At 41.2% G+C, this 110,295-nt stretch overlaps 2 protein-coding genes across 3 annotated transcripts; one reads left to right on the top strand and one right to left on the bottom strand.

Annotated features, from left to right (window-relative positions):
* Window positions 1-8,320: 8,320 nt before the first annotated feature.
* NIM1K (NIM1 serine/threonine protein kinase) lies at window positions 8,321-70,257 on the top strand. The gene is made up of 5 exons (XM_074328960.1): window positions 8,321-8,513; window positions 48,148-49,125; window positions 62,032-62,300; window positions 64,386-65,246; window positions 70,128-70,257. The coding sequence occupies exons 2-4, from the start codon at window positions 48,834-48,836 to the stop codon at window positions 65,133-65,135; spliced, it is 1,311 nt and encodes a 436-aa protein (XP_074185061.1). The 5' UTR covers window positions 8,321-8,513; window positions 48,148-48,833; the 3' UTR covers window positions 65,136-65,246; window positions 70,128-70,257.
* A 1,274-nt stretch (window positions 70,258-71,531) lies between these two features.
* Window positions 71,532-91,161, bottom strand: HMGCS1 (3-hydroxy-3-methylglutaryl-CoA synthase 1). 2 transcript variants are annotated; one of them, XM_019736212.2, is made up of 11 exons: window positions 91,023-91,161; window positions 86,171-86,229; window positions 79,880-80,337; window positions 79,436-79,561; window positions 78,734-78,898; window positions 77,182-77,347; window positions 76,181-76,351; window positions 75,610-75,716; window positions 74,653-74,778; window positions 74,261-74,424; window positions 71,532-73,305 (listed from the first exon to the last, which is right to left on the bottom strand). In XM_019736212.2, exons 3-11 carry the CDS (start codon window positions 80,325-80,327, stop codon window positions 73,216-73,218), a joined length of 1,563 nt encoding a protein of 520 aa, XP_019591771.2. In that variant the 5' UTR covers window positions 80,328-80,337; window positions 86,171-86,229; window positions 91,023-91,161; the 3' UTR covers window positions 71,532-73,215. The 2 variants fall into 2 exon arrangements, with proteins under 2 accessions (XP_019591771.2, XP_019591772.2); XM_019736213.2 differs by lacking the exon at window positions 86,171-86,229 and having other exon boundaries at window positions 91,023-91,147.
* Between the last annotated feature and the right edge of the window lie 19,134 nt (window positions 91,162-110,295).

The raw sequence follows: 110,295 nt of genomic DNA, 5'->3' as shown, positions 1-110,295 counted from the left end.
TAAAAACCATGATGTAGGGTGACGGGTTAGCTCGGTTGGAACGTGGTGCTCTTAACAAGGTTGCTGGTTTGATCCCCACATGGGCCACTTTGAGCTGCACCCTCCACAACTAGATTGAAACAACTACTTGACCTTGGAGCTGATGGGTCCTGGAAACACACACTTTAAAAGAACAACAGGGGCAGGCCCGGTGGCTCAGGCGGTTAGAGCTCCATGCTCCTAACTCCGAAGGCTGCTGGTTCAATTCCCACATGGGCCAGTGGGCTCTCAACCACAAGGTTGCTGGTTCAACTCCGAGTCCCGCAAGGGATGCTAGGCTGTGCCCCCTGCAACTAGAAAAACGGCAACTAGACCTGGAGCTGCGCCGCGCCCTCCACAACTAAGACTGAAAGGACAACGACTTGGAAAAAAGGCCTGGAAGTACACACTGTTCCCCAATAAAGTCCTGTTCCCCTTCCCCAATAAAATCTTTAACAACAAAAAAACAACAACAACAAAAAACCATGATGTATCTTTTCTTCCAGTACTGAACTGGGTATTTTGTTCCACTTGACTCCTAAGGTTTTTAGCTAGGTCTATAGTGTGACAGCTGGGCAGTCAAATGCCAGACATCGATCATCACAGGAAGCTAAGTGCACCAGAGAATGATGGGAGAGCCTCTTCTATCTCCCCTACTTCACTGTTCCAACAGCAGTTCTTCAGTTCTCTGACTACTGAGTTAGCACAGACTCCACAAGTTGTGATCGGTACCACAAGACTGTCCCTACTTGAGACACCAGTCGAAAATGGGGCCCCCAGATACCTGCGTTTCTGCCTGGCCAATTGGAAATTAGGGGTTTTTCACCCCCCTCAAGTTCAATAATTCACTAGAAGGATTCAACCCAGGAAAACACTATGAATACAGTTTTATTATAAAGTAGACAACCCAGGAACAGCAAGTGGAAGAGATGCATAAGGCAAGGGGGTGTGGAAGGGGCAGGAGGTGGGCAGAGCCCCATGCCCTCTCCTGGCCCTTCACTCTCCCAGCACACGGATGTGTTCACCAATCTGGAAGCTCCCTTAACCTTGTTCACTGAAGTTTTATTACTTGGACATGACTGATAAATCCCTGGCCATTGATTTTTGAGCTCACTCTGTTGCCCCTCCCTCCCTGGCGATCGTGGGGTGGGGCTGATAGTTCTTACCCTCTAATGTAGTTGGCTCTTCTGGCAACCTAGGCCAAGTCACCTCTGAGCATAAACTCAGGTTTGGGCAAAAGGGACTTGTTATGAATAATAAAAGATATATCACTCAGGAAATCCCAAGGGTTTTAGGAGCTCAGTGGCAGGAACAAGGGACCAAGACCAAATATTTATTATATCACAATTACCATCTGAGATTCAAAGGAAAACTAAACTGAACCCTCATATCAATGTATTTAAAACCTAGAAACCTTTTGAATATGTACAAAAACAGAAGGCTCTTACAGTCTCACTAATAAAAAGGCTGCCATCCTCACACTACTGAAAGGAATATTTTCATGGTAATGGAAATACTTCTGCTCCTACCACATTCAATTTAGAAGTAAAGAGTTCAGGATTAGAAAGGCCATGAAGATCTAGACGAATTACCCACTTTATACTTCGAATAAGCCAACAGAAGTGACAGGTCTAAATGTAAAGTCACCACAAAACCACGTGGATTTCAATGCACATCTTCAGTTCAGCAGGGTTGATTGTCCTAAACACATGATCCGACGGTCATTTAGGTGCTCAGGTGGAAACTGCTGTATAACTGTGTCATGCAAAATTACAAGAAAATGCCAGCCCTTCAAAGTTGAGCATGATTCTGTTGGAGCAAAGCTAATCGCTTTGAGGTTAATACTGACTTCTATGTTAGTGGCATCAGGAGAGGGAACCTGGGCCAAATGTTTCTCGTGTGTAATGTGCTGAGCTGTGCTACAGCTCTTACAGAACTTGTCATAAAGGATTCAAGTAAGCAGTGAGAATTAAAACTCAAATCCTCACCACCACCATTTAATGGGGTCCTTTATAGCTCATGGCCTAGATGTATATTGCTTTAAAATGAAAAACACAGAGGCTGTCATTATTATAATTGTATTCTGAACTTACAGGGTATCTTAAAACTACTCCATGTTCTAGAAATGTTCCTTTATTAATTCTGTTGACATGGTAAGTAGGAAGGCAGCCTGTGAATTCAGTATTTTTCTCTCCTTGCCTTTCCTCCAACCTAATGTGACACATACTTAATCAAAGGAAGCGAAGCCCACCTTGATATTTGTACCAAAATGTAGCCTACGGAAGAAAACTGTCTTTGTAACATAATACCATCACTTATGAATCACTTATCATATGTCAAGCACTTAACATTTAGTCCTCTCAATGACCTCATGAGGTAAATATATTATTATAAGTGGAGGAAATGAAGAGGAGGAGATGAGAAACAGCTGGTAAAGAGTGGAGCCAGCAGTTGAAACCAGGTAGCTTGACTCTACAGACCATGCTATTGATCACAGACATACAGTCCTCTCTGTATGAGATCTCTGTGGTTGATTGACAGCATTGGATTGCACAGAATGTTAGCTAAAACACCAATTTTCTTTCTGGAATCCACATCAGCTGTTGATGGGACTGGGCATGAAGGGAACAGGAGATCAGAAAGGTTGGCAAGATACATAGAGCAAATTTTGGTACCTCCTGGCCATTTCCTTTCCCTGAGACTACACTGTCTAGTTAGTGCTTCTCTAACTTTCGTGTGCATCAGAATCTCGTTCAAAGACACATCGCTGGACCCCACACCGAGCTGCTGACTCAGTTTGGTCTGGGTTAGGTCCCGAGAAATTGCATTGCTAACAAGTTCCCAAGTAATACTGTTAGTCCTGAAACCACACTTGGATAAAAACTGACATAAGGCACGTCAGGGAAGCACAGATGACTAGCCAGTGACATGAAGCTTTCTGACAGTCTCTTTTTTGTTGAAATATCTTTTTTTGTGGGGGCCGGTTAGCTCAATTGGTTAGAGCGTGGTGCTGGTAGCACCAAGGTTGCCGGTTCAATCCCCGCATGGGCTAATGTAAGCTGTGCCCTCCTTAAAAACAAAAACAAAATAAAATTAAAATATCTTATTTGTTACCTATTGTTCGTGTTTACCATTCATATAATGCACTGGACTAAGGCAACTGTCTTGGGTTTTTTAAAGCAAGAACATTCTACCTATTCACAGTAACTAATTACTTTTATGTTTGTGAAATGAAAATGCCACAAAGACAAGAAATGTTAGAGAACAATAAGAAATTAAAATCCAGAAAATCAGCATCATTGACTAGGAATACTTTTACTTACTTAGTTATACTTGAGACACAAAATGTTAGTTAATATCTGCTGAAAGTAATTGTCAGTATATGTATGAATTCGCCTCAGAGAACAGCTGATCATTAAACTGTGGCTTTGGGGCCTGGTAGACTGCCTGGATTGGAGCAGTAAACATATGCTGTGAAATAACAATTATCTATTAGATAGCGTTAGGAAATACTGTGGAGGGAGTAATGCAGAACCCTAGTCCAATTGAAATGATGGTTATTAAAGACTAAAGAGTAAAATCAAGCAAAGCTAATGATTCAAATTTGATATTGATAACTTTTCATGAGATAATTTTGCTTCAAATGTATCAGTTTGCTCAGAGCCTCCAGCTGTTCTTCATTGTCCAATTGTAAATGGACAAGTGCCAATTATAAAAAAATATTACACTAGTTGCTATACATGGCTACATAGTCAAGAAAAGTTTGGAGTACAGATACTGCTATAGCGAGAATCTCAGGAATTCATTTTATAATAAAAATTACTTTTATAATAAAAATTTCTCAAGATCACAATTTGTATTTTTATTTTTCTCCCTCTATTGTATTTTACCTTTAGGAAGAAAGTTCAGTTTTGAACATTAATGACGAAATGATGAAGCAAGAAAATCTAAAGGGAATTAACTAAAGTACCCAGGTTATCAATAGAATTTAATCTGACTAGCAGAAGGAGAGGTAGCGGCCTCACTCAGCTACTGAAATTCACAACTTTCTTTATCATTTTGTTATTGTTAAATTACATCTACTCAAATAAAAGACTCACATATTTTAGAAAAATAAGAAAGTAAAAACCACTCCAAGGCTCACATAATGCAGGGTCTCAGCTCCTGTTCCCCGCACAAGAATGAAGGACATGGTGAGGCCATAAAGGAACAGCAACGGAGCCATGGATAGGGGAGTCATACCACTATAGTCTCACTGGCGGCTGGGCTGGAGACACAGGGAGCAGGCTCCACATGATGCGCAATCCGCCGTCCACTTTTCTGCCAAACCACCAACCACCCCACTTGCCAGCTGCAATGTGCGCATGCTAGGGTAGCCACACAGTTATATTAGTGGCTATTGGCTGACTGATTACAGCTAATGGCGATCTGATCACTGCTGATGGCCATCTACTCCTCGAGCCAGCACCTTTCCACATGAGGCCGAGAGCCTGGAAACTACTCTCTGGGACTCCGTCCCTACAACCCATTAATCATAAATACTATTGTTAACACGTTGCGGACAGCGGGGTTTAAATCCCTCGTGAAGATTCTCGTGATCCGTACACAATGTGTTAAGAGAGAGAGAAAAAACGTTTAAAAACAGGATTGCCATGCTAGTTTTAATTTCATTTAATTATGCTTGTATTTAATAGAAATGAGGGAAGTAGAATTGATAAACCTCAGATAATTGTCTCTCTACTACAAGGATTATTAGTTCTTTAAAGGTTCCTATAAAGTTAAGAAAAAAGTTTAATAAATGCGAGTTGTAAGTGACTCAATTTTAAACTATCAGTTGACCCCTGCTGTGAAAAAAAAACGAAATGGCATGCTCATACTTCCACCTCTTAATGTGTCGAGGTTTATGACGTCCGTGTGCAGGCGATTAATTATAGAACAAGAGAGAATTAGTGACATAGAAGACAGAGCTAAAGAAATTACCCATAATGTAAAAGAAGGTAAACAGAAGATAAAAATCTGGAAAACATAAGAAAAGACATGATATAGAAAGAGAAGGTATGACGTACATGATGTCCAATAGGAATTCCTGAAACAACGATAAGACATGCGATAGGGGTCATATTAAAAGAGATATTGTCTGAGAATTTTTCTGAATTGTTGAAAGACATGAATTCTCAGAGTAAGGTAGAACACAGATCCTAAACAGGATAAATAAAACAAATTTTCCTGGAACAGGATATGACTTTTCAAGTTGCAGTTCCAACTCTACAGCACTATGCAGTCTTAGAAAACGTTTGTTCTGCCTCCTCTCCCAAGATTTGTCAAATACCCCTACCAGAGGGAAGAAGGAAGGAGAGTGGGGCTAGGGCAACCCCATTAGTAACCAAGGCTCACATTCAGTAGGAAGTAGTGTACCAGGTAATTTAATGACCAGAAAATGTGAGCAGACTATGCCCCAGAACAGCAGCAAATGTTCAGGGATCCCTCAGAACAGGCAATAATAATAATAGCTCCCAATTATTAAGCACTTAACAGAGGAGGTTCTGGCCTTCTTTAGAGGTTGTGCTACTTAGAGGTTGTGATGAAAGGAGTATACTGTAACATGTTTTCAGTGGGGATCCTCCTGCCAACCATCCCAGTCCATGGACTCCAGATTAGGAAAACCTAGTTTTACAATTTGCCAGTAGCTTTATCTCATTCATTCTCATAACATAACAACACCTGGATTACAGAGGAAGACACTGAGGATAGAAGATGTTTGAAACCATAGTGTCACACAGCTAGTAAATAGGAGTCCAGGTGTAGCTTTATGACTCAAAAGTGTAAATTTCAGTCTTTGTCATGTTTCTCAAAGCATAGAACAAGTACCTCCTGCATTGGAAGTTGTTCCTAAAAATGTGTTTGACTTCTTTCCTGCCAACACAAGGGAGCAGGGTTTAGAAAACTAAATTTTAATGAGCTCCTCAATAACCATGAAACTATCTATACTGTCTTTATAGATTTGACAGTTTCATCAATTCTTTTGGAAAATAATCTTTTTCTGACATTAAGGTATTTTTCTCTGACACATCCACCCATTGTAGAAAATGCAAAAAATACTGGAAAGTATTAAGATTATTTAAATCACCTGTGATTCCACCAGGTAAGGAAAAACATTTCTAATGTCTGTTGTATTTCCTTTTAGATATACATATCACAAATATGTATTGTTTTGTTTGGTAACTTTTGCTTTCACTTAATATGTTGAAAACATTTCCCTATACTATTTAAAACAAAAATTTTTAACCTCTGTGTACTGTTATATGGTAATCTGTTGTTGAATGGCCCTTCCTAGGAGAAAAACAATTTTTCAAGTGAAGGGAATGGAATGTGAAGTTAGTTGGATATGGCTGGGGGTCCCAAGACTTTGAAAGGGAAGGGACAACATGAAGGAAAGTTTCTGACCTGACAAGTAACAGGCCCTAACAGAATGGCTGCAAGAGAGATGGGGGTACAGGGCGCTTGTGGAATGGAATCTGGCCAATGGACTTTAGAAATGGTTTCTGAGGCTGAGTTTTAAGTTTCCTTTTCCTGTGATAGTCTTCAGTAACCTTTTCCATCCCTAGAACCTAGCATCAGCTTTGCTCCATGGTGCTCTATGAGGGCCTATGAGAGAGTCTATGCCAGGTTGGGTGTTGGAGGCTCTTGGTTTCTAGGCAGTTTCCGTATGAAGTCCTATCCTGTTGTATTGCCATGTTATAGACTTCAAAGAGTATTTTATATTATATTTTTTAAGTATGCAATGTTTTATCCAGTATTTTATTGCTTTAGAGAGAAAACAGACTGATGGTATGCACGATTAAAGATTACCTTTTTTTGTATTTAAATCCTCTTGTCTTTTGAGGAGAGCGCCTCCCTTTAAAGACAAACCTTTCTCACAGAGAACCTTTATCTACAAAAGTAGACGACCACTCTCATAAACCAAGCAAGCAATCATTCCAGGTTCTCTTGGTTTCTTGCCACTTTCAATGGCCAATCCATGGAGCTGTCCAAGGTTTTATTTCTTGCCCTTCCTGTTCCTGGCCCCTTTAGTCATCATACAAAGAGGCAGCAGAGGGTGGTAAAGAGGAAAACTGATTCTGGAATCAGACTGATTGGGTTTGAATTCCAGCCCCAGCACTGGACTGTTGGGTGATCTTGAGCAAGTCAACTAACCTTTCTGGTCCTCAGTTTCCTCTTCTGTCAAAATGGGGATGGGAATAAGAGTACCTAATTTATAAGATTATTTTGAGTATTTAATCAGTTACTCTGTGTAAAAGTACTTACAACAGTGCCTGGAAAAGAGGAGGGAAAAGAATCTTTGGGTTCCCTAATTTCTACTATAAAAGGATATTAAATTTAGGTTATTTTTCTCCTCAGCACTTTTGCTTTTGTAAATATTGCCCTGGTGATCATGACTACAGGGTCCAGCAGCATGAGGAGGTGGAAAGAGTGCTCACTGAGCTGTGACTTAGGGCACCTAGTCTTGGCTTTGCCATTAATCATCTGTGTGACCCTTGCTAACTGACTTCTCTGACCTCAGTTTCCTCCGCTGTAAAATGAAGGACTTGAACTTCAATAAATAACCTCTATGCTTTATTTTAGTATTCTGTGAATTGCATTCCCGGCTCTACACTCAACCCAATGACTTGGCTTCCTTGTTTGTAAACTGGAAAAATATTTGGCACTTATAACTAACCGAGGGTCACAGCTGAGGAGTAAGCAGATTAGGGATCCACTCACTGCCTAAGTGGCACCAAATGAACCTGGCCTAATATATGTGAGGAACCGAGCAGGGGGTGGCATTAGCATCTTTCTCTGCAGAGCCTAGGAGTTGCTAGACTCACCCGAAGGAGCTGTCACAATGATTTGCTGGAAACCCCTGTCCTGCTGGGAGAATTACTGGATCGCGTAGTCTCCCAAAGACACGGAAATCTGATCAAGAGGCTGGAATGGCTCAGTTGGAAGCGTGAGTTGACGGGAGCTGTGTCAACCCTCTTTCTGCTGTGTCTCCGCTTCCAATTCATGCTCTAGGAAGGGTGCTGTCTGTGGCAGGGCCAAATCCCCCTCCTAGAGTATCTGCAAAGGGTGTCCCCGGGCCGCGCCTCCCCCTCCTTACTGCCCCTCTCTCCTGGCTGCCTATAAAACCGGCCTACTAGGTCTAGGCCCGCGTCTCGTTGCCCGACCGCCCCACCCCGTCACCCCTTCCCCGAGCCAACCCCCAGCTCCGGATTGGTCCTTCGGGAAACGCTGGGGGACGCCTCGGTCCCCGCTGTGGAGCCCCAGTCCGCCAGAGGGCGGGGTTTGCCGCCGCAGCTGTTAGTCAGGTCCGCCGCCCCTGACCGCTCCAGGAGCCTCCCGCGGTCGGACGGCCCGCGACACCCTCGCACCGTCTGCGCCCGCGGCCGCTCCAGCGCCAAACATCCGAGCGCCTGACGGGGCGCCACGCAGTGGCCCGAGCCGGGCTCGCCAGGAAGGTGAGTGAGGGCCGCGGGGCTGGCAGCCAGCACCCCTACCCCACCCGCGCTTCCCTCCACCAGGCTGCAGACCTGCGTGGCTGGGGAGGGGCGCCTTTCCTCCCTGCGACCCCAGGGGCAAAGGAGATACACTCCCGGCGGGCGGTTGGGTGAGTTGGGGTCAAGAAGAGGTTTGCTGCTCCTCGGGGGCGTCCCTGTCCCAGGCCCTTCGGCGCGTCGGACGAGAGGGCGTTAGAAGCGGTGTGTTCGCGAGTGTGGCCGGTTCCTGTGTAATGTGTGGCGCCCAGGGGTACGTGGTGTCTCCCCGCGTCTGGGTCTGTGCGGGCACCCGTGTCTGTGTGCGCGCCACCCGAGAGCCGAGGAGGGCAGCCTAGAGTCTCGCCCGGTGCTCACCTGGTGCGTGGGACCAAAGGCCCCGAGGCTCCAGTACAAATCCGCAGAGTATGTGAGAGGGCTGAGGACCTGCGGGACCCGGGCTGGCAGTGGAGGGAACTGACAGCGAAGGACTGTGGCCCAGGGGACGAAACCTTCTCCACGCCCCACACCACGACGCTCCCTAAAGAAAGGTGCTTTTTTGGAAAGACTGTACAAGTAAGGAAGAACCTCGTCTCCTCTTTCCGGATGTCCCTTCAGGAATATTAGGAGCTCCAGGACTTGGCGATAACAACCAGGAGAGGATCGCAATAGGGTCTTTAAAATGCCATTTCTGATCAGCTTTTGTGTGCCTGACACAACTCTGGGCAGATGAAGAGGTCAAGACAACAGATAAAGGTGCTCTTAGCACTAATAGGGGCTGCGAACATTCAGCTATCTGCACTTTTTTCTTCCTTTCCTCTTTCCCTTCCTTCTTCCCTACCTCGCCCCAGCCCCGCCACATCCCGCTCCACCCCCACCCCATTTTCGTCCTCCAGAGTTTAGTAGACAAGAGGGCTCTCTGTTAGACCCACCCTCCCCCAATCCTATTCCTCATCCTGGTTCAAAATGAGAGCGAAGGAACCACATTCTAAGCTCTTACCCCGTGCAATTCAGACAAGTTTGGAAATTAAATCGCGTTTGCATTCGAGGTTGCAGGAATCCAAAAGGGAAACAAACAAAACCAGACCGAAAAATCTATTCCAAGTTAAGTCAATATTTCAAAGGGGAATCTAAAACGAGTGTTTGTTTATGGCAATATGGTGTTTTGTTTTTTTTGTTTTTTTTTTAAAATATGTATCACTCAAGCTTGCATCATCAGTATTCAATGTGATTCACAGAAGTGCTTCAAAAGATGGGTTCTGTTAGTGTTGCAAAAGCACTGATTTTTGGTTGCCATGGTAACTGAAGAAGTCTCCCTGCACTGTTGAGAGGCAGCCTGGCTGGAACCAGGAGCTGTTCTTGAGATCTCCTCATGTCCCCTCATGTCACCATGGTAATAATAATTGAGCTTATAAAATACTGTTTCATTTCCTTAAAGTACTAAAAGTCCAAAGCATGTTGTGTTTTTTTTTTTTCTTTTTAATTTTATTTTTTCAGTTTGCAACTTGTAAAATAGATCTTCCCTCTCAGACAACTGAAAGTAAACACTGCGCTCCAGCCAACCAGTCCTGCTGGCCCAGCTCTCTTCCCACAGTTCACTGCACTAACAGGAGAGGAGGGAGGAGGGTGTTTGATGGGAAAGGGATTCTGGCCTGGCACCAGATCTCCCTCCCCATTTAGCATTTAAATTTGGAATCCTAATTAGCTCTCTAATTAGGAAATGGGGGAATGTGGGTGGGGGGTCCCAGAAAGAGGCTAATGGGGAAAAAGCTAAGTCCAGCTCTCCATGCACTACTGTTTTGTGTGCTGTTGAATTTGCCTAGTAAAGCCCTCATGGGTTTATTTTTGGCTTGACCACTGTTAAGTGGTAAGACTGGAAAAACCTTCAGAGAGGCCTCCTTCTGTGCTAGGAAAAATGTGGATTGGATTTTTAGTTTGAGGTATGTGCTTTTTTCTAATAACTAAGTGCATTTAAAATAAAGGCAGGCTTGTATGAAATCTAAATTTTCCAGTAATAACTACAGATAGGCCATAGAGCCCTCAATGCTCTTGGTTTAACCTGAGGTTTTCAGTTAAAATGGATACATTTGGGGGAAAGCAGTGGTACCATTCAGATACTTTAATTAGCAAATGTTGGTGCCTTTAAAGAATCATAATTATTTACACATCCACAATCTCTGAGCGATGAATCCTATGAATCAATTTTATACATTGATAACATATGATTGGAAACTTTGAAAGCCCTTAGACTTACAGTTTTAAAAGAAGAGATTTTGTCTTAGTAGGTTAAAATTTTCAATGAAATATATAGTTCCAGCTTGAGAAACTTAACAATTAAAATATTGTGAAATCCAACTTCATTCTTTGAATCTCATTACGGTATTTCTTTAGGGACTAAAGAGCCTTAATTTATTGGCTTATTTTCTTTCGGTTGTTGAAAGATGAACTATAAAAGTAGTTTCATTCTATTATTGTCATTTCCTATTGTCATTCTAGAAAAAAGTTCTCTAGAATTGCAGTTATGAATTTCAAGAGAAGAACAATCCAAATTACTTATGAACACAATAGTGTACAATTTGAATTAAGCAGATCATAGTTCTTAAATTATTTTCTCTCAAGAACTTTAAAGATAGCTCAGCCATTATTTTACAACATACCAGGGATTATTAGCCAGTTTTATAGATGGGCAAGCTGCGTTCAAAAGATTCCAGTCATTTCAGCTAACCACTTGGAAAATTAAGAGACAAAAATACAAATGTATCAGCCAAGACTTGGAGAGTATGGCGGTGAGAAGAGAGACAGGTTGGGGATGGCAAGAAGAATTTAAGATTAGAGAGAAAAATAAAGCTGTGGGGGGAAAAGAATCTTAAGTGAGAAGAAAACTCACAGATTAAGGGAAAGAGTAAAAGAAAAATAGGCCAGTATAAAGAGAGTTGCACAGGAAAAAAAAAAAGAAAAAGAAAAGAAAGAAACCCAAGTTGGAGAACAGGAAGCTAAAAACAACTCTTCTCTTCATCTTCCATGAAGAACAGTGAACTTGATGCTTTTCCAAAAAGCCCTGGTATCCCATTTAGCAAAATCCTCTGACTTGGGAGGCCTGAGTGGCAGACTGAAATGCACTCGGCCTCACTACCTCCCCTCGCAGTGGTGTGGGCTGTGGCAGCTTTCCATCTCAGGTCTGCCAAAGAGCTGCTCACTAGGCCTCCTGCTACCCAGTCCTCAAGCCGCCAACGCTTTCTACTTCTCTATTTATTGGGACCATTTAATTGGGATAATTTGTAGACACACTTGATTATGTAGTTGCTTTTTTTTTTCTTTAAATGGGAAGTTTTTACTTCTAAAAAGTTGCTTAAATTGTTATCAAAATAATGCATTCATCCAATTTTATGAATTAGAGCATATTAAAAGATTCTATCAAAAATGACAGTTCCTCTCCTTGGATCCAATCACTCTCTGCTCTTAGCTGTTGTATTACTTACTACCTTGTTTCCAAATAACTTGTTTATATGGCTGGTCCTTGATTTGTCAATTTTAGACAGAATCTATATACTTTCTCTTAATATTATAGGGGAGGATATAGCTCTCTTACTCCACGCCCTCCAATTTCCTCCCTTTATTTTATTCCCCCCTCACTTTATTTCTGCAACAATGCTGGTGGAAGAAAATCAGCCAGTGTACCATCAGTATAACCCTTTATTTGAACATGCCGGGCATAGGAAAGCTCCTAGGAGCATCTGATTTGGGGCTAAATGTTTCTTAGGACTTAGCCAGGGGAGCCAAAATTGAGCTAGTTCCAGAAACAGTTGGTCAAGGATGGCTCCTTGACCCACAGTTGGGAGAGGGAGGAATTGTTCTTGCAGATTAGTAGCTATTGTTTGGATTTTTATACAGGTGAATAAGGAAAAGGAATCAAGGGCTAAAGTGAGGGGGAAGAGTTGCAGGGGACAAGAGCTTGCACACGTCTCACTGGAAAATTCTGTCCTATAGCGCCTCTCACAAGTGATATCCTAAGTTTCATAAAATCAATACTGAGTTTGCATTATGACTGTGTAATTATTGTTCACTGCAGAGCCAGGTTGTGAACTATGATTGTATTTCTTTTTCTGTACAACATTTTTGGAAAAAATAATTATTTTTTAATTTGTTTAATTTCTAGGAACCTATTGCTATTTCTTCCCAAATATTCTAGCAGCTCTGTAAAACACCTCTCTACTTGGTATTTTCCCCACAATGAAATGCATGAGACAATCATTAGTTCCTTTCCCCACCCCACCCCAATGCTCCAAAATGGAGCCTTCAGTTCCCCCTTCTGAACCAGTTCTGTTCTAGCCCTGACACACACACACTGGTATTCTGAGAGTTCCCTTCACTTTCCTTCTGTGCTGATTCCCTGTTCTCCTTGTTCTCTTGTTTTCCTCTTTGTTGGTTTATGCCTTCATTTTATGGGGCATCCGCTTTGGTCGTTTCTTAAGATAAGGTTATGGGAAGTAGTTTTGGGACCTTGCATATCTGAAAATGTCTTTATTTTACTCTCACACTTAATTGGTGGTTTGGCTGGGTATAGGATTCTAGGCTGGAAATTAATCTCCGCAAATTTCTGATGTCACTGGTTCATTGTTTTTAGCTTCCAGTGTTGCTGAAATTTCAATGACCTCTGATTCTTGATTCTTGGCATGAAATCTATTTTTTTCTCTCTGGAACCTTGTAGGATTCTCTCATTGTTTGATGAAATTTCACCAGGTATGGATTAACTATGTAATCTATGGATTACATTCATCTGCCTAGTGGGCCCTAGAAACTTGTACCCTGCACCTCTGGAAAATTAATGCTGTAGACATACTTGGGAAATTATTCCATTTTATTGGTTACCTCTCCGTGTCACCTGTTGATTATTGTTGATTGCATCAACTCAGGACTTTTAGCTTTGAGTAATTTGGTGGCTGCCCTTTGTTGGCCTACTTTGATCTCTCCGATCTCCTTTTAGAGATCTGACCCAATTTGGCCCTTTCACAATACCTGACAAAACATGTGTGGTCAGAAACAGACACTTAGAAACGTTTTCAGGGTTTTCGTGCCTCTTGAGAGCACTGCATGTAACATTGAGACAAATTTGTGTTAGTGGGTTTATGTTCTATCATGTTGCATGTGCTAGAAAATTCACTACCTCCCTAAAAAGCAGAGATGTCATTGAGAGGAATGTGGGTGGGGTGGCTAGCTTTGGATGGAGAGATTCGGAAGGTGATTTAGGTGAAGAAGAGTGCTTCTGTCTTGCCTAAACAGGCTTCCTTAAGAGTCACTCTTTCTGTATAGCATATCACATCCAGCTGAGAAGCATTCTGTGGTTTGGTGACTACTGTCTATCAAGGAGAGTAAAAAAGATTTACCAGGGTGGCTGGATGGCTCAATTGGTTAGAGCGGGAGCTCTGAACAACAGGGTTGCTGGTTCGATTCCCACATGGGCCAGTGAGCTGTGCCTTCCACAACTAGATTGAAGGACAACGACTAGAGCTGATGGACCCTAGAGAAACACACTGTTCCCCAATAAAATTTTAAAAAACATTTTTTTTTAATTTACCAAAGCTCTAAAACAATTGAGTTTGGTTAATATCAACAGAACAGAGGATGCAACATTTTTAAAGGTAAGTAAGTGAACTCTAGGCTTAAACCTGTTTGTCTCATTGCTAGACAATTCAGTGAGAGTTGCAAATTGGTGACTTAAACCTTTTTGTTCAATGTTAGATTGCTGGGTGAATGTTGCCTGTCAGAACAGAGACAAAAATTCAAATATAGAATATCAGTTCCATTCTTGGCTAATAAAATACACTCTGATCATATTTAATCATGAAGATTATTTTTTAAGCCTTTTAAACTTTTCTGCACTTCAAATTTAGACAAATGCCCCTCGGACATAATAATCAGCACCAATTCTTGAGCTCCTGTAAACGGTACTGAGGTATGGATTTCCCCAATTTGAAATGCCTCAAATTCAATAGTACATTAAAAAAAACCCACATTTCACTTTCCATGACCTACATTTTCTTATCTCAGTACTTGTTTAATCACAGAGGCAAATTCCTTCAGGCCTCATCCCCTTCAGGAAGTCTGAACATTCACGATACCCCAGGTCTTCTCTCGGTCCACCCCCCCCCACCCCCGGCCCTCCTGTGCATATCTCTAGCCCTGTGCTTTGTTACATTTAAATAATCTGTTTATGTAGCTACTTTGCCCCACTAGTTGATGGTTTAGTCACATTTACAGAGCTTTTGGGAAGCACCTTGGACTAGGGTTTCCGGGCAGGAATTCCCGCCTGTTCTCAGGAATTTTCTTCACTTTCCCATTCCCAAATCCCGGGAAAAGTTGGTCAGGAAATTGGGGAAATTGGCCCCTCGAACCCAGTAATACCCACAATGGGAAATAAACGTACTACTCACAATGTATCTCTTAAGACATTTTTCCTATTTATCGCTAGGGTTTCCGGGTGGGAATTCCACTCATTCTCAGGAATTTTTTTCGCTTTTCTGTTTCCGAATCGCGAGAAAAGTTGGTTGGGAAATCCAGAAAATCGGCTCCTTGAACCCAGGTGGTTGGTAGTATCGGCCGTCACTTTGTGGAAACGATTCATCGTGGAGAACAGAAAACAGTTTATATCTTGGGATTCGGGAAAAGGGGAAAGCAAAAAAATTCCTGAGAATGGGCAGGAATTCCCACCTGGAAACCCTACCTCGGACCATTGACATAACATACAGACACTTAAAAATAATGCTTGCTGAACTGGACATTTCATCTTGACGTAGGAGGAGTGTTGTGTAGTGGAGTGAGAGGGCAGCAACCTCACACTGCTTAGAGGGGGAGTGAGGGCAAGAAAGTAGGGAAGAATGACCTCTCTTTCACCTTCTCCTTTCTAGCTACACCTGTTCAGTGGAGACTGCCTGTGACACACAGCTCTGCTCAAGCTGGGTGAAGCAGCAGCAGCTCTCGTGTGTGAAGCACAGGCTCTGAGGGCAGACAGGCCTGCACTGGTAATCAGACTGATGTTTACTGCCTGTTCAACTTTGGACAAGTTACCCAGTCCTTCTGAAGTTTAGTTTCTTCATCTGAAAAATGAGGGTAATTGCACACACTGTTTGGGGCTGTTGTAAGGATGGAAGAAAATATATATAAAGTTATTAGAACAAAATAATGATAGCTATTCTAAGTTAAGAATGCTTTTGGCTACAAGTAATAAAAGAACCTTTCTATTTAGCTAAAAGAAATTAGTTTTCTTGCAGAAGAAGAGGTCTAGATAGGTGTATTTGTCACTTCAGGATGCCAAAACAACATATCATAGACTGGGGTGCTTAAACAACAGAAATTCATTTTCTTATAGTTCTGGAAGCTGGAAGTCTGACATCTGGGTGCTAGCATGATTGCTTCTGATGAGAGCTCTCTTTCTGACTTGTAAATGGCCACCTTTTTGCTGTGTCCTCATGTAGGAGAGAGAGAGAGAGAGAGAGAGAGAGAGAGAGAGAGAGAGAGAGAAACGCTAGCTCTCTGTTCTCTTCTAAGAGCACTAATCCCATCCTGAGGGCCCCACTTTCGTGACCTAAGCTAACCTAAACACCATTACACCCCAAAGGCCCCATCTCCAAATACCATCACATTGAGGGGTAGGGCTTCAACATAGGAATTTCAGGGGGACACAATTCAAGCATAGTAATAGGCAATTGATAGCTTTGTTTTAGCTGCCATCAGAGACCTAGTTTATTCCAAGCTTTCTGCTCTGCCATCCTTCCTTTTGCTTTCATATTTGTCACTTCATGGTCTTTAGGTGGCTATTACTATGTTTCCCCGAAAATAAGACCAGGTCTTATATTAATTTTTGCTCCAAAAGATGCATTAGGGCTTATGTTCAGGGGATGTCATCCTGAAAGATCATGCTAGGGCTTATTTTCCGGTTAGGTCTTATTTTCGGGGAAACACAGTATACCTCCAGAAAAGTTCCATACAGGAAGAAAAGGGAAAGGAGCCATGCTTGTTACAACTATTCCATTTTATCAGGAAGCACGTTATTAGAAACCCCTTCTTAAGGTTTCATTGTCCAGAACCGTGTCTCCTGCCCAGCCCTAGCTGTGAGGGAGAAAGAGAAGTTGGAATTTCCAGCCTCTATAACAGAATATGGCAAGGAAGGGAGAAGAGAGTTAGTAAACATGTTGAGTGAGCCAGTCTACAATGTCTGCCACACTGTCACTTATTGATAGGGTGACCGTATGCCCCAGTGTGTCAGGGACAGCCCTCGTTTACCCCTGTTGTCCCAGTACCCACTTTGATTCTCAAAAGTAGAAATTTGAATGACAAATTCTGTATGTTCACCCTACTTATTGAGTACTTGCTACTTATTGTAGGCTCTTATTCAACAGTAGTTACTAGTAAGGAAGCTAGAATACAACTGCGAGATAAATAACAAGCCCAGATTACATGTGGTAAAAGCCTGTGTGGTACAGGCAGCTGTCATGCTGGGTTTACAGGAGAGAGAACTGAGGAGGATGAGCTGGTTTGGAGGGAGATGAAGTACAGGGGGGAGAGGTAACACCAAGCAGTGAAAAATAAATGGCTCGGGCACAGTCTGAAAGATGGAAAAGTACACAGTTTATGTGCCAGGGACTTTTCTTTGAAAGACTAACAGACAAGTTTTAATGCTGCCTTCGTTTGAGTGATGAACACTTCATAATATGGAGTACAATGTTCAGGGATGATTTGGCCTAAGAGCATTTTGAGTACTCTTGACACAAAATAAAAAGCCATTGATATTTATTAAGCCAAATGCACTTTTTTTTTTTTGCTATTACAAAACATACCACAAAAACTTTGCACGTGAGAAGAACAATGATTTCCTAAATTATTCTCTTGTGGAACATGTAGTAGAGGGTGACTTTGAGCTGTTCAGTAACAAAGTTCTCCTTGATCAAGAGAAAATATTTGCACATTCTGAATTTTCTTTTGAGTTGATATCAAATAGAAATATTCACCTAGCTGTGTATTTTTGTCCTTAGCTTGGTTTTTAAATCCCCAACAATTTGTTTTAGATATTTGTTCATTCTGTCGGGCTGCCTGGTGGGCTGACACAATGGAAAGAGACAAAGGACATATATTTGGTTCTGGTCTTGTCCCTGCCGCTAACTAGCAAGTGTCTTTACCTCTCTGGATCTGTTTCTCGAATACAAAATGAAAGATTAAATAATCCTGGGGGCCTTCGCCCTTCTAAAAGTCCATGAGTGTGCTTGGCTGATCAAGGGAAATCCTGAAATAGCCAGTCTGCTTGCAGCCTCTGGTTGGCTGTTCAGGGACGTGTTAAGAAGTAACGTTGCAGAGGAAAAGTGAGACGAGCCCATGAAGCCCCCGAATGCACAGCAAAATAACTTGTCATTCATTTCTGTCGGAGGGAAGGTGTTTCCTGAACAGTATGGAAGATCAGCCGGAGAAAACGGTGTGCGGGATGGGTGGGAGGGAAGAAAGACTGACGAGGAAGGAAAAGACTTGTTTCACTCCAAGTTCTGAGCTGTTTTACAGTGTTCAATGACCTCACGACATATCTAGCCCAAAGAGGAGCATGGCAACGAGGCTGAGCTCGCCTGTTCCTGGGTTTGTATCCTAAGATGTTCTAAAGGCTCTTCACAGGCCTAATAGGTTTGACACCACCTATTGTTGGTCGTTCTTCAATGCCACTCTTCCTACTCCCATTTTTGCTATTACCTCCCTTCTAAAGGATATCTTTGGTGTTTTGCAGCCTTATTTCCCTATCGCTTTTGTTTTTCAAAGAACTTAGAATCTACATAATTTGTCTGATATGTAGTAAGTGCTAAATTAAAGTAGCTTTTAGAACATTTTCATTGTTATATCCATACATAGTAATTGGGAACACGAGGGTGTGGATGATCTCAGCCCTGGTCTCTAATGACATATCTTTGCTCTTGGTGATCTTTCCTTATTCTTTTATTGCTGCCCTTTTGAGTCTCAGCCTTCTCTGAGTGAATAGAGAGAAGAAAACATCAAGAAGGTGATATTTCACGTGTCCCATGTGGGAGACCACCTCAGGGATGATGTAGATGCCTGATCACTGCACTGTACACCTGAAGCTGAACAATAATGGATGTCAACTATAATTTCATATATATATATATATATATATATATATATATATATATATATATATATGTATGTATGTATACATATGTATGTATATACTCACAAGAAGCAGAGTACAGCATTAGGAATAGAGACAGTGGAAATGTAATGGCTCTGTGCGATGTCAGAGGGATAGTGGATGGGGAGAGGGGCGTTCACACAGTGTGAGGGATATAAATGATAAACGTCTAAGTATTACTTTGTCTTGTGCACCTGAAACTAATAAAAAAAATTTTAAAAATTGAAGAAGGAAAAAAAAAAAAGAAGGTGATATTTCGGTAGAGTCTTGAAGGCTGAATAAGACAAGGAGCAAGTGTGTTCCAGGTGGGGCTAGCTGGGTATGTAAAGCTACCCAGGCATGAAAGAATATTTTATGATTGGGAAGGTAAACTTTAGGAATAAACTGCATAATTGATTCAGATCTTAGAACTTTCCTTCAGAGCTGAATATTTAACTGTGAGTCTTTGAGGGGAAAGGGACTAGGGACGCCTTGCAACCCTATGTAAACACTAGTGTCCTAGAGGTGGGATTTAATTCGCTGCTAATTAGTTTTGACTTTGGTTCCCTGGGGGACTTGTAAACATAAAGAAGGCAAGGAGAAGGGCACAGGCAAGTGCATGGGTGTGTATATTTGCAGAACTGTTTTGGAGGAATTGAAAGTTCAAAGAAGGTCTTGAAAATAGAGCAGATTATTTCTCATGCTTTAAAATAAAGCAAATTCTGCTGGAGGCTACTAACATATCACACCCTAAAAATAAAATCAGAGAGGAATAGAGTCTTTTTTACTCTTAAGAGTGATCATTTTAACTTTGGTAGCTTTCCAAAGGGAAGCCAAAATTGGATTGTTTGTATTGTCTGTGGGTTGGAGCAAATGCTGGTCTATAAACATTCTGATGCTTACAATTCAAGTAACCTTCTTAGGAATGTCTACCCACATTTGAGGTGTGTTTTACTGGAAACCTTAGAATGTTGTACAAAAGTAATGGTGCAACTCATCAAACCCACAACGTTTCAGAAATTTTCCAGCCAGAGGTGCCCTGGTTAGGGGCACTTGCAATAAGCCTGCCCTTGTTTCAAAATAGAACACCTTTTGTTGTTGTTGTATTGTTAAATTTTTGCTTTTTTCTTCTTCATCATCATAGAACAGATGTTTGCAGTGAGGTGGTGTTGTTTTTTTCAGCCAGAGATGCATGTTTATGACAGAAATATCTATTTCTGTGTCTTCTCAGACCCATACTACCTTAAAATAGCTGTACAATTCAATTTCTCTAGCATTTATGGACCCCTCCTGGGTACCGGGTGCTCAGAATCTTGAAATTAATAAAATCGTGGACCTGCCCCCATGAAAACCCACATTCCACTAGGGAGAACAAATGTGTACACAAGTAAACCAAACACCAGACAGGACTTGAAGATGTGAAGAGAAAACACGAAGTTCATGAGGGAAATACCAGAGCAAGAGCTGAACTCTGGTTGGAATATAAGAAAGAGAAGAGCAGCAGGGATGGGATGGGACGGCCAGGAAGGGAAAGGAAGGGAAGAGAAGGGAAGGGAAGGGAAGGGAATTTAAGTTAAATTTGAGTAATAAGTAGAATTTCAACCATTAAGTGATTGAAATAAGAAAAATGATGGAATTAACCTCTTGTAAAACAAAAAATTAAAATGATTTTTATGCTCACCAACAAAATATAATCATTCATTTAATCATTCATCTATTCCATAAGCACGATTGGGTACCCATGAGATGCTGCACTGCTTCGAGATAGAGGTGAGCAGAACGTCCTCCTTGCCCTCAGCATCCTCGTTGTCCGGACAGGTAGTCAGAGACGTGCACACCAACTCCGATACCACAGAGACACAGCAGCAGAGGGAGGCATCAAATATTCAGAGCACCACAGACTTAAGGGAGACAAGGAAGCCCTCGCAGAGGCATAGGGTGTTGAAGGTTCACTGGGCAATGGGTCAAGGGAAACAGTCCAGGGAGAGGGAATGTCATGCACAAAGACACAGAAGCACGAAGCAGCATGGGATGTTTATGGGACCTCAAGTATTTGTTTTGACATGTCTCAAATATAGGGTCGTAGGGGAGGAAAGGTTTTCCTTCACCTCTCAGAGTCCCTGGCTGGGTCTGAAGATTAAACTGACAAAGAAAGATTCATAGGAGAAAAGCATACAAATTTAGTTAGTATAAGTTTTATGTGATAGGGGAGAGCCTTCATAAGGAAATGAAGACCCAAATAAACAGAGTCTTTTATGGTAGGTTTGATGAAGAGTGGACAGCTGTGGAGGCATATGATAGGTCAGAGAGGATGAGATTAGTGTAATAAACTGGGGGAAACTTAGCAAGGGCTGTTTGTTAGGATTCTATTCTGTGTCTCTTTGTCTTTGGAGATAAGGATGCTTCTTTCCTCCAAATATAGGGAAGCACCTCTCACCCGAGGGTTTATAACATGATTCTGGGAAGAAGGGTGAGGGGAGAAGAAAGTCAGAGTTACCCTCCTGCTTAAAGTATTCAATATACCAATGTGCTATAGTTTGGGGTAGCAAGTCTTAAACCCCATCAGGGTATATGGAGGGGGGCCAGTGAGAGCAGGGGAGATGAGAAATGATGCTAGAAATAAAATCAAGACCCAGATCTTGAAAAACTTTCTAAACTATTCAATGGAGATTGAATTTTATCCTATAGCCATTTTAATGAAGAATTTTAAGCAGGGCAGTAATATCTACACTTTAGAAAGATCCTGCAGGTGGTTTTCTGGAGAATAAAGTTGAGCTGGGCAAAACAGGAAGTAGGAAACCCGTCAGAAGGCTGTTTCAGCCAAGTAGGTACAGGGTGAGATTAAGATCTTTAGAAGCCATTACTCCTCATCAGTCCCCACATGCAATTCATCATTTAGGCAAAGTTAACCATAAAATAAGTCCAGTCAAACCCAAGTTCTGCTTTTTGTTATAATGATTGTTTAAATGCATTTTAAGAAACCAAATACCAAAGTATTTAAGACTTTTATTGCCTCCTCTCTTTGATGCCCTTAGTCTGCTGGTGCCCTAAAGCATGTGCTTTCTGCCCATTGTAGGATCCACCCTGGTTGGGATGATGGGTAATAGGATTTGGGTGGTATTGAAGTGGGAGGACCAACAGGACTGGCTGAGGGGAAGACAGAAGCCTGGGATGGCACCTGGATTTGTGTCTTGGCTGACGGGGTGGTGGTCATGCACTGCCTTTGGGCATTACTGCTCATCATTGCTGACATGTGGTGAGAGGTCCCTTCCGGGCAGGCATGCCTCTAACGTCTATTCCTCCTGCCAAGTCCTGCATTCTTTGCACTTGGTCTGGGCTCCAACAGGTGTTTTAAGATGCCCTCAAGTGCGGGCCCCAAATAAATCCCTCACAGACCTTAAAATCCTCAGAACCAGATCTCAGCACAGTTCTGTCAGGAGGCTGCTGGCACAACCTTGGCTCAGGGTGAGAGGGCTCAGCAGGGGCCCCCATTGCTTTCCCCCACTCTTTTGTCCTCCCCTGGCAAAATGGCTCCTCTGTGCAAAGGTAACCGAGTCCCCTCACTCAGTCTGCGACTGGGACTCAGTGACAAAAGGAGAAGATGCAGCCTGATAGAAACAGGAATTTATCCCAAAGTCACGTGTAATTAACCCACTGCCAGCCCCCAAATCTGTCTGGGAACAAGGTTCCAGGCAGCAGCTAAATATATTTCTGGGATTGTTCCTGAATATTCGGAAGCATCAAGGACACAGTTGGGAAGAGGATTTTCCCAATGATCCTGGGCCTAGCATTCATTACAGTTTTCTGCAGGATTCCCAAAGCCCTGACTTCAAGAGAAACAAACAGAAACAAATTTGGGGTGCATACCAGAAATGTTGTCAAATAGAGCTTTAGTTCCCTCTTCATGTCCTTCCCTGTCCAGTGTAGGATACGGGTGCCCATAGTGCCATTTATTTTCATCAGCAATACTTGAGCATCCACTTCTGTTTGGGAGTGTATTCTATAGTCAGTGACTGTGTCACCATGTCAACCACTTGACTTACATGGTGCCAGATTTTATTTTTTTCTAAGTCACCGTCTCTCTGGATTCAAAGCTTTAGAAAATCTCAGCTTTGGAGAGTTGGACTAGACCATCTCAGGTGGGGGGGTCAGTTTATTGTATCAGGGATGAGTCACTTTTACATACGTGGTCATCAGAGATAGGCCACATGCCCCAGATATTGGTGGAGAAAAATGCCTATTTTTAGCTCTTAAGCCAAGAAAATCTCGGTTGTAATTACAAATAGTCAAAATAGGCATAACAACAAAAGCACACACAGAAGTATACCGGGTAATATGTTCTAGAGCTCCTTGAATTCTCCATCTCCACCCCAGTTTCATTTTCCTCCTCCCTGTTAATAGTTGGGTGCTCATGCATCCAGAACTTCCCTGTACTACTTTGCAGATATCTTTCCTTATATATGCATAGGTCTCCACTTAAATGAATAGTGATTACTAGTATAAAATGTGCCTATTTCATAGACCTCATGGTTGTTCCCCTACACACCCTTTGTCTTTATAATTATATTTATAAATTCAAACTAAAGTAGTATGGGGCGGGGGAAGAGGCTGTGGGCTGAGAATCACAGCAGAAACCTTCTTGATGCATACTTCGGAATCTTTGCGTGATCAGTCTGTGATCTTTTTGCAGTTTTATGTATTTAAATAATTTCTAGCCTCTAGAGCTCAAGCTTTGCTCGTCAACTGCCCTGTGAGATGAGAGATCCTCATTATCTACTTTCACTCGCTTCCTTGGGGAAATTTTTTCCAGCCAAAAGTATTGGGTCAATTAGTAAGCACCATGGAACAGCGCGTAATTCTCAGAACTGGCCCCGAAAGCCTCCAGGCTCCCTGGAGGGCAACACTTAAACTGCCTCTCCGACATTGTGTAATCACTTCTTCTTCAGTCAGCCCCAGATTGGTTCCGCTCTGGGGAAGAAAGCGACTCTAATTACATCTGCCTTTCTCTTGTCAGTCACAAAGGTCCGAATAGACGCCAGTGCCCAGCAGTTCTTGGAGCAGCAAAGGCATAGCCAAACACAGGAAGACCGTTCCTCTTATTTAGAGAGCAGTTTATTTTGTTTTTCCCAGCCAGGTAGATCTTTGACTTCATAACTCATGTTCTTGAATGGATTTACATCATTATTTACTAGGCTCCCTTCAGATGGAAGGCCCAGTTTGGTTTTGACGTATTTTCTCTTCATGTAAAGCCTAGAATGACTGCTCATATCTACATTTTTTATGAATTCCTATCACCCCAGAGGTTATTCATCAAGATAAATATTTATTTGATTAAAAAGCAACTTGCTCTTTGATCCTGGTACACCTATAAGTATAAACCTATATAAAGAAATGTCAATACCCTTTGTTACCATTTTCTTTTCTAAGAGCATTTAAAATTGTAGAAATGCTATTTCTCATATGAACTAAATTGCTCTTTTCTGAAAACCTTAGGAATGATTTCCTGTAAGATGAGTTGAGGGAATGCCCTTTATGGAAATCAGGGAGTTTGTCTTAGCTGGTGCTAAGCCAGGCTCGTATGAATTTTGAATTGTTCCTGACAACAGAAGAAGGAAAAGCTGCAGCAGCTGAGACATTGGATATGGAGCTGTGGAAACAAAAGGGCTGCTTTTTTTCCCTCTGGGATGTGAGATTTAAATGTAAATGTGAATGGTGTCTTGAGATCAATGCATTTGATACCTTTCAGTAGTGCAATAAAGATATCAGAGATTGGGTAGAAAGATAGGAAATGTTGGCATTTAATCAAAGAAGGCTTTTTGGAGGAGGTGAGCAAAGTAGTTTGAGAACCATGGACAAGTCATGCAATCTCTCTGGGCCTTTGTCTCCTAATCCACAAAACGAAGAGGTGGGAGGAGAGGAGAACTGAAGTATCTCCTATTTCTAACATTCCACAATTGTGTAATTCTTTGTTCTAGCCATTTTGGACAGTTTGGGCAAAGGCCAATAGGTGAGATATAAATAAAAGTCTGAAAGTGGAGATAGCTGTTAAGAATGTGAGCTGGATGGAGGATGTGGACCTCTAGAGATGTGAATGGCAGAAAGGGAACATAAATGGTCTGGAATTAGAAGGTAATATTTAATCCAAAATCATGGTCAAGGTAGTAGGAAAAAGATTTGGAGGCAGCTGGCTGGGTAGTTTGCATTAAGTGAATATTTTCTAGTGTAACATTTTAATTCCTTTAATTATTTTAAATGCATTTTAACAGCTTTATTGAGATATCATTCAAATACCATACAAGTCACTCATTTAAAGTATACAATTCAATGGTTTTTAGTATATTCAGAATTGTGCATACATCACAATCAATTTTAGAATATTTTCATTATCCTAAAAAGAAATGCTGCTCTGCTTAGCCAGCATTCCCAACTGTGCTCCCACCCCCCAAACCCTAGGCAACCACTAATCAATGGCCTTTTTAAACTAGTTTCATTCACTTAGCATATTTTCAAGGTTTGTCCACGTTGTAGCGTATATCAGCACTTCATTTACTTTCATTAATGAGTAATATTCTATTGTATGTATATACATTTTATTTATCCATTCATCAGTTGATGGATATTTGAGTTGTTTCTGCTTTTTAGCTATTATGAATTATGCTGCTATGAACATTTGTATATAAATTTTGTGTGGACATGTGTTTTCATTTCTCTTAGGTATATACCTGGGAGAGGAATCGCAGGGTTATGTGTTAACTATATTCAACTATTTTAAAAACTGACAGATTCTTTTTTCAAGTTGCCACACCATGTTACATTCCTACCAGCAGTGTATGAAGATTCCAGTTTCTCCACATCCTGGCTAACACTTATTATTATCTGTCTTTTTTATTCTAGCCAGTCTAGTGGGTATGAAGTGGTATTTCATTGTGGTTTTGCATTGCTGATGGCTAATGATGTTGAGCATCTTTGCACATGCTTATTGACCATTTGTATTTCTTCTTTGGAGAACTGTCTATTCAGATCCTTTGCCCATTTTTAAATTGAGTTCTTTATCTTTTTATTATGAGTTAAATATAGATTCTAGATAGAAGTCACTTATCAGATACATAATTTGCAAAAATGTTTTCCATTCTGTAGGTTGTCTTTTCACTTTCTTGAGGGTCTCTTTTGAAGCATAAACATTTTTAATTGGTGATGTCCAGTTTATTGTTTGTTGGTTGCTTGTACTTTGGGTGTCACATCTAAGAAATCATAGCCTAACCCAAAGTTGTGAAGATTTATGCCTATGTTTTCTTCTAAGAGCTTTATAGTTTTAGCTTTTACATTTGGGACTCTGATGCATTTTGAGTTAACTTTTGTTTATGGCGTGAGGTAGAGGTCTGACTTCATTCTTCTGCATGTGGATAGCCCTTTAAGTATTTTTTAACTATATATTTTTTTTACTTATTTTCTGAGTGATTCCTCTAGGACTTAAAATATACATTTTAACTTATCAGAACCTCGTTTAGAGCTATACTAACTTAATTCCAGTGAGATCTAGAAACTTTACTCTTTCACAGCTCCATTTGCTCCTCCCATTTGTTGTGCTATTAGTATTATAATGATTACATCTCTGTAAGTTAAAAATACACATTGTTATAATTATTACTTTATATAATTTTATGTCTTTTAAAGAAGCTGAGAGAAGAAAAGATAGCAAGTATAGATAGACTTCGGTTATTATAAGGCCTGTGAGTGCAAAATGCTCTCTGCTTTGTTCATCATCATATCCTCTGCACCTAGAACAGTGTGTGTCACATAGTAGGTGCTTACTTAATATGTAAATAAATGAATAATGATCTCAATACAGATAATAAGTGTACTCCCAGAGAGAGAATCCCAATAAGATATGGAGATGAATAATGAAAACATTAAAAGAATAAGGTTACGTGAGTTGTGGTGATGTTGGGGGAGAAGTAATAATCATAGTGAAAAGTAACAAGAGAGTGTCTTTCTCATAAATGTGTTATGTATGTGCCTAGCACAGTGATGTCATATAGTAGATGCTCAATAAATGTTGAATGAATGACTGAAGCATCCTATGGCCGGTGCAGACTTGGAGGATGAGGCAAGAGAGTTTCAGTCTTACAAGTCCCTGTGCTCCCCAAATGGATACAATCTCTGCCTCTTTTCAGTGTCTATGGCTCTACACTGATGCTTTTTCTAGGGTTCTTGCCTTATGTCCCACATTCTCAATGAACTATCAGCTCCCTTTGTGTGATCTGAGCAAGAATGGCCAATCACTGAGGGGTGAGAAGTACAAGCCTGTTGCTTAGGACTGAGCAGAGGGAAGACAGGATAAATGTATCATTAACTAAGTTGGTAGGGTAGAGGGTGGGCTGTGAGAAAAGGAAGGTAAAAACTATTGGTGACAGAGTGAGGCAACTGAGAGAAAACCTGTGGCAGTTGACATTTATGTATGCATCTATTCACCCACAACATTCACTGAAAGCCTGCTTTGAACTATGCTAAAGAGGCATATAACAAAGTGGTCAATTTTCCTTATGCCAAATAGTAAATCTTAGACATAAAAAATTACTTCATTGTTGTAAGAACATTCTGGAAATAACTATATAGCCCACTGTATTGGTTAATATACCTGAGACTGGAGCCTCTCTCCTTGGGGATGTTGCCTGACCTCCCTGTGCTCATTAAAGATCCCTTTTCTGTAAAATGGAGGTATTAGTACCTACCTCCCAGAATTCTTGTAAGGATTAAATGATTACTATACATAGAGCAACTAGAATAATACCTACGATGTAGTATGTACTATATAAGAGCTAGCTATTATTATTGATACAATAATTATTTACAAAGACTGGAATTGTTAGTTGAAATTATCCAGTACATTTCAATAAAATTTTACTTTCCATTTTCCATACTATCTAGCTACCTAGACATCTTCTCAGTAGCAGCCATTTATGTACACATGTATTTATTTTATAGATTGACCCATTAAGAAGCAACAACTCTCTTTTTATGTATGTTTCATTTTCTTAAATGATTACCATAGCAAAGTTTTCTACCTTTGAAAAACCAACTCCACTCCAGAGGTACTAGAACAGGAGTCCCCTGGATGGATAATTCTGAGGGCAGGAAAGCAGTTTCTTTTCTTTCAAATTAGGTTGATGTGTATGAATGAATTCTTGCCTGAGATTTCAAAGCTGCAGCAGATCAATGGCCCCAAAGGTGATGTTTCTAATGTAAATGCATGAACCATTCCAAACACAAATTAAAGACTGTTCATAGTTGGTTTTATTGTATAAAAAAGCAGCATCATGAAAGATTCTTTTTGAGGACTTAAAGAAAATACAGTTTAGAAAGATACAGTAGAAAGGCTGAATGTTTTTTTCCATCACTGAATGCAAGAACCTGCCCCCCAATCAGTGTTACATAACGAACTCGAATTGTTTGGGCCCTTGAAGTACAGTTCTCCTTTACAATTAAGATTTGTCTTACTGTAGAACTGCAAGTCCCTTCCAGTCAATTTTCTTAGTAAAAACATAGAACGTACTTCAAACACTGAACTTGGGTACCTGCTGTTCTTATTTCAGCAGCAGATCACCTGGTTTAAGTCATGCATGCAGAGTGAGCGTCCAGGACATTGGGTCCTCAATAAACTCATCATGTGGAGAAGGCATTGATGGCACATAACAGGTGTTGAATAAATGTTTGTTAAATGAATGATGGTGGTGATAGTGAAATAAAAATAAATTGATCATAAATAGGAGTCTCATCTAGAATTTTTATCCCGAATGATCCCAGACAAGTCGTTTAACTGGATCATCCCATGTCTAAGTTTGCATGTCTTTAAAAGAGAGTACATATCGATTGAAATATAACTGGTGGTTTTAGGAGTAAAATAGAACTATGTTAATTCAAAATAATTACACTGAAGACTCCCAATGCCCCATTCACCTGGTTACAGTAAGGAGCAGGGAAGCAATCTAAACACCAGGTTGTACAGTTGCTCAACCCAGTCTGACACTGGTCATCAGGAGAATGAGTACTCACTCTCACTTGGCCTGAGATTCTTTCCAGTGATTGATACTAACAGGTAAAACAAACATTAATAACACTATAGGTAGGCAGTTACACAATTATTTATCTTCACTGACTATCCAAAGTGAGAGGAATAAATAACACACATAAGTAGGATGATCACATTATATATCATCCAAATAAATATACTTTTGAGAGTAGAAAAGGAGCTAATAATATTAATTACATTGGGAAACACTTGGAGAGTCTCAGGCAAACTAGAATATACAGTCAACTTGGATCTATGCCATGCCCGGAAGTAGTCTCAAGTGTTCCAATTTAAGTTTAACCCTTTTTGCCCAACTAAATTTTTTCCTTTCCTGGCTTCATCCTTTTTAATAGAACTCCTTCCAACTCCTCTTATGATCTAGGTAAACCACTTGAAGCTTGACCTTCATTTTCTAGTTACAGCATCTACACGTATATTTTTCTCTTTATAAAATGATTAACATTACTGAGAAAATATAAATGAGGCATACCCCTTCTGCTCCATCTGGCAAAATTCTACCTGTGTTTTTAGCTAATTTACTTATATGAATGTTCTACAGTTACTCATTTCTTGCTCTCTCATTCTCTACAGGTCCTAGTGACCTGTACACAGTTTCCTGAATTTGCTGACATAATACACTTTATTTCTGCTAAGGAAACTTTATACTTTTCCTTCCTACAAAACAATAGATATTCCCTCTAGTACCACCCACTCAACAGTCACAGGGTGTTGATATCTCAGCTGGTGGTACCCATTAGAATAGCTGTGTGTTGTAGTGGAAAAGAGCCAGGTCTTTTATATATTTATTCCACAAATATTTAATTGAGCAGTTATTGTGTGCCAGAAACTGTTTAAAGATATGGGTATATAGTCTAGTCTCTAGTTTGTTTATTGGTTTTCTTAATGGTATCTTTTGATACTCAGAAATTTTTAAATTCTGATTAAATCAAATGTCAATTTCTTTCCCCCCTTTTATGGTTTGTGCTTTTGTATCCAATCTAAAAAAACTTGACCTACTACAAGGTCCTGGAGATAGTCTCCTACGTATACTTCTAGAAACATTTTGGTTCTAGGTTTTATGTTTAAATCAATGATCCATCTCAAATTAACTTTGTGTATGGTGTTAGATAAAGGCTGAAGTTCAGCTTTTATTCACATAGGTATCCACTTGATCTAGCACCATTTGTTAAAAAAAGACGTCCCTTAAGTTACCTCTAAGGAAGCTCTGCAGAGAATCAGTGAATCTTCTGAAGGCACAATTACAATCAGAGGAACATACTTCCCACCTGGCAAAGAACGCAAGGAAGGCAAGCAGAAAATTTACTTGGCAATTGAAAGTGCCGATGAACTGACTGTACAGGAAGCAAAGGCAGAAATCACCAGGCTCATAAAAGAAGAACTGATCTGGCTATAACATTCATACCAACCAACAAATAAAGGAAGCTACAAAGTCTTATAAAACATCTAGAAAAAAAACTTTTTACCTGTGCTCGTTGTGACACATGTAGCATTTGTTGTCTGCAGTTTACAATGTATTGTAAATTAAGATTTTTAAAATTCTGTCTTGCTGATTTTTAAAATACAAGATACCAGTATTTGCTGGAGAGTTTCTTTCAGTAAATACCCCCACAATTGTCAAACTATATTCAAAGCAGGCCTGTTTTCAGAGTATGATGTCCTTTAATGTGAAGCTTAAACATCAGCATTTAAAATATTTGGATAATATTCCAGAAGCTAAAAAATTTGAAATACTTGCACTTTCTATTAAAGGTAATAAAGTACACAAGTTGCTAAGAGGCTATCCACTTTATCTCATCCATTTGTATTGAAATTGTGATCATCTCTTCAGAAGGTAAAAATCTTTGTCTAATTTTGTGTCCCCCTTGAACTTAAATCTTACTTAATTCAGTGGAACAATGTGAACTGGATTTAAGAATGTTATAATAGAATTTCTACAAAATGGGGGGAAAAAAGAAAAGCCTTCCCTTTCCTAATTGAATTGGCGTGGTGCCTTGATGGAAAATCAATTGAGATTATGTCATAAAAATGGCCTCATTTTATGAGGCCAACATCACCCTGATACCGAAACCTGGTAAGGATAACACAAACAAGAAAATTACAGACCAATATCTTTGATAACTACAGATGCAAAAATCCTAAACAAAATTCTAGCAAATCAAATGCAACAATGCATCAAAAAGATGATACATCACGACCAAGTGGGGTTCATCCCAGGGGCACAAGGATGGTTCAACATATACAAATTGATCAACGTGATATACCACATAAACAAAAAAAAGGACAAAAATCATATGATTATATCAATAGATACAGAAAAAGCGTTTGACAAGATACAACATCCATTTATGATTAAAACACTTAATAAAATGGGTATAGAAGGAAAATAACTCAAATAATAAAGGCCATATATAACAAACCCTCAGCTATTATCATAATTAATGGTGAAAAACTGAAGCCCTTTGCTCTATGTTCAGGAACACGACAGGGCTATCACCTCCGCTTTTCAACATAGTATTGGAAGTCCTAGCCAGAGGAATCCAGCAAGAGAAATAAATACAAGGCATCCAAATTGGGAATGAAGAAGTTAAATTATCACTTTTTGCAGATGATATGATGCTATATTTAGAAAACTCTAAAGATTCCACCACAAAGCTATTAAAAACAATAAACAAATACAGTAAAGTTGCTGGCTACAAAATCAATGTACAAAAGTCCATTGCATTCCAATATACTAACAATGAAATCTCAGAAAAAGAAATTAAAAAAACAAACAAAACAATTTCTTTTGCAATTGTGGCAAAAAGAATAAAATACCTAGGAATAAACTTAACCAAGGATGTGAAAGACTTATATACTGAAAACTGTGAGACATTTCTAAAAGAAATTGAAGAAGACACAAAGAAATGGAGACATTCCATGTTCATGGATTGGAAGAATCAACATAGTTAAAATGGCTATATTACCCAAAGCAATATACAGATTTATTACAATCACCATCAAAATCCCAATGGCATTTTTTCAAGAACTAGAACAAAAAATCATCAGATTTCTAAGGAACCACAAAAGTCCCCGAACAGCCAAAGCAATCTAAGAAAAAAGAACAATGCTGGAGGTATCATACTCCCTGACTTCAGCTTGTACTACTGGGCAACAATAATCAAAACAGTATGGTATTGGCAGAAAAAGAGACACACAGACCAATGAAATAGAATTGACAACCCAGAAATAAATATGAACAGATAATTTTCAACAAAGAAGCTAAAAACATACAATGGAGAAAAGACAGCCTCTTCAATAAATGGTACTGGGAGAATTGGAAAGCCACGTGCAAAAGAATGAAACTAGACTGCTATCTGTCACCATGTACCCAAATTAACTCAAAATGAATCAAAGACCTAAACATAAGACCTGAAACAATAAACTGCAAAGCAGAAAACGTAGGTACTAAACTTATGGACCTTATGGGTTCAAAGAGCATTTTATGAATTTGACTCCAAAGGCAAGGGAAGTAAAAGCTAAAATAAATGAATGGGACTGCATCAAATTAAAAAGCTTCTGCATAGCAAAAGAAACCATTGACAAAATAAAGAGGCAACCAACTGAATGGGAGAAGATTTTTGCAAACAATGCTGCTGATAAGGGGCTAATATCTAAAATATATAAGGAACTCATACAACTCAACAACAAAAAAAACACACAATCCAATTAAAAAATGGGCAGAGGACCTGAAGAGACATTTCTCCAAGGAAGACATACAAATGGCCAATAGACATATGAGAAAATGTTCAACATCACTAATCATCAGAGAAATGTAAATAAAAACTACAATGAGATATCACCTCACACCAGTCAGAATGGCTATCATCAACGAGACAAATAATAAGTGTTGGAGAGGCTGTGGAGAAAAATGAACCCTCATACACTGTTGGCGTGAATGCAGACTGGTGCAGCCGTTATGGAAAGCAGTGCGGAGGTTCCTCAAAAAATTTGGAATTACCCTATGACCCAGCAATCCCTCTCCTGAGTATCTACCCCAAAAATCTGAAAACATTTTTCCGTAAAGATATATGTGCTCCAGTGTTCATTGCAGCTTTATTTACGGTGACCAAGACATGGAAACAACCAAAATGTCCTTCGATAGACGAATGGATAAAGAAGTTGTGGTATATATACACAATGGAATACTATTCAGCGGTAAGAAAATACAAAATAGTACCATTTGTGACAATGTGGATGGATCTTGAGATTATAATGCTAAGCGAAATAAGTCAGACAGAAAAAGTAGAGAACCATATGATTTCACTGATATGTGGTATATAAAACTGAAAACAACAAAATAATAAGACAAACAAATGAAGAAACAAAAACTCATAGACAAAGACAATAGTTTAGTGGTTACCAGAGGGTGAGGTGGTAGATGAGGGTAAAGGAGATCCAATATATGATGATGGAAAGAGAACTGCCTCTGGGTGGTGAACACAAAATGTGATATATAGATGATGTATTACAGAATTGTACACCTGAAATCTATGTAACTTTACTAACAATTGTCACTCCAATAAACTTTAATTTAAAAATAAATAAATAAATAAAATGGTAAAAGGTATCACTGGAAAAAAAAACCAAATCAATTGACCAGGAATGATCCAAGATGGCGGAGTAAACACTATGCCTGCATCCTTCCGTGAACAAATTAAAATTACAACTAAGTTATGGAACAATCAACCTGTAGAACCATCTGAAGTCTAGCTGAAGTCTAGTTTAGTTTTATAACTGAAAATATAAAGAAGAAGCCACATGAAGACGCAAAACGGGCTGGCCCCAAACCTCTGTAAGCTGGATGAAAATTAGGAGGGATATCTTGGCCACGGAGGTTCCCCTTGAGAGGCAAGGGACCCCAGCCTCACACCAGTCTCCCCAGCCAGGAGCACTAGTTCCAAGAAGAGGAGCTCCCAGAACATTTGGCTGTGAAAAACAGTGGGGATGCCAACCATCTGGGTGGGATGGAAGGCTGCAGGGAAACCCAGACATCCTCTTAAACAGCCTGTGCACAGATTCACTCTCTCGCAAGTACTCACCCTGGGCTCCGGTGAAGGGATGGTGACTTAGGCAGCATTGGAGACATATAGGGCAGGCTGAGGTGTGTGGCCTCAGGGAGTGGCCTGGAGGGCAGTCGGCACTTTCCCTGAGTGGGGTTGTTCTCTCAAGGAGACAGCAGGCAGGCGCCATCTTTTCTGTGTTGAGCCCGCCCCCTACGCTTACAGCCAGATCTGAATCTGATTGGCCTGGTGAGCTCCGAAGCTCCGCCCTGCTGACTCACTGAGACCCCGCCACACCCAACTCCCTACCACAGGGGGCTTTATTAGTGGATGAACCTTATTGGAGTCAGCAACCAGCAGCAGGCAGCAGTGGGCCTTGGTGTGTCCTGGCTTTTTGCAGAGCTACCCCAGGCCCGGTACAGGTGGCAGCTGTCCTCAGTTCACAGTGTAACCTCTTTCACATGCCTCCAGCTCCAACACAGGCAGCGACCAACTGAGGATCACTTTGTAGCTGCTACTAGGTTAGTCCCTAGCTGGTCACAGGCAGTGGGTGACCTGCACCAGAGCCCCTCCCAATCAGCTCCAAAACCAATATATTTGTAGGTTGGCTTCAGACCATTTCACTGCCCAATTAGTCCCACAAGTGGCACACCCAAAGGGCAGTATCAACAGGCACCAGACCCTGCTGGGGCGAATCCCATCTCATATGCTTCCCAGGAGAGCAGCCCGTAATCTGTGGACATGGCCAAATCCCACAGCCAATCAGCCTGAGGGGCAGTTTCACCCACTGATGTGCCAATAGCAATCCAGACTCAAATATAACAGGAGGGTACACACAACCCACACACTCCTGGAGCACCTGGAGCAGGTGACCAGAAAGACTGTGCCTGAACCCCACAGGGTACCTACTACATAAGGCCTCCTGCAAGAGACATAGCAGATCTACCTAAGACATAGAAAAAAAAAACCAGAGAGGAAGTCATAATTAGGAAACGAAGAAATACATCCCAAATGAAAGAATAGGAGGGCTGAATGGATAAGAAAATAAAACCCTTACATATGCTGCCTACAAGATTGAATCACTTCAGATTGAAAGACACATACAGACAGAAAGTAAAGGGATGGAAAGAGATATTTCATGAAAATGGAAATAAACAAACGAACAAACAAACAAAAACTGGGGTAGCAATGCTCATACCAGACAAAATGAACTTTAAAACAAAGACTATACCAAGAGACAAAGAAGGACTCAGTAATCTCACTTCTGGGTATTTATCTGAAGAAACCCAAAATGCTACTTAAAGGGGACATGTGCATCCATATGTTCATTGCAGCATTATTTACAATGGCCAAGGTGTGTAGGCAGCCTGGGTGTCTGTCAATGGAAGAATGGATAAAGAGGAGGTGGTACATAGTATATACAGTGAAATCTTGCTTGGCCAGGGATGGAATGGGTTCTTGCCATCTGCAGCAGCATGGATGGACCTGGAGGGTACTGTGCTGAATGGAGTATGTCAGACAGAGAAAGACAGATGCAATGTGATTTCACGTATATGTGGAATCTAAAGAACAAAATAAACAAACAAACAAAACAGAAACACACTCATAGATACAGAGAACATTTTGATGGCTGCGAGACGGGAAGGGGGTTCAGGGGGTAGGTGAAAAATGGGAAGGGATTAAGAAGTAGTACAAATTGGTTGTTACAAAGTAGTAATGGGGATGTAGGGTATAGCAATAATATTGTAATAACTATGTATGATGTCAGATAGGTACTAGATTTATCAGGGTGATAGATGGAAGGGTGAAGAAAGTGAAGGGATTAAGAAGTACAAATTGGTAGTTACAAAATAGTCAAGAGGATGTAAAGTAAAGCATAGAGAATATAGTCAACAATATTGTAAAAACTATGCATAGTGCCAGGTGGTTTCTAGACGAGTCAGGGGGATCACTTCTTAAATTATACAGTGCCTAACCACTATACTGTACATTGATATTAATACAAAATAATCGAATGTTAACTGTAATTGAAAAACTTAAAAAGGGGAGAAAAAGGTGAAGAGGAATAATAGGTTCAAATTCCAGGTATAAAACAAATAAGTCATGGGGATGTAATATATAGCATAGGGAATATTGTCAATAATACTGTGATAGCATAGCAAGGTGTCAGATGGCTGCTGGACTTATGGTGATAACTTCTTAAGGTATATAAATGTTAAACAACTATGGTGTACACCTGAAACTGATATAATATTCTATGTTAGCATATATATATATATATATTTTTTTTTTAATTTAATTTTTTAAGTGTGTTTTTCCAGGACCCATCAGCTCCAAGTCAAGTAGTTGTTTCAATCTAGTTGTGGAGGATGCAACTCACAGTGGCCCATGTGGGGATCGAACCGGCAACCTTGTTGTTAAGAACAGCATGTTCTAACCCACTGAGCTAACTGGCCGCACTGTTAGCTATACTTTATAATAAAAGTCTTTCAGGGCTGGCCAGGTGGCTCAGGCGGTTGGAGCTCCATGCTCCTAACGCCAAAGCCTGCTGGTTCGATTCCCACATGGGCCAGTGGGCTCTCAACCACGAGGTTGCTGGTTCGACTCCTGGACTCCCACAAGGGATGGTGAGCAGCACCCCCTTCAACTAACAATGGCAACGACCTGGAGCTGAACTGCGCCCTCCACAACGACGATTGAAAGAACAACAACTTGACTTGGAAAAAATCCTGGAAGTACACACTTTCCCCTAATAAAGTCCTGTTCCCCTTCCCCAATAAAATCTTTAAAAAAAAAAAAAAAAAATCTTTCAAAAAAACAATTGACCACATATGTGTGGGTCTATTTCTGGACTCTATTTTGATCTATTGATCGATTGGTCTATCCTTACCCACTGTCTTGATTACTGTAGCTTGTAGGAATATAGTCTAAATAAGTCAAACATGATCACTATCTTTAAGAAACTAACAATCTGATGAGAGAGACAGCCTGATCACAATGCTAGCCACAGAGGTTGGAAGTGCAAAAGAGAGCTTCCACCTGGTTTATGGTGGGTGGATGAGTACAGAAGATTCCTGAAAGAGGTAATACCTAAAGTGATTCTTAAGGGATGAGCAGGAGTTTGCAGAAGTTAGAAGCAGGCCTGGGCCCTCAAGTAAGAGTGAGGAACCAGTGTGCCTGCAGTAGAGTGAGTAGGGGGCAGATTTGGAGGAGATGACATCATAGAAGAATGGGACAACATTGGGAGGAAACTTGAAGGCCGTTTTAAGGGTCTTGGCTTTTACTCTGAGTAATATTGGAAGCCATCAAAGGGATTTGAGTAGAGAAGTGACATGATATGACATCTTTTAGAAGGATCTCCCTGTGTGCTCTGTTTGAAACAGACCATGTTGGGAGCTGCCAGAAGGCAGGTAAGGACAGAAGCTCTGAGACCAGCTGTAGAAACTGTAGCTCTAATCTAATCAAAACCTGAGGGTGGCTTGGATTCAATGGCAATAATGGGAAGATTGTGATTTGGGTAATAATGGGATGAAGTGATTGTGTTCTGGATCTATTTTGAAGGTAGAGCCAATAGGATTTGCTGACAGATTGAACATGAGATTTACCAAGAAGTGAGAGGAACAAGTCTGGAGAAGAAAATCAGAAGCTAGCTTTTCCTACTTCAGAGTAAATATGAGAGATGACTACCCAAGAGTACAAGTAATTTCTCCTACAGAGGAACTAGGTGAAGGATGCGGGTAAAGACAGGTATCTTGTGAGTTGTGAAGCCCAACGTGAGCAGCAGTGTTCTGGGTGAAAGGGGAATGTAGGAGAACAGAGTTGATGTCCTGTGCATAGTCGCATGTGCACAAGGAGAGCTCATGTGGAGGCTTGACTCACACAAATAGAACAGAAAGTATGTGAAGTCAACGACTAGATTGTGAGATACAGGCCTCAGGTGCCACAGGGTAGTAGCAGTGTGCTCAGGAGTAGGCAAAGAAAGCTTCTAAAAGGAAATGGGAAAGGAGCCACCTTCACAGAATGGGGAATACTTCGAGAGGGAAAAGGGAAAAATTATGGGAAAAAGCAGGAGCCAGTCAGGACGGAGACATTCTAGCCTGGCTGGAAGTTGTTGGAAGGATTTTTTTAGAAATTGGTTCCTGGTACATATAAAACACTTGATAAAGAATAGCTAATAATACTTATTATATTGGGGGAATTAAATGAAGATAAAACTGTGTAAAACTCAGGTCCTGAGTCCAGTGCCTCCCTTATGTCAACATCTACGATGCCCTTTGCCCTTTCCTGGGTTGTCTTCTAATACTTCTACTAGAAAACCTTAACATCTGGCTTTCTAAATTGTTTGTGAGGAGGAAAAGGAACTGGGTTATAATATTTCAGCATGTCCATTGTTCATAATCTCGTTCATGTGAACACTGCAAAGGTCCAGGAGGGGGCAATGTGACATTTGAACTTCAGGAGGGTTCCCCTCCCTCCCCACTATGAATGTTCTGGAATCTACCCTCTATTGTTAAAACAGAGAATCTCAGAAAGATCTTGAAACATCATGGGGTCCAACACTCTCACTTGCCCTTAAAAACACTGAAGCCCAGAGAGGGGAAGGGACTTGCTTAAGGCCACACAGGCATTTGGTGGAAAACACAAAACCCTAACCTCATTCTGACCCTGAATCAGTGCTTATTCCATGCCTCCATTGGGTTGTTTGATTTGGGACAATATCCCTCAGAAGCAGAGTTTCTCAGACTTGTGTCATGTACCTATAACTTCTAAAGGAATAAAATTGTCACAACTTTCTGGATGGATGGGACTTAAATTACTTTATTATAGACAAATAAAAATAAAAATTCTACATTAAAAGATACTGAAAAATGTTCAAATATAAAACTCCATTTAAATTCTTTTTCCTTATAGCTTGTATATAACTATAAAGCAAAACAAATTTTACCAAGTTAAATACACACAAAACTTCAAACCAATGAAATTTAGGTTAACAGTATTACTTGAAAACTGTGAGCTTCCATAGTTTTTAAAAGCTCCCTGATTTTGATGCAGGTCAAGGCTGAGAACCACTGTTATAGAGGAAAGAACAGATGCAGGGGTGGAATGGTGGGGTGGTAACTAATAGCCTCGACCCTACATACCCCTTTTCACTACTCCCAGCTGAACTACCCTTCTCTCCTCTCTGCCCCCACCAAGTTGTCATCCGTGAGTTCAGTCTGTGTTCTTCCAGAACTTTTTCTATGAATATACAAATAAACATATATATACATATGCATGTGTCCCAACACTCAATAGTAACTCCAGAATTTCTATATGGGTGGGTCTTGGAGTGGTACTATTACTGGAAATGCATGAGCTTCTATGTTTGCTTGCATGGCACTTTACATTATTTAAGAAAATGTGAATTACCTATATCAAAGAATGGGGAGATCTGAGGGAGAATTGAGGTTGGGGGAGAGTTAAAGCCTTCCTAAGCCACCTCTTGGTTCAGTCCTTACAAGCATCATGTATTAAATCATTTATCTTTTGCCGGTAGTTTGAAATCACATACCATGTTTTCCCAGAAATAGGACCTAGCCAGACCCTCAGCTCTAATACGTCTTTTGGAGCAAAAATTAATATAAGACCTGGTCTTATTTTACTATAACATAAGACCTGGTATAATATAATAATAATAATAATAATATAACATAATATAATATAATATATACTGGGTCATATATTAATTTTTGCTCCAAAAGATGCATTAGAGCTGAGGGTCCGACTAGGTCTTATGTTTTGGGAAACAGGGTATTAAATGTCTATGAAGATCTTTAAAAAAATAAATCTCTATTCTGTTAGTTTAGATTACTACTGCATACTGACACTAGTCACTTTTTTATATTTAATAACATCCCTCCTGTCCCCTGCCACCACTACCCCTCACCTCCATTGCTGGGTAAATATTGAAGAATTTTCAGATGTGTTGCTTATACTGTGTGAGAGGATGACTTATGAGGTATGGGAGGCTCTTATTAAAGGTTTCCAGTTCCACTTGAACTTCTTATGATAGTAGAAGTAAGAACTTTGGTTCTGCAGCACTTTTCCTCTCCACGACCATGGCCCTCCAGCCTCCTGCCATGACAGACTTTCTTTAGTTCTGCTCAAATAGAAAAGAATGTTTTTCTAACACTCCCTACAGCCATTACTTGAGTGTTCTCTGCTTCTTAGTGAACACACTACATTAAAGATGAAGAAAGTTATAAGGCAGCAGAAGAGCAGTTTCTGCTCTGACTTGCAAATATTTTTAATCTCCTAAAAATAAACCATGAACTGCAAATAAGCAGGAGTGTCCTGCACTGTTTCCTAAATTAGTTATTTCTGAGGAGATGAAGAATATATTTTGTTTTTCTGCTCAGGGCCATCTGCTTGTGATTCAATCCATGATTCCATCCTGTATCTTAGTGCCATTCCTTATTTGTCTGGAGGCTTGCATACTCCCTCAGAGAAACTGGGAACATTTGTTTTTGGAAGTGAGTTATAAATGAGATTAAAATCTTTGTGAGGAAGGGCCTGAGCTTCTAACATGTTTCAATTGGAACATGACTCCATTCTCATCCTCAGGTGTTTGAAATTCCTGGTTTCATGTGTTATAAAGTTGACTTAAACACACAGTTTCCATCCTCATGGAGCTAATAGTCAAGACATCAAGGGCAACTTTTTTTTTTTTAATAAATTTTATTTTTTAATTATAGCTGAGACACAAGGTCGTATTTGTTTCAGGTGTGTAACATAGTGATTAGACATTAAGTACCTTACAAAGTGATCACCATGATAAGTCTAGCGATCATCTGTCACCATATATAGTTATTCCAGTATTGTTGACTATATTCCCTATGCTGTACTACATTCCCTGTGACTTCTATGACTGGCAGTTTGTACCTCTTATTCCCCTTCACCTTTTTCACCCATTCTCCCACCCCCTCCCATCTGGCAAGCATCAGTTTGTTCTCTGTATCTATGAGTCTGTTTCTGTTTTGATTTCACTTATATCTCAAATCTAAAAAAACAAAACAAAAAAAATGAAACAAAACAAGGACAGCTTTCTTAACTTTAGTTGGCCTTAGTTTTGTTTTTGTTTTTTGTTTTAATCTGCAAAAAGGGAATGATAATACCCCACCTCACAGGCTGTCCATTCATTCATTCATCCATCCATCCATCCATCCATCCATCCGTCCATACATCTATCCATCAGGCACTGTTGCCTGTTGTAAAATATCTAAAATTTTAAAATAGCAAATATTATATTTTTGACCTAGTAAATTTTAATAATCATCTTTAATTCTATTATATAGCAGTTACTTCATTATGCCCAATTTTCTTCACATTATAAATACATAAAATACTAATTTCTACAGGCTCATTGAAACAAAAACATTAAACTATGGCAGTTGAGTCTCTTAAACATTTCTGCTTTTAATGCTAAATCTTCCTAAGGTTAAAAGATATTTAATCACTAAGAAATTACTGTGTCATACTAGACCTCACTGAGGTGGGCAGCTTCCACCCAGTTGTTTACATTTATGAATTAAACTCAACCAATCTGTTTTGTTTCATTCTATACTGAATTGTTTTCATACTCTTCCTCTTGGGACCCAAATTCTTACCGATATTTAATTGACAATTAATTGAATATTTTATAGCTTTTGTCTAACTTTGAGGTCAGAGTTGTAAGAAAAATGAGTTACAAAAAGGTATTCTTTGAGAATGAATTAGGTGTTTAAATATACTCACAGAACACTGAAACAAACAAACGAAAAAGAGGTCTTGTTTGTTTATTTGTGTATGTGTTTTAAATACCACAAGACTGTAAGGTACTAATGCAAATATCTAAGAGTGGTGTGCTACGCACCATTCCCGGATGTAGTTGACTATGGACCTATGGACTGCCCTTCTGTTTGTTTCTGATGATGTTCCTATAAAGCCTAGAGCAGAGTCTGCAATTTGACAACCAGAATGCCAAATCTGGCCTCATGCTTCAGTTTCACTTGGCCATACAATGCTTTAAAAACATTTAATCCACCGTTTAAAAATTGGGAGTGTTTATCAAAAATTTCTTGATTTCCTGTTGCTTTTAAAGAATTAAAAGGCCTGGCAAAAGTAAGCCTGCATTCCAGCATGGCCACCCTGGCTGAAGCTGGGCGTGAACTGCTTCAGCCGCTGTACTAAGCCCCAGAGAACACCTGCCTGGCCCTGGTAGGCATTTGAGTCTGTGACCTTGATGGTCCAGGATACCTCAAGATTGGTAGAACGCTGTGTGGGAAGAGCTGATGTCAGCCCAGCAGACTGGCTGGACTGGCTCTGGATGGCAAACAAAATGAGGGACATCTGGGCAGAGTGGCCAAGAGGTCAAGAGGGGTGTCAAGGAGCACTATTGTGTTCATCACCAGGGCACAACCTGTTCACACTGATTTTCCATTTGTTTCAAATTTCCTAGCTGCCCCGCCCCCACCCATGGGGATCTTGACGTGTGTTGAAAAACAAAGAGCTAAGGTGAAAAGCTAAGATGATGCAAATAAATTTTAAATGTTAAAATAGATTTTCAAATGAATTATGTTTGCTAATAATTCTCCTTGAGCGTGCACCATGCTTGAGAAGGATTACATGGGGTTTGGCTGGCATTGCATTCTCTTGCCACACATAGAGATAACCCAGGTTTTCCTCTAAGCAAACCAGTACCTGGCCTTGCCAACCAAGGAAGAAGTTGCCTGAGAGCATTGCCCAGAAGTTTTGTAATTTAAACTCAGACAAAGAGAACAAAGACAAGATGGTTTTCTTTGATGTTATTTTCACAGTGGGTTGTAAGTGAAGAAAATAAATCACCAAGTAAGCTCTGTTTTCTTTAATCTTATTTAATGCATTGCTATGCAGCAACAGTAAGCTAATAATTAAGGAACATTCTGGCTCCTCCAGAGGTTTTGATCTACAATGACGGGACTCCATAGTTTTGGCTGGTTGGGTTCCTAAGCTTTCATTAATGTCCATAAACGTTGGTCAAAGTCAAAAGGGCAAAAGGTAAAATAAAAACAAACCCCATTTGCATCTAAGGAAAGGGAATTTCATCAGCAATTAGGTATGTTCTAATTTCCATTACTTGCTTATTTTTCAACATGATATAGCTAGAAAGTAATCAAAATTTAAATTATTTATCTGTAATCAGAAATTCTATTTCCAGACATCTAAGAAAAGTCTTTAGGAAAAAAAATACATTCTGCAAAATAAAAATGAGTATTGATGCATCCAAACAGGATTTCTCTTTCCTGTTAAGATTTTTTTCATCTATTTTATTCTATTAGAATATGTGAGAACCCAGAGTTTTTCCTCATTCATTACTGTTCTTGAAATTTCTGAGATTTGTTGGCAATTCATGTACAATCAAAACTATGGCCACTGTGAGCAGCACCCTCCTTAAAACAAAACAAAACAAAGCAAAATATGCCTTACTTATTGAGAGTGCAATAGTATGCCTCTGGAAATTTCTGAATTGATTATCTGGTTTTCTTGTCTTTTTTCCTCTATCCTTTATGTCTTCTAGATTTTTAATTTTTTTTTTTTACAATTTTTAAATTGAATTGTTTAATTTCAATCTCTAGGAAAGCTCTTTCTGGTGTTTCTCTCTCTCTCTCTCTCTCTCTCTCTCTCTCTCTCTCTCTCTCTCAAATTTTGTTCTGATTTTATGGATGCCGTATCTTATCTTTGTCTTCTGCTTCCTGCATTTCTCCGTTTCCTTTGAATTCCTTTTGTTATTGTTTTCATTGGCTATGGTTTCTTTCTTGCATTTTGGAGCCTTTGCTCAGGTATCTAGTGTTTCTTGACTGGACATTCATTCTAAATGGAAGGCACTAAATTCTGATTGGAAACTCTTTGTATGTGAGTGAACCTGGCATCCAGAGGATTGTACAGTAAGTGCTCAGGTGGTTTTTGTGTTAGAGAACTTCCAAATATTGGTTTCTTGTCTTTTCTCTTTAGATATGTAGTTTATGCAAAAGAAGAATCCCCTGCCTGGAAGATTACATGCTTGTTTCTCTCCATTCTGGAAACTCAGAATGTTGGGGTGCAGGGAAATGAAGGGAAGGGGGACCCCATAATCCAGAGTCTGACCGAATCGCCCGTCCTGTGCCTTGTGTTCCTGAGTTGGACTGGGAGTGGGTAGAGCGAGGAACAACCTGGCTTTGAGGAGGGAAAGGTGTGGAGGTCTTTCTGCTCCACATCCATGTGTATGGTCTGCTTCATTCCTCCAAAGTTTGAGGTACTTGGCCTCTTATGGTTTGAAGTCTGTTGAGCATTCAGAAAGGTGAATCTCATTGGCAGACCCAAGAAGGAATTAGGTTGTAGCTTTCTTCACTGTTTTTGCCATGTCACTCACCACTCCTCAATCTGCTTTCCATCTTCCCCCAAATGTGTTGACGTCTTGCATCTGCTGCTGTCTCCTCTCTTACTCTCTTTGTCCTTGTGGATTTATACCTTCTTCCCTCCTATTCCTATGGTGGGTTTTGGGGAGGAAGTAGACATAAATTAAAGTACAAAATTCTCTGTATTTAACCAGAGTTCCTAATTATCATTTGATTTTAAAAGCAATCCATTAGATATTAGAGAATCGGGGGTGGTCATTTCCCTATATAACCCAAAGTAAAGCAAACTCTCTACACCAATTACATAAGATGCAACATATTATATGTGTTTGTTTTCTCTTTTAAGGTAAATATGAGCACGTGAGGAAAAATGTAAATCATGTAAAAGAGTAAATAGTGAAAAGTACACCTTTTACTCCAATTCCTCGTCCAACAATTCTCCCCTCTCTCCCCAGATGCAATAACTAGTGCCAGTTTCTGAGGTATATCCTCCTCTTTCTTAACACTTCTGATGTCACATTATATACATGTCTGGCCTCTTAACAGTATATCTTGGCTATTGTAACTCATTCTTTTTTCACAAGTGCATAGTAATCCATTATATACAGTACTTTAACTGGTTCCCTACTAATGGGTATTTAAACAATTTCTAGGTTTTTTACTACAAAACAATGCAGCAGTGAATACCTATCTATCCATATGTATATTAGAAATAGGTATATCTTTGTGCATGTGTGCATAAAATAAATTCTAGGAGTGAAATTGTTGAGGCAAAGGATATGTACATCTGTGCTTTAATAGCTGTTATAGCCAAATGGCCCTCCAAGGAGTTGTATCAATTTGTACTCTCAGTAACAATGAAGGAGAGTTCCTGTCCTTCCAAACACATTATGACCAATGTATTATCAATTTTTTGTATTAATTAATTTCCACATTTATTTGTAAAAAAAATCTAATTTCAGTGTAGTTTTTATGTATATATTTTTTGGTTGTAAGTGATATTAAGTATCTTTTTATAAATTTAGTATAGAGCCATTTGTATTTTCTGTAAAATGCCTGCTCATATATTTTTTAAATCACTTTTCTTTTGGGATATTGGTGCTTTTCTTATCAATTTGAGAAAATTCTTTATTTAGTAAATTATCCTTTTATCTATCATATATATTGGAAATCTTTCCCTACCAGTTTATCATTGAATTTATTTTATTTGTTTATGATACTTTTGGCAAACAGAAAATGATTATTTTACGTAGTCAAATTTAATGTTTTCTTTTATGGCCTTCTTTGAGATCATAAACATTTTCTGATTTTTTTCTAGTATTTTGTGGTTTCATTTATTTTGCATTTACTTAGGTGATCTATTTGGAATTTATTTTGGAATAGGTGTGAGGCAGGGGTTCAATTTTTCTTCCCAGCTGGCTTGCTAGCTGATCCAACAAGTTGCAATTCTTTCTCAATACAAACTCATAGCAACATTGTAAATTATAAATCAAAATTCTTTATGTGATCTAAACAAAAGATTTGTTTATCTTGGCCATTAAGGCAAGACAATTGGTTTCAAAACCATTGTGCAAGAAATTTAATTTGTGGGTGTCGGGTATACAATTCAAGATAGAGCCTGACCACACTTGGCCACTACATCGACTTCTCCCTGTAGGTTGACTTGGGAGGGGGAGACGAGGAATTCCTGGAGGCCCTAAAGTTAATCAGAATAGCAAGTGTGAAACCCAATTGTAAATCGCATGCCTGAATGGAATTCAAGATACAGGGCCCACGTCAGGAGAGTCCGGGAACCAAGAAAGCAGAGAAAAAGTCCTGGCCAAGCATTGAGCAGGGAGTCAGAGAGCAGGTTCCAGGAGATGTGAGACCTGGGACAGCTGATCTTTTGGAAAGGGCAAAGTTGGGGAAACTTTGCATTCCTGTCCTTTGCAAGCAGTGCTGTAGCAATTCTCAGTCTGATGGTAGAATTCTGGCTAAGCTTTTACCTGCACTGGAGGGTAGGGCCAGGAATCCGACAGCCACTAGAAGGTAGCCCAGGCCTTAGGGAAAGGTGAACTGAAATAAGCTTTCTGAAATCATTCAAGTAAATAGTAGGATAGTGTTATTAGTTTATAATATATTCACCTCTACTATATCATACCTAAATGTAACAATCAGTAACTTGGTAAGTTGATTCATTCCTTCTTTATTAAACGTTTATCAAATGAGTGCCAGGCACTGTGCTGAATTCTGGGAGATAGAAGAATAAGGTGCAGTTTCCTGCCCTCTAGGGGCTTATCTAGTTGGGGTGTAAGGAGGTCAGCGACACAGACAGCGTAGTGGTGAGATGCTCTGGGAGAAGCACGCCTGGGTCCTATGAAAGGCCAGGAAGGACCCAGAGCCAAGAAGTCCTTCACAGAGCTGCTAGAACATGAGGTGCCCAAGCACTGTGTCCTGTCCAGAGTCCTTACTCTCTTTGCATAGGTTAAGCTAAAGTTTCTTTCAGAATTACAATTCATGCAACCCCACTTCATATCTGTGTGTTCTGTTTCTGCCAGGGATCTGAGGATGTCTAGTGCCAGAGAGCTTCTTAATATGAGGTTCAGGGATGGGTTTCAGAGGGTCTGTGAACCCCTTAAAATTGGGCACGAATTGTGTGTGTGTGCTTTTTTTCCTGGGGATAGGGTCATAGATTTCCATAGAATCTCAAAGGAGCCCATGACCCCAGAAAGCTTAACAACCAGACTTAGATTTTCCTCAACCTAATTAAGGATCTTTCCTATTAAGAGCATCTTTTAAAACATCCTAATCAGACTCTAACTTAGAGATGTGTGTGGTTACTAATATCCAGCCCCTTTAAACCTCTATCCTTTATCCTTCTTCCAGCTTCCTCTTCCCCTCTGCAGAAACAGGAATGGTGCTGGGGAGCAGTCTCCTCTCTCCTGTCCTCACGTACCTTTATTAGGGAACCCCCTACTTAACCACAGTAACAATATAAGCAGCCCTATACTTAACTGCAATCATGTGATATCATCAAACAGAATTGGAAATTCACATCTCTCATGTTTTCACTCAGGTTTTTGGTTCAGAGTGCTGAAATCCAAAAATCAAGTTCAAAATACATTTAGTGAATGTTTTCTTTATGTAGGACACTGTGCACCATGACAGGACGGGGGAAGGGCATATAGATCAGTTAAACTCAGTTCCCACCTTCACGGAGATGAGACATTTTGGAAAATACATAAAGTGCTGTGGGGATGCAGAAAGGAAGTGATTATTTCTTACTAGAGGGTGCAGAAAAAAAGGTCGGGAAGACATTCTAGCTTGGCAGCATTTCTTATCACTGAGGATGCCATAGACTTTTACCCTTGGTAACATTACCCTCTGTTTCTGCACCTTCAAAATGAGCTGTTGGGCCCGGAGGCTGACACCTGATCAGAAATACCCAGAAAATAATCCTAGAAGAGAAATTAGCCTTTGTCATAGAATGACAGAAATAGCAGGAACAACCAGAAAGTATAGGAAAAGTTGTAGGAGAACATAGAGTACAAAGGAAATATAACACACTGTTATTTGACTCAACGTAAGATCTTTTGAAAACTGATATTAATAGAAGATCTTTATCATCATTACTATATTATAATTCTTAAAGTCTCGCTTTAAAGCCACCCAAAGCAATCCAATGCATATTTTCCTAAATGTCAGGAAATAGAAAAATTGTTTTGCTAGAAATATTTACAGGCTGTGAGGGCTTTTCCAACATGTAGCTCGAGGAGTGTGTGAACTATCACGTTTTCCTTACTAAGTCATATACATTCAAGCATTTACTACTGTATGAGTCATAACTGAAATTTAAATAGTACTTTTTAGATTAATGCTTACAATGCATTTCCACATCCATCATAAAACTTGGACAGCGCATTAGCATGGGCTAATACATTTTCTTACTCTCCGTTCTTAGGAGGAACCAGCACCTGCCAAATTTTTGAGACAGCTCACGGCTTAGAGGAAGGCTCATCTAAATAAAGGCCGGCTAAAGTGACACTGCAGGGGTTTAATCCTTCTCCGGCTGCCCGTGTGACTAGAAGGCTGATTTGCAGGTTTCTTCTTTCCCGAGGTCTAGATTATTAGGTCTCCAGAGCCCGGCGACTTGCCAGCAAGAGAAATGCAAAATGAAGATCAGAGATAAGCGCCAGCAGCAGGGCCCTGCGGGGCCCTGCAAGGCTTTTACACAGGAGAGTGAGAGATTCTCTGGCCTTCTAAGAAAATAGCAAACTGGAGCTTTTGTCCTGGGATACAGGTACCTACCACAGAACATCAGACTGCACTGCTGTCCAAAAACTTCCAGGGAAGTGACTATGGTAACTGGATAGGAGCCTGATTGCACAGTTAGAGCTGGGAAGTTCAACCTGAAAGAAGAAGGAATGAAATGTCACGCGTGAGGCAGGCAGCGTTGGGTTGGGCTGTGTAGGCTCTGCCGGCCCATTTGTCTCTGCTCTCCTCTGACGTGCGCAGGCCAGTCTCATGGACCCGGCTCCCTGGCAGTCCTGACCTCCATCTCCCAGCCACTGGGCTCTTGCATGCCTCACCAACCTGCCTTTGATCGGTGCCTCTTGACTGAGATGGAGACGTGAGCCTGCAGTGAGGATGACGGCGGTGTATGTGAATGGAGGTGGTCTGGTGCACCCCCACTATGCCAGGTGGGATCGCCGGGACAGCGTGGAAAGTGGCTGTCAGACGGAGTGCGACAAGGAGGAGGAGGAGGGACAGGCTCGCCAGCTGACACCCTTCGAGAAGCTGACACAGGACATGTCCCAAGATGAGAAGGTGGTGAGAGAGATCACGCTGGGAAAACGGATCGGCTTCTACCGAATCCGAGGGGAAATTGGAAGCGGAAACTTCTCCCAAGTCAAGCTTGGGATTCACTCCCTAACCAAAGGTAGGATATGACCTCTCAAGGATGATCCACTGTGGTATCGGGACCTAGTTTGGGGAAGGGTTAGGAGTCCAGAGCCCAGAAAGCAAGTGAAGCGATATCATTGAGCCCTGCTAGGCACAAGCCTGGTGCCATCCGCTTTCCTTTGTTATCTCAGTTAATTTGCACAGTACTGGTGTGAGGTCAGTGCTTTTCTTCCCATTGTACAGGTAGGGAAACTAAGATCCAAAGACATTAATTGTAGCTTGAGCAATTTAATCTGAGATGATTTTGACTTCCAAAACTCTCCCACTGTACCATGTGGTTAAACTCACTCAAACATTGAGGGGAATTTGTCCTGCTTCACTTGGAGAAACAAAGTGGAGTGTGTCTTGTTTCCAAGGCAACTCATATTCCAAGTACTTTGTATAACTTCTGTTTTTATTTGTGTGTCAATACCAGTGACACAGAATGGCCCAGGAGACCTCCTGAATCGCCACTGTCAGTGGACGTTAGGGTCTGGTCTCCCCCTCCTTACCCGAGCCTGCTACTTCTGTTACATTTGGGAGACAGGGATTTGATCTCCAGACCTTCTCTGCTTCAGTCTACTCTGTACCGGTTCTCATTGTTGCTGGGTTCCTTGCTCTCTACCAAAGACCGACGCTTGCTTGGCTCCCAGGCCCTCTGGATTCTAGACCCGCAGTGCCCACCACTCTGGCCTCAGGAAGGAACTGTGCAGAGCCCAGCAGCTTCTTGCTGCCCCAACCCAGTGTGGGCAGTTCCCCAAGTTACCTCTAACTGAGCTGACGCCTGGACATTATCGGAAGAGAGTTAGTTACAAGACAGAAAAGGAACGCTTGCAACTCGGTACAATTTACTGTCTCCCTAAGGCTCTACCCTCTCCCTCAGAGTCCCATATGGATATTTTCTCTCCTGGGACCCAGCCTGCCACCGTGCCTCCAAGGCCACTCTTTTCTTATAGGAGTTGTTTTTTGTTTTCGTTTCTTCTCCAACCCCCATCCCATGTCCCTCCCATCCTATGTTTGGTCCTTATAGAAAAAGCACCATAACCCCCACACACGTGCACGCACACCTACACTCCCCAGTCACTGGACCTCCACGTCCCCATAAATGTTGCTCTGAGCTGAGCGTCTGGGTTCACGTCTTCATGTTTCAGCTATTCACCTTACTTACCTGGGTACGTTCCAGCCCTGTGAGCCTCACATCTTCCCTTGTACATTCCCTTGTAGTCGGTAACAGTGCGTACTTGACTCAGAAAAGTGGATCTAGTGCTGTAACTCAAATCTGATTGGGACAGAGGTTATTTTTCAGTGGTCTCTAGAGCAAGAATGAAAGAGAAAAGATCAAACACATGGGGATGAGGGGCCAGAAATTGAGACGGACAACATGGTTACGAAGGAGAGGGGAGAAGTTGGATAAAGGCAACCCAGGACAGGAATTCAGAGCGGAGAGAGTGTCCAGTGCAGCAAAGAGGTCACAGAGGCAAAAGTCTGCTCCAAGCCTGCTGGATGGGGCCCATTCGGAGCGGTTTCCAGAGTGTGGGTTCAGATATTAGAATCCAGTGCCGAGGAAGCACAGTGAGTGGCACAGTAGGAAGAATGTGGGTTTCAGCATCAGATAAATTTGTTTCAAATCCTTGTTCAGTCACTTACTAGGCATCTGACTTCGTGCATACAACGAGGACTTTTTTGGTCCTCAGTCACCTCGGCTATAAACTAGAGATAACGATTCTTATCTTGGAGTTGTTGGGACCATTAGAAATAACATATATGAAGTACATGGCATGTAGTAGCCATTCAATAAATGGTAGCTATCATTGGTACAACTCTTTTTTTTAGTTGAAATAAACTTGTTTCAAAAGGAAATTCAATATTATTAAAATAATGAAAAACCAACATCACTTGAATAGAGGTAACAGTAAAAATAAATACAATGCAAACAAGTGAAATGTTTTGTTTGCTCATTTACTTATTTATTTTCCTAGCTTTACTGAGATATAATTTATATATAACATTATGTAAGTTTAAGGTATACGACAGTGATTTTACATAGGTATATATTGTTAAATAATTACAATAAGGTTATTTAACACTCCCATCACCTCACACAGTTACAGTTTTTTTGTGTGTGGTGAGAAATTTTTATATCTATGCACTTAACATCTTTTAAAAAGTTTTAAAGGAAAATTACCAAGTAATGGAAAGTAATTTAAAACATGCCAACAACCAATCTGAAGCTTTCTCTTTGCCTTAATTAGGAGAACTGAAAGAGAATTAACATGGGAATAACGTTTTTATGCTGTGATTCAGTGCTATTTAAGGCTGTTTCCATGCACTAAAATTATTTCATACCCCATGAGTGTTAAAGGTTTCACTTTGGGAAACACTAACCTCATCTAGTCCTCCTATGTTTTATAAATAAGGAAATGGAAGCCCAGAAGTGACTGTTCCGAGGTCACAGCAGAAACAGGTCTAGAAATCAATTTTCTTTTCACTCCACCTAGCTACCTCGGATTTTGGTGCAGTGTGGAGGCGGCAACTCTTTCACACTCTGCCCTGAATCAGCTACTGTGTTTCCCCGAAAAGAAGACCTAGCTGGACCATCAGCTCTAATGCGTCTTTTGGAGCAAAAAATTAATGTAAGGCCCAGTCTTATTTTAATAGAATATAAGACTGGGTCTTATATAATATATGAGATGAGATGAGATGAGATGAGATGAGATGATATAATATAATACTGGGTCTATAATATAATAATATAATATAATATAATATAATAGCGAGACCTATATAATTTTTTGCTCCAAAAGATGCATTAGAGCTGATGGTCCAGCTAGGTCTTATTTTTGGGAAACACGGTAGCCACATGGGGTCCCCTGCTTTCTCCAACACCAGACGCCAGCCAGATGCTGACCCCTCACAGACCATTCTTCTCTCCTGTGGCAATATTCCCAAGGAGTGGTCCTGCCCTTAAAATGCCTGCAGAAGGGCCGACGAAACAGGAAACAGTTAGGGAGCAAAAGTGTATACCCAAGACTCAGAGAAGGGCTCTTCTTGCAGCCTGCTTCCTTTTTGTCCTTCTCCCTGTTCAGTGTCTAAGATCTGCCATTTAAGTGGCAGAAGGTAGTGCAGTATTGTGGAAAGATGGCTTTGGAGTCAGCCAGACCTGGGTGGAATTCCAATTCTTTTTTTCTCTAGCTGTGTGACCTGAACAAGGTATTTTACCACTCTGTGTCTCAATTTCCTCATGTATAAATGAGGAAAATACATCAGCTACATAGGATTGCTGGGAGGAGCAAAATTTTTAAATGTAATATATTGACTACCACAGGCCTAGACAGAGCACCTAATATTCATTGCATGCTATTATTAGTCTGCTTTTAATGAAGTCTAGGTCCTATAGGCCTAAATTACATGCCATGCCATTCATGGAACAGAAGCCTACCCGAATTAGCTCGCTTTGAAAGGTGGTGTATTGTGTTCAGGGGAATTCTGTGGCCCCACAGCAGGGAAGTAGAGCCAGGGAAGATGTTACTGTCTTCATCCCCTTCTCTTTCTCTGTGGCCGTAAGCTTTCTTATTTCTACTTCCCTTGACGAATGTGTTCCATCTTCATACTTCTTTCTGCAGAGTGTCTTTCTCTGCTCAGAGGGTACATGGCCAAGAATGGTTGTTGCCAGTCCCATCTATATACTTGCTCAGCTTTCTTGCCTGTCTCCATCCCACTAGTTTCATTCTATTTCAGCTCAGATTTTCAAGAGAGAGAATATGATTGCTCATTGGCCTGTCAGTGATGGGCTACCTTTGAGTCAAGGGCCTGCCCCTGTCAAGTCAGCGGCAGTCCTTAGGGTCACATGACCATACTTTCTCAGCAGAGCCCAAGGTCCAAAGAAGTGTCTCTGAGAAGGGAGAGTAGGAAGCACGGCAAATCAACAGATGTAGCCACCATAGACACAATCACCAGCCGAATAGAGAAATTGCCCCAAGAAAGTATTTAATTCTGTAGACAGGGTATTATGTGGGGTGGACAGAAGAAAGAGGAAGAACAACAACGATTGGTATTTTCATAGTGACTTTCTTCTTGAATTCCACAGGTTTCTTGTCTGCTGTATTATGAAATTAAGTTAATTCTAGTCCCTTGAGTGTTGGAGAAACCAGCATTTTCCTGCTGTGCAGGAAAATTAATGAGTGGCCTCATTCACATGCTCTCCTCACTCCTAACCTGCCACAGAGTAGCTCTATTGCCAAAGGTACAAGATACCCCTCTGGTGAAGGGACAGTGTGTGCTAAAGGGGAAGAAGGCCAAGCACAGGCAGTGGGCAAATCAGTTCAACAAGCAAGTTTAAACAAGCCAGAAAACAGAATGGCAGGTAACTGAGCACATTAGACTGAGCAACAAATCGCGGACTTCACCTCCCGACTTGCAGGCCCACCCACAATGGCCTAGATCTAGTCCCAGGCTTCATCTCTTTTCTGGCGTCCTACCCCTCAGTGAGCCCCCTAATCCAGGAATGAGTAGGAAAATGAGGATGAAAGGAACTAAGAAGTGTGAAGGAGGGGGAAACCCAGGTGCAAATTGATGTGAGGGGATGAAGAAAGATATGACAGGTCACGTAATGGGAAACAGAACCTCCAGGGAGGATGACGAGTCAAGACGAAAAGACTGGCTTGTAAAAGGAGAGAGCATCTTTGGCCACCCTGAGCTAGCTGGAATAGAGAGAAAGGAGGGCTATTCCTTTAAAATCTTTACCTCTAAAAGAGGAAGGAGATTTATCAGTGAGTGGTTTAGAAAGCTTTGCTGGGAACTTCAAATACCCTGTCTCGTTGCCTGCCCATGTCAGATTATGTAATATGGACAGTGATTTGCATTAACACACAAAGCCAACTTGCCCAGAATTGTCATCAGGTTTTCTAGGAAATGTAGACAGTCTAGATAAGATAAGAAGATGATTCCCAGGAGAGCAGAGGGTTTCAGTGCCAGGGGCAGCTCCTAGGACAGTAGTTTTAAGAAAGGCGCCAGCTGCTCTGATCTCTAGAAAGAAGGCTCCAACACAGGTCCCTGCTGGTTAGAGTTTATTTTTATAGCTAACAGCTCAGATTCCCTTGGGCCTTGCAAGCTGATAGGGCAGGCTGAAGCCATCATGAGTCCTCTTTAAGGCTGATCAGAAATTTCTTGAAAGAGATGATGTACTCAGCTTCTGCATATTTTATGTCCCATCTGTTGTCATAAACAAAAGTAAAAGAAGCAGCGGTGCCTGGCCCTTTCTCTGTTGTTGCCTTTCCTGACCTGGTCTTCCTCTCTGTTACTCTAGTCTCATGTTTCCAGAACCCTTTCTTCTCCTCTCTCTATTTATTTATTCATCAGTTCATTTATTCCTCTTTTTAAAAATCAAATAAACTCTCCTGTAGCCATACTTTGCTCTGGGCCTTAAAGAGATGAAGAAAATACAGCTCTAGCCTGATAGGGACTTGCAATGTGTAATGGGGACAAATAAGGAACGATTGATAGGTGCTGTCACTGAGTAAGGAACAAAGGATGTGCTCAACTGCGCCCGAGGACTTCAGGAGAGGGTCAATTGACCAGGAAAGGCTTGTGTTGGGTCTTGAGGTCTGAGGCGAAATTACACAGGACACAGGGGAAAGGGAATTCCAGGCAGACAGAGGATGTAAAGTACATGGAGGTATGTACCAGTGTTGGGGTGTTTGGAGATTTAAAAGTAATTCAGTGAAGCTGGGGTAGCCATTGAGGAGTGGGAGATATGGTGGGTAATATAGGCAAGGGCTAGGTCATGGAGAATCTTCTTGCATATTTGAATATTGTCACTTTGGTATTGGGGAGCCATTGAAGAGCTTAAAGCAAGCAATTAATATGAGTGATTCATATCATTTGATTTCAGTGAGGAAGGTGAAGTTGAATTGAAATTGGATGTGAGAGGAGTCAGAGAAATCAGAATAAAATATTAGTCTAATGATCCAGCCGAATGATGATGTCCCTCTCCACTCTGGAAGTGACAGTGAGGATGGAGACAAAGGGATGCATTTGAGAAATATTTTAGAATATTGGAAAACCTTACGGTCCATTGCATGGGGGACAGCAGGGAAAGCCAAGGCAGAGGAGGAAATGAAGATGACGCCCAGGTCTCCAGCTTTAATGACTTAGCAGTCAATGGTGAATGGAGGAGAACAGATGGAGTTGAGAACAAAGACTTGGAAGCATTGGCTTGGAGGTACATGAAGGTCATGAAGTGAATGACAGCCATCTTGGAGACCAGAAAAGTATGAGTGAGAAATCAAGATTTGGAGCTTAATAAGTCTAGGATATGGCGAAAGTCTTGGGTGTCCTGGTCACAAGCTCCTTGGTGCTAGACATTGTGTTGTATTGATTCTTGGAGCTTCCCCACATGCATAAGTAATAAACATTCAACAAATACTTGGTGAATTAAGTGCATTTACTAACTTCTCATGAAAATCCAGTGTTGGTGGGGAAGAGATATTAGAGGGAGCAATGCAGGGCAGTGCTCTCTGGCAGGTTGTCTATGCTGCAATCTCTTAGGGGGACAGGACTGGGGAACTAACACAGTCTCTAGTAAAGCTTAATAGAGAAGGCCCACTGATTTTTAAAAAGTGGTCCCCTCCTCTCGAACACATTCATTAAACCAGCAAATTGTGTTTTCTTATTTTAAAAATAGTAAGTGGCTTTTGTGAATCCATCCTAAAAATAAGTCCAGTATTAGAAATATGATAACCAAAAAATGTTCATTGTGTCATTATGTGTAGTGCAAAGGACTCAAAATAATCTATATGATCCAACAATATAGGAATGGTCAAATAAATGAAAGCATACGCACTGGATGGAAGGTTACATAGCTGTTAAAAATCATGATTATGAAGAGTATATAACATGTAAGATGTGTAGGACATGATAATAAATGAAAAAGTAAAGCACAAATTTGAGGGTTTAGTGTGATGCTAATACTTGCCCTGGGTTCTTGTAAGGATTAAATGAGATCATTCATTCAACAAATATTTGTTGAGCACCCATTGTATAACAGGCTCTCTTTTCGGGACTGGAGATACAGTAGTGAATAAAACAGACAATAATCGCTGTCCTGTACAGTTTATATTCTAGTGGGGAGAGGCAAACAAAAGTCAGTAAAATATTCATTATATTATGTAGTGATAAGTGATGAGAGCAGGAAGGGAAACAGGGAGCATTGAGGGCTGCAGTTTTAGGTAAGTTGGCCAGAGACAGACTTACTAAGGATGTAATAATTCAACTGAAAAAAGTAAGGGAGCTGGCCATGGATGCACATGGGGGAAAGCAGTCAGGCAGAGGGAACAGCGAGTACAAGAGTGCCAAGGCCGTCATACTCTAGAAATGGCTGAGGGGGATGACAGCAGAGAGTTGCAAGGACCAGGTCATGTAGGATCAGACTGTCATAGTAAGGACTGGCTTTCCTATGACTGAAACCAGAGCCCTTGGAGGGAGCAGAGAAGTGACATGATCTGGCTTAGGCTTTAACAGGATCACCCTGGCTGCTTTGTTGAAAACAGACTGCAAGGGGTCAAAGGCAGAAAGAAGAGATCAATTAGGAACCTACTGCAATAATCAAGGCAAGAGACAATGGTGGCTTGGACCAGGAACGTAGCAGGGAAACGCTGAGAAATGGCTGGACTCTGGCTATATGTAGAAGGTTGAAAAATGGAATATAAAGGAAAAGAGTCAAATACTCAAGATTTTTGCCTGGACAATGGCAAGAATAGAGTTTGCATTTACTGAAGTTGGGAAGCCTGTAGGAGGAGCAGGTTTGGGGAGGAGGGAGATCGAGTGCTCAGTGTTGAACATGTTATGCTGGACTTGCCTATTACACATTTATTACAATACATGGCACATGCTGCTGGTGCTCTCCCAGTCTCCTTGGGCCTTACCATTTCAGTTGCCTGCAGGCCTGACCTTCAAAATGCCAGTCTCTCCATCTCTTTGCCTCTGGGCTTTCTCTTCCTGTATGCATGGGAGGCCAGAAATACAGGGGGGTTAACATCCCGCAGCCAGCAACTGGTTACTGGCAGTAGTTGATGTGTAAGTACCCCCAGCTCTCTCGCTCTTCCCACAATGAAACTTGGCCATGATAACTCTTAGTAGGACTAACTGGTAACCTACCCTTTATTGGCCGCCTTTCCTTTCCTATCTCTTCCTCATTCTTCCACTAGTGTTTCCTGGGGTCGCCTCCTTCATTATCTACTTGCAATTGAATCCCTGCCTTAGGACCTGTTTCTGGCAGAACCCAAATTAACACAACCAAGTGGAGAGGTCATGTAGGCAGGGGTGTTGACACATCCAGGGTCACTAAAGAAATGATTATAGAGAAGAAATCCAAGGATGAAGCCTTCAGGCAGCCAACATTTAGAGGCTACAGAGATGAAAAGGACACAACAAAGGAGCTGTACAGGAAGTGGCAAGAGGTAGGAGAGAAACTAGATATGTGTTGTCCCAGAAACCAAGTGGGAAAGGTATTTCAGGGAGGAAGGATGAAGCCTGAGAACTGCCCATTGGTTTTAGCAACTTGGAGGTCACTGGTGACCCTGAGTGGTCTCCAAAGTAGGGTGCACATACCCTAGGTGGTGCCCAAGATGATTCACTGAGATACAGGAAGAAAATTTTAGCATTTCCATTTATATTTGTAATGATATCTTTTTAATTTCTATGATTATGTATATTAGCATTACAAGCATATAATTTCTAAATAAATATACATATATTAGAGCAGTGCTCAAAAATGTTTTATTGATAAAGGGAGCCGATCACAAGAGTATATAGACCATCACCCTAAGGTACCAGGGTCTTTCCTGCCTCAACATTCCTACTATCAGAACCTCTCCTTATTGCTGCCCCTCTACTTTCTTCTAGCTAATAGTCAGACTCCAGGGGAAGTGTTAACAATCTTCCTTGGCCCGCAAACTAAGGGTATATTTCCTTGTTTTGTGCCCCCATTGCACCCCTCACTCTTGCTCTCCAAGCCTGCTGTGCCCGTCTGCCCCTCCAGACTGTTCTTCATTCAGTGTTCCTTAGTCCTCTGGGTTTCAGTTGCTTTTGGTCTGTAGGGAGCCCTTGCAGGGGATCAAAGGAAGGAGAGGGAGGGCCTGATACCTGTCCCCCCAGCCCCTCACTGTGAGGCTGACTCAGGCTGGCCATCTGTCCAGAAGGAAAGTCTCAGCTCCCCTCAAGGCAACCTTTGCTACATTCCAATATCTGCTCCCTCCCCATGAGCAACCAACAACCACTTACTGGCAGACATATTTGCATGGTCCATTCTAGGTCTAAAAATTTGAATTAGTTGCTGACACTTAATAATTGGAAGATTTGCATAAAATTCAGATGTCTGGCTTCTCTTGAAAAAAATCAGATTTGACAACACTGAGCCTACATTCCAAACAGTAGCAATTGTCTGAAGTTGAGCAGCAGCTGCGCCTTTGCAATGAGGCACGTACTCGTCAGGACTCCAGAGTCCCCACTACTCCCAGTTGTCTCACCCTAAGCTTGCTACCCAGGTAGCCCCCTGGCCTCTAGAGACATTTGAGTTTGCAAATCCCGATTTAAGGAATGTGTTGCCCACTAGGTGGGACCTGTGTCAGACTCTTCACCAGATTTGGAGAAAGAACAGGTTTACTTCTCCAATCCGTGTACTTCTTTCTCCCTCCCCTGCCACTACCAAGAGATCCTCTCTCTGGGATTGCTAGCATCACCTCCTAAACCACCGTCCTGCTCTCGGCTTGTTCCTCTTCTACCCGTTCCCCACACTGCAGCCAGAGTACTCATTCCGAAATGGAAATCAGATTATGGCACTCTCCCTTAAAACCTTGTAATGTCTTTCCACTGCCCTAAAGATAAAGGCTACATTTCTTTCTTTCTTTTTTTTTTTTTACAGGACTTTATTGGGGAACAGTGTGTACTTCCAGAACTTTTTTCCAGTCAAGTTGTTGTTCTTTCAATATTTGTTGTGGAGGGCGCAGCTCAGCTCAGGTCCAGTTACTGTTGTTAGTTGCAGGGGGCACAGCCCACCATCCTTGTGGGAGTCCAACCAGCAACCTTGTGGTTGAGAGGACGAGCTCCCACCAACTGAGCCATCTGGGAGCTCAGCAGCAGCTCAGCTCAAGGTGCCCTGTTCAATCTTAGTTGCAGGGGGCGCAGCCCACCATCCCTTGAGGGAGTTGCGAGGTCGAACCCGGCAACCTTATGGTTGAGAGCCCACTGGCCCAGGTGGGGATCAAACCGGCAGCCTTCAGAGTTAGGAGCACGGAGGAGCTCCAACAGCCCGAGCCACCGAGCCGGCCCCCAAGGCTACATTTCTTAACACAACTGCCAAGGCTCTGGATTCTCTGACCCCTGCCTGGTTTGGGACCACTCCCCCTTATTCTGTGTGTCCAGCATAGCCAGCTCCTCTCAGGTCCTCAAACACACCTGCCATTCCCACGGCCAAGTGTTGGCCCTTCCTCCCCACTTCCTGGTTACAACTGTGTCCTTTCTTGGGGAAACCTTTCGTTTCCCTCTCTGTACCCCTTCCTAACATGTGCCACATTTGTACTAAGCGCTTTTTTCAAATTCTCTTTCTCACTGGACTGTAGGAATAGTGTCTGTTTTTTCTCATTGCCTGATGCGTAGTAGGTACTCAACTGAACACTTGTTGGAAGAACGGATTTAGAGCATGGCACAGCAGTTTCTGTCTCTCAATGACAATTTGGAATCCCAGGGCTTTTTAGATGTTGTATATGGCAATGCATGTATATTGTGAGGCACGGCTGTAATCTGATTTACCACACAGTGGAGGAGACAGGTCCGGACTAGAGTGAGGCCATCCAGACGTGCCACTCTGGGAGCACAGCCTTTGCTAAGAAAGACCCAAATATAAACTTTAAAAAAGTAAAATAAAACTAGGATTGTGCTAACGGGAGGTTGATGACTGCAGCATGACCTGATTCTCGAGCACTCACAAGGTGGGGAACGGTGTGCAGGGGCCACGCAGGCGCAGCAGGGAGGGGCGGCAGGCGGGGGCACCACTTGCTTAGAAGCCGGGGCCTGAGCTGGGGGAGGACCAGGGAGGAGCAGTGGCCTCTTCTTCAGACCGCCATCTGCCAGATTCAAGGGTGGAATTCATTGTTCTAGCCATTAAAAGAACAGCTTGCCCAATAGGTTACACAAAACCAGACTGTTTAGGGTAACACAGTGGGCAAGGTCTATTGCCGGGGCCGAGGTTACAGCCCCGAGGGTTCTGCTCGGTTATGGCTTGCCTCCTTCTTCCCCAGTATGGCCTGCTCAGACCCCAGTGAACCCTGCCTCTTTCCATTCTAGAAGCCCTCGTGGACCTACTTTAATATACTGATAACACTCCTATTTTGAACTAGCAGCATCTATTTTCATGGGGATAACTACTGTGCCAAAGCTCTTCAAAGCAGTTGTTTTCCAAGTAGGTCAAACAAGCACCCTGAGATTTTGTTTTCCCCATTTACTTGCCTGGAAATCCTTCTTAACTAATAGAAAGTCTGGTCCAGTTGGAACCAAAAATTGAATGAAGGTTTACTTTGGAGTAGAGATTCATTCGTTTTCAAACATTAACCATTTTTATTACACAATTAATCTATATTAACTGTATAATTAGATTGCATAAGTAATTATAGGAAAATCAGAAAATACAGATAAGGAAAACAATTTTAAAGGCAAACCATCCATGATCCCCTTATTAATAAAATAATTATTCTAAACATTTTGGTGAATATCTCGTCAGATGTTTTTCTATGCAAATGTGGTATTTGTATTTTTTCCTCACTGGTTCCATATTGAACATCTTTTCATGTCAATAAATAGAGATCAACGTCATTATTTTGATAGCTGCATAGCATGCCATCTCTCTGCTGGACACCTAAGCTGTTCCCAACCAGTATCACAGAAGTAGTACCGTACCCAGGCAATCTTGTACATGTGTCATATTATTTCTGTAAGGTTAGTTGCCAAAAGTGAAATGGCTAGGTCAAAGTGTGTGACCATTTTTAAGGCTCTCAATACCTAAATACCAGAACCACACACCAATTCATGCTCCCTCCGGCCGTACACTGCAGTGTCTGTGTCCTCATGTCCTTACCAACACACCACACACTGAGAACGGTGCGTCTAGGCACTGACCCGGTCAGATCCAACAGCCCACACGGTGAGGGAGGGAGGTGGAAGAGACCAATGAGGAGTCAACATGTATAGGCCAGTGTGCCAAGGTGGTAGTACAGAGAATGCATCAAGTCTGGACTTCATGACCTGCCAAGGACAGGTGTTGGAGAAGGCTTCCTGGAAGAGGTGGGTTCTGAGGCTAGCCTTGACGGACCACCAGGAGTTAACTGAGCAAAGAACGGGGAAGGGGCATGAACCAGACAAAGGAAATGATCCAGGCAGAGGAAAGGTCCCAGGCATGAATATTCAGTCCCTTTTCAGGAAACAATGAAAATTTCTGTAGCAGTTGGATTGAAATTGTGCCAGAGGAAGTAAGGATGGAGGACAGGAGTAATGGGTGAAGAGGCTGAAAAGAGGGGTTGAATCTGGTAAGAGGAGCTTTCTTGCTGAGCAAAGGAGCTTTAACTTTATCCAGGAAACTGGATAAAGATCATCAGACGCCTGTGCTGGGAGGCAGAAGTGGGCATAAAACCTGTGAGTGGAAGACACACTGATAATCAGGGAGGGAAAAGCACTGATGTTCAACTCAAGAATTTTGCTCTCTCATCACCGCTGCTGAGCTCTGTGAGCTCGGGCACAGTCTTTTCATGTGTGTGTCTAGTAAAATAAAGGGGCCGATCTAGGTCCCTTCCAGGTCTAAATTTCTGTGAGCCTGTGAACACTGGCATATGCTTTGACTCTTTTTTTTTTCCCCCAGAAAAGGTGGCCATTAAGATCTTGGACAAGACCAAGTTGGACCAGAAAACCCAACGGCTACTATCCCGCGAAATCTCCAGCATGGAGAAACTGCACCACCCCAACATCATCCGCCTTTACGAAGTCGTGGAGACCCTCTCCAAGCTCCACTTGGTCATGGAGTATGCAGGGGGTGGGGAACTCTTTGGCAAAATTAGCACCGAAGGGAAGCTCTCAGAGCCAGAAAGCAAGCTCATCTTCTCCCAGATTGTGTCTGCCGTGAAGCACATGGTGAGCGGGGGTGAGGAATGCGAGTCTCGCTTACATCCCCCCCACAAAGGGAGCATGGGGCTTTAGTGTTCCATCATCCAAGTGTCCCAGAGGGCTTTAGTCCTACAAGGGCAGAAAGTAGTCCCTTCTGGGAGAGTCAGAAGCCCGGCGGAGATCATGCTCCTTGCCTCTGAAGCAATGCCCAGGGCTCTCCAGTGATAGGGCAGCCTCTGGGCTTGGGAGAGTTGACAGGAGTCAGTCAGAGCAGCCGGATGACCACCACCCACTCGTTGGCCACACCCATTTCTCCAACCCCGTCTTCCACTACCCAGAGAGCTGGCTCCTTGCTGCTTCTTCGTCTTGCCTTCCTAACCTTGTGTCAAAGATTTCCTCTCCCTTGTTAACACATCTCGCATGACAAATCCTATCCACACTTCATGACCCAGTTCAGTTCTGTCTGTCGCTGAAATTTTGTTCAATCTCACATCAGCCCACATCGATCTTTCTTGACTTTGGTGAACTCCTTTAGCTCTTGCTGCATCTGTGCTCAGCAGATTAACAATTGATTAAATCATTCTTATCTCAGTTCTGCAATCATTTCTTTAGATAAATCTGGATTCGCGAAGCACACTCTCTAGTTCCTTTAAGAGCCGGTTCTTCTGTGCCCTTTCTATTGTTGTCCTTATTGCTGGGCACACAGGAGGAAGTTGACTTGCAGACCTGACTACCTTTTAATGACTCTGTTAGTGCAAAACACTGGTTGCTCTGCACTCTTTACCCAGATCCCAGTCCAACTGGCAGAAAAGAGACACTTGTTTGGGGGTTAAGAGGCTGTTTCTAGTTCACCCCTTTGTGTGGATGTTGTGGGTCAAGGATGGGGATCAGTGACCTCCTGGACAAATCATTAGCAGGGGAATTAGTGACCTGAGAGACCCAAGATAGTAGTTGGGAGGAGAGGGGGAGGAAAAACCAGTGAGCAAGAGAGAAGAACCTGGTTGTGATGGTGAGGTGTGTTCCTGACCTGTGGTATCACCAGTTGTCATTTAAGGGGCCTATACTGTGGTGAACCGTCCATGGCCAGGGCACAAGCCAGACCCATATCATGCAATAGAACAGATGGGAAAAGAATATTCCATATTCTACCTGGAAAAGGAATCTTGTGGGAGAGTAGAGAATCCAGCAGTAGAGGGTACAGACTGAGTCCTCTGAAGTTGTGTGCCCTGACATTTCTCCCAGCTCTCTAGTCTGCAAAGAGGAAGGGTGAATCACAGCCATAGTTCCCAATGTTATTATTGAGTGTGCTTACTGTGTGCCAGGACCCTGCTGAGCGCTGCAGATACAGCGTCACATGCAGTTCTCATGACAACCTTACGAGGTGGCCATCAGTGTCCCATTTTGTAAAGAAGAAAACTGATGTGCACATTACATAGCTGGTGTTGTTAAACCTGGAGTCAAACAAACTGTCAGGCTCCAAACCTTGGTTTCTTACCCCAGGAGGCCCGAGCCCTTAGGACTGAACAGGACAAGGGACCTCAAGATTGTCTGTCTGGCTTCAGAATGCAAGGGTGGGGTGGGGCATGTGCTCACAACCCACAGTGGGCCCTGCTGCCAGAAGCTTGTCAAACATAGTCTTGTTCGGCCCTTCTACTGAATTCTGTAAAGGAGCCCACTGCAAGGAGCATGGTTGGATGGCAGGAGGAGGTGCTCCAAGCCTTCTTGGGGTTGGCCCGAGTCAAGAGATTTCCTGGCTCAGCCAGGAAAACCCGTCTATGGCCTCAAAAATGAAGAGTTACTGTGTCATTGTGTTTTGGAACATGTAGATTCAAAAGATCTGGGTCTTATTTCTGGCATAATTTCCTGAGTCCACAAGTGTGGAACAGACCCCAACACCCACTCCACAGAATAGAACTTTCATGTCTGAGGCACGTAGGTGTTGTGTTTGGCTAAAGGTTATGACAGGACAGCTCTCAAGGTTTGCTGGCATGAATAATCTCCATGGAATTTCTGTTATTACTCCATCCTGCTGTTTTAGAGCAACGGATGTGTTTTTTTTTATGTTGGTATTTTACTTTGGAAATGATCAATTTCCCATGTCTTCTTCCACAGCACGAAAACCAAATTATTCATAGAGACTTGAAAGCAGAAAATGTATTCTATACCAGTAATACTTGTGTAAAGGTGGGTGATTTTGGATTCAGCACAGTAAGTAAAAAAGGTGAAATGCTGAATACCTTCTGCGGGTCTCCCCCCTACGCTGCGCCCGAGCTTTTCCGAGACGAGCACTACGTGGGCGTGTACGTGGATATCTGGGCCCTGGGCGTGCTTCTGTACTTCATGGTGACTGGCACCATGCCATTTCGGGCAGAGACCGTGGCCAAACTGAAGAAGAGCATTCTCGAGGGCACATACAATGTGCCTCCAGACGTGTCTGAGCCCTGCCTCCAACTCATTCGGGGAGTCCTTCAGCCCGTACCCACCGAGAGGTACGGCATCGACTCCATCATGAACAATGAATGGATGCAAGGGGTGCCATACCCCACCCCTCTGGAACCTTTCCAGCTGGACCCCAAACATTTGTCAGACACCAGCACCCTCAAAGAAGAAGAAAATGAGGTCAAAAGCACTTTAGAACACTTGGGTATTACAGAAGAGCATATTCGAAATAACCAAGGGAGAGATGCCCGAAGCTCCATCACAGGAGTCTATCGAATCATTTTACATAGAGTCCAAAGGAAAAAGGCTTCGGAAAGTATCCCAATAATGATCCTACCAGACCCTAAAGGAAGGGACCTAAAGAAAGGGTCCCGTGTCTACAGAAGCATAAGACACACATCCAAATTTTGTTCAATTTTATAAATTGCACTAGACTGTTGGTAATTAACCAAAATCATTGTTGCTGCTTTTAAATTTTTCACGGATGACTTGGTGGAGACATTTTTGTAATTTTTAAATAAATTTAAATTTAAGGTATGCATTTCCCCCGTCCCCCCATCACCAAAAATGTCTGTTGGCTCCTATTCTGACTTGATTTGTGATCTTCTCTTGTTCTCAAACTCTAGCATTCATTCATTTAATCAGGAAATAGTTACTCAGTGCCTATTATGTGCCAGGCACTGTTTCAGGTGCAGGGGAAACAGTAAAGAATAAAAAAAGCCAGGTTCTTCCTGTCTTATGCAGGATAGTCTAGTGCTAGACAAAGGAACTAACAAAAAGAATGTTTTTAAAGAAAAATATTAGTGATAAATGCTATGCGGAGAATTCAAAGAGGGTGATGTGATATTAGAAGCTTGCTGCTTTGAATTAGATCACTAGGGAAGGCCAATTTGAATAGATGACAATCTGAGATCTGAATGAGAAGCAGGAGTGACTCTCAAAAAGCAAGCAAAGAACATTCCAGGAAGCTGCTAGGGGTTATAGACTGGCTTCTTCCCAAATGAGCCTAAGACAAAGGCTTCCATGCAGAGTAGTTTATTTGGGAAGCGATCCTAGCCAGCAGCGTGAGGGGCAGGGGACAGAAATGGGGAAAGCCAATACGAATTGGCCAGTGCTACAGGTGACTGGTGTTCAGTCCTGCAGGATTCTGAGGAGCCTTAGGAAACACCTCTCAGGTATCTGCCCAAGGAACAAAAGGTGAAAACATTTATCCATGAGCTCCTGATCACCACTGGTCAAGAGTGGTCCCACAGTGTTGCCTGCCCTGAACTTCCAGATTGTGCTGTGTGAGTGCCAAATGCGTTCCCTGTGCTTCCCATGCCTTAGTGTCAGAGAAGCCCTGGAGTGGGAAGAGGTACACACCACTGACCTGAGACGAGATGTGGTCATGTAGGAGCCTGCATGGAAACGGTCACTGCACCGGTGCCTGGAGGAAGAAGTGTAGCTGAGGGGCTGTCCGATACAGCCCCCCCACTGGCTCGACTCAGATTCCCGCTCTAAGCCCAGTCCATTCGTCATCTTCTTCTAGGGGGTGGGACTTAATGCAGCAGGATTAGTAGAACAAGCTACAGCAGTGGTCCTCAAGTTCTAGTGCATCAGAATCACCTGGAGGGCCTATCAAAACAGACTGTGAGGCCCCACCCCCCGAGTTTTTTATTCAGTACATCTGGGGTGGGGACCAAGAATTTGTATTTCTAATGAGTTTCAGTTATGCTGCAGTTGCTAGTCAGGGACCACACTTTGAAAACCACTAAGTGACAGTCACGACTGCAGCTGGTCCTAAGCCTAGACTCACCCCTCCCTCCTTCCCTCACCCATTTCCCTCATCTTTGGCCAGCATTTCAGCATGTCTAGATTGACCCAGACCTTTATTATCAAAGGATCTGAGCCTTTCATTGCCTTGCCCTTGTCAGGCCATGGTTGCTACAATTGCCTGCTTGCTGTTACCATGAGGCCCACAAGTGATACTTCAGTGAATCTCTTGGGTTCCAGACATACTCCTCTTTCCCTCTTTATGATAATCAGGGTCAATAATCTCTCCACCAGGATAATAGCTCCTTTCTTTGCCTGCTTGTCCACTGGCATGGAGATCCTAACGTGACCATGTGATAGTTTGCAGTTTCCAGTTCCCTGGACCCTTACTGGGTTCCCTAGTGAAAGCATTCCCCTGCCCCCAGAACCAAAACTTCTCATCTAGTTGAGCCTAGGTTGTAGGAAAGAGAAGTAAAAATTCTTCTAGTGGGTCACTGATTGCGATGCTGAGAGAAGTCAATCCTACTTCTACTCATTGGTCCCCAGACCTATGTATTTTAACAATAGGAAGATAGATCTACCAGCCATTGTGAGAGCATGCACACTGGATCGTGGAGGACAGCACCTCAACCCTGCAGGTACTGCCTCAGCTGGTGCCTTCGCTGAGCCACCCCACTGCCCTATTTATGCGGGCTGCTTCTGGTGTGGAGGTGCACATTCAGATGAGTAGATCCCATGGTTGCTCAAGTGCCCATTGCCGCACTGCCTTTGCAGAAAGTGGTCCTTGAATGATGTTATGTGAGACACCATGACAACAGGTCAGATATTCTCTCTGTTGTAGCCTGATTATTAGAGGATACACCGCAGGCAGGAAAGGCAAACCCATATCCCGAGTAGATGTCAACCCCAATAAGAAATCACTGCTGCACCATCTGAATTTATGGCTGTGGATCTGATAATGCCCAGCTCATGAGGAGACACCTCCGTTTGCTTGGCCCCTTCATGTCCCATAATCAGGTGCTCAGTCTCTAGGAGGGCTCAGTAGTGTGCCAGGAGCCTGTGTAGTTCTCTGTTGCAGAAAGCATGGCTCTCCAGGACCCTGCAGGGCTGTGCTGTAACCTTCTGCTGGGGCTGCCAGAGACTCCAGAGTAATCTTCACCGCCACATGTACGAGCCAGAGTAGCAGCGCAGTTTGGACAGAAGCCTGAAACTGGATCTTTTGTGTGTGTGTGTGTGTGTGTGTGTGTGTGTGTGTGTGTGTGAACCATTCGAAACTGGTAGCCTTGATAAATGGGTTAGAGGAATATACCAAGTACAATATATGTGCTTCCAAAACCCCGAGATGCCTGTGAAACGCTGTGCCTCTATCCCAGCACTAAGGAGTACGAGGTGCAACAAATTGTCCTTTACCGTAAAGGAGTATGTATGTCATTGGTCCTCTAAATATTTCCTCAGGGTGGCCGGTCACAAATCTTACTAGGGCCTCAGGAGTACTTGCCACTTTCTGTTGCCAAATCCACCTTGAATGCTGTTTCTGCAGAATGGTCAAGGTCCTTCTAAACCACACTGTGACATAGAGCGGGAGATTTAACATCGCCTATGGGCAATGAATAATTGCTGGTCATCCCAGAGAAATGTGAACTGCTTTTGATCCCCCTTTCTGATGGAAGTTAAGAATGAATGCAATCGCTGCCTATCAATGCCAGAGCTTCCCATTAGTACCACAGCCAGCATGGCAGTTACGGCAAATTCATGGCAGTCCGCCATCATCCTCTATTATCCACCTGCTCTTTGGGGGAGTCTGATGAGTAAGTGAAGTGAATGAGGTTACGATGGAGCCCTTTACCTCTGTGTGCTTTCAAATTTTGGATGTTGACACTGATAGCTGCATTTCCTCTTGGGACTGCTCCTGATTTACTAACATGGCACATTTTCAAAGGTTCCCATGTGGCTCTTCCTCCCATAATGGCTCTTACTCCACACGTCAGGGGTCTAAATATATTTATCCCAAATATACTCGTACTTGGAGACTGGGGAAAGAGCCACAAGGTGGGACCCATTGTGAGACAGACTTTGGCCAGAACTCCATCTATCACCTGGTTTCAACAGACCCTGTCTACACAGAGGGCCATAATGGTATTCAGGGTTCCCTGGAATCCTTTTCAGTTCAGAGCTTTTATCCAACAGTCCTTAAAAACTCTGGGTATGTATATTGCATATACTTGTGGCAGCAGGGCTTTTTCTCAAAAAGACCCGGCCTCCCCCTCACTGTGCACTGGATTTGTATATTAACTTAGATCTGGGACCATGATTTTCTCATTGTAACAGGCTACAGCAGCCTTCTTTTTACCAGCTTGCCTTTCTTTTTTGGGTTGTACAAGTCAAGTAACACTCCAGGGAACTGTCACTCGGAACTCTATGATCTATTAGCCATTGTTACCAAGCCCTGCAGATCAAGGCATCCTAATTTCCATTCCAGCCTTACCATCCATTGCATTGTGTCCACCTCACCTCTGACATTTAATAACACATGGGCTCTATCATTCAAGAACCCCACCATCCTTTATCATAGCATGTCCAGTTCTATGGCAGCATTTTCTGTCAACATTTGCCTTCAGTAGGCAGCCATCACTGAAGTTTCCAGATGCTGAGCATTCTTTATTGCCTCAGGGTCCAGAGCTGGTCAGCTCTGGGGGTGGGGTCATCATTCCACCTACTACAAACAGCAATGGGGTGTTTGCCATGACTGATGAGTAAACCGGCTCCAACTTCCTTTCTTGAGGGCCTGACTGCTTTGTAAGACTATTCTATTCTGGGTATCAATTGTCTTAGCCTCAGTTCTCCGTAACAGAACAGCCTGAGACAAAAACTTGTAGGCAAGTCATTTATTTAGGAAATGATCCCTGGATACAGGAGATACACAGGAGTACAACAGAACAGAGGAAAGCCAATATAAAGATACACCGCTGAATTGGCCATAGAAAAATTCTGCAGTTTTCTGAATGTTTGCCAGAACTGTCTGCCCAGGGACTAAAAGGAGGAAGCATTTATCCACCAGTAAGTGACCATTGGTCAATGGTGGCCCCATGGGAACCTAACACCTCTGCACTTTTGGGCTGTGAAACTGTGAGAACGAAATGAATTCTGTGGGGATCCCAAATCACAATTTGGAAAGGTACGTACCAAGAATCCAAAGGGAAGTGCTAGCATATTCTCTGAGATCCTGGTCAAAGACTGCATGGAAGGAGTTGCCACAACTGTGACAGGAGGAGAAAGAAGGCAGGGCAGGTGTCTGATGTGGGGCCCAGGGCTCCTGATACACAGATGAAATGCTTGAAGGCTGGAATACACTTGGCATGTGTGAGGAATGGACGAGAAGGCAGGATGACTGTGGTACTGCGTTGAAGTGAGCAGGGACCAGATCCTGTAGTTTGTAAGCCTGAATAAGGAATGTGATACATAGCCTGAAAAGTGCTCACTACTGAGTAAGGTAGTCCAGGCAGCCTAGGGAGGAGGCAACTCTTGAGCTAGACCCCCAAGATCAACAAGGTTTTGCTAGGATGGGTTGGCGATGCTAGTTTAACAGCATGTGAAAGACCTGGAGGCATGGGGAAGCTTTTGCAAAATTAATTCGCTAAAACTTCTATTATTTTTTTATTATAGATGCCTGCACAATGGTGAAATTGGACAAAGTAAAAGATGAATTCCTGGGTTTTTACCTGTAAACATTTAAAATGCAAATTTTTTTTATTATAAGCTCCAGCCCTGATATAGAAACATAATGAAGACTGGCATTCATAATCTTCAGCATCAAATTACTGCCTTTATTACAATGGGAGGAGGGCAGGTCACAGGTCAACTATTTTCTTCCACCACCAATCAGGGAAAAAAATGAGGAACCTATGATTCAATTTAAGAGCAGTTGCTAGAAATTTCAAGCAAAGCATTCACTTTTATGTCAAGATTACATAGCTTTCAAATATTTAAGGATCCTGTTACATTCCCTGCTCGTTTGATTTCCACTTTACTGTTTCTTTCAGGACATTTCAAACAGCAGACAACAGATGAAGTGTTTCAACTAAGTCACAAGAGGCTCAAAAGTAGCTGTTTGGATCTATCTGAGTTCGTCTAGTGTTAGTCTTAGACTTAGTGTTCATAAAAATAAACAAAACTCAAAAAAATGTTATTATCAATAAATAAATTCTTTAATTTGAAGCAAAAAAAAAAAAAAAAACCCAAAAAAACTCCAAAGGTGGAAAAAGAAAGTGCACAAATTCCATACAGAAGTGGAAGGATAGAACTCTTCAAGTCACATTCATTCGGATTCTAGAATTTGCAGAAGTGACCTTAGAGGACACTGGCCTCATTTTCGAAATGACCCAGAGGAATAGGAGACTCCCAGAGGGATAGGAGACTAGCCCAGAAAAACAAATTATTACTAAGTTTTGAATCTAGACATGACATGATAAAATATGAGCTGATCTGGTTTGATTCCTAATTCATACAGTCCTAAGAGTTGCTAGGATTCTTAGAGATCACCTAATCCAGTATCAACGCCAATGCAAAAAGCCTCTGTAAAACCCCTGGGAGCCTCAGCAACACGTGACCCGGAAGCTGGAGGCTCTAGCTGGCAGCAGGCATTTCTATGTTGGCTATGAAATTTGCTTTTAATCTTTGATTGCCAACCCCTAATCTTAGGCTGTTCCTAGGAAAACAAAGTAACTCTCTTTATAAAAATGTATAGCAAACTTCATGCATGCTTACCACCCAATTCGGGACTTAATTTCCTTATATGAAATCTAAGAAGAATAAATTATCAGTATACATTCCTCCATTCTAGATGAACAGTTCTTTGAAGGCAAAACCATATATCTTGTAAATCTTCATTTCTGACTTAAGCAGGGGCCTTGCTTATATCATGTTTTTGAATGTTTGTTGAATGATGAATGAATGAGTGAATGAATAGACTGAAATGAAATGAATGCCCATATTTTAAAATAGCATATTAGTTGGTTTCTTGCCTAAATGTTAGCTCAGGAGGAAAAAAGAATACTCAAATATCTGAAATATTTCTCGAAAACTTTATTCAAAGTTATTCACCTCACTGTTAATAAAGTGTAGTTAATTTTCTGTGCCAGCATTATTAGGCCTGCCCATTGCCGGCAATGGACTTTGAGAAAACCCATTTCCTGACACTCAAAAGTTAAATTACTCTCTTCAAAACATACCGAACTCCCAATACTTGCAAAAGTATTTCATGCACCATTTCCCCATCAATCTTTTAATCTGAATTTACATTATTAAGCTACATCAGCGGATGTTAAAATGAAGGCATTTTAACAAATTATGACTATACAAATCAAAATACCACTGGTTAACATTAGACGAGAGTATTTTACAAACACTACATGTTCCTTTGCAATTTGAAATATTGCATTTCATATTTGTGTAGGTTTATTTTGGATAACTGAAACTTCACAGAATTTAACAGCAAATAAAGTTTTAAAAAATTTAGTTCTGTACATTAGTTCCAACTATCTCTATTTTACAATCTGTAAGGCTCATGTCATAGTTCAGCACCAAAGAGATCTACAAAACTGTCTAACCAGTCTTATTCATCCCATGTGATAGTTTTCTTTAGGTGAATGTCTGAGAAAATGCTTTATAGATCCTACTTCCAGATGTTGAAGTGGAATACTCGTTTTGGCCGGTCACACTATGTAAAAACTTGGGTTTTACCTTTTCAGTTTCCTTGAACAGATTTTTTTTTAAAAAAAGGAAAAAGGACAATACTGACACCATGAATTTACGTTGTCAGTCTTTAAGTTGAATTTATAACACTGAAGCATCAGAAGTAACCTAATAATGCCTTGCACCATCCTTTTTTTGTTTAAAATTTTTAAAAGGCAACCAGAAAAATGTTTTCTTTATTCTCAAAATAAGGTACAAAGAAGGACTGAAACAACAAACTTCCTCACACACATGTGCCAATCACATCAATGTTGTTCCGCATAATCCACCTTGAACTGATTCTGAAGCAGACCTAGAGCTACATGCAGAGCTCCCAAGTGTACCACCAGATGTCTGCCCGATGCTACGTAGCACCTCTCTGTTCAGAGGTCATTACAATAACTCGTCACTGCTGGCCTGGACTTAAAGCAACGGTCCAGTTTCCAGAACCAGTGTTACTGTTCCAACTCTTCTCTCTTCAGGATTTACAAATTTCAGAAAAAGAGCATGTTTGTCTTGCCATTTTCAAGCATGGTTTGTTCTTATCACTTTTAAGACCACATTCCCTAAACTAGAAACATTTTTCAAAAACCACAGGTACTTTACTTTCAGTAATCTTGTTTGTTCAAAGTATAAAATTCGTACATGTTTAAAAAAATTAAAATTGGAGACGAGTACCTCTGTTTTTTTCCGCCAGAAGCACACAATTCATCCTCTCACATTTAAAACTAAGCTTCATGCATACAAATGGCCAGAGAGGTATGAAGTTTTCCCGAGCCCTTAATTTCATCTGAGTACATTAAGCGTTGGCTAGATCACAACAGGAAGCATATTAGCGAATTGAGCAAAAAGACTTTCCCCCAACAACACTATAGTTCTCCAGGCTCCATGTCAGTCACATAAAAATTTAAGCAACATGTAATCCTCTAAAATTGTCCCCAGACATCCCATTCCCAGCTGTTCCCATACAGAGCCCACCCACCCCAGCCCAAACTGAAGTCTTGTACCCCACAGAAGTATCTTAATGCTCCCCGTTACTAATGACAGTTGCTTCCGGTTCTGCGGCTGTTGCAGGGAGTCTTGGCACCTTTTTAGCAGGACTTGGAATATGCTAAAATTAAAGGAAAGATGTTGTTGTCTCATGGTTGTTATTGTTGTTGTTTTTTTTTTTTTAAGAGTCATAGTATTGATTAAAGTTCCAATAGAAAAACTGTGGAGAAGTTTATGCTAAATATATATTCCATATAACTTTTCATAGTGGGAATTAAATGTCCATTCTTTACCTTACGGTGAATTTATTATACAATTATTGAAATAGCAAGAGAAAGAGGAAGGCCACAGAGACCCACCAAACACAGTCTTTTACTTGTTACATCCTGCGTTTGCAACTCAAACACTAGTAGCTTGACCTGCTACCTAATTTGTATACTAGGAAGAAGCAAGACTACGCATTCACCAAATTTGTGATGAGCAGATAAAATAAATAACTTCAAGGTTATAAAGTTCTCAGCTTGAAGCCTGGCTCTGATCCTGGTCAAGTCATGTAACTTCTTGCAGCCTGATCTCTAAAACGGGCAGAGTATCATTTACGTCAAGGTGGTTTTTATTAGGATTAAATTAGAAAATGTAAATAAAGCACCTGGCATACTAGGAATTCAAAGCATAGCTATCATTGTTAATCTCCTTACAATTTTGGAGATGGATTTGACAATGGCCTGACGAGATGTGAGGACCTCAACACCCGGTCCCTCTTCACCTCTCACCAAGACTTTACCACAAAAGAGTCTTCTCTCTAGATCAGCCTTCCTTTAAACTCTGGTACAATTAATAAAGCCTAGTATTTACTGTGCATTTTGAAAATGCTAATAATTTAAGTGCAAACCACTTTACACAACTGGAAAATGGCACAGCCAGAATCCAATCCCAGAGCCCTTGCTCTGAATCACTCTGCTTTATTGACATTCCTTTAAGTCGCAAAATCTGTTAGGTCCCCTAAGCCCTGAGATCTGGGGATAGAAATTTAACCTAGTCAAAGCCCAAAACCAAACCCAGCGAGCTTTACTTACCTCAGTTGCTGTGCTCGAATGCACAAGTCCTACTCCTTCATCCAAAGTGTCATCATTTGGAGAGGGCCGCCGGGCGTAACTTCTTCTGTGCTTTTCATCCACTCTAACTAGGTACCATGTTCCTTCAAAGAGTGAATCTATTGAACTCTGGGGAATATAGTTGACTAAAGGAAAGGCGGAGAATATGAAAAATTAGTTACGACATACAACGTATCTGGTAATAAAACTAAAAAAGCTGCATGTTTCCCTATAATTTTCACCACCATCAGATTAGTACTGACTATTGCTTAGATATCTCGATATCCTTATATATAACATGTTTAATATTGTCATAGCCCTCCAATATACTTTTGGGTGTATAGTTATGTATATTAACAGTTTAATATTTTTACCCAAGTGATGAGTATCCTCTCTGAGCTTCATATTTTCAGCAAAGACATCTGGTGCCACACAAGTTCTTGAGTCAAGCCTTGACTTAAGATCACATAAACTTGCTGTTATTTTATCAAGAGCAGACCCTAAAATAATAAATAATTCCAACATTAAAAGACTAAAATTAGCCTAAACAAAATGTTGCCAAATGGAAAAAAACTTCTTCTCGTGTTTTTTGTTTTTTATTTTTAAAAGAACTACTGACTATTGTTTAGTTAGAAGATAAGATGATATCTATTTAACATAGCTTCCTATGACCTCTGATTAGACATTTGTTTAATGTTAGCCAGTAGCCAAGTTAGGAAATAGGTGAGATTTAAAACTATAAATAACTTGTCTACAGACGATCCATGATACAATTTTAATGTAATGCCAAGTTGACCATCAGTTTTTCTCCATGTTTTTGCTCCTTCAGGGAAGACACAGAAATTTCCTTAAACATAGCCAAGACTGTAATGTTATAAAAAATTAGATAACTTAGATATGAGAGACTAAGAAGTGATCTGATATTATTCACTCATGATCAGATTCAATCATTAGAGTAAAAACTTGAAAGCTGCCTGTGTTAAATAGATATGCTTCCCTTTCCCATGACTACATATGCTTAAAACATGAGATAAAAGAAAGTTATTTGCCAAAAAAGGAAAAATCAAAAGCACTATGCCATAAAAATATTTAAGCTGACATGGAAGGAAGGAAAGAAGGTATCCTGACGCAGACATAATCCTACCCTCTACCCAGGCAAGAAAGATTTGTAGAGAGTAAAAAAACTCTGGCTATGTTCAAAGAAGTAATGAAGACTAAAATGTAATAATATAATGATCTATGGAACAGATTCAAGTGCTTGCTTGAGAAGCTTGCAGTATCAACCTTACCAGTTGGTTCTTAATATTCTTGTTTGAAGCCTCAGTACTTACCTGGTGTGGCATCTTGTGTAACTTTAAGGGAGTATAGGGTGGCAGCCAAACCAGAACCGTAAGAGAACACACCAATCCTCTTTCCTGCAAGCTGCTGAGGTGAGAACCTGTACAGGGGGAAAGACTTATTAGGAAGTTTAACTGATCTAAAACTACTACAATGTGTAGGAAGCTAGGAGTTGGAATAAAAATTCATCCTATAGCCTTAGGGACCTAAAGCTTTACCATCACAATAAGCAGACTGAAACAAGCATTTTCATCTCTTTGAGAATGATGCGGCTTGTGAAAGTTGTTTTACATAAAATAAGTTACTCTGTCAACAAGGGATTTATGGTTCAACTGTAGGTCAAGAATAATAAAACCATGAGACTAGCCAGAAAAGCCGTGTGAAATTAAATTCTCTGGGATTACTGCAGCTTCACCCCATGTATCTTTAATTCAATGGACAATTGGCAAGAAAGCCTGGAAATAAAATGTTCCGTGATCTGCCACCAACATACCTGGCACCCAAGTTGGTGTTAGAATTCTAACATTCCCTAAATGGAGTTAAGCAGCTGAAATTTATACTTACTGTGCTAGAACAGAAGCAAGCGAACCATACACTGATGATGTGTACATATTTCCATTTTGATTTGATACAAGCAAAGATGTCTTTGTTTTCTGATTAAAAAGTTCAGAACTAGCCTTCATAAAAGCCTTTTCCACATCTCTATCAAAGTAGGTATCTTCTAATTTAACATCCCTGAAAGATTTGTAAAAAAGACGGTTTTACAGTGTTCAAACACTATATTTTTATTATATTACATAGCGTATCCAATTAGTATTCTAATCTGCAAGTGTGTGTGATTGTTTTTCCATTTGTTAAAAGCCAAGTGGCAGCATGCCAACTGCTATGGAAAACATAACAGTGGTACAGTCCTTTTTCTCAAACATTTTTATGATAAAATTAAGACAACTTAATTCTATTGGGTTAATAAACCCACTAAATCTTCACTGTCACCAAACAGAATATACTACTATTTTAAGTCCATAGTAATGTCTATTTAGTTAGAAGAGTCATTATATTACAGGAGCCAAGTCTTAAAAGTTTAGTAGAATTTTATCAGATGGAGAAGGGACACAGGCAAGGAGCATAAACCTATGCCTGGGTTTAACAGGCATTGCATGCTAGGAAGGCTTTCAAATGGAAAATGTAAGAAATACGAAAGTAGACTTTGATAGTGGCAGTGTGCAGGGTGGATATGGGCACAGGGGCTAGAGAGAGGCAGGGAGAAGAGTGAAGAGGCTGTTGTAAATATAGCCACTTGTGCGGCTATACTATCATAGTGGCAACGGGAAGGAAGCTAAAAGGAGGAAACCAGAAAATCTGAGTACAAATGACTAAAGAATTCATGTACGTAAGCCACCATTTCTCTGGGACTCAGTTTCTTTATCGATGACATAAACAGGCTAGACTAGATGACTCCTAAGATCCTTCTGGCTCTAAAATTTTCAGGACCGTATAAATAACAGTTTAACATAAGAAAAAATGCTCTCCTAATAGAAGGAAAAAAAAGTCACAACAACTCTTACCCAAAGGCTTCCAGGCCACTATAGATACTATTTTTATCTCTGTTCTGGTCATTAAGGAAGTCATTCAGCAACATCCGGGCTAGAGATTTTTGAACCAGTTTACAATAGGGTGAGTGGAAGATCATGAAGCCAAAATCATTCAAGGTAAAATCTTTGTCATTTCCCTCTGAAAAAGAAATCCAGAGAAATTATTAAATTAATATAAGTTACTAACTTTTGAAGTTTGATTTTAGAACAGGGCTAAGGGGCTGTATATCTTTAAAGAGCAACCAAATATACACTGTATAATAAAATAACTTAATGGTTTAAAATGCATATCAAAAAGACATCCATGGGGGCCCGCCCACTGTCTCGGGTGGTTGGAGTGCTGTGCTCCTATGAATGGCCAGCAGCCGCTGAGACCTGCCGTGAGCTGGCAACGTGAGCTGGCAATCGACTGCCTCAGCCGGGGGAGCGCAAGGCTCATAATACCAGCATGGGCCAGAGAGCTGTGTCCTACACACTAGACTGAGAAACAACGGCTTGAACCAGAGTTGGGGCAGGGGGACGCGAAGAAAGGGGAAAGGAAAAAAAAAGACATCCACAGATAGAACAATATACATTACTGTTTTTCAAACTTAAGAGTCATACTCATTAGTGGAGTGTATCATCAATTTAGTGGATCAGGGCCAGTATTTTTTTAATCTTAAAATACTAAGAGTACTTTTAAAAATGAAATAGAGTAGAAAATAGCAAACTGTATAACTTGCAGCATGGATAACTTTATAAAACTTTTGTTTGCATTTAGCATGCACAAAGTATTTCTTACTGTGTGTCCTAATAAAAAGTTAGAAAAATCACTGTACTGTTACATACATGCTGTTAAATAGTAAGACATTTTACATACTGCAAGAATGCTTCTTATCCAGAGCCACTAGTTTTCTGAATATCTGTTATTGAATATTCTTTTAAATCCTCTCTCACAACCTCTATAAAGCAAGGCTGGACTACAGAAAAAGCACACTTTATGTGATATTGTGTGTTTTAGTAGCATGAATTCAAATACTGTCCTTTTCAGTACCACAATAACTTTTTCACGGTTAAGGATGGAGATTAATGATGACATTAAAAAAATAAGTATGAATTCATAGGTCAAATGCAAATAGACTATAGGGGAAGGGGGATCACATTTCAGTAATTTATTTTCACTAGTTTTCTGTGGATCACAATTGCAAAAAACTAAAACCTTGTGAAAATACTTCTCACGAAAGATGAACAAAACTCAAGTTACTTTCTTTTACACTACTTTTGATTTTCTTACTGGGGGTAAATCGACCTAGGTATTTTTGCACAGATATACCTCATTTTTACAGAGACATACCTCAAAGCTTACCTCTCTTCCTAAATTACGCATTCCCAGAAACTATGGGAAAATGGCTATTTAGTAGGCGAGAAAGAAACGGTTAAAGGACACTAATGAAGGATGCCCATGAAGCAGTTTCTCAGTGAAGACACCCGGCACATCACACTGTCCTCAACAGATACCAAGTCAAGGAAAACGAATAAAACCCACCTTTCTGCCACTGGGCACGGATCTTTTTGCGGTAGACAGAATAGCAGCGGTCTAGCGCACTGAGGTAGCACTGAATGGAGAGTTTTCCATCTACTATAGGATACTCAGAAAGCATATCAGGCTTGTAAAAGTCATAGGCATGTTGCATATGTGTCCCACGAAGTCCTGTTAGAACCAGAAAGGAAGATGTCCATGTATTTCTGCTTCTTGATGTTTGTATGTTAGTAAGCACATTGCATTATCTGGGGGCCTTCCTTAACTATCTAGTCAACTCCCGCCACATGCAGTGTTAAGAAACACAAGGTGAAGCCAATACGTAATTGAAACAACACCTAACCTTATCCACAGACAGGCCTAAGACTCCTTGATATGCAACATTTTCATGCAAGTTTCATAAATCTAATTGGGGGATCGCAATTGCTTAACTGAACTGAAAACAAGTTAAACTTGCCACTTACTGTGTTGACTCTGGGCAAGCTATTCCATTAAGTTATTACTTAAACCCATTTTACTTCTCTATAAAATGGGATGACATCACTTATACCATACAACTGCTATGAAGAGTAAATATAACACATATAAAGCATTTAGCAGACAGTTTCTGCGTTAATTGACCACTCAGTAAGTACTAGATTCTATTTTCAAATTTCTCAGCATAGTGTGCTAATTTAAACTTGAACAAAAACTTTCACAATCACTCACCTCGTTCAAAAATTAAAGGTGCATTTGGCCCAATTAGCAGAGCAACGGCTCCAACTCCACCTGTAGGTCTAGCATTTCCTGTGGCATATACAGCAATGTCTCCAGCAACTACCAAGGCATACCGTCCTGAAAAACATGTTTTGTTAGTACACAAGGTGATCAACACTGTAAATATCATACATGCAAACTGAAATGTTATTTATTTTCCCCAGAATATGCTTTTCTCAGATTTGGTAAAGAATAAAAGGTCTCACTAAGTTTTAGTAATTTTGTCCTACACAATAAACAATTCATTAATTCAGATAAGTTGAAAGTCATAGCTATCTTCCCAAATACATTCAAATAAACCTAACTGGTAAAAGTTTGCACGTGGCATTAATTAAAAGGTCATTTTGGCTTATTCATCTGCAAGGAGTTTCTTTGGAGTAGAGGCATGTAACATACCATCCCAAGAGCTGGACTCAATCCAGTTAACAGCATTGAAAACAGCAGCTGTGCCTCCATAGCATGCATTAGTTGTGTCTATTCCTTCTATATCTGTGTTCCCAGACTCCTCAAAGAGCTGCATCAAATTAGTCTTCACTGACTTTGATTTGTCAATGATTGTCTCCGTTCCAACTTCTAGCCGCCCAATGCAATCATAAGAAAGGCTGTTTCTCTCCATAAGATTTTGAACCACAGTCATACAAAGAGAGTTGATGTCTTCTCTATCTGTGCAGAAGCCCATCTTAGCCTGGCCCAAGCCAATAGTATACTTTCCAGCATCTACACCATCGTATTTTTCCAACTCTGCTTGATCAACATATTGAGAAGGAAAATAGATCTCAAGTGCAACAATTCCTACATCTTTTGGCCAGCAGGCTTCTGCATTCAAAGGAAGTGACCCAGGCATGGTGAAAGAGCTGTAGAAAAAACAAACAGAAAAAACAGTTTCAGGTTATAAATTGCAGATTGTCAAGTTAGTTCAAACTTGAGAAATTGACATTAAGAGTTCAACTATCACCTGAAATATTAGTTGTTTCTAAATTATCATGTTTTACTTAGGGCAGTCATTTCAAATGTGGAAGTAGCAATTATAGTATGAATGGGATACTATTATTTTAAATTATCGTCTTTCAGAAAGGCTTGCACTTCATTCAAAACTAGTCATCTTTAGAATTTAAAACATGATTAGAAGTAAAGAAAATTCAAATAAGATTCTTCCACGTTGTAAAGAATGATAAGAAAAAACAAAACGATAATTTAATAATATGGCCCACAAATTAGAATTCAAGTACCGGATCTATTCCTGGCCATCAAAATAAGTTTAAATAAGTCATTCATTCATTCATCATAGATATAATGATTATTCACAGCTATTGACTTTTATGAGTTTAAAAATTATTAGATCAAACAATATTGCATTCCTTACTGATCTAAACAATTCCAGTGAATAGAAAAGCCAGACTATAGAAGTCTACCAAGTTGATCTATACGTAACCCCTGATATTATAATCCAAAGAACCCTCCACCCAGAACCCAAATGATTAAAATTTTAAGCAAAGACAAGTTCCAGGACCCATCACAGGGTCAAATGCCAATATTGTATCTTTCTACAGCTAGTGTATAGGTGATAAATGATCATAAAACCACAAGGTATCACTTAGCTTCTAAATCGGGAGGAAAAACTGATTTAAATTTGAAAACTGGTAATCCACATATTCATGGAACACCTAACTCTTAGATAACATCCCTTAAAACCACCCCTTCTTTTTTAAAAAGGGCACTAAAAAGTTGGACACACTGTAAAAACTTTCAGTAATGTCTAGATTTACTTACCAACAGTAAAAAAAAAAGTGCTAGCCACTCAAGAGCATTGCTATGTGCCTATGGGCAAGTCACATAACCCATCGAGCCTCATTTCTTTACAGAAGTTTGTATCATAAAAATAGGAAGTAGTCTAGATATTTCAGAGGGAATTTAATATAGGCAAATAGACAGAAACTTGCTGGAGGGACTACAGGAGAAAAGGGGGAACGTGGTTATTCGGATCCCATGAGCTCGCCTTCCCACTGAAGCTGCTGAGCTACAACCCAGAGACCCATACTCCCATTGCTGCTGCTGCCCCTGACAGAAAAAAAAAAAGATGGTTACTTCTTCCCACCGTCTAATCTCACTTGATTACTTCCATTATAGTCTAAGCAGAACCCAGCTGGCATAGGAGTCCGAAAAATGTAGTTGTCAGGCTTTGAACAGTAGCACTGTCCCTTATTTTTAGAGAAAGAATTCTTTCTATTTTATAAACTTCTACAACTCAATTTCCTTTTTAGGTATCACATAATTCGATGGTGCTGCTTAAGTGGCAGAATTTCAGCTCTTCATTGACATAAAGATGTTGGCTTATGAAAGTTACCTGGATTAAACTGGTTCACTAAACTTCTATAGCTTTTGCCAACTTACCAAAAATTTGACTCCTGAAAAATGAATTGTCAAATCCTGTATTTATGTCATTTGTCCTCTGCCATTCTGCAAACTCTGGAATAGTATTAGATATAATGAAATTACAGACTACTGTTACAGTGAGTCAAGTTTTGAAATCTTGAGGGAATATCTAAAGTAGAAAGGCTGCCCTTAAACCACAAAATCTACCTTTAGCCCACAGGTCATCAAATAATGTGTCTATTAAAACCTAAAAAGTAAGCACCTTGAAATATAATCATACAATCTAAGTTACAGGTCTTAAGGGATACCTGTTGATCTTCCTTCTAAATACTAGAATCTTATCCATATATATATTTTTTCCTTCATCTGAACAATGGCATGTTACATGCCAACCATTTGGGGTAAGTTCAATAGATGATCTTTGCCCTCTCAAATAGTCACTGTCTCATGGGATAGTAAAGTACAAATGGATCATAATAATAAACAACAGAGAGAGTCACCTTACGTTTTGGAGAGCTACCTAACCCAGCCTGGCAGCAGGCAAAGGATAAGAAAGGCTTCTTGGTTCCCGGTGCCTGACATGAGTCTTACAAAGAGGAGGAGAAAGCGCTAGAACTCTGCAGAAGCAAGTGCTGGAGGAAGATTTTCAACAAAGTGAACAACGTAAACAAAAGCCCACACACTCCAAGGAACTATAAAAAGTTTTAAGACTACACCGAAGTGCAATGTGAGGCCAAGTGTGCAGATGAAGTGGGTGAGAGGTCAGGAGACCTAGATATGCATCAGATCCTAAAGGTTGTGGTATGCTGATACTAAGAAGCTTCAACTTTGTCACAAATACAGTAAGAAGCCATTAGAGAGTTTAACGCAGGAATAACCTGGTCCTGTTTTAGTGTGGAGATGAGTGCTTTCCCAACTCTAAAATCAAGTTCGTGGATGACAAACATTTTTTGAATGCTATGTAGAGAATGGATTTAACTTAGGAAGCTGATACAGCAGTCCAAATAAGACACAGATCATGGACTAGAGCAATTACTGCACGAGGGGTGAAGAGGGACAGCTTCAAAAAACATGGAAGCAAAAAACTGGCAGAAATTGTGACTGACTAGATGTTAGGAAAAGAAGGAAATGTTTAGGATGACTCCCAGCCTCAACTGTTTTGACTCAACAGACTTACTATCAGATACACTAAGTGACAGGCTTACTGTCAGATACACTAAGTGACAGGCTGACCATCAGATACACTAAATGACAGGCTTACTGTCAGATACACTAAGTGACAGGCTTACCGTCAGATACACTAAGTGACAGGCTGACCGTCAGATACACTAAGTGACAGGCTGACCGTCAGATACACTAAGTGACAGGCTTACCGTCAGATACACTAAGTGATAGGCTTACCGTCAGATATACTAAGTGACAGGCTGATCATCAGATACACTAAGTGACAGGCTGACCATCAGATACACTAAGTGACAGGCTGACCGTCAGATACACTAAATGACAGGCTTACTGTCAGATACACTAAGTGACAGGCTTACCGTCAGATACACTAAGTGATAGGCTTACCGTCAGATACACTAAGTGACAGGCTTACCGTCAGATACACTAAGTGACAGGCTGACCGTCAGATACACTAAGTGACAGGCTGACCGTCAGATACACTAAGTGACAGGCTGACCATCAGATACACTAAGTGACAGGCTGACCGTCAGATACACTAAGTGACAGGCTGACCGTCAGATACACTAAATGACAGGCTTACTGTCAGATACACTAAGTGACAGGCTTACCGTCAGATACACTAAGTGACAGGCTGACCATCAGATACACTAAGTGAATAGAGAAGTACCTGTCCACTTTCCCTTCTCCCACATAAACCCATCAATTTTATAATCTAAACTTTGCTACACTGAAGTTGAAATGAAGACATAAAGGGACTATCTAAAGTTACTAGACAGATTCTAAGTTTATAGTAAAATTAAAGTATTAGTAAGATTAAGTCTTCTGCACAGTCCACAGAACAGAGCTCTCTACAACTAGTGTTTTAAAAAAAAATGGCCGGTCCATATACTTAGAAGAGGAACCCATCCTATATGCTACCTTCTAAGTCACCAAAGCAGAGGCAGCAGGATTAACCACTTTCCCAGCCTTTCCCACAAGGTTACCCGTCAGATTCTTTTCAACTCTTCAAACTGCTCTACACATGCTAAGGACAGTGTAATTTTCCCTGCGTGACCCAACTGCTTGCAATGCTTTTGGAAATAAAATGGACAAGTATATATAATTTTCTGAAGGTATAAATATGTTTATAAAAATCCATAAGGCCAGGCTTTATTTCCAAAATTAACCCATATGTACCATATATACAATGATTGACTAGCTCTGATTAATTCTTGTACAGTGGTACTTACAAAATAAGGTGTGATTCTTAAACCTCCTAGAGGTTAAATAAATGACTTATCTCATTTGGGAAAAAAATGTAGCTTAACTAAAATAACCCACACATACCAAATTAAATCATGACCCTGACCTCGGTATGGAAACATTTTTTAACTCAGTCAATATTGCTCATTCTTGTGGAGGTTTTCATTACACCTCTTGGTAAAAAGCCATCTAATGTGAAATTAGCTTCTGGTTGAAACTGAGGAAGAGTAAGATTAAAAAGGGAAAGAGGAAAATTAATACAGGGAAGTAACTGCTTCCATGGCATTTCAAACAAAATATTCATACAGTTTCTGGTCTGTAATCTTTACTTTCAAACATCCTATTAAGTATATGCTCTTATGTTGTCCTCTCAAATGCTCTCTGAAGTAGGCTGGATACAAATTAGAAAAATAAAATAAATAAAAAGGCCAGCTAAAGATCTGAGATGTCCACATTATGGTGTTAACCCCATAGAGAATGGGGTAATTGTGGTTAATTCACTATTCTAAATAGCACAAAAATTTTCTAAATATAATACAGTTTAAAAATCGGACAGTTTAAAAAATTACCTGGATATATTTTTATTCTTTTGCTGATAAAAAGGTACTCCATTATTTTTCAGAGCATTGTATTCACAATAAAAAATGTCTAAGCAGGAAAATGGGGATTCTGCATTTATAATAAAATATGTAAATTTTCTTTGTAAATTTCATCTTTAAAAGGAGGGAAAAGGTACACTTTTACCACACAACTCTGTAACCTTCCAAAGCGCTTTTCCAACAAGAAAGTACCAACAGGAAGACTCAAGTCTGTTCTAAAGTGAAGGCTCACCCCCTCTGGTGGACAAAAAGGGCTCCACGTCCTGGAGGACACAAAAGGGACTGATGGATCTTTAGGGTCCATGAATGAAAGGGAACTGGAAAAGGTAGGGGGAGGTGCGGAGGGGGAGAGGCAGGGAAATAAGCTGAGGGTGCTGACCCAAGGGCAGCCCTGACCTAGCTCCTCAATGGCTGGCTAAGGGAAGGGCTTAGGCATTGATCCCAGGGAGTATGATGCCAGCCTCCTAAGGAGGCTTTCTGCCTTCACTCTCTCTCCTGCCCTAGGCTAATCTCTCCAAAATGCTTATCTGACCTTCGTTAAGATGCTGTTTAAAATTGTTCCAAGTCTCATCTCTATTATTTAGGGTTAGCCTCTTTGCACTAGACCAGGAGCTTCCAGAGAGCAGGAATTGTGTCTTGTTCGTCTTGGTGTCCCAGGTACCCAGCTTAGCACTTGGCATATGGTAGAAGCTGATGTTGAATAAATGAAATCCCACTAGCCTTTTAATCTCAAACCTGTAACAACCGTAGGAAATCATAATACTGAAGCACAATCCCCCAAAAAGCAGAATCATAAGAGAGGAGCTCCATGGCAACACAAGAAAGCAATGGCTGCAAATAATTACATTATTGGGTCAAACAAATTTGCAATCACTGTTCAATCTTACTTAATCGTAAACATCCATCCATAGCCCACATATGCTATTTGTCAAGGTTGTAATTTAAAAAGCACTATTGGCATACATGCTTACCTGTGATTGTTTCTGATTAAGCAGTTTTTGTGGTCACATTTTATTATCTAGATTTTTTTCTCTTATGAGTGAACACTAATTTTTAAAATTAGTTCTAGATTTTAACAATTCATCTAAAAAACACAAAATTAGACAGTCTTCTGAAGCATTATGGCATTAACTAATATTTAAAACCAATATTTAAAGATATTACATTGTAAATGATTTTAAGAATGCATGGTGCATACAAATGGTTATTTGCCTTAGGATAAAAATTAAATACGCCCTATCATTAGAGAGGCACATTTCCCTTTTAAAAGTGTGACAGGATGCCATACCTGTGTGAGGGATAAAGAACTTCAGTCTCCAGGTCTGTCACTGCTTCTTCCTTCAGGCACTAGGATTTCAAATAAGAACTTTTTTTAAAGTCATAAATTACCACACAAATTCAAATAACAATTCCACTTCAAAGTGCGTTAACATATAAACATTTCCTTGTCCAAATATATTATTATATAGAACGCAATTTGACTTTGCTTAGAAACAAATGGTACTTAAAGCTTATAAAACTTTCCCCCCCTATTTTAATTCGGTCTTACAGTGGTAGGTTCAGTCCTGGTAATGAACTGACGTTAAGTTCATAGCCAGGCTTTAAACCAAGTATGATGCTGGAAGAGTTGTAGCCATCTTTACTAAATTTGGGTTTTCAAGAATTGGGGGAAAGGAATATAAACAAGCTGTACTGGACTAACAAATTTCTGGAGTAATGAGATACATTCAAGAGCTTGCTCTGCACTTAGGAGCTTGTGGTTTTTAACAATAATTCGTGCCTCTTTGAGTCTCAATTTCCTCATCTGTAAAATGGAGCTAATATCTGCCCTCCTGGCTCATTGTGGAGGATTGCTGAGAAGATACAATATGTGAGTAATGCTTTGCAACAAAGCACCAACACACTGACTACTATCCTAGTTCTTAATTTTCAAATAAAACACCTACCTATCTAGCAAGACCTAAGTATCTTCATTATTTAACCTTTTGCTCCTGTTTTCAACTTGGCCACCTTCACCCTCCCCGACCTTTTAAAGAGTGATATTAAAGCGCTTATATTAAAAAAGATAAGCATTTGATATATCAAGACAAAGGAACATCAAGCTTTGTCATCATTTAAATTACATGGAAATAAAATGGGAAGGTGACTTTGGGGCATTTTCTTTAGTCCATCTGTTTTGTAGGATTGTTAAACTTGAGACAACAGTTCCTATGTTTAACACGGTTCCCTTTGCTCTCTAATTATGGGCCAATTTGGTATCTGCCCAGAGACTATTCAGATGCTGTTTAGTAAAGCTTTACTTCTTTTATATCATTTCATCATTAAAGAGCTCTTCACAGATTTAGTTTCTTTTACTTCATTAAGTTCACCCTCACCCCCCCAAATAAATAAATCCTGAGTTTTATAGGAAAAGATAAGACTACTACATTCTAAAAAAACCTCTTTGATTAAAGTATTATATATATATGCTTTGAGAAAATAACCTATTTTTGTTCTTTATTATCTCAAATTATGCTTTAGTATCTCAAGTCATCTGCAAATTAAGCAGACCACAGGAACCAGTTCTCACTGGTGGGGGGAGGGAGATATGATTTCCTCTCCATGTGGAGAGGATTAAATAACATAGTAATAGCCCTTGTTGAAGCCATGAATGTATACGCCTTTAACACAATTTATGCCAAGGAAATTTCCCCTAAACTGCCAATAGTCCCTCTTTCAATTTTGATTATTTAAATTGGGGAGGAAAGTTGGGGGGAGGGAAAGAAGGGAGAGGGGAAGAAAGGGAACGGGAGAAAAGTGAAGGGGAGAGAGACAGCGGGGAAGAGAGGCAAAGTAGAAAGAAACAAAAGGGAAAGCAGATTCACAGAGGGCTGCTGTGCTACTTTTAAGCTCTCAGGAAAAAGAGGCCTGGTGAACAAATGGAGGCCGTGAATGGCACTTTGGGGAAGAAATCAGAAAGGGATTAGACTTTCCATTCTCTTCTGCAATTGCTAGAAGGGTTCTCTATTCTGACTAAAACAACAGGTCATCAGCTTATTTCTATCAGAAGGTGTTTTCAGAGCAAGTGATTGATAGAGGGAAGCACGGGTCAGGAAGCAGTTCATGAATCACAAGTGTTGGGCAAGTCACCACAAAGCACGTCTGGGACTCCTGAGATACACATAGACAGGCATTTCAAGTTGGGCAAAGATTAAAACTGAAGAATGATTAGACTGCCTAGGGCCAACCAGGTTCCTATAATGTTTTCTTCTGAGGGTTAGTCCGTGTTCTGAATTTCTCCCTCCTTAGCCTTGATTCAAACAGGTGGTTGGAGAAGTTCATCCAGTACACATTGCAGTTCATAATAAACTACTACATGACAATCTTTTTCACTATTACAGGAAAGAAATCCAGGAAATTGAGAATATGCTGCCTTTCCTCCTTAGGAGCAAGCAAGCAAAACTACTGTTAAGAAAGCCTTGCCTACACTTGTACACTCTGGTCTAGTTCTCTAAGTATAAAACACGGGCATCCCTGTCTGCCCCCAGAGTTACCGGTCTACGTATCAGAGATTCTACTTGTATCTCAGTGCCCTGTTCTAAGCTACCTCTTTCAGGAAGGTTTCCTAGAGTTCTCCAGTCAGGGCCCCGTACTCCTACAACCGCACGTCATTCACACCAAAGTTTTCACATTCTGCTCTCAATCGAAAACTAATTATGGGCAGTCTTCTTATCCACACTGGGTTCCTAGATTCAGCTTGGGGAAAGGGCTGTATTTTGATTCTTCTGAAATCCCTTTGAGACCTTGGAGTTAAAGGGCCCTCAACTGCCATTGTTTGAGGGACAAATCTTACAGATTCAAGTACTTGTTGCAGCCCTCATTAGTAAGGTCTCTTAGGTATCACTTTTAAGATGAGCTGCAACACCAAATAATGTCCAGAAAATTGGCTTTTTACGGCGGCTGTTCAAAACGAATGGTAGGTTGCAATTTTTCCCAGGTCCTAACCTGAAAAATGTATGGAGTCGAAATGAAATCAGAAGACAACATTTGGTCTTACAATGATTCCCACATGCACGTATCCCCAACCATAAACCCTGCAAAGACAAAGACTGTGAGCGTGAAGGGTTACCTTCTCTTCTGCTCTACCTATACTCAGTTGACCAACAGCAAGCTAGCATTACCACAGGCCAAGCATTATTCAGAATTGAGTCCTACCACCCTCACCTTAGACTGGGTAACATTTTTTTCAACCTTTTTAAATGGAACCAAACAGAGATTCTGATATATGGCCCATCAAGCTCCTCCATCCACAACCCAACTGCGTCTCCCACATTCAGTTCCACTGGATTATGATTTTTAAAATTCTAGGATACCCAGGAAACACGTTACATCAATATCGGGGTTTTGCATTTCCTGTCAGAAAAGCTATCTAACATCTCAATCAAAAATTCTCAAAATCACTCCATTAAGAGAAAGAAAATGTAAAAGGATGCTGGAGGAATATTTAAGTAAACAAGATCAAAAGCAAGGCCCAGAATTAGCTTAACAGATGACATGGCCCCAAACATTAGCACCCATTTAACTCTCCCCATTGAAAACACCTTCTGAGAACTGAGGTTACTGACTAAAATAGAATTGACTGAACTAAACCAGAAATGAAAAAAAGGGCAAACTTACAAACTTGGAGGAAAGAAACCTACATCAGTTAGACACAAAGAACGTCTTTCTCCTCTCCCATAAGATATGCTATCCCTGCTCTCCTTATATATATATAGTACAAAAACAACTGAAATTTTAAAATTAAAGTTTTTGTCAAAGAAAGAACACAAACTGCTAGATGTCTCAAGCTGCAAAGAACCATCTGGCACAGATACATGTTAAGGACTTTCAATCTGCCTTCTAACAATCTGTGCAATAAAAGTCCACGCCCTATCGCAGCAGGAAATACCTATTAACTATACTTCCTTTTGTCTTAATTTTGTCATTTATCTTGCCATTGTTTTTCATGATTCATCCCCAAAATAGAGCAAATGTTACTTAGCAGCAGCAGAACACATCACTCTACTGCAGCAGATTGGCAAGAGCCTCAGCAGGAGGAAAGAGCTGCAGCAGAGGTGAGCCCCCAAAGAGTCCTGTGATATCCTAAGACAACATGCATGACAAGCTTTACCTTTGTCCGAATCCCTATTCCAGGGTGAGTCAGAGCAATCCTTTCTCTACCTCTGGTCACCGCAGGGCAAACGTTTTCAAAGATCCCATATACTTGGCTTTGAAATGTCCTTGGCTTAACCCAAACCCTCTTGTGTGTGAAGGCCCATGGGTAGCTGCCCATTACATCATCTTACCAGGTCTGGCTGGTCCAGAAGCTATTAGCAGGAGGGAGGTACAGCTTTTCCTAACACTGAGGAACCCTATTTTTTTAAATGGGCATACAAAATACGGAGGTGGGAACGTGGGAGGCAGGAATCTATGATATGTGAAGCAAACACACAGAAGCAATCAAGAGCACAAGTACTCAGCCAGGTTAAATCATGGTTGTGATGCTTTCTTGTACCTGAGCTAGGAAAAAAAGATATGTTACCCACTTGCCTTCCTCTGACTAACTCACTACGTGTGGCAGCAGGACACACCCCCTACCTACAACCTAAGGGTGATCTTCCCCATCCTTCGGCGTCCACCTTTCACCCAAGGCTCCGGAAACGCCCTGGCAGCCCAGCTCCTTTCTTTCTCATCCCCTCCTGATGTCCCCCTCCACATACATACACACACAGACACACACACACACACACACACACAGACACAGACACACACACACTCCCCGCTTCTCTCAGGCACATCCAGCTCCTGGCTGACTATGTCACTAGAACCCTAGCCTTCAACGCCCTTTCGCCTTCTCCCCTCCGCAACTCGCCTGCCCACACCAGTGTCCGCGGCCCCTCTTCAGACTCGCTGAGGTGGTTCCCAAGTCCCTGGTAAGGGAGGCCCCGCACGGCCCCGACTCACGGCGCCCCATCCTCCGGGGCCAGGTCCATACCTACGCCCTGACCTGGACGGAGCCGGAGCTCCTTCGGGCCTAGTCAAGGACACCGCCTCCGCTCAGCGCTCCCCCCGCCCACAGCCCCTCGGCAGTCCAGCTCAGATCCTCTTCGCGGGGAACTTACCCAAAGGTGACCGAGAGGTGGCCAAGGAAAGTGAGTGAGCCACGAAGGTGCAGTACGCGGCACCTCCTCTCACCCAACAGCTTTATAGCCGCTCACCCACCCAACTCCAGCACCGCCGGGAGCCGGTGGGAGGTGGGTCAATGGCTCCAGCAGCCAATCGCGGACGGCAGAGTAGCCGGGCAGTGCCCGCCTCCCAGTCCAGCTTCTACCAATCGGAAGGAAAATAGAGGCGGGTACTCGCTAGGGTTTTCCCTCGTGGCTGGAAGGGCGGGGGGAAGGGCGGGGGAAGGGGCGGGAACAAAGTCGGAGGGCCGAGGAAGTGGGGTGAGAGAGTGACGTCAGGTGGCCCGAGAGCCGACATGCCAATAACAGAGCGGCACGAGACGGCGAGAGCCAACGGAAGCAGAGTGAGAGATTCTCCGACCAATTGGAGCCGAGTGAGAGGACATGGGGGCCAATGGGGCCTCCGCGTCCCACCACTGGGGAGAGATGGTTCAGTGTGGGAGGCAAGTTGGTTCTCACTTGAGAGTCTGAGGTTGCCTAGCAACCACAGCTAGGCTTCACCTGTAAGATTTCTGAAATACTTGATTTGAATTCGATCTTAACGTTTTCTGGTTTCCAGAGCAGCTAGATGCGCCAGCATTACAGGTTGTAACAGAATACGTCACCCAGAATTTGTAAATCAGTAAATATTCTAAATATCTGATTTGTAAATACCCAACATTGTCACCTCTATTCAAAACTATGTTGATTTTTTTAAGAGACTGCTATTGGGACAATTCTTCCTAACTAAACCTAAGACAAGATAGTTTGGGGTTAGATACCAGCAAGGGAGAAAGGGCTTTTTACCTGTTGATCCTGATTCTAGGCTTTTTTGCTAGCCCATGCACTGTGAAGAAAGGGATTTCATCCAACACGTTCCCCACTGTATCTACTGAGCTTGATATGGTAGGTGCCAAGCAAAAGGTGTTGAAAGAAGGAAGGGACCCCATCATTCTCAGTATAGGGAATCCACAGGATAAGGACTGCCTAGCTGCCCCGGAAAACAGAGGAGCAATTCAAGCTCAAGGCAATCACTGAAACACTATTTGGGAGAATCCGAAGGAGGACAATTATGGCTTTAAATTAGACTCTACCTCCTCTCTTCCTCAGATAGAGAAACCATAATACTTAGTTTTGGTGGGGGACCATGACTGGTTCAGAGTTGTTTGTATCTCTAGCCCTCTCGTTTTGGAAGCTGTTGATTAGGGGGTCACTGATGATTCTGTGCATCACATAACTAGTTATATGGAATTTATTATTCACTGTAGATACTAACCTAGTAAGAGATAGTCTCAGCAACAAAGTGGCAAAATATATTCGCTTGGACCACTGTGAAGTGGTGGCATAAGTTGTCTGGGGGAAGAGGACCACTCAATAACGGTTATCACTTCACAATATGGCCCATGACATTCATTCTGTTCCAGAATCAATGCCATTTCATGCCTTCATAAAGTAATTAGACAATAAAGAAGGAGACACTGTCTGATTGTGATCAACAATTTAGAGAGAGGAATTAAACATTCCTGGCACATTAGAATGCATTGAAAGGCAATTATGGACAAACACAAGAAAGATGCGGCTTTATCCTTAGAAAAGGATGGAAAATAGTTCCAACTCCAGGAGTACACAACAGGGAATGATTAGCCAGATAGTCATGAGGATAATCATCTTGCACAACAGGAAATTCCCAAAAGGTACAGACTGTGTTTTTGGTTAAATTAATCTTCAATTAAGCAAAGTGAACATGGTTATTGATTATTGGGAGGGCAAGAAATGAACAACAAAATAGGATAAAAATTAAATGTATAATAGAACATCTCAATTGGTTTTAAAAAACAAGGCTCAGATTCTGTGAAATATAATACCGTGTTGCCCTGAAAATAAGACCAGGTTTATATTAAGTTTTGCTCCAAAAGACGCATTAGAGCTTATGTTCAGGGGATGCCATCCTGAAAAATCATGCTAGGGCTTATTTTCTGGTTAGGTTTTATTTTCAGGGAAACATGGTAGGAGATTATACCAGGCTCCACAAATATTAGCTATGGTCGTGCGATTGAGAACAAACTATGCATATATTTATTTTGGACGGGGCTGCACGTTTTTTTGAGCTACAATTTGACACAGCATAGTGAAGTCAATGTCATACTTGAGTATGTATTTTAAAACACATTAAGATATGTTTTATTATACTGTTTCTAAATTGAATGCCAAGTACTATTGGTCAAGCACTGTCGATGCTATACATCAAAGGTAAAATAAAATTTATTGTTTTGCCCTACTTTGAAAAGAATAAAAGTTGCTTAAAATGTAGGAAGATATAATGATAATATTTACTATTATAAGTTCATCCACTTACTCAGTGGTAGGGATTGTGCAGACCTATGATGTCCAATAAGGCAAACACTAGCTACATGTGGCTCTGAGCATTTGAAAGATGGCTAGTCCAAAATGAGATGTGCTATAAGCGTAAAATACATACCAGATGTTAAAGACTTAGTACAAAAAGGGGGAAATAGCTCATTAATAATTTTTTATATTGATTACATGTTGTAATGACAATATTTTGGTTATACTAGGTTAAATAAAACATATTATTAAAATTAATTTCACCTGTTTCTTTTTCACTTTTAATGTGGGTGCTAGAAAATATAAAACAATATATACAGCTTCCATTTGTGGCTCCTGTTTGTGCCATACAATTGGAATATAGACTCTGTCCTTGAAAGCATCCACAGTCTAAGGACTGGAGGAGAGAAAAATAAATATAGCAAAGGGCTGGATTTCTGGCCTCTAACTCACTAGATAAAGAGTAGGACAGAGTGGGGTAGGAGGAACCTTCAAATAAAGATATCTCCATTTCTTCAGGTTATATAGCTTTATTTTGCCTAAATATTCAGTCAATTCAAAATTTAATTCCCTGTCGGGACTATTTCTCCTCAAGGCCTTCTACTTGGCAAGATGGCATCTGGGTTTTCTGGAGATTACTGCGTTTTTGTTACATCAGAGGAAGGGGCTCAGCCCTACTTGTGGGTTCCGGTACTGGCCTCCCTTTGCTGATCAGGACCCAGTCTTCACTCTCTCCAGTGCTGCAAAATCCTAAGGCTCACCAGAGCTTTCATCTGATGCCCTACCCAGGAGTCTGCCCTCAGCAGCCCCCAGTCACAGACTCATTCAACCCTGTTTGCGGCAAAAACCCCTCACCCTATCAATCAACATTTCAGCTATCTCTTTTCCTCTGCATGACAAGAGCTTCTGTAATTCTTCCGCACAACTAGGGAGATGAGGGAGGCCTGTCCCAACCTGATCGCTCAATGATACTAGTTCTAGTCTATGCCACACTATAAAGTAGGCTTGTGGTTCCCAGGGAGATATTCTCCTCTCTCCAGAGTGTGCCCTGCTCTAAAGTTCTTAATGGGAACTTGATTAAAAATCCTACTGATTTAGCACTCCCTCCCCAACAATCCAGTGTTGTTTCCAACACTAACTACTCCCTCTAGTGTTTTACCTCTTGCCTTTCCAATCTCTCACCCCTGAAAGGGTTACTACTATGGGAGGATGCATGAAATGTAGTTTTTAAGTAGCACAATTAACAGTTATGATATATTTTAAGTGCTACACAATGAAGCATGCTCAAAAGACAATGCAAGTTCAAAGGGTGGGTATCTAATCCGTCCTGGTGGTTAAGGAAGAGTTTTCAGAATACATGACATTCATTCATGTATCACATTCTGAAATCTTTATTGAGCACTACTGCATGCCAGGCACTGTTCTAGGCTCAGGGGTTCTCTGTGACACACAAGACAGATGTAATTTATGCACTAGTCCAGCTTAGTGGAAAAAAACTACACACTATGTAAGAAAAATAGTAAGTTGAGCTATGTTCAGGCAGTGATAACATGATGAAGAAAGTAATGCAGAGTAACGAGACAGGCAATGACTGTGGGGTGAATAAGTACACGAGGTGGTTAAGAAAGAGCTCTCTGAAATAGTGACACTTGAAAGATGAGAAAGAGCCAGTCTATGAAAGTCTGGGGGCAGACTGATGCAAGGGGAGGGGCCAGCAGGGGCAAAAGCTTGCCTGTTTGAAGAACAGGATACCAAAGGCCATGAGTGTGAGCTGAGTTTTGAAGGACTACCAGGAGTTACCTGGGTTGTGGACCAGAGGGCTCCAGGAAGAGGAGCAGTCCTTCAGGGAACGTGATCCATCAAGTGTGTAACATGGGAACTGCAACTTTAATCAAGAGTTAAATCAAAGTGTGCTAACAGTGAAATCTCCCTTAAGCTGGGATTTCTTAAGATAAAAGGAGTATTAATGGAGCAGGTTGCAATATTTTCTCTGTACCATTGGAAGGGAAAGGAAGGAGTTCAGTAGAATATCCTTCCCACACCGCGATCCTGAGAGTGGTCTACTACGCACTAGTCGACATTTGTAATGAAAGTTTGCTGTCTATCTGTTCTTTTCCTATTGAGATTCTAATAAGTGTCTTATTTACATTATCCCCTCAATCAACCCACTGGATAAACCCCAGTTTACAAATGAGGACCCTGAAGCGCAGAGAGTTTAGGTAACTTGTTCCAAGTTACTCAATTGCAAAGTAGCAAAGCTGAGATTCAAACCCACGTCTTCTGATGTCAAAACCCATGTTCTTTCCACTGTTCTATATACAAATACACAGAGCTCAAAGATAGATAGAGTGGACTGGGGTGGGGCGGTAGATGGTGAATGAGGGAAGGTAGGTAACTTTTCCTGAGAAGCCTTAGAGAACAGCACTTTTTACCCAGGGGAAGATCACCAGAACAGTTTTGGTGCTTGTCTCATGGTGCTCGGCAGACTTATCAACTTGTTAAGAATAAGTTCATCTCTGAGGGGTGAACTACAATAATCAAGTTTATGATACATAAAATCAGAATGCCAGTTCACTACTTGTAGCGAAAAGGGACCACAACCTTCAAAGTCTACATGACTTACCCTCTAGATTAACCTACAGAGGAGCCAAGTCATCCTCAGAACTCTGATGGATGAACATGGAATGGGGGAAAAAGCTAGAAACACAGCTCTTTCAAGCTACCAGGTTAAGATGTACTTGTATCTATTGATGTATCTATTTCTCAATAGGATGGTCTTCCCAGTAGGGGTGGAGATATGCCAAGGCCATCAAACTACCAATTGCTTTTACCCAGGGCACTTGAAGACTGGCTTTGTTAATAAGACTAGAATACTTGAAGTCTACTTCTAAGCTCTCTTCTTCTCTGGACTGTTCTTAATTGGACACTTTGTATTTGTATCTATGTTTCCTCTTTTTTATGAGCCTATGATTGACTATCTCCTCTTTCAGCTGTCAATTCTCTAAACAAGTCACTACCATCAATCAGGTTAAAATCTAGTCTTAATTGCCCAAATGACATTTGGTTTCTGTAAAGTGACCTTTTCTATCTCTGGTCCAGTATGTTCCCTATTCCTTAGCAGATGATCTTGTTTCTAAGTCCTTAGGGGGCACCTCACAGTAGACCCCACCTACTGTAAGCACATACTGTCCTTACTCTCCGTCACCATATTGGGTGGAAGGAATGTGTTAGGACAGTGTGCAGCCCACAAACAACGTGAATTATGTACTGTGGTTATAAGTGAGTCACCCTAGATTTGGAGCACACAGGCAAGCATAAACATTGAGGCCCAAAGCTGAGACATAGAGGTACTAAATACCTTACACTGTAAAAAAGCAGTACTGGAATGGAATTGCAATAGATTTATACGATGCCAGAGGGGCAATAAATTGGGGGAGGAGGTTATCACTTTGTGAGGGGTGAAATGTCTAACTATTACATTCTTTTGTACACCTGAGACTAATAATAACAATAAAAAGAAAGATTAGATAAAAAAAATTAAATAAAATAAGAAACAACAAAGCAGTTCTGGGGCCAGGTACATTCCTTCAAAGGGCTTTCGAATTGGTGAAAGAAAAACCTTTCTATAATCAACCACCACCTGCTCTACTTCCACAAACTAAAAGAAGGTTGGATGGTGAGGGTAGGAAGAGAGGTAAGTCAAGAGTCTTCAGCCCTGGGAGGAGTGCGATATTCTAGGGAGAGGGCAATTTCTTCCTGTCCTGTGGAAAAGGGTAGTTCTTCCTCTTTTCCCTCCAGGTTCACTCCGGGTTTGGGGTTATTAACAAGAAAGGAAGACTGACACTCCTCTCCCCCACTGGCTGATTGCTGAGCTGCAGGGCCTACAGGCCTGTCCAACTGCTGCCTTAGGAGCTCTTTGGGGCATGGATAACGCACTCTTGGAAGAGCTTTACATACAAGGTCTGATAATTAAGTTACCGAACTTTGTTGCAACGATGTTGCTAAACTTTTTTTTATATCAGAGGGATTATTCATTATGAGTTTGTACCAACTGGACAAACAGTTAACCAAATTTATTATTTGGAAGTGCTGAAAAAGCTGCATGAAAAAGTTAGACGACCTGAACTTTTCGCCAGCAATTCATGGCTCTTGCATCACGCTCACATGGCACCAGCTCACATGGCACTGTCTGTGAGGGAGTTTGTAGCCAGTAAACAAGTAACTGTACTGGAACACCCTCCCTACTCACCTGATCTGGCCCCCAATGACTTCTTTCTTTACCCGAAGATAAAGGAAGACATTTTGATGACATTCAGGACATCAAGGGTAATACGATGACAGCTCTGATGGCCATTCCAGAAAGAGTTCCAAAATTGCTTTGAAGGGTGGACTAGGCACTGGCCTCAGTGCATAGCTTCCCAAGAGGAGTACTTCGAAGGTGACCATAGTGATATTCAGCAATGAGGTATGGAGCACTTTTCCTAGGATGAGTTCACGAACTTAATTTCACACCTCATATGATACATCCCTGGGGGAGGGGAGGATTAGATGTAAACACAGAGATTGGTGCCTGCTTTTGGTCTATACATTTTTGAAAGGAAACTTGTTGGAATGGTCACATAAGGAAGGTAAGAGTGGACTATAGTTCATTCTTCCAGTGCCTGGAAAGAGGATGGGGGATAGGATACTCCTATCCAAGGATATCACAACACTGAGAGTATGAAAGAGAACCTCAGTAGGTCCCATAGCTCCATGGAAAGGCAGGCGCTCATAGTACAGGAGGAGCAAGAGCTCTATGGCTGCTGTGTAAACACCTTGCTATGCCTTTGTTTGGCTTTTGTCTTCAGGCTTATTTCCTCACAGCACAAGATTGTTGCAACAGGTCTAAACATCATGTTCTCATATATTAATATAAAAAGGCTGGAAGAGGAGAAAATGGCACCCTTTCCTAAATCCCTTTGAAAAAGCAAAGACAACTTTTCCAGAAGCGCCCTCCCCCCGTGGACTTCCTCTCATAGATGGTTGGGCAGAACTGTACCACGTGCCCATTCCAATATCAATCATTATGGGGAAATACAATGATCATAAATAGCTTCAGCCTTTCCTGAAAATAAAATTCCGGATCCTGTCCACAAGGAAGATGGAGCAAAGGGCTGAAGGATAGGCAAGAACTGTGTCTGCTGTGTGGAGGGGTCCTCAGCTGGGAGCTCTTCTACTTGAGCAGCTCAGTTACCTATGTGTGGTCGTGGGTGCTGGGGTTCCATGGAGTTTGAGCAATTGCCGGACTCTTTCTGCCAGGCTTAGGGTTTTATGACAATACTCTCCCTTTAAGCCCTAATTGGTTGCTAGTTGATTTAATATGGAGATTCCATTTACTGGTGTATTAGCCAGTACTCTTGGCTGCAAAGAACAGAAACCAACACAAAGTAGCGTAACCAATTGGTTCACATAATGAAAAATCCAGACAGTTGGTTTTGTTTCAGGGGTAATTGGATCCAAGAAGTCAGATGATGTCTTCTACTATAGTTGTGCTGTCCATCTTTCAGGAATAATTTCCTCAATATTGGCATTTTTCTCATAAAGGCTAAGGCTCCTTCCTTGCTTAAGATTCCCAGCCTATAAGGTTTGCGGTTGGAAACAGACAGGCCGCCCTTGTTTCCATAGAGCTTACATTCTAGTGGAGTGGTCTAAGGAGAAAAACACACTCCTGTGTGTCTCCTCTATTCTCAGTTCTCTACTACATGTGAGCTTTCCACACATCAACCAATTCTTTGATACCAGCTGGGTGTCCTACAATTTAATTCTGACACTATCTACCAGGATGTAGTGTCAGACCCCACAGGTTAAGGGACCAGTCCTACAAGACTGATCCCCCACCACAACCGACTTCAGATGCCAACCACAAATCTAAGTTGTTACCTGTGCTTCTGACTGATTAGCTATAAACTGGAGATTCCCAAGACCCCTTCCTTCATTCAATTAACTTGCTAGAGCAGCTCACAGAACTCAGGAAAACAGTTTACTTACTAGATTGCTGGCTTTTTACAAAGGATAGACAATAAATAAAGGATATAACCCAATAGCCAGATGAAGAGACACATAGGGTAAGGCCCAGAGGATCCCAAGTACAGGAGCATATGTCCCCATGGAGTTTGGAGTGTGCCACCCTTCCAGCATGTGGGCACTTTCTTGTTCACTGACCTACAGGCTCTCCAAACCCTGTCCTTTTGGGTTTTTTTTTGTGTGTGTGTGTTTTGTTTTTTTCAAGACCCATCAGCTCAAAGTCAAGTCATTGTCCTTCATCCTAGTTGTGGAGGGCGCAGCTCAGCTCCAAGTCCAGTCACCGTTTTCAGTCTTCGTTGCAGGGGACGCAGCCCACCATCCCATGAATCAAACGGGCAACGTTGTTAAGAGCTCACGCTCTAACCAACTAAGCCATCTGGCCACCCTGTCCTTTTGGGTTTTTGTGGAGGCTTCATTTCTGAAGCATAGTTGATGAAATCATTGCTCATTGGTGACTAATTCCATCTCCAGTCCCTCTCCCCTCCCCAGAGGTCAGAGGTTGGGAGTGGGACTGGGACTGAAAGTTCCAGTCTTCCATCACTGACTGGTTTCCTTGGCAAACAGCCCTTATCCTTAGGTGCTGTCCAAAGGTCACTTTATTAAATAAAAACTCAGGTTTGGTTCAAATGAGTTTGTTATAAATAACAGAAGACACCTTTATGGCCCTTATCACTTAGGAAATTCCAGGGGCTTAGGAGCTCTACCAGAAACAGGACAAAGACCAAAAATATATTTCTTATTACGAGTAACATGATCTATCAAAGGTGGGGAGGTGCCAGAGAAATATATTAACAAATTCATAAATAAGTTGAAATGTTTCCAGATAGAATACTTTTAAGAAAATAAAGCAGGATAATAGAATAGAACATGATTGGCTGGAAGGAGGATGGTGATAACATGAGGTGTGAGGAAAATATCACTTCTTGTGACAGTTGAGCTGAAAAATCAATAAGAAGGAGCCAGCCATATGAAGCTCTGGGTGTTGCAAAAAGAACATCAAGTACAAAGTTTCTGAGACAGAAATAAACTCTGGCTATTTGAAAAAGGAACAAAAGGCATGCATGACTGAGCTGAATTTTAAAGAATAAACAGGAGTTAGCCAGAGTTGGAGATGGAGGGATGGGGCTGATCCTAATTTATTTTAGGCAAAGAGAATAATAGCAGTGTGGGAATCATAACTTTAACCAAAGAGAAAAACTCATCTTAAAAGCAATAATATACCATGAGAATGGGACAATGTGGAAATTTTGGCCAGTAGCACAGGCATCCTCCAGTATGCTGGGTTTTTCCTCTGTTCCAGACTGGGCAAAAGGAGTGAGTTCAATGGTGGTGTCTTCCCTCACTGTGATTCTAAGAGTTACCTGCTAACCACATATATGAAAATGTTTTAATACTAGCTACCATTTATTGAGCATCTACTATTTTCTATTTTCTAGGCATTGCAATAGACATCTTTGGTACATCATCCTACCCACCAATCTTCAAATAGATACTATTTCCAATTTACAAGTGAAGAATTGAGCTGCAGAGAGTTTAAATAATTTGCCCTTATTAAAAAAAATAATAATAATTTGCCCACAGTAAATGGCAAAGTTGAGATTCAAACATAGATCTTCTTTGCCAAATGCATGTTCTTTCCATTATTCTACCATGTTTCCCTGAAAATAAGACCTAGCCGGACAATCGGCTCTAATGCGTCTTTTGGAGAAAAATTAATATAAGATCCAGTCTTATTTTACTATAATATAAAACCGGGTCTCATATAAGACAGGGTATAATATAATATGAGACCCAGTATTATTTTAATATATTATATAAGACCGGGTCTTATATTAATTTTTGCTCCAAAAGACGCATTAAAGCTGATTGTCCAGCTAGGTCTTATTTTTGGAAAACACGGTATGTACCACAAAAAAGCAATTGTTTCCAGGGATGGAGCAGGGTGGTATATATTGGAAAAGGAAGGTGGGTAGCTTCTTCAGAGAGTTTTCATTTCTTTGAGGAACTGAACATGCTCAAGGATTTGACACTTGGCCTTGTGGGCTCAGAAGCCAGCTTTTAGCAAAAGGCTTAAAAACCGACATCAACCATGTTTCTTGTGTGTGTCACAATATAATCAGTATTCCAGTTTCAAATATGGTTGCCTGGAAAAGCGCAAAATATGCAATCAAGAATATGAAATGTCAATTCTCAAACATGTTTAGAAAAACACTTTTTTGAAAATATCTTTGATGCATGAAGGTATGTTCTGTCCAGGGTTGATTTTTCTCTTAAGTGGGAAAAGTGCAGGGAGCTCTAACCCTCATGGCTTCCAACCTAGCGAATGAAATGTTACTGTGCAAAAGTTGTTTTAAAATACTAATTGCATATTCCATTATAACCTTACTCTCGCAATGAGAGTCCCAAGTCGTAGCAAATATTAAGATAAAGAATAATTAAGGGGCAATATGCCCAGAACAGTTACCAATATTGTTATGGAAGCTGAATTCTTCAGAAAAAGAAAACTGAAAAACAGGAAAGTTTGGTTGCCGTTTTTGAATATTGGCTTGAGGCTCATTTTCTGAACCAAGACTGTGATGTTAAATCTTTGTACCCATATACTGAATACTTCCAGTTTAAAATATAGTAAAAATGTGTGGTATGATAAACATGAGAACTTTAATAATCTTTGGTTAGGTATTTTCTTACTTGATTTTCCTAGTTGGAATAAAGATAAACATTTATTGTTGTATTAGCTTCTTGCTTTGTGGACTTTAATTCTTTAGAAGTTGAACTTTGTCTCACCTATGTGGCAATACTAAAGGCATTACAGAGCACAAAATTGTGGGTTTAGGCATGATCTATTTTAACCCATGCAAACATTTGGTTATTTGCACCAATATCTAAAATAGCTGTCATGTACATTTGTCTTTTTTTTTCTCTCTTGACATCTTAGCATGTGTACCTCCTTCCTATATTTAGGGGACTCCTTGTGAATGTTTCTTGAACGTCTTCCTCCCATGATCAGAGGATGAAAACAGCCAATAATCACTTTCCCAGATGACCTAACCGTTATAGAGAAAACACACGATGTGGATTCAGGCTGTCACATGCATCCTACTGGGACTTTGAATCTGAAGCTAGTGTTGCAAAGAAGCAAGGCAAGGGGAGAAATTTTCCTGACAGTGGCTACCTTGGCTGCATTGTTCATTCTTTCAGAGGCAAAGGGCCAAAGTGTGTTCCAGATCAGTGATGCAGGCCACAGCCCTTGCCTGTGTTCAGCAGGGGTGCCAGCCCCTTCCTGACCGGTACAATTATGGCTGCTCCATGGGGACTGGCTAGTCCCCCCTCATTTCTGCCATTTTCCAATCCTGGTGTTTCAGCCTTCCCTGAAATTCTCCAAGATGCCCAACAGTATTTTAATAAACCCCTTTTCTGTTTAAACCAGCCAGAAATGGTGTCTGATACAATGGCGAATTTTCTATGGTTGCACCTTGCTGAATTTATTGTACTTAATTTTATGTGAAAAATAATCTCTAGAGTTCTTTGAGTCTCCCTATTGGTATTGGGAGATTATGAACATGAATTTTTAATGGATATGCATTATAATCCAACTGTGCCTCTTTTGTTAAATTTATTGGGGTAACATTAGTTAATAACATTATATAAATTTCAGGGGGACTTTATAATACAATGTCTGTATGCTCTATTATGTGCTCACCACCCAGTCTAGTCTCCTTCTGTCACCCTGAATTTGATCCCCTTTACCCTTTTCATCTTAGTCTCTTTATGGCATAAACCTTGTTGAGGTGATGGGGGACATGTGTAGGAGGGCATAGCTATATAATACTATGGACCTCTCTATACTTACCTACTCCACCCCCTTTCCCCCACTGGGGAAGAAGTGATTTAATTACAGGCTTTGGAAGAAGTCACCAGGTATGTGTTCTCCCTCCTTGTTGGGAACAGTTGGCCTGCAGAGAGGAGGTGCTCTCAGTTGCTCTCTCCCGTGTAGTAACTTGCAGTATCAGCCTGGCCCTTCTGAAAGAGGCCTGCCCTGGTCCCCTACAGGCTGTGCCTGGGAGGGTGAGTCTGTGATTGTGGGGTGCAGTATTAGGAAGCCCATGGATACCACACACCTAGATCATGTTATTTACCTAAGCTTTCATCAGAGGCATTACTTAACTCTTCACCCACAATTGTTTCAGAATTTGAAAGAGAAGGGGACTGTTTTGTATTTAAGCCCCCTCAGGCTCTAACAGATTTATACAAATTGTTCCATGTGTACTTTCAGAGTAAAATTTTTAAAGTTTAGTATTTGTCTATTTTACTATTGTTTCCCCTCCTATGTCAGTGTGGACCCAATCATGGAAGAGAAAATGCACAGTCATTTAAAGAGGAAAATTTCAATGTAAAGAATTATTAACTAAATGATCTAATTGGTATAAGAGGGATTGGCTGTGCAGAAGTAGAGAGAGCTCTAAAGAGTAGAGGACTAGCAGAAGGAGTAGCCACCATCCCTAGGGCTGAAAGAGGGCATGGGAGGAGTAGCTCTCATTCCACCAGACTGAGATCCACACTTGGTTGGAGAGTACGTGGCTGTGGTGCCCTGTCCTTTGGAATTAGCTGGAAATTCACCTCCAGGGTGCTGGGAAAGTTGTTGCGGTTTACCAGAGACAGTGGGCTACAAAACTGCTCAAGGCCAGGGAGCCGGTATAGGGGAAGGGGGTGGGAAGCTGCAGACCGCTGGGTGCCACCCTATGCCTCTACCACTCCATCAGACACTGTGCTCTGCAGGAGCCTGTTGAGAGGGGCACATGGAAACAGGAAGCACAACCACCTACCTCGCCACCGCAATGTCTTCCTAGCACCCCTCTGCTGACGAAGCTTAACATCGTGCTAAAGGAAAAATACTGAAAAGTTCCAGAACCGTTTTCACAGAGCAGGCAAAATGGGTGAAATTGGAGCTGAGAGGCAACAAATCCATAACTGGCATACCTGGATGTTATTGGATTGTATTTTATAGTGATAAAGTCTTATTTTCTGACACTCTTATTTTTGAGAGTAGGGTAACCCAGTACTAAAATAATGAATATCTGTGTTTATCCAAAGGCATCTGAGAATTTGGAGTTAAATATTTGCCTTCTCCGCCTTTAAAGGAACACTGAGAACTTTTCTGCCCTTCAGACAACTGGTTATGTATTCAGATGATATTGATAGTGTCATGCAGGAGACTGCTCGCTGCGCCATTTGTCGTGCAGGGCGGCCTGCAGAGTCTCAGCTCCCGCTCCCCACACAAGAACGGTGAGGCCAAACAGGAACACCCATGGAGCCATAGGTAGGGGCGTCATGCCACTATATTCTCGCTGGCAGCTGGGTTGGAGACACAGGAAGCAGGAGCCACACTATCTGCAACCCACCGTCCTAACTGCAATCTGTGCTTGCTAGCTCAGCCACCATCTTCTTGCTAGCCCCCCATTTTCTGCTAGTGTAGCCACAGCAGTTATATTAGTGGCCAATGTCTCACTGGTTACAGCTGACGGCCAGCTAGCCACAGCTGATGGCCATCCAATCACAGTTGATGGCCATTTACTACCTGAGCCAGCACCTTTCCATGTGAGGCCGAGAGCCTGGAAACTACTTTCTGGGGCTCTGTCCCCACAGATAGGTTCTGCTAAGTTTTTACCATCCCTTTATTTACTTCCTAACAAAAGTTTGTGCCGGTTATTTCTTTTTCTAGGCTTCCTATCTTTATGGATTTATGATTTTTAAAGAAAATCCACATATGATCATTTTAGTTTTCAATAGGAAGTTTTCAATAGGAAGCAAATATCAGCGTATGCTTAATTCATACTGTGGATGAAAAAAAAGAGGTTCCATGGAAAGTAACCTCATAGGGTGATCTGATCATAAATTTCTAAATGGGCAGGTCATGGTGGGTAGTCACACCCCAGGCATATAACTTCTTTAGTAAAAGGTTTATCTTTGCTTTAAGCAAGACCTGTCCATTGTTTCTGTGTATCCAAGTTAACACACCTTTGAATAAATTATAACCACCCTCAACAGAGCACTTCATCTTGTTAACTACCCTGTAATCCTGTCCCCACATTGCTTCTTCCCACCTCCACATAATCTCCCTTCTGTTCCCTCCTTAATTTCAAATGCATAAAACAAGCTGCAAAGCTGTTATTCTCTGGAGCATTTGAGATCTTGCTCCCTGGCACGTGTTGTCAGTTTGGCTCAAACAAATTCTTTTAAAAATTCTCCACAGGTTTGGACGTTTCTTAAGACCACACTATTTTCAGCTGGAAGTCTCTGTCCTGGTTTTAGTAGCTCCTCTGCTGAAGGAGCTAGGCCACCACCTCTCATCCTCAGCCGGTGTTATCAGTCCATGCTGCCCTCAACTTTGGAGAACAAATGTCAAACTCTCAGTAGTCCCCTTGAAGTCCACCAACATTGAGGGGAGGAAATCAAAGTCCATCTCTCTTCAAAGAAAGTCTCAGTAGTAAATTGTCTCTTAGACACTCCTCTTTCAACTCACTAACACACTTTGTGTCAGTCACGGTTCAACCAGAGAAACAGAACAAATAGGAGCTATATATTAAGAGATTTATTGCAAGGAATTGACTTACATGGTTGTGCAGGCAAACCCATAGGTAGGCTGGAACCTTCCGACAGGAGCTGAAGCTGCAATCCACAGGTGGGATCTTTTTCTTCAAGGAAGCCTCAGCTCAGTTCTTAAAGGTTTTCAACTGATTGAATCAGGCCCACCCACCCAGATTTTCTAGATAGTCTCCCTTAAAGTCAATTGATTTTAAAATTTTAATTACAAAATACATTCTCAGTGACACCTCGATTAGTGTTTGATTGAATAACAGAACTGTAGTTTAGCAAAATTAACACATAAAACTGGCCATCACACCCTTATTATGGGTTGAATATTTTTAGAATTATGAAACAGTGTTTGGGTATTTCCTTAGAAATTTGCATCTTATTCAACACTCACTTTGGAATTTTATATCTGCTGTACCAATTTAATTTCCTTTGAACCATCTTGATGCTCAGCGTAAGAGAATAGTCCAGACTAATGAGCCTCTTATTTGTGGTTTCCTGAACCCCTGCCTTACCTTCATTTTGTTCCATAAGTCTCTGCTCAGGACATCTCTTGGCCTCCCTGGTTCTTAAACGGACCACGAGTTTTGCAGTTTGGCCTTACTCTGATGCATGTACCATTCCTCCTGGCTCACACATTTAACTGGCTATGCTTGTGTTGTTCCCCTTAAGCCCCATATTCTCATAGTACACTCTGGGTTCCCCATCTGTTCCCACCTCATTCAAGGGACATACCTTCTTCCAGTCTATCTTATGCTCTGTCTCTACATTGGGGGTGAAGTGTGGCTTTGACCTTCTTACCACTCTGCACTGGAAAACACCAAGCCAGGTAAAATCCTACATCTTTACTACTAATGGCACAAATTGAGCATCCCTCATTGCTTACAGAATTCAATATAAAAACCACAGTCATTTAAAGCCCCCCATAATATTATTCTAGTCTATTGCAGAGTTTTCTCACCAAACCAGGTGATTTGCTCTTCCTCAAATGCAGTCTATATTTTCTATGGATGAAAAAGGAGTGCTGTAACTAATGTCTAGAACTTTATGTCATTAGTTTTGGCTCAAACGCCTATAAAAATTCTCTACATGTCTGGATATTTCTTACACTGACATCGCCCTCATTTTTGACTTGGCTTGTGCTCGTCTATCTAGAATGTCTGGCCCTCCCCATCTCCACCCACCAAAATCTCCTTCAAAGTTCACCATAAATCATTCCCCCTCCACGAATCCTTTCTTGATATTCTTTACCGGTTACCAGGCCTCCATCCTCATAACCTTAACTCTTATGGAACATATATTTCCACCTATTGGTGTTATTTCCCACCTATTCCCAGATTGGAAGCTCTTGGGACACTTCTGGCTCGTGTTTCTATTGCCTCTAGCATCTTGCATAATGCTTTGCCCAAAGTAGATCCTTAGTAACTATTTTCTGAAATGAATGTATTTGATCTGAGTAATTACTTCCCTAAAATTTTTTGTGTAATGAGCTGCACATATGATCTCTGAATCAGGAAACTGGGCTTTCATAATCTTTGTTACCTTTATTAATCTTATTTTGTTCTGGCCCTCATTCTCTTCATCTTTAAAATGAGAGTTTTGGGCCAGATGATTTTCAGAGTTCCTGCAATGTTCTTCGATTCTAAGATTTTTTTTTTTAAATGCCTAAATGAGAAGCTGGCTTGTTTGCACAGTTCCTCAAAGAAATAATCTTTGTTCTAAGGAGAAAGATATGCTATTTAAGGTGACAAAGTTTGAGTTTTGAAATGAGAGTGAGTTGGCAACTCTGACTTACCCTATCTTGCTCTGCCTTGGGCAGCATTCTACCCAAACCACAGTGACCAATCCGGGGGCAGGAAGCCTGGTCACAGGAAGCCTAGGATGACAGCAGGCAACTTGGGAGCAAATGGAGGGCAAGAAGAGAATTTGAACACATTGTCTCAAAGAAAGGTGGGTGAACCAGAATTTCTAGGAAAGAGAGGAAAGAGATATCAATGAATGAAATAAAAAAACATAGTTGACTCCAATTTCAGTGCAGAAAAGAACCATTTCTTTGACTACACTCCTGATATGGATGACAGGAAAGCCGTAAGAGTTATTGTCATTGAACTTCAGCTATGGCATTGGGGAAGTAGGCTTGGTGGCAAGTAGAAGCAGAGGGGAAAAAACAAAAACAAAAACAGTATGAAGCTCCCCAAACCATCTCCTCATTTCAAAAAGTTGTGGCTTATTTTATCTTCTGCTCTTGTGTTCTCTAACTCCCTCCCACCTAAGTGTCAGAGGTTCTTGATAAAGAAAGGGCAAAGGGTAAAATAGAAGCAATACAGACATGCTTGAGAATGTAACCTTTGCAGCCAGGCTTACCTAGGTTTGAATCCTGGCTCCAACACATAACTACCAGCCTCTTTGTGTTTCATTTACCTTACCTCCAAAATGAGGGTAAAATGTTTTTAATCTGTAGACTTGTTTCAGGATTAAATCAATTAATGCACATAAAGTTCTTGTAACATTGCTAAGCATATATTAAAAGTTAAATAAAAGTTTTGGGATAAAATAACACATAGAGAACCTGAATAACCTGTGGCAACATTGGGCTTTGCTAAGCAATTGAGAACTGAACAAGGAGAAGGGCATTAGTGTAAAGTATCCGGGAAATTCTAAGTGCCCTTCTGGATGCCCCTTTTGTGTGGCATCTCACGATGGCTTAAAAATAGTGAGAAGAGGGATGATCCTGTTCCAGTTTCATGGAATGGAAGCTTGAGCTGATTTTATAAGAATTTTAATAAAGGGTAACACTGGAAGGCTGCATACCTTTGGCATATGCTGATTACACGTGGAACACAGTAAGTGAAATTTCCCAATCATCTCATCTCTCAGAAATACCCTCTGTTAACAATATGATGTACAGAATATACTTCTTTTCTCATAGTCTTAATAAAATTATTGTGCTTTTGAATGACAAAAAAAAAAAAAAGAAAGACAGAGAGGGCAAAGGGAAGGGGAGGCTATAACATTCTCTAACTTCTCCCAGTCAGATCCAAATCAATGAAACAGAAGCTATATCCATGCTGTGAAACAAATAACACATATGACTAAAAGAATAGGAACACATTGTTTCGATGCTCAGTTAAAACATCTTGTAATCCCACCAACCCAACAGTAAGATTTTACTTTCTTTAACAACCCCAGTGCCCAAGGGTGTTGTCCCAATTGTGCTCAGGGACAGGTGATATTTTTGCTTTTGCTCTGGTCTTATTTCTGCGGCCTTGTTACTGCCTCAGCTACCAATGACCCACATGAAACTGCTGCTTCTAGGGGCACAGACGTCCTCTGTTCTATTAGTGACAGCCCCCGATGTCACCACTCAAGCCTTGTAAAGACACTGCTCTCCCCTTAACTATTTTTTCCAAATCACAAGGCAGATCCTTTCCCAACTCTCCACCGCATGACTGAGGCAAGGTTGTATAACAGGTGCTCAAGTGCTGGGAATCAGAGAGTGAAAATCAGGTGAAGGAGAGAACACCTTCACTCTCAAAGGTTTTTCTCACTTTAAACAAACCAGAATGCAGTATTATTCCCCCAAACAGAATAGTTACTGGGCACCTTTTATATTTCAAATGCTGTGCTTTACATTAAGTCTTCACAACAATCTTTAAAAAAAAAAAAAGACAACATAAATTTATTATCTTTAAGTTCTGGAGGTCCATGGTCTGAAGAGTCTCACTGGGTTAAATTCAAGGCGTCATCTGGGCTGCGCTCCTTCTGGAGCCTCGAGAGGAAGGTCCGTTTCCTTGTTCTAGAGGCTGCCGGCCTTGATTGGCTTGTAGGCCCCTCCCTGGATCTTCTAAGCCAGCAACAGTTGGTCAAGGTTTCCCCCCAACACATCAGGTTTTCTCAGAGACAGCTAATTCTTCTGTCATCATAGCTCCTTCTCTGACTCCACAATGACAATCTTTTGAGCCAGGTTTTATCCTCTCCATTTGCAGACGGACAAAACAACATACAAGGACTTCAGTGAAGGCCCGTCTGACCAAGCCATCCAGCGCTTTTTCTACCATGTAAGGCTGCACAGACTAAAAATCAAAGGGCAACGTTAGCTTTAAAAAATAACATTAATTTTATCAAATGATATTTTGGAGAAAGTTTTTAGAATAAGAAACTTTCCTACTTTGTTTTAAATTGATTTCAATTTATAAAACTAAATTGAATTCTAACAGTTGCCAGGAATGTT

The sequence above is a fragment of the Rhinolophus sinicus genome, linkage group LG03, assembly GCF_036562045.2.
Source record: "Rhinolophus sinicus isolate RSC01 linkage group LG03, ASM3656204v1, whole genome shotgun sequence".
NCBI lineage: Eukaryota > Metazoa > Chordata > Mammalia > Chiroptera > Rhinolophidae > Rhinolophus > Rhinolophus sinicus.
This window is presented reverse-complemented; position numbering and strand designations above follow the sequence as displayed.

What these genes read in the sequence shown, in the direction of transcription:
- NIM1K (XM_074328960.1), top strand. Translation starts at nt 48,834, where the DNA reads ATGACGGCGGTGTATGTGAATGGAGGTGGTCTGGTGCACCCCCACTAT. An exon ending in GATTCACTCCCTAACCAAAG is followed by an intron (nt 49,126 to 62,031) that starts GTAGGATATGAC and finishes TTTTTCCCCCAG; the next exon opens with AAAAGGTGGCCATTAAGATC. An exon ending in TGTCTGCCGTGAAGCACATG is followed by an intron (nt 62,301 to 64,385) that starts GTGAGCGGGGGT and finishes CTTCTTCCACAG; the next exon opens with CACGAAAACCAAATTATTCA.
- HMGCS1 (XM_019736212.2), bottom strand. Translation starts at nt 80,327, where the DNA reads ATGCCTGGGTCACTTCCTTTGAATGCAGAAGCCTGCTGGCCAAAAGAT. An exon ending in CCGTGCCCAGTGGCAGAAAG is followed by an intron (nt 77,348 to 78,733) that starts GTGGGTTTTATT and finishes TTTCTTTTTCAG; the next exon opens with AGGGAAATGACAAAGATTTT. An exon ending in TACACAAGATGCCACACCAG is followed by an intron (nt 74,779 to 75,609) that starts GTAAGTACTGAG and finishes TTATTATTTTAG; the next exon opens with GGTCTGCTCTTGATAAAATA.